The sequence below is a fragment of the Passer domesticus genome, chromosome 4, assembly GCF_036417665.1.
Source record: "Passer domesticus isolate bPasDom1 chromosome 4, bPasDom1.hap1, whole genome shotgun sequence".
Taxonomy (NCBI): Eukaryota; Metazoa; Chordata; class Aves; order Passeriformes; family Passeridae; genus Passer; species Passer domesticus.
The window spans coordinates 83,650,276-83,753,470 of NC_087477.1; the positions used below are offsets into that span (position 1 = coordinate 83,650,276).

Sequence of the window (103,195 nt, forward strand, 5' to 3'; positions counted from 1 at the left end):
GCCCTGGGATGGCCCTGGGATGGCTCTGGGAATGGCTCTGGGATGGCTCTGGGATGGCTCTGGGAATGGCTGTGGAATGGCTGTGGGATGGCTCTGGGATGGCTCTGGGATGGCCCTGGGATGGCTCTGGGATGGCTGTGGGATGGCTCTGGGATGGCTCTGGGATGGCTGTGGGATGGCTCTGGGAATGGCTCTGGGATGGCTGTGGGATGGCTGTGGGATGGCTGTGGGATGGCTCTGGGATGGCTCTGGGATGGCTCTGGGATGGCTCTGGGATGGCTCTGGGATGGCTCTGGGAATGGCTGTGGGATGGCTCTGGGATGGCTGTGGGATGGCCCTGGGATGGCTGTGGGATGGCTCTGGAATGGCTCTGGGATGGCTGTGGGATGGCTGTGGGATGGCTGTGGGATGGCCCTGGGATGGCTGTGGGATGGCTGTGGGATGGCTCTGGGATGGCCCTGGGATGGCTCTGGGATGGCTGTGGGATGGCTGTGGGATGGCTCTGGGATGGCCCTGGGATGGCTCTGGGATGGCTGTGGGATGGCTGTGGGATGGCTCTGGGATGGCCCTGGGATGGCTCTGGGATGGCTGTGGGATGGCTCTGGGATGGCTCTGGGATGGCTCTGGGATGGCTCTGGGATGGCTCTGGGATGGCCCTGGGATGGCTGTGGGATGGCTCTGGGATGGCTGTGGGATGGCCCTGGGATGGCTGTGGGATGGCTCTGGAATGGCTCTGGGATGGCTGTGGAATGGCCCTGGGATGGCTCAGGAATGGCTCTGGGATGGCTGTGGAATGGCCCTGGGATGGCTCTGGGAACAGCTCTTCCCCTGCATCACGAGCCCAGGCAGGGCAGGGGCAGAGATGGGCAGCGCTGACGTGAGCCTGGAATTCATTTTTCCAGAGGGATGGGCTGGGGGCTGGCTCATGGCACTGGGCCTGGCAGCCAATCCCGGGCGGGGTGCCCGGGCCCGCGGGCACCTGGGGGAAGGTGCAGAGCCCGGGTGTCCTCCCCAGGCTCTGAACGCTCGGGCCCCTCTGCCGCACCCCGTGCCCCACATCCAGAGCTCCTGGGGGATTTTCCTCTCGGTTTCCTGCGCTGGAGGTGATGCAAGCCCTGGGTGTGAGGACACGCCTGTTTGTGTGCCTTCGGAGCGTTCCCAGCCTGCAGGCTTCCAGGAGCAGGGCTGTGCTGGCTCCAGGCTGCCCTGTGCCCCCCTCCTGGCACCAGAGCCCCCGTGCTGCTGGGCAGGGCTGGGAATTCCCTGCTGGACACCCAGCCCTGCCAAGGCTTCTCCAGGGCACGACAAGCCCTGTGGGCTCTGAGCCGCTGGTCCTCAATATTCCAGAAGGTGCTTATGGAATTCCAAAGTGCTTTTTGGCTCTGGAAGATGAGGGAAAGACAGCAACCCCCAGCACCTCCCTGCCACCTCCCCAGCACTTCCACCCCTCACGGAGCAGCGTCCCTTGGAATCCCTGCCCCTGCCAGGTGTGCTCTGCAGAGGGGCTGGAGCGGCCTATGGAATTTTAAAGGAATTTTATTTCATTTTAAAGGAATTTTATTTCATTTTAAAGGTATTTTATTTCATTTTAAAGGAATTTATTTCATTTTAAGGTATTTTAAAGGGAAGTGCTGCTGATTCCCCCCGTGGCACAAGGGGCAGGGGAGGGCACCCAAAGGGGCCCTGCAGCACCCAGGGCTCAGCAGCTGCTCTTTGGGTGCTGCACCCAGCCTGGGAATTCCCTTCCCACCTTCCCAATCGATCTCCTTTGTGCCAGCCCCGCCAAGGCCGCAGCAGAGGCATCCCCAGAGCCCGGCGCTCCCTCTGCCAGTCCCGGGATGCAGAGGGAAGGAGCATTCCCAGCCTGGGCGCTGGCCATGGGCTCCCCAGGGGCTGGGGTGGCAGCAGTGATTCCTGCTGGATGGGCTCAGGGAGCCCAGGGACGCTGGGTCAGAGAATCCCAGGGTGGTTTGGGCTGGAAGGGACCTTAAACCCATCCAAGGGCAGGGACAGCTCCCACTGTGCCAGGCTGCTCCAGCCCCATCCCAGCCTGGCCTTGGGCACTGCCGGGGGTCCAGGGGCAGCCACAGCTGCTCTGGGAATCCCAGCCCAGCCCCTGCCCACCCTCCCAGCCAGCAATTCCCAATTCCCAAGATCCCATCCACCCCTCTGGAGCATGGATCTCACCTCCCTGCCCTCCCTCTCCTGCTCCATCCTTCTCCCGTGCCGGGAAAACTTCCAGAAGAGCAGAGCTCGGCATTGCCATGGAAACCCCGGCCCAGCTCTGCCCGTGCTGCTCCCGGTGCTGCAGGGGATGCTCCAGAGGCACAGCAGCGCCTGGAGAGCTGGCCCGGGGCTGGGCAGGGCCAGGGGTGCTGCAAGGGCAGGGGGAGCCTGCTCCAGGGGGCATTTTCCAGGGGGAATTTTCCATGGGGATCCTTCTCCAGGGGAGATTTTCCAGGGCTGATCCTTCTCCAGGGGTGTTTTCCAGGGGGGATCCTGCTCTAGGGAGGGTTTTCCATGGGATCCTTCTCCATGGGGATCCTTCTCCAGGGCTGATCCTTCTCCAGGGGGGGTTTTCCAGGGAGGATCCCTCTCCAGAGAGGGTTTTCCTCGGGCTGTGGGGCAGCCTCAGCAGATCCAGCAGCACCTGAGGCTCTGTGGAACTCATTTTTAGGGTCTAGGAACGCCTAAAGAGGGCTCTTTGTTTTGGATGCCTGGCCACCAGGCTGGAGTTTCAGAGCCCGGGCCAGGTCAGGGGGGTGGTTTTCCCCCCCTGGTTCAGGCTGCTGCTCATCTCCACACCCTCCGGGAGCTCTGCTGGCCAGCACAGCTCTCCCTGCCCCCCAGGTCACCGATCCCTCCTCCTGCATCCTTGCTTTTCACCCCAAGCCGCTGATTTTGGGGCAAATCCCCTGAGAAGTGGCAGCTGCCTGCAGTTCTGGAGCGGCACTGAGAACAGGAATGGTCACTGCCTATTTATTTTAATGAACTCCAGTAAAGCTTACCTCTGACTAAAATCTCAGCTCCTCTAAAGTTTCCAAATGCCTTACAGTCTGTGTTCCATTGGCAGAGCAGCGCTGCCAAGGCAGGCAGCAGTCAGAGCTCACCCTGCTGCCCCCAGCCCCAGCCCAGGGAGGTCACAGTGGGTTCTGGCAGCACACGGGGAGCAGAGGGGGTCCTGCTGCCCCCAGCCCCAGCCCAGGGAGGTCACAGTGGGTTCTGGCAGCACACGGGGAGCAGAGGGGGTCCTGCTGCCCCCAGCCCCAGCCCCAGGGGTTTGTGTGGTGGTGCACTCAGCAGGCAGGGCAGCAGGATGAACCCGGCCCAGGGTGAGCACAGACCCAGGCCAGGGCTCCAGGAGCCAGGATTTGGCTCCAGCAAAGTCAGAGACTGGAACGGACCATTTTCTCAACTTATTTCTGAAACTGCTTTTAGCCCAAGAGCTTGTGTGCCTTGGTGGAGTGGCTGGGAAGCTGCAGACATTTCCATGTCTTTCAGATTGAATGAAATGATTCATTGAGCCCCAAATAGGTCTTTCTTCATTTATCTCACGCTGGTTTTAATCACCTCTAAACAAATTGTGCGTATTTTTAAATAAACCATGTTTTAAGCCAAATCACTGGACTGCTTTATTTAGAAAAAGCCCAGAGCAAAACACTGAACTTTAATTTTTTCGTTTTCAGCTGAAGCTCCCCAGCGAGCCCTGGGCATCGTTAGGCTCCTGATTAGCTGCAGGCACCCCAAAGGCCAGGGTGGATGCAAACCACCAGGGCTGTGTGCCCTCCCTGGCTTGTCCTGCTCGGCCCCTGGGCAGGGACCCGGCGGGGCAGGGCTTTGGGACAGGGATTTTGGGACAGGGCTTTGGGACAGGGGTTTTGGGACAGGGGTTTTGGGACAGGGACCTGGCAGGGCAGGGCTTTTGGGGACAAGGCTTTTGGGATAGGGATTTTGGGACAGGCAGGGGCTCAGGGGCCCTCAGGGCTACCAGGAGAGAAGGTGGGGAGTGCTGGGGTGGCCCAGGTGTGCTGGGGACACTGAGGTGTGCTGGGATGGCAGAGGTGTTTTGGGGACAATGAGGTGTGACAGGATGGCAGAGTTTGTTGGGAACAATGAGGTGTGTCAGGATGGCAGAGTTTTTTGGGGACAATGAGTTGTGCGGGGACACTGAGGTGTGCGGGGACAATGAGGTGTGCGGGGACAATGAGGTGTGCAGGACACGCCCGGACGAGGCGCAAACCCAGCCCTGCCCTCAGATCAATCAATCAACCCTTAATGAGCCATGGCAGTCAGCCCCGGCAGGGACAGGGCAGGGGGCTGAGCTGGCCGGGCAGGGAGGAGCCCTTTCCTCGCCCCGGGACAGGAAAAAGCTCCCAGGTGGCTTTGTGCCCCCCCTGCCCGGGCAGCCAGCCCGTTCCCACTCCCGGTGCCCAGGGGCATTACTGGGAACTGAGGCTGGACTGGGACGGGCTGGGAGCGCTGCCGGGACGGGAGCGGGCGAGCCCGGTCCTGCAGGCTGGCACAGCATCCGTGGGAGCATCCCGGGAAAGGGCCTGGGGCTGTGACAGCGCCGGGCAAGAGGCCACGGGGCACCTGGGCTGTGCCAGCAGGGCCAGGGCAGTGCCCTTGTCCCCTGTGCTGGCACTGCCGGGCACCTCCAGTGCTGGGGAAGGGCTGGAGAATCCCTGAGGGAGCTGGGAAGGGGCTGCAGAATCCCTGAGGGAGCTGGGAAGGGGCTGGAGAATCCCTGAGGGAGCTGGGAAGGGGCTGCAGAATTCCTGAGAGAGCTGGGAAGGGGCTGCAGAATTCCTGAGGGAGCTGGGAAGGGGCTGCAGAACAGATTCAATTTGTGTTCATTCCCACCCCACACTACAGCTCAGAGTTTTCCTAATTACACACCAAAGCAGCTCATTTGAGGAGTTCCATGAGTGTCCCTGCACTCCCAACCTTTGGCATCAACATCAGGGAGTTTTGCTAAGGTAATTAATGCTGGAAAGCAGGGCTGCTCTCGTTTCATGCTGGCTCCTGGAGCTGGGTCAGGCTCCCAGCACTGCAGCCACAGCAGTCAGCCAGGGCTGGCTGCACGGGCCTGCCTGCCTGGCAGCCGGCACGTTTGGAGGAGGGATGGATGGCACCGAGCTGCCCTGGGAGCCTGGGGGGTTTATTGCACGGAGAGCAGAGTTTATAAATCTCCCTGCTGCTCTGATTAACGATTCTGGAGAGCGCTCTCCACCTTCTTGGAAGCTTTCCTGAAAAGGAGCAATGAGCTGGTCAAGGAAGCAAATAACTCTCCCAAATGAAAAGCTGCTGGATCAATGCATTTCAGAGCAGGGCTGGCCAGGTGTGTGTTCCCTGCTGCTGATCGCAGCGAGAGGGAGCTGAGGGGGGCATGGTTACAGCAAAGCACCCGGGGCTGCAGGGGGCTGCAATTAACTGCAGGGAATTGATTAACTGCATGGGATTGATTAACTGCATGGGATTAACTGCATGGATTGATAACTGCATGGGATTGACAACTGCATGGGATTGATTAACTGCATGGGATTAACTGCATGGGATTGACAACTGCATGGGATTGATAACTGCATGGAATTAACTGCACGGAATTAACTGCATGGAATTAAAACTGCAACCTCTGCAGCATCCCAGTCCACTTCACTGGGTGCAAAAACACAGAATCCCAGAATTGTTTGATTGGAAAAGCCCTTCCAGGACCATCGAGTCCAGTTCTTCTCTCATCACCGCCAAGGCCACCACTGCCCCTGTCCCCAAGTGCCACAACCACAGGGCTCTGAAATCCCCCAGGGATGGGCACTCCACCCCTGCCCTTTCCATGAGGAATTCCTCCCACTGCCCACCCTGGGGCTCCCCTGAGGCCGTTCCCTCTGCTCCTGTCCCTGTTCCCTGGAGCAGAGCCCGACCCCCCCGGCTGTCCCCTCCTGGCAGGAGCTGTGCAGAGCCACAAGGGCCCCTGAGCCTCCTTTGCTCCAGGCTGAGCCCCTTCCCAGCTCCCTCAGGGATTCTGCAGCCCCTTCCCAGCTCCCTCAGGGATTCTGCAGCCCCTTCCCAGCTCCCTCAGGAATTCTGCAGCCCCTTCCCAGCTCCCTCAGGGATTCTGCAGCCCCTTCCCAGCTCCCTCAGGGATTCTGCAGCCCCTTCCCAGCTCCCTCAGGAATTCTGCAGCCCCTTCCCAGCTCCTCCAGCCCCTCCTGGGCCATGGCCCAGGACAGGTTTTCCCCAGGTGCCCTCCAGGACTCTCCTCTCTGGAGCTCCAAGCCCTGATGAATTCTCCAGGAGATGAAGGGAACGCTCCTGTCCCCCTGCTGTGTGCCCAGAGCTCTGCTGGGTGGCCCCAGGGGACTCGGGGGTCACAGGGATTTGGGGGCACTCCTGGGTCACCCCAGAGGGACAGAGCAGGGCCTGGCCCTGCCAAGCACAGATAAACAGAATTAGCACGAAGCACCGGGTGTCTCTGCAGGAACCCTGGCAGGGGAGCCCGGTGCTGGTGGCAGTGCTGGGGCCTGCTGGGGCTGTGGGGTTCTGGGGGTTCCTCCTGGGAGCCCCTCGTGCCCTGAGCAGAGCAGGGTGGGCTCGCTGGGGGTGCTGCTGGCTGCGGGCAGGGGGCAGACACGGGGCTGGCATGAGGTGACAGCCAGGAATGACAGATGCAGGCTCAGCTCACGCTGATTCCTCCTTCCCTGCTCCAGTTCACAACTAAAAATAAACAGGAGAAGGAGCTGAGTCTGCTTCAAGGAATTCTGGGGCAGTAGATAAATAAAAATGAAAAGTGGTGCTCCTGAGAGGAGACACTGCCAAAGCTTGATCACCTTTTTAGTGCTGGCCCTTTAAACCTCCTCCCAGGGAAAAATCACCAAATTTGGGTGAAAAAACAACAATTTCCCTCCCTTACAGACAGGGAAAATACCCAGAAATGAGGATTCAGTCAGAGCTGTGGACCCAAAGCATTCAGGTAACACAAAGGTGACTCCCCAGACCTCTGGGTCTGCATACAAACAAAAGGATTTTATTTCCCATTTTTGAAATGATTTCTGCTTTCAGGTCGGGGAGCAGTGCTAGCCCTCAGCCTTGGCTGTTGTGATTCCCAGAATCTGGGTTAGGCAGTCCCTCTGTGCCACACAGAGGCTTTATTTGAGCTGGGAAATCCTCTGGAAGCCCTGAGCCGTGTCTCTCCCACGCTCTGGCTGCATCCCAGCTCCTGATCCAGGGAATCCTGGCCAGGCCCTGCCCTTCCCTCTGCTCCTCTGCATCCCCAATGCCAGGACGGGCTGGGAGCTGGGGGGGAGCAGGGTCCTGGGCACATCCAGCCAGCTCTCACGGAGCTCTGGGAATGGCCCCTGGGATGCAGCTCTCCCTGCAGGGATTTCACCCCAGTGCCACGGCTGGCTGCCCGGCCCTGGGACCTGCAGGGCAGAGCCCACCCCGGGCTCTGTGAGGAAATCAGGAGTGTCTCATGCCTGGATCTGCCTTGGCCTCTGGGGGAAAGGACCTGGCTGAACATCCTCACTCCAGGAAATGAAAGGACCTGGTTGGACATCCTCACTCCTGATGGGAAAGGACCTGGGTGAACATCCTCACTCCACAAAGGGAAGGACCTGGTGGAACATCCTCACTCCAGGAGGAGAAAGGACCCAGCTGAACATCCTCACTCCTGAAAGGACCCAGCTGAACATCCCCACTCCTGAAAGGACCTGGCTGAACATCCTCACTCCACGCCCTGCCAGCTCTGGAGAGGGAATCAGCTGAGTGCTCAGAGCCCTGGGTTACCCAGCCCTGCTGGCTGAGGCTCCAGACTCCTCCCAGGAGACAGCTTTGGGAGGGAATCCTGGAATGGTTTGGGTTGGAGGGACCCCAAATCCCCCCCAGTGCCACCCTGCCACGGCAGGGACACCTCCCAGTGTCCCAGGTGCTCCAGCCCCAGTGTCCAGCCTGGCCTGGGCACTGCCAGGGATCCAGGGGCAGCCCCAGCTGCTCTGGGCTGAACCCAGGAAGGTTTTCTGATGCCCTGGTGCAGAGGAACGGTGAGATTTGATTCAGTAATGTGGAGAAGTGTTTTCTGTGGGGTGAAAATGCCCCACCCAGCGGGGATGGGGGCTTGGCTGGAACTGGACTGGATAATGCCCAACACCCCTGCCCACCGGGATGGTCCTGCCCTGCCTCTGCCTTCACTCACACAGACATTGGTGCTGTGCACAGCTGTGTTTCCTCGGTGACTGACTGGTGCAAATGCTCCTTTCCTCTTTTCCCAGTGGAAGAAGTGAAGTGGATTTCTCAGGAAATACCCATTTCCTGAATTTCCTGCTTTGTCTAAGGTGTAATCCCAGTGTCCTCAGGGTCTGAATATGCTCATGACTATTTACTCTTAGCTCTGAAACAACCCCTTCTGGTACAGAACATTTAAATATTTTCTATTTTAACCTCCACATGGCATTTTCTTCTTTTTCTTCCCCTTTTTTCAGACTTCACCTTCAAACACTGGTAGTAAAAGCTGTAAAGCCCGGGAAGCACTGGAAGCTCGAGGATTTCCAAGGAAGACACATGCCTGTTTTGCAGGAGATGAAATGAGGTCACATTTTGCTGGCACGGCTGTGACCTTCCCGTGGTGCAAGGCTGTGAGGCAGTGACATCAGAGGGGGTGACTGGGCACTTTCTCCTGGTGACTGCAGCTCTCCCTGCACTCGGGAATGAGGTGGTGGGTGATGTTTGCTGGTTCTCTGTGTGCTCCATGAAGTGCTGGGCTGCTTTCCAGGTGTCAGGCTCCTGCCTGAGCCGAGCCTGGAACGTTTGGTGACTGCCAGGTTTCGCTTCCCCTTTGTCATGGTTAAGTTCATGGAAAACAGGGAGCACATTCCCATTTCCACGGAATGCCAGGGCCAAGGCAGGCCCCGGAGCCATCTGACATGAGGAGCTGACTCATGGAGCTGGCTGCTGCTGAGTTACCCTTCCCTGGAAGGGCCAGGCTGAGGCTGTGACTCCCCAGAGGTGTTCAGAGCCTTTGTGCTCCGTGCAGAACCCCTGTGTGTGCTGTGCATTGTCACAGATCCTCACACTCCAAAACTGGGGAGCCACGGGATGGCTTGGGCTGGGAGGGACCTCAGAGCTCCTGGAAGGTGCCTGTGCTCAGCTGGGCTGGGCTCTGTCTGCAGGCACTGACACAACCAGAGCACACAGCCTGCAGCTGTGCCAGGGGAAATTCAGGCTGGATTTTAGGGAAAAGTTTTTCCAGAAAGGGTGATAAAGTTCTGGAATGGCTGCCTGGGGAGGTGGTGCAGTCCCCATCCCTGGGGGTGTTTAACAAAGCCTGGATGTGGCACTGGGGGCCAGGGTTTAGCTCAGGTGTTGGGCTGGGCTGGACTCGATGATCTTGAAGGTCTCTTCCAACCCAGTGATTCTGTGATTCTGTGAGTTCTGTGGTTCTGTGATTTCTGTGATTCTGTGATTCTGTGAGTTCTGTGGTTCTGTGATTTCTGTGATTCTGTGACTCTATGAGTTCTATGAGTTGAGTTCTGTGAGTTTTGTGATCCTGTGATTGTGTGATTCTATGAGTTGAGTTCTGTGAGTTCCCTGGGAGGGTGGGCAGGGGCTGGGCTGGAATTCCCAGATCCCTGTGGCTGCCCCTGGAGCCCTGGCAGTGCCCAGGTCAGGTTGGACACTGGGCCTGGAGCACCTGGGACAGTGGGAGGTGTTCCTGCCGTGGCAGGGATGGCACTGGGTGGGCTTTGGGGTCCCTTCCCAGCCAGCCATCCTGGGGCTCTCCGAAGGGCACATCCCCTGTGCTCTGCAGCTGCCCTGGTCCCTGCCTGCCCTGCCTGCCCCTTGGCCATTGTGACCCTTTGGCTCAGCTCCACTGCAGCAGGGAAAGCACCCAAAAGGCAGGGACTGCTCCTTCCCAATCCAGGGATTCCAGCCCCTTCCTGACCTGGGCTTTGTTCTGCTACAGAAAACCCCAAATTCGGGTCACAGGGATTTTCAAAGGAGCTTCTAAAATCCGAGCAGGGTGGATGACAAGCAGCTCAGGCAAGGCAAGGCACAGAAACCCTGCTGAGGATTGCTGAGGAGTCCCACACGCCCACAGCACTCGGGCCACCAGAACTGATTTCCACAGGCACATCCTGGGGATCCCATGGCCAAAAATGGCAGCTGGAAAATCCACCTGAGGGGACACAGCTCCTGCAATTCCTGCTGTAGCTGAGTCCAGGAGTGACGTGGTGCAGGATCTGTGCTGAGCCAGGAGCAGTGACTCAGAGCTGCCACAGAGCTCAGGCTGGGGCTGGCACTTCGTGGGCACGTCAGGGAATGGGAACCCAGCAGGGAAAGGGCAACAGAGGGAAAAGGGGCTGGGAAGGAAATGGGGGTGGGAAGGGCAACTTCTGACATAAAGAACTGTCTGGGAGATGGGAGAGTGTCAGCCCAGGCAGGTGGGGATGGACAGGGGGTGAGCAGGGGGCAACGCCGGGGAGACCAGGGAGGTCTGAGGTCCTGCAGAGCTGCAGCTCTGAACTCGGTCCCCTGATACCTCCCAGGGTTCTCATGAGGAGACTCTACAAAATCCTTCCCATGCTTGGGACAGTCACAACATTTGGGTTATAAAATTATAGAAAATCCTCAGCTGGGAGGGACCCACAGGGATCACCCAGTGCAGCTCCTGTCCCTGCCCAGACCCCAACAATCCCACCCTGACATCCCTGGAGCAGAGTCCCAATGCTCCTGGAGCTCTGGCAGCCTCGGGGCCGTGCCCATTCCCTGGGCAGCCTGGGCAGTGCCAGCACCCTCTGGGGAAGAGCGTTTCCTGCTCTCAGCCTGACCTGCCCTGGCCCAGCCCCAGCGTTCCCTGTCCCTGTCCCTGTCCCAGAGGTCAGAGCTGTCCCTGCTGGGCTCTGCCCTCAGTCCCCTCTGCTCCAGCTGAACGTCCCACGTGCCCGCAGCCATCCCTCGCGTGGTTCCCCCTGGACTCTTCCTTGTCTTCGTGGCCCCCTGGCTGAAGCTGCCCAAGGCTCCCAGGAGTTCCTTTATTCCTGTAAAATGTGGAGTGGGAGCAGCAGCAGCATGGATGTGCAGTCACCTGAGCCTGGTGGCCAAGGGAGCTGAGCTCAGGGACCCTGGGACAGCCCAGGGGATGGGGATGGATGGATGATGGATGGATGGATGGATGGATGGATGATGGATGGATGATGGATGGATGGATGATGGATGGATGGATGATGGATGGATGGATGGATGGATGGATGGATGATGGATGGATGGATGGATGGATGGATGATGGATGGATGGATGATGGATGGATGGATGATGGATGATGGATGGATGGATGGATGGATGGATGGATGGATGGATGGATGGATGATGGATGGATGATGGATGATGGATGGATGGATGGATGGATGGATGGATGATGGATGGATGATGGATGGATGGATGGATGGATGGATGGATGGATGGATGATGGATGGATGGATGATGGATGGATGGATGGATGGATGGTTGGATGATGGATGGATGATGGATGATGGATGGATGGATGAGGGATGGATGGATGGATGATGGATGGATGGATGGATGGATGGATGGATGGATGATGGATGGATGGAAGGATGGATGGATGGATGATGGATGGATGGATGGATGGATGATGGATGGATGGATGATGGATGGATGATGGGTGATGGATGGATGGATGGATGATGGATGGATGATGGATGGATGGATGGATGGATGATGGATGGATGGATGGATGGATGATGGATGGATGGATGATGGATGGATGATGGGTGATGGATGGATGGATGGATGATGGATGGATGATGGATGGATGGATGATGGATGGATGGATGGATGGATGGATGGATGGATGATGGATGGATGGATGGATGATGGATAGATGGATGGATGATGGATGGATGATGGATGGATGGATGGAGGGATGGATGGATGGATGGATGATGGATGGATGGATGATGGATGGATGATGGATGGATGATGGATGATGGATGGATGGATGATGGATGGATGGATGGATGATGGATGGATGGATGATGGATGGATGATGGGTGATGGATGATGGATGGATGGATGGATGGATGATGGATGGATGGATGATGGATGGATGGATGGATGGATGGATGGATGGATGGATGATGGATGGATGGATGATGGATGGATGATGGATGGATGGATGGATGGATGGATGATGGATGGATGGATGGATGATGGATGGATGGATGATGGATGGATGATGGGTGATGGATGATGGATGGATGGATGGATGGATGATGGATGGATGATGGATGATGGATGGATGGATGGATAGATGGATGGAGGATGGATGGATGGATGGATGGATGGATGGATGGATGATGGATGGAGGATGGATGGAGGATGGATGGATGATGGATGGAGGATGGATGGATGATGGATGGATGATGGATGGAGGATGGATGGATGATGGATGGATGGATGGATGGATGGATGGATGGATGGATGGATGATGGATGGATGATGGATGGATGGATGGATGGATGGATGATGGATGGATGGATGGATGATGGATGGATGATGGATGGATGGATGGAGGGATGGATGGATGGATGGATGATGGATGGATGGATGATGGATGGATGGATGGATGATGGATGGAGGATGGATGGATGATGGATGGAGGATGGATGGATGATGGATGGATGATGGATGGATGGATGGATGGATGGATGGATGGATGATGGATGGATGGATGATGGATGGATGGATGATGGATGGATGATGGATGGATGGATGATGGATGGATGGATGGATGGATGATGGATGGATGGATGATGGATGGATGGATGGATGGATGGATGGATGGATGATGGATGGATGGATGATGGATGGATGGATGGATGGATGATGGATGGATGGATGGATGATGGATGGATGATGGATGGATGGATGGATGGATGGATGATGGATGATGGATGGATGATGGATGGATGGATGATGGATGATGGATGGATGATGGATGGATGGATGATGGACTCTGAGGCAGCCCAGGGGATGAGGATGGATGTCGGACACCTGCCAGGTGCGGGTTCACACCCCCGCACTCAGAAGGATCTCCCAGACACAAGTCTCCATCTCAGGTTCCTGCTGACAGCTCTGACAGCCGTGTGTGAAGTGCCAGCCTGGGACTGGAACGGGCAGGAGAGAAATGAAATGCCCTTTTTGAATCAATCCCCATTTCAGATGGGTTTCTGCATCGAAGGGAGCTGTGCACAGAAAGGTTGGGGCAGCACAGCCAAGGTGATTCAGCTCAGCAGGGAATGGGCTGAGGTGGGCATGGACAAAGCTGGGATCTGGGCCTGGCTTTAGGGCTGCAAACCTGGGCCTGGCTTTTGGGGTGCAAACCAGGCCCTCTGTGGGTCACTGGGTGATCCCAACTGGGGCTGCATTTTGTCTGTGCAGCTGAAAAGAGCCTGGAAGGAGTCACTGGGAGCATTTGGCTCAGCAGCAGCACCTGCCCAGGACAATGGCAAAATTGATTTTAAATCTGGAGATGAAGTTCTGTGCTGCACACGGGCTCCCTGTCTGTGTCCCACACACGCCTGATTTGCTCAGGTGGGGTAAAAGGAGCCCAGCAAAGGGAAGCACCCAGTTTAGGGCCCAGTTTAGCCAGCCTAGGGCCAGTTTAGCCAGCTCAGGGGCTGTGGATGCTCCTGAGGCTCCGCTGCCTGAGCCCAGTGCTCCTGTGGGAGCTCAGAGCCATCCAGGAGGGACAGCCACGTGCTGGCAGGACAGCTGGTCACCTTGTGTGCCTGCTCTGCTTCAGCTTGGGAGTCGTGCTTCTGCACCCTGAAACCCATGGGGGAGCTTTTCTTTGTTAGACCATGGCCAGGACCCAAACCCTCCCTCTGGATCTGATTCCCACAGGGAGCAGGGCTGGAGGAGGGTCCCAAACCCTCTCCTGGATGTGATTCCCACAGGGAGCAGTGCTGGCAGGAGATCCCAAACCCTCTCCTGGATGTGATTCCCACAGGGAGCAGGGCTGGCAGGAGATCCCAAACCCTCTCCTGGATGTGATTCCTGCAGGGAGCAGGGCTGGCAGGAGATCCCAAACCCTCTCCTGGATGTGATTCCCACAGGGAGCAGGGCTGGCAGGAGGGTCCCAAACCCTCTCCTGGATGTGATTCCCAGGGGGACAGGGGACAGGGGCTGCTCTGCTCACAGCAGTCTGCATCTGGCCTGCAGCCAGCCCTGCCAAGCTCCCTGCCTGTGGAATGCGGGAGTGGAGACAGCGAGAGGGGATGTGAATTCCCATCTGCCTCACACGGCTGCCTTGGGCTTTAATTAATACTTACAAACGACTTTAGAAGCCACATATAGGAGCTGTTATGTAAGCAGGAGGTATTATTATTAAAAAAACATTACCAGCGAGTTATTAGTCTGCCAGATGGAATTATCAGCGGAATTATATTTTTATCAATCATCTCACATTTCCTTTCCTCTCATCTTTCTTTTATCACCCTTCAGCTCGGGGCTGGCAGCCCAGCACGGAGTGCCAGGAGCGTTCACCAGCTCTCAGTGGCACGGGTGAGTAACTGAGCTCTTCCTGGGCAGCTCACAGCCGGGCTGGCAAACTCTGGGATCCATCTGAGGCACAGGATGGGCAGGAATGGTTCAGAACATGATGGCTGAGGGCTGGGGATCACTGCCCCCAGCCCGGCTGGCTCTGGGCTCAGGCAGAGCTCCAGGGGAGCAGGGGCTGTGAGGAGGAAACCTGCCATGGGAGCATTCCCATACCCCATTCCCCATTCCCTATTCCCCATTCCCATTCCCATTCCCATTCCCCATTCCCAATCCCATTCCCCATTCCCCCATTCCCCATTCCCATTCCCCTGTCCCCATTCCCATTCCCATTCTCCATTCCCCATTCCCATTCCCCATTCCCCATTCCCCATTCCCATTCCCCGTTCCCATTCCCCATTCCCATTCCCATTCCCATTCCCCACTGGGGCCGGAGCAGCCTGGCACAGTGGCAGTGTCCCTGCCATGGCAGGGTGGCACTGGGCACGCTCTGAGGTGCCTCCCAAGCCAGGCCATTCCCTGTTGCAATAATTAGGAAGAGCTCCCAGTGGCTCCCGCAGTGGGAATTGCAGAGGAAGCTGCTCCCTAAAGGTTGCTTTGGTGCTGAAGCCAAACGTCCCAGCACTTCTGAACAGCCCAAGCCCCTGGAGAGGTGGCTGTGCCCAGCCCAGAGCTGCTCCTTGTGCCAGGCTTTGGTGGATAACTGAATAACAAAAGCCTCCTCCCCTCGGGGTGCTCAGCACTCTGCTGCTGGCTGGGATTTCTACAGCCACAAGGCATAAATACTGATTTTATTGTTGCATTTCTCTGGAGCTAATCTGCATTTGGGAGACGTATCCCATAAATATGGAATCATGGAGTGGTCTTGGTGGGAAGGACCTCAAATCCCACCCAGTGCCACCCTGCCATGGCAGGGACACCTCCCACTGTCCCAGGCTGCTCCAGCCCCAGTGTCCAGCCTGGCCTGGGCACTGCCAGGGATCCAGGGGCAGCCACAGCAAATGTGGGACTCTGCCAGGGCCTCACAAGAGGAATTCCTTCCCAATATCCCATCTAAACCTTCCCTCTTTCAGTTTAAAGTCATTACCCCTTCAACAGGGAATAAAATAAACAGTCCATGCAGAAAACATCTCACAGTCCTAGCTCCTGTGCAAGGAAATGCCGTTTCCTTTGTGCCTGCACTGGGAATGACCAACGGGGACCGTGGTTCCTCTGAAACCCCTTCCTGGAGCCCTGCTGCTCTCACAGCATTCCCCCTGCCCAGCTGTGAAACCCTTCACACATTTGTTATTGGCCCCACGTTTGCTTTAATTGCTCCGTTAATTTATGATGCAGTTACAGACTGAAATAGATAACCTGCTTGGCAGCCTGGGCTCCTAAAATAATCAAGTTCATTAATATGATTAAGAGCAAAATCTTTTACTGCTTCAGGTACTCAGTACTAAATTGAAGAATGAGCATTGAATAGTTCCTCAGGTAGGTCTCATTTTTACAAAGTATAAAAACTCAGTTAATTTTAAAGGTTTCTGTCCCAAAATAGCCCTGTACTGTACTTTAATAGTAAAGCAATAAAAAACCTTCCCATGAAGAAAGAAAGAAAGACAATGTAAAATATTACAAGTTCCCAGACACCCAGGGCATGACTAATACTGGGATGAGGATTTTCTGACTGGTCAGAAAGCAAGAAATAATAAGAGGATGCTCATGCAATTAACAGGGGGTGAGGGTTTGTGATTTGTGGGATTTTAGTTACCAGGCTAAATTTAAACCTTTAATTTACCTAAATTAAATTTGCTCAGTCTGGTTACAGCCTTTTCTCAGCCAAGTCTGAAAATGAGCTCCAGTTGCACGTTATTGCTCTTACTTTGGAGGTTTATAATTATAACTTCAGCAATTCCAGCATGATCAGATGGTCTAAACTGAGGCAGTCACTCGTTACCCTGGGGAGGATTTGGGGAGCCCAGGTCTGGGACAAATTCAAGGCTTCTCTTCTTGCTCATGCAGGCCCCCAGTGGTGCGGGTTCAATGAGAGCAACTCTTATTTCTGTAGAAATGGTATAAAATATGGTTTATTGACTGGATTTCCTCGTGAAGGTGCCCGTTAGCCCCAGCCAGGCCAGGCTGAGCTCTGGCTGCTCAGAGCCAGAACAAAAAGCACAGTTTGTGTCTGAGAGAGGGCCGGGGAGCGGAACAGATGGGGCCGGACAGATGGAGCAGGAGGGGACAGGGAGGGCAGAGCTCTGCTGGCCCGGACTCCTGCAGGAACGGCAGCACAGCGGGGTGGGGAAGGGCACGAGGGGCTGGAGCAGCTCCCAGGGAACGGGGGAGCAGAGCTGGGGCTGCTGGGGAGCCCGGGAAGGGCTGATGGAGGGGACCCCAAGGACCGGGAACTTCCAGCCCTCTGCCAGCCTGCCACCACGCCAGGCTGCTCCAGCCCCAGTGCCCAGCCTGGCCCTGGCACTGCCAGGGACACGGGGACAGTCACAGCTAATCTGGGAATTCCAGCCCAGCCAGCAATTCCTTGCCAAGATCCCAGCCCAATCTGCCCTTGGCCAGTGGCAGCCATTCCCTGTGTCCTGTCCCTCTGTCCCTTGTCCCCAGTCCCTCTGCAGCTCTCCTGGAGCCCCTGCAGGCCCTGCCAGGGGCTCTGAGCTCTGCCTGGAGCCTTCCCTTCTCCAGGGGAACATTCCCAGCTCTCCAGGCTGGCTCCAGAGCAGAGGGGCTCCAGCCCTGCAGCAGCTCCGGGGCCTCCTCTGGGCTCTCTGCAGCAGCTCCACGTCCTCCTGCTGTTGGCCCCAGGGCTGGGGCAGCTCTGCAGCTGGGCTCTCACCTCAGGGCCACAGGGACACCATTCCCACCTTGCCTTTGGGACCAGCCCGGGGCTGGGAGTTCTGGGTCCCAGCACACACGGCTGGAGCAGGCCCAGTTCTCTTGAAGGGGAGAGAAAATCCTCCAAAGCCCACACTGAAGGCATCTGCCCTAAGGAGGCACTTGAGAAAAAGGAAGATCCCAGGGAAGGAGAAGACTTCAAGGTCAGTGTAACCTCTGGAACTGACCCAGGGAAGGTGAGGATGAAGCACTGGTTTCGAGATTTAAGTTTTTAACATTTTATCCATCTAACTTTCATGAGGGATCCTGGAATGAGCATCCCATATCCCTTGGAAGGGATGGGCACTGGAAGAATCCAGGACAGGCGTGGCATGTCCATCCTTGGAGGAATTCAGACCTTCACTGGACAAAGTCCTGAGCAGTCTGGTGCAGGTGGATCTGCCAAGCCCTGGAACTCCTCAGTGTGTGGCAGGAACAGTTCCCTGTGCTCAGGGACCCTGGAGGGGATGGGGCAGGAATAGGGGTGTCCGTGGGGGTCGGGGTGGGGGGCTTTGGCCGTGAGAGAACCTAATGTGGCTGTGAGGAGAAATTCTCAGTCACAGATGGCATGTGGGGCAGGGCAGGGGTGAAAGGGACAGCCAAGGATGCAGTGTGAGGTGCCGGAGGGAAGCCTGGCAGCAGCAGGAAACTCTGCCTAAGAGGAGAAGAGGGGCAGGCAGGGGAGCTCCAGAGGCAGGGAAGGGCCACCACACACATTGTCCATGCATCCTTGGGAGTGGCAGGCGAGATCCTGTCCTTGGCAAGAGGCAGAGCAAAGAAAGGGACACAAGGAGTGAGCAGCGCCTCAGCCAGGTAGCAGAGCTTGAAACTGAATGGATCCCTCCAAAGAATGCACAGATGATGGATGAAGTCACCCTTCCTCTTCATTGTGAGATCCATCTGCCCAAAGATAGACTTGCCTTGCACAGACACCTCCATTCCAGCAAGTCACGTTGGGCTGCCTTTGAAGTCAACAGAGAAGAACAGCAAATTTGAGGACATGCTTCATCTCCTCCCAAAATAGAGACTAAAACAGATTAGCTGACTCATGCCCTAAAAGACTCTGATTTTCCCCCACAGATTACAGGGAGAGCTCACACAGCAGGGCTCGGATTAGTCTGTGCTGAGGGAGCTGAACTTTCCATAACTCCACGCTCCAGTGCAGCCACGCTCCCTGCATGGGACGTGGAGCAGAGTTCCAGGGTGGGCTGGGACTGGGACACTTGGAGAAGGACGGGGAGTCAGAGGGACAGGGGACCAAAGAGGGGAGGTGGCTGAGGGGAGGTCAAAGAGGGGAGGTGGCTGAGGGGAGGTGGCTGAGGGGAGATGGCTGAGGGGAGGTGGCTGAGGGGAGGTGGCTGAGGGGAGATGGCTGAGGGGAGATGGCTGAGGGGAGGTGGCTGAGGGGAGGTGGCTGGGCACAGAACCCCGCTGGCCATGGGGCCCTTCTGGACACACGGCCTGCTGGACAGAGGACAGAGAGCAGCTGGCTCCAAGCTCAGGGAGCACGGCCCAAAGCGTGCTCTGCAGCTCTGAGCCCTGAGTGCCACCAGGGCACAGGGGTGACGGGCAGCCTGCCAGCCTGCCAGTGCAGAACACGCTGCAAACTGAACACTTGTCAGTGTTTCAGGCATTAAACAATAAAAGAGATAGAAAACAGATATGAAAGAGACATAAAACAGATATAAACCAAATGTAAAAGGATATAAAATAGGTATAAAAGAGACATAAAAGAGCTAGAAGACAGATGCCATGGCTTCCCCAGGCCCAGCCCAGAGCCCTGGTGCTGCTGCAGGCTGGATCAGGGAGGTCAGAGGGAGGACGTGGGCAGTCCTGGCACATCTGGGTCTCAAGTGCCTGAAATGCTCCAGTACACAGTTAAAGAATCATGGAATGGTTTGGGTTGGAAGAGACTGCAAACACCATCCAGGGCCACCCCTGCCATGGCAGGGACACCTCCCAGGCTGCTCCAAGCTCCATCCAGCCTGGCCTGGGGCACTGCCAGGATCCAGGGGCAGCCCCAGCTGCTCTGGGCACCCTGTGCCAGGGCTGCCCACCCTGCCAGGGGCCGTGGATGTGTCTGGGGCAGCTGGGGCAGCACAGAGAGCAGGGGCTGATGGAGCATGAACAATTCCACTGCTGGAGCAGCAGCAGCAGCTGATGGGGTGGCACAGACAGAAAACGTTCTGCAGGAGCTACACTGCACCTGAGGGTGAGAGAAAATCTCCAGTTCCCAGCACTGCCATTTTTCATCTCCATGAAATTCAGTTATTTTCTTGTTTAAACTTAGCACAGAACTCAGGGAACGCAGCATTTCAGCTTGACAAGTGGTTTATTCAGGAGCTGATTTACCAATTCAAAGGCTACTCCCTACAGACTCCTACCAGGAATGTTCACTCGTAAACCTCGGATTTAATTAAAGACTTAGACCTTCGAACATTATCGCAGCTGGAAAATCCATAATTAGCTGTACATTTTTTGAAGGAACTTTCCCCTGATTTGCCTGAAAACCTGGGGAAGGGCTCCATATATCCATCATAATTCCCACCACTTCCAGCTCAGGCATTAGAGACGCTGTGTGGGCAGATTTAATCGGTTCCTTCTCACTTCCTGGGGAGGAGAGGGGTTGCATAAGACGTGAGTCAAGGCACCCGTCCTGAAGCTGTGCCGTGGCAGTGGCAGGGCTGGGCTGGATGTCAGGCCAGGGGACGCTTCAGAGCAGCTCCCAGCCCACGCTGGGTCACTGGAGGAGCTCCAGTGTTCCCCTTCAGTCTGGAATCGGGGCTCAGCAGCACCCTGGCAGGCTCTGGAGCTCCTTCTCCCATCCCAGCTGCACTTCCACAGCCCAGACTGCACCCGGAGCCTGCTGGGCCTCAGGGTGAAACCTCACTGGGGACGTGTCCTCGTGTCCTGCTCCCTCTCTTAGGCTCCTGCTCATCCCCTCCTGGAGGGTGTTTTCCCCCCAGATCCAGCCCTTGCCAATGCAGGGCTTTCATCACTGCACAAGGAATCAAATTTTAAACAACTCAGGCACCATTCATGAGAAGGAATCTCAAGCTTTCTCTAGATTCAGGTTCCCAAGAACTGTGCTTAGTCACCCTAATTTTGGGCATCTTACCACAGTACCTAAAGCAGGTGGGGATTATCCTGGACACCTTCTGGGCTCACTGGGAGGAGCTGTGTCCCCTCACAGGCTGCACCTTCCTGAGTCACTTGCCCCACGGCACAGGGACACAGGCACAGGGTGCCCAGAGCAGCTCTGGCTGCCCCTGGATCCCTTGCAGTGCCCAGGGCCAGGCTGGACATTGGGAGCAGCCTGGGACAGTGGGAGGTGTCCCTGCCACGGCAGGCGTGGCACTGGGTGGGATTTAAGGTGTTTCCCACCCCAAACCTTTCCATGATCCTCTACCCTGCTATGGACTGCGAGGCAGCTCCCATTGCCCCTTCAACATCCCAGTGTGAGCCTTGCAGAGGGCTGCTGAGCCCAGTTCCTCAGATCAGTCTATCCCATTAAACTGTTTTGTGGTTTAATCCCGATTTGCTCTTTTTGGCTCAGAAACCTCAGCTAAGCCCAGATCCCGTTTATCCCTCAATCTCATTGAGCTGAAATCAGCCAATAAACCCTGCAGCCTTTGGATTGCAGCGATCAGGGCACTCTGCTGGTGCTGCTGCAGGCAGCCAGGAGCAGGATGTGCTCCCAGCGTGGCTGGAATGCTCTCCCAGCTTGGCTGGAATGCTCTCCCAGCTTGGCTGGAATGCTCTCCCAGCCTGGGTACCCTGTGCTACAGTGTCCCACTGTTCCCTGCACAGAGCACAGCCTCCCATCCCTGTGTCCCACCATTCCAGCACAGCCTCCCATCCCTGTGTCCCACTGTTCCCAGCACAGAGCACAGCCTCCCATCCCTGTGTCCCACCATTCCAGCACAGCCTCCCATCCCTGTGTCCCACCATTCCAGCACAGCCTCCCATCCCTGTGTCCCACCTTTCCCAGCACAGCCTCCCATCCCTGTGTCCCACTGTTCCCAGCACAGAGCACAGCCTCCCATCCCTGTGTCCCACTGTTCCCTGCACAGCCTCCCATCCCTGTGTCCCACCGTTCCCAGCACAGCCTCCCATCCCTGTGTCCCACCTTTCCCAGCACAGCCTCCCATCCCTGTGTCCCACCTTTCCCAGCACAGCCTCCCATCCCTGTGTCCCACTGTTCCCTGCACAGAGCACAGCCTCCCATCCCTGTGTCCCACCTTTCCCAGCACAGCCTCCCATCCCTGTGTCCCACTGTTCCCAGCACAGAGCACATCCCTGTGTCCCACTGTTCCCTGCACAGAGCACAGCCTCCCATCCCTGCGTCCCACTGTTCCCAGCACAGAGCACAGCCTCCCATCCCTGTGTCCCACCGTTCCCAGCACAGCCTCCCATCCCTGTGTCCCACCGTTCCCAGCACAGCCTCCCATCCCTGTGTCCCACTGTTCCCAGCACAGAGCCCAGCCTCCCATTCGTGCTTCCATTCCCTTTTTCTCCTTTTTTCTCCCCGAGCCTGCGCTCTGCTCAGGAGCTCTGCCTGTCACCAGCCTCCTCTCCTAATTCGTGGTTTCATGTCCTGCAGCCCCAGACCGAGCTCCTTCCCTGGCACTGACACAGCCACCGCAGCTCCTCCTGCAGCTGGGAACTCTGCCTGCCCTCGCTGATGGAATCACCTGCTCGTCACTGCGGCTGTGCCAGCTGGCTCCTCGCTGCCCACCCTCCTGACACACTTTACCTTCCCTCGCTTGCCTCCTCCTCTCCGTTTTTAACGGGAGCTGCATGTAGAGATTACCTGGATCTCTCCCATGGAACCATACACATTTTTGCAATCACAAACCAGGGGAAAAGCTCAGTTAGCTGTGTTGCTAAGTTTTCTGATTCTGAAATACACAGGCACCAAACCAGCTGAGATTTGTTTTCCAGAGCAGCTGAGGAATCCTGTTGATCAGATTCCAGTAATGTTGAGTTTCCAACTACCTTGGAGCACAGAAATCCTCACGTTGAAAACTTGGCAATTAACGTGTCACTGGCACCAGCCAGGGCCTGATGTTCAAACATTCCTTTTCTCCAAGGTATTTGAAGTCACGATTGTATTTTATATTCTCCCCTGCAATTAGCACATTAATCAATCCCTGTATTTTAATATACTACATGTCACCTTTGAAAGCCCCTGAGGCTGACAGAGTTTTGGGGGAAGGCAGGTTCTTCTCTCTCCAAGAATCTCCCCCAGCGATGGCCTTTCTAAAAATTCCTCTGCCATTTTCATTTCAAGTGACATTTCACTGGAAAGGATTTGAGCAGATTCCATCTCAGCCTGAGTAAGTCTCTGGATATTGTTAGTCAATTAATAAAAATGTGAACAGCTTCCTGTGTGATGTGCGAGCGACAAACACTCAGCCAACCCTTCCTCCCCCCCTCCCTGCCTGTGAATTGCTCTGCTAAAAATAAAGGCAGTGACAGAATTTCGGGTTTGTGCGACGAGAGGAGCCCCCCGGTGCCCGGCAGGTTCCTCGGGGTGCCACCGGAGCTGTTCTCAGCACCACAGCCGCGCTCAGCGGCTCGCCCTCGGCCGCTGGAGCGAGCGGGAGCCGGCCCTGGATCCCAGCCGGCTGCCAGGGACAGAAAGGGTGGGATTGCTGCCTCTTCCAGCGGGATCTGCTGTGTGCCTGCTGCCCCCAGGCAGGCACCCCCGCCCTGCACCCGCGGCTGCTGCTCCCTTCAGCCTCTCCCGTCAGCTCCGAGGGGATGGATGCGTTTAGGGATGTGCACAAACGAGCACTGGGACAGGCTGAGCCCAACGCATCCAATTGGATTTGCAACAGGAGAGGGCTCTGAATATCAAGTTGCATTTTCTTGTCAGCATCTTAATTATTTTAAGGAATGTTTGCCTTGCTGTATTTGAACACTCACATTTATCTGGTGCTGAAAAACAACCCCCAGATCACTGCAGAGCCAGCGCAGACACTGCCTTTTGGGAGATGTTCTGCTGGATACAGGGCCGATAGCTGCTGCCAGCAGAATGAAGGACTCAGGAGAAGGAAATGCTCTGGAAGTACCTCTATTTTCCAGTTCCTGCAGCTTCCCTGCCTGTGGAGGGTGGAAGCTGGTGCAGTTATTTATTGTCTGGCCACAGTACTGGCAGCCTGGAGCTGACCATGCACTGCTGACACCTCAGCAGGAGCGTGTAACTGCAGGGATGGGGCTCAGGGCCTGGGCAGAGGGGCTGAGGGGCTGCCACTGCAACCTGCATGGCTTTGGGGCTCCTGTCCCTGCCCAGGGCTGGCAGTGTCACAGCCCAAGCCTTTGGGGCTCCTGTCCCTGCCCAGGGCTGGCAGTGTCACAGCCCAAGGCTTTGGGGCTGCTGTCCCTGTCCCAGGGCTGGCAGTGCCCCTGCCCATGGCTTTGGGGCTCCTGTCCCTGCCCAGGGCTGGCAGTGTCACAGCCCATGGCTTTGGGGCTGCTGTCCCTGCCCAGGGCTGGCAGTGTCACAGCCCAAGGCTCTGGGGCTCCTGTCCCTGTCCATGGCTGGCAGTGTCACAGCCCAAGGCTTTGGGGCTGCTGTCCCTGTCCCAGGGCTGGCAGTGCCCCTGCCCATGGCTTTGGGGCTCCTGTCCCTGCCCAGGGCTGGCAGTGTCACAGCCCAGGGCTGGCAGTGTCACAGCCCATGGCTTTGGAGCTCCTGTCCCTGCCCAGGGCTGGCAGTGTCACAGCCCATGGCTTTGGGGCTCCTGTCCCTGCCCAGGGCTGGCAGTGTCACAGCCCAGGGCTTTGGAGCTCCTGACCCTGCCCAGGGCTGGCAGTGTCACAGCCCAAGGCTTTGGGGTTCCTGTCCCTGCCCAGGGCTGGCAGTGTCACAGCCCAAGGCTTTGGGGCTGCTGTCCCTGTCCCAGGGCTGGCAGTGTCACAGCCCAAGGCTTTGGGGCTGCTGTCCCTGTCCCAGGGCTGGCAGTGTCACATCCCAGGGCTTTGGGGTTCCTGTCCCTGCCCAGGGCTGGCAGTGTCACAGCCCAAGGCTTTGGGGTTCCTGTCCCTGCCCAGGGCTGGCAGTGTCACAGCCCAAGGCTTTGGGGCTCCTGTCCCTGCCCAGGGCTGGCAGTGTCACAGCCCAAGGCTTTGGGGCTCCTGTCCCTGCCCAGGGCTGGCAGTGTCACAGCCCAAGGCTTTGGGGCTGCTGTCCCTGTCCATGGCTGGCAGTGTCACAGCCCAAGGCTTTGGGGTTCCTGTCCCTGCCCAGGGCTGGCAGTGTCACAGCCCAAGGCTTTGGGGCTCCTGTCCCTGCCCAGGGCTGGCAGTGTCACAGCCCAAGGCTTTGGGGCTGCTGTCCCTGTCCCAGGGCTGGCAGTGTCACAGCCCAAGCCTTTGGGGCTCCTGTCCCTGCCCAGGGCTGGCAGTGTCACATCCCAGGGCTTTGGGGTTCCTGTCACAGCCCAGGGCTGGCAGTGTCACATCCCAGGGCTTTGGGGTTCCTGTCACAGCCCAGGGCTGGCAGTGTCACATCCCAGGGCTTTGGGGTTCCTGTCACAGCCCAGGGCTGGCAGTGTCAGGTCACAGAGCTGCCCCTGCTGTCACCTGCTCTGCAGCTTCAGGGGAGCCAAAAGCCATGGGAAATAACTCAAATCCTGCTTTTAACGGGAAATTCCTTCTTTTCCCCTTGCTGGCCCCAGCTGAAACTCGGAGTGTTAACCAGTGCCTGAATGCCTCAGGGAGAGCTGATCACAGAGCCAGGGCATGGCATGGGTTGGGATGGAAGGGACCCGAAAACCACCCAGCCCCAACCCCCTCGTCATGGGCAGGGACAGCTCCCGCTGGATCAGGTGTGGCTGTGGCGGGGGAATGCAGAGCTCCTCCCTCAGGGCACATGAAAGGGAGCCATGCAGGATGGCAGGGATCAGGGAGCCATGGAGGATTTCAGGGATCAGGGAGCCATGCAGGATGGCAGGGATCAGGGAGCATGGAGGGTTTCATGGATCAGGGAGCCATGCAGGATGGCAGGGATCAGGGAGCCATGGAGGATGGCAGGGATCAGGGAGCATGGAGGGTTTCAGGGATCAGAGAACCATGCAGGATTTCAGGGATCAGGGAGCCATGGAGGGTTTCAGGGATCAGGGAGCCATGCAGGATTTCAGGGATCAGTAATTACAGAGGATTTCAGGGACCAGGGATAAGGAAGTATGGAGGATTTCAGGGATCAGAGAACCATGGAGGGTTTCAGGGATCAGGAATTATGGAGGATTTCAGGGATCAGGAAGCCATGGAGGATTTCATGGATAAGGGAGCCATGGAGGATTTCATGGATAAGGGAGCCATGGAGGATTTCAGGGATCAGGGAGCCATGGAGGATTTCAGGGATCAGGGAGCCATGGAGGATTTCATGGATAAGGGAGCCATGCAGGATTTCAGGGATCAGGGAGCCATGCAGGATTTCATGGATAAGGGAGCCATGCAGGATTTCAGGGATCAGGGAGCCATGCAGGATGGCAGGGATCAGGAATTCAGGGATCAGGAATTATGGAGGATTTTGGGGATCCATGCAGATCCAAAGCTGTCCATGGAGAGGTTCATCTCATCTTCCCCACCTGCCCAGACTACGGAGCATCTCCCCAAACCTTGAGTCTGTCCTTTGAACCCAGCTGGGAACGGTTCCTGACAGACCAGCAGAGACCCCCACTGCCCTGGAGAGCTCGGGAGTGAGATGAACGGAATTCCCACGCAGGACAATCCCACCTCATTTCCTAACACAGGGCTGCCTCAAAATCCCTGATTTCAGTGGGATTTCAGTGTCCATCCACCACCAAGGGGCTCCGGCAGAGCTGGACAGGGACAAGGGACGGACACAGGGAACGGCTCCCAGTGCCAGAGGGCAGGGTTAGGACACAAGCGGCAGGAAGGTTTTATTCTCAGGAGAGGTGGCTGGAACTGGCAGGGCTGCCCGGCAGGCCGGGAGTGCCCGGCCCGGGAGGGCTGGAGGCGGCACCCCGGGCTCGGGGCTGCTGACATCGGGCACAGCTGGGACTGGAGGGTGCGGAGGGGCTTTTCCAGCCCCGCGATGCTGATCCTGTCGGACCGGACATTACGGGCAGCTTTCCCGGCACACGTTACCGCCGGCGGCTGCCCCCGGATCCCCGGCAGTGATCCGGCCGGGCTGGGCGGAGCTCCCCGGGCAGCGGAAGGTGTCGGAGCCGCTGGCAGGTCCATCCTGTCCGGCCCGGCCCCTCACGGTCCCTGACTCTCCCTCACTCTCCCTCACTGCCCCTCACGGTCACCGCCGGCCCCGCCCCCGCCTCCATCCGGGCACTTCCGCTGCCCGCCAAAAGCCCCGCGCGCGCGCGCTCCCGCGGCCCCCGCCCCGCCGCTCCCCGCCCGCCAATCACCGCGCGGGAGGCGGAGCTCGCGCCCCGGCCCCGCCCCCCTCGCTGGCCAATGGCGGCGCGGGGAGGGGGGCGGTTCCGGCGCGTGCGCGCGCGGGGCGAGCGCGAGTCCCTGGCGACCGGGGGGAGAGCGGGACCGGGGGACACGCGGGGGCAGACGGACACACGCAGGGACACACGGGGACAGGCGGCCCGCCGCCATGGAGCACGGCCAGCAGCAGCAGCAGCAGCAGGACGAGGGGGAGGAGGAGCAGCGGGCTCAGGTGAGCGCGGGGTCGGGCGGGAGCAGCCGCTCACCGACCGGAGCGGTTGTGTGCGCGTGCCCGTGTGCGCGTGCCCGTGTGCGCGTGCCCGTGTGCGCGTGCCCGTGTGCGCGTGCCCGCGGGTCCCTCACGCCGGGTCCCCGTCCTGCTGGGGCCGGGGCGCCCGGCCGGTGTCACCTCCTGCCCCGTGAGAGGGCTCTCAAGGGGTCACCCCACCCGGAAAGGGGGACCCGGCTGGCCCGAGCCCCTTCCCGGCCGCCCAGCAGGGCCCGAGCCCGGCCCGGCCCCTCGGTGTCCCCGGTCCCCCCGTGCCCTGCTGTGTCCCCGGGGCAAGGGTCACACTGGCTCCCCTGCCCTGTCCCCGGGGGAAGGCGGTGTGCTGTTGCAGTGCTGATCTCAGGCTGATAACGATGGGTTGCTCTGTTCCCCGGCCCGGGCCTGCCCCCGGCGGGCAGTGCAGCTGGCTGAGCCCCTGGCCTGCAGGGCACTCAGGGCCGGGGGCTGCACTCGGCAGTCACAGCGTGCTTTGTGTGTGTGGAAGGGAGCTTCAGACCCACCCAGTGCCCCCCTGCCACGGCAGGGACACCTCCCACTGTCCCAGGCTGCTCCAAGTCCCCTCTGACCCGGCCTGGGGCACTGCCAGGGCTCCAGGGGCAGCCACAGCTGTGCCAGGGCCTGCCCACCTGGCAGGGAAGGATTTAGTCCCAAAATCTTGTCTAAATCCCTCAGTTTTTAATTTAAAGCACTTCCCCCTTGTCCTTCCAGTATCTGCCAGTGTAAAAAGTTGTTCTTCTTTTCTAAAAGCTACTTTTAACTCCTGGGAGGTGCTGGAGGTCTCCCTGGAGCCTCCTTTTCTCCGTGGAGGATTCATCCACAGCTCTGTGCACTCAGCTGTGCTCAGATCCCTGCTGGAGCCTGGGAGGAGATCCTTGGAAGTGGTGTCCCCCCAGAGCCAGTGTCCTGCTGAGCTGGCACCTTTGAGGGCGTTGGGCAGGTCCCTGTGTGGCTCTGGCACTTGGTGGTGACTGTCCCCTGTTCTCAGAGGGAAAGTCCCGAGGTGTGACAGCCCCAGAGCCAGGAGGGGGCTCAGAGGTGCAGCAGCCACGTGAATCCTGAGGTAGCTGCCTTACCAACTTCTAGAAACCTTCCCTGCAGGAAGGACAGGCTGGTGCAGGTTCAGCCTTACCAGGACAAATAGCAAAGGGTGGGAGCAGCCATGGGAATGGCTGGGACACCCTAAAGGCAAGGCTGGCTGCTGGCCGTGGCCCTCAGTGCAGGCTCAGTGCAGTTTCCTGCAGCAGCAGGAGCTGCCCTGGCTGCTCTCAGGAGGGACAGCTTGCCATGGCAGCAGGCTGCATCCTGCACTGCTGCTCGTCCTGTGCATCCAAACAGAGATGCATTCCTGCAGAGCAGTCTCAGGGCAGTTCCCAGCCGGGGTTCCAGGCCGGGCTGCTGCAGAGCAGTGATTTCAGCTCCTTCCCTGGAGCAGCTGGCTCTGCTCGGCCCAGGCCCGTTCAGCTGGTGCCTTTTGGGTGCTGCTGCTCCCGTGCCGTTGCTGCCCGGTGTGTTTGTGTTGCCCTGGCTGTGGGTGCTGCTCTGACAACCCGAGCTGAGCGCTGGCAGTCCCAGCTGGAGCTGAGCCCAGCTCAGCCTCTGCTGCCCTGACCCCTCTGCTGTGTGCCCCTGCTCATCCTGGGGTGATTTCAGCTCACTGCAGGGGATCAGCTCTGTTGGGAGCTCCAGGCTGCCCTTTCCCAGGGGATGCTGACTCCAGCAGCAGCCCGGAGTCACTGTGCTGCTGTGCCCTGCTCACCCGTCCTGCCCTCTGGGGGGTTTGTCACACCTTGTGACAGAAGCCAGCACAGATTTACAATGGATTTGGGTTCAAATTAGCTTTAAAAACTTCTCAACACTTCCCTGAAGTTTTTGCTCACTGAGCAGAGGCTGGGAGTGATGTCCCAGTTTATGGTAATTTAAAGGTGTTCTGGACTTCAGAGTGTAACAGGGGGAGGAATTCTGTAACCCACAGACTGAGGCCTCGTACTGCCTGTACCACTCCATGTCAGCTTTGTCAGCTTTGGCCATTTCCTCCCGCAGGTTGTTTTTGATGCTGAGGAGGGTTTAAGCCCTGCCCTAACAAGTTTTTGGGTCTGCATTTAGCTAAACTTGATGTGACAAATGAGACCCAGAAGGATCAGGTTTCTGGTTTTCATTCTTAAATGCTGCAAATTGATGGCTACATGCCAGAATGGCCACAATTCCTTGAAATTCTGCTTTTTATTTTGTAAGGGTAAGTAGGAGTAGCAGACTAAGGTACCTGCTGCCAGAGTTACCTTTTATTTCAGTGGTGGATATAGGAATGAGCATTTTCCTAAAGACTGGAGGACTGTGGGGTGCAAAGTGCAGCTCTTGGAAGTATGGTTTAAATAAAGCATAAATGAAAAATCAGGGGATAGTCAGTGCTTTTCCAGGGGTCCAGAGCTGAGCGTGTGAAGGAGTGGTAGCTTCTCACTCCATGAAATAACTCAGAAATGCTGTTCAATGTTCGTGTTGGGGTTTGGGCAGCAGGCAGTCAAGGGGGCTTGGCACAGGAATGAAAATGTGATGGCAGAGCTGCCCTGGTGGCTCCAGATGAGACGTGCAGGGAGCCAGGAAGGGGCTGGGGGTGGAGGGCAGCCCCTGGGTTTGGTCATCAGCCGTGGGTGCTGCAGCGCTGTTAACCCTGCTGTCTGCTTCTCTTTGGGAATTGGGCTCCCTTCCCACAGGAGCTGAGCCAGCTGATCTTTGGAGGCCCCTTCTGACTGAGCTGCTGCATGAAACCCAAATAATCAGTTCAGAGTGAGCAGAAAGAGGAGTGCAGCTTCAGCTGGGCAGGAGTGGGGTAACCCCACAGTGCTTTGGAATGTTCCTCCTGCCCTGAGGAGCTTGGGCTGAGCTGGGTCAGCAAAGGGAGCTGGGACGAGCTGGACAGACCCCAGGCACAGACTCCAGGGACAGAGCTGGGATGAGCTGGACACAGCCCAGGGACAGAGCTGGCCAGGGACAGACCCCAGTGCACAGGGCTGGCCAGGTGTGTCTGGGGGTGCTGGGATGGCTGGTGTCACAAAAAGCCCCTCAGCTCTCTGGAAGGTGGTGATGAGTGGGAGGTGTTGGGGTCACTGCAGGGCAGGAGGTGTTGGGGTCACTGCAGGGCAGGAGGTGTTGGGGTCACTGCAAGGCAGGAGGTGTTGGGGTTTTTTTCAGGAAGGGCAGCCCGGCCAGCTGCTCCAAGCCCCCCTGGCCCTGTTGCTCTGGCCCAGTGCGTGGCCTGGTGCTGTGCTGTGCCACCCTGTGAGCAGGGGGATGTGCTGGGGGGTGGGTGACAGCTGGGGACAGTGCCAGGGCTGCCATTCACAGGGCTTGGCCAGCTGCAGTAACAGCCCCAGAGCAGCCCTGGGCTCTAGCCTGGGGAATGCAGAGCCTTGCTCACTGAGGTTAAAATCCAGGCACTTGAGCTCTGCCCTGGAGCCCAGAGCTCAGGGGAGCTGGCAGTGTCCCCTCTGCTCCAGGCTGCATTCATGAGAGCAGCACTGGCAGCTGGAGTGAAACATTCCCTCCTTGGCCTCAGCTGGGTCCTCTCCTGTTTGGGGCTCTCTGGAGTGAAACATTCCCTCCCTGGCCTCAGCTGGGTCCTCACTCCTGTTTGGGGCTCTCTGGAGTGAAACATTCCCTCCCTGGCCTCAGCTGGGTCCTCTCCTGTTTGGGGCTCTCTGGAGTGAAACATTCCCTCCTTGGCCTCAGCTGGGTCCTCACTCCTGTTTGGGGCTCTCTGGAGTGAAACATTCCCTCCCTGGCCTCAGCTGGGTCCTCTCCTGTTTGGGGCTCTCTGGAGTGAAACATTCCCTCCCTGGCCTCAGCTGGGTCCTCTCCTGTTTGGGGCTCTCTGGAGTGAAACATTCCCTCCTTGGCCTCAGCTGGGTCCTCACTCCTGTTTGGGGCTCTCTGGAGTGAAACATTCCCTCCTTGGCCTCAGCTGGGTCCTCACTCCTGTTTGGGGCTCTCTGGAGTGAAACATTCCCTCCTTGGCCTCAGCTGGGTCCTCACTCCTGTTTGGGGCTCCCTGGAGTGAAACATTCCCTCCCTGGCCTCAGCTGGGTCCTCTCCTGTTTGGGGCTCCCTGGAGTGAAACATTCCCTCCCTGGCCTCAGCTGGGTCCTCACTCCTGTTTGGGGCTCTCTGGAGTGAAACATTCCCTCCTTGGCCTCAGCTGGGTCCTCACTCCTGTTTGGGGCTCTCTGGAGTGAAACATTCCCTCCCTGGCCTCAGCTGGGTCCTCACTCCTGTTTGGGGCTCTCTGGAGTGAAACATTCCCTCCTTGGCCTCAGCTGGGTCCTCTCCTGTTTGGGGCTCTCTGGAGTGAAACATTCCCTCCCTGGCCTCAGCTGGGTCCTCTCCTGTTTGGGGCTCCCTGGAGTGAAACATTCCCTCCTTGGCCTCAGCTGGGTCCTCTCCTGTTTGGGGCTCTCTGGAGTGAAACATTCCCTCCTTGGCCTCAGCTGGGTCCTCACTCCTGTTTGGGGCTCTCTGGAGTGAAACATTCCCTCCTTGGCCTCAGCTGGGTCCTCTCCTGTTTGGGGCTCTCTGGAGTGAAACATTCCCTCCCTGGCCTCAGCTGGGTCCTCTCCTGTTTGGGGCTCTCTGGAGTGAAACATTCCCTCCTTGGCCTCAGCTGGGTCCTCACTCCTGTTTGGGGCTCTCTGGAGTGAAACATTCCCTCCCTGGCCTCAGCTGGGTCCCCTCCCTGGGGCTGCCAGGACAAGGGACAGGCCAGCAGGGTGGCCTGAGCCTGGGAAGCCCTGGGCCAGGCAGGGCTGGGCTGGGAGGAGGAAGAGGAGGCAGTGCTGCTTCCCTGCCACAACAGGCTTGGAGGAGGCAAAGGGGGGGTCCTGGAGGTGCTCAGGGGTAGAACCTGCAGACTGCAGCGTGCAGTCCCTGGGGGCAGAGGGCTGGATCCATCCCTGGTGCTCCTGCAGGATCAGTCCCTGGTGTTCACAGTCAGATCCCTGGTGTTCCCAGGTGGATCCCTACTTTCCCAGGCAGATCCCTGGTGTTTCCAGCTGGGTCCTTGTTACCCAGGTGGATCTCTGGTGTTCCCAGGCAGATCCCTCGTTCCCAGCTGGATCAACCCCTGGTGCTCCAGCAGTATCAATCCCTGGTGTTCCCAGGCAGATCCCTCGTTCCCAGCTGGATCAACCCCTGGTGCTCCAGCAGTATCAATCCCTGGTGTTCCCAGGCAGATCCCTCGTTCCCAGCTGGATCAACCCCTGGTGCTCCAGCAGTATCAATCCCTGGTGTTCCCAGGCAGATCCCTGGTTCCCAGCTGGATCCATCCCTGGTGTTCCAGCTGGCTCAATCCCTGGTGTTCCCAGGCAGATCCCTGGTTCCCAGCTGGATCCATCCCTGGTGTTCCCAGGCAGATCCCTGGTTCCCAGCTGGCTCAATCCCTGGTGTTCCCGGTGAGTCCCGTTTGTCCCTGTCCCTGCCCTGCAGCAGTGGCTGCTGACTCCCAGTGGCCCCGGGCTCTCACTGCACTGGAGCCCGGGCAGCAGAGCTGCCTTTAGCTCTGATCTGTGCTGCTGTTAGCTGTGCCAGCCCAAAGGCTGAAGCTGTACCTGCGGTGCCAGCAGTGCTCTCCAGACACAAACCATTCATTCCCTCCTGCCACCAAGGCACCTCTGAACTGCTTCTGCCTCTGAATTGTGAGCTGCTTTTGTGCAGCAACCCTTGGGCTTCCCACGGTCTGCAGGAGAGACCCGGCACAGCAGCTTGCCCAGGCTGAATTGCTGCCACATACAGTTTGGGCATGGACAGTGCCCAGAGCAGAGTGCTGGGTGTCAGTGTGGGCATGGACAGTGCCCAGAGCAGAGTGTGGGGTGTCAGTGTGGGCATGGACAGTGCCCAGAGCAGAGTGTGGGGTGTCAGTGTGGGCATGGACACTGCCCAGAGCAGAGTGTGGGGTGTCAGTGTGGGCATGGACAGTGCCCAGAGCAGAGTGTGGGGTGTCAGTGTGGGCATGGACAGTGCCCAGAGCAGAGTGTGGGGTGTCAGTGTGGGCATGGACAGTGCCCAGAGCAGAGTGTGGGGTGTCAGTGTGGGCATGGACAGTGCCCAGAGCAGAGTGTGGGGTGTCAGTGTGGGCATGGACACTGCCCAGAGCAGAGTGCTGGGTGTCAGTGTGGGCATGGACAGTGCCCAGAGCAGAGCAGAGTGTGGGGTGTCAGTGTGGGCATGGACACTGCCCAGAGCAGAGTGTGGGGTGTCAGTGTGGGCATGGACACTGCCCAGAGCAGAGTGTGGGGTGTCAGTGTGGGCATGGACAGTGCCCAGAGCAGAGCAGAGTGTGGGGTGTCAGTGTGGGCATGGACAGTGCCCAGAGCAGAGCAGAGTGTGGGGTGTCAGTGTGGGCATGGACACTGCCCAGAGCAGAGTGTGGGGTGTCAGTGTGGGCATGGACACTGCCCAGAGCAGAGTGTGGGGTGTCAGTGTGGGCATGGACAGTGCCCAGAGCAGAGTGCTGGGTGTCAGTGTGGGCATGGACAGTGCCCAGAGCAGAGCAGAGTGTGGGGTGTCAGTGTGGGCATGGACACTGCCCAGAGCAGAGTGTGGGGTGTCAGTGTGGGCATGGACACTGCCCAGAGCAGAGTGTGGGGTGTCAGTGTGGGCATGGACAGTGCCCAGAGCAGAGTGCTGGGTGTCAGTGTGGGCATGGACACTGCCCAGAGCAGAGTGTGGGGTGTCAGTGTGGGCATGGACAGTGCCCAGAGCAGAGTGCTGGGTGTCAGTGTGGGCATGGACAGTGCCCAGAGCAGAGCAGAGTGTGGGGTGTCAGTGTGGGCATGGACACTGCCCAGAGCAGAGTGTGGGGTGTCAGTGTGGGCATGGACAGTGCCCAGAGCAGAGTGTGGGGTGTCAGTGTGGGCATGGACAATGAATGCCCAGAGCAGAGTGTGGGGTGTCAGTGTGGGCATGGACAGTGCCCAGAGCAGAGTGTGGGGTGTCAGTGTGGGCATGGACAGTGGCCAGAGCAGAGTGTGGGGTGTCAGTGTGGGCATGGACAGTGCCCAGAGCAGAGTGTGGGGTGTCAGTGTGGGCATGGACACTGCCCAGAGCAGAGTGTGGGGTGTCAGTGTGGGCATGGACAGTGCCCAGAGCAGAGTGTGGGGTGTCAGTGTGGGCATGGACAGTGCCCAGAGCAGAGTGTGGGGTGTCAGTGTGGGCATGGACAGTGCCCAGAGCAGAGTGTGGGGTGTCAGTGTGGGCATGGACAATGAATGCCCAGAGCAGAGTGTGGGGTGTCAGTGTGGGCATGGACAGTGCCCAGAGCAGAGTGTGGGGTGTCAGTGTGGGCATGGACACTGCCCAGAGCAGAGTGTGGGGTGTCAGTGTGGGCATGGACAGTGCCCAGAGCAGAGTGTGGGTGTCAGTGTGGGCATGGACAGTGCCCAGAGCAGAGTGTGGGGTGTCAGTGTGGGCATGGACAGTGCCCAGAGCAGAGTGTGGGGTGTCAGTGTGGGCATGGACAGTGCCCAGAGCAGAGTGTGGGGTGTCAGTGTGGGCATGGACAGTGCCCAGAGCAGAGCAGAGTGTGGGGTGTCAGTGTGGGCATGGACACTGCCCAGAGCAGAGTGTGGGGTGTCAGTGTGGGCATGGACACTGCCCAGAGCAGAGTGTGGGGTGTCAGTGTGGGCATGGACACTGCCCAGAGCAGAGTGTGGGGTGTCAGTGTGGGCATGGACAGTGCCCAGAGCAGAGCAGAGTGTGGGGTGTCAGTGTGGGCATGGACAGTGCCCAGAGCAGAGCAGAGTGTGGGGTGTCAGTGTGGGCATGGACACTGCCCAGAGCAGAGTGTGGGGTGTCAGTGTGGTCATGGACACTGCCCAGAGCAGAGTGTGGGGTGTCAGTGTGGGCATGGACAGTGCCCAGAGCAGAGTGCTGGGTGTCAGTGTGGGCATGGACAGTGCCCAGAGCAGAGCAGAGTGTGGGGTGTCAGTGTGGGCATGGACACTGCCCAGAGCAGAGTGTGGGGTGTCAGTGTGGGCATGGACAGTGCCCAGAGCAGAGTGTGGGGTGTCAGTGTGGGCATGGACAGTGCCCAGAGCAGAGTGCTGGGTGTCAGTGTGGGCATGGACAGTGCCCAGAGCAGAGCAGAGTGTGGGGTGTCAGTGTGGGCATGGACACTGCCCAGAGCAGAGTGTGGGGTGTCAGTGTGGGCATGGACAGTGCCCAGAGCAGAGTGTGGGGTGTCAGTGTGGGCATGGACAGTGCCCAGAGCAGAGTGTGGGGTGTCAGTGTGGGCATGGACAATGAATGCCCAGAGCAGAGTGTGGGGTGTCAGTGTGGGCATGGACAGTGCCAAGAGCAGAGTGTGGGGTGTCAGTGTGGGCATGGACAGTGCCCAGAGCAGAGTGTGGGGTGTCAGTGTGGGCATGGACACTGCCCAGAGCAGAGTGTGGGGTGTCAGTGTGGGCATGGACAGTGCCCAGAGCAGAGTGTGGGTGTCAGTGTGGGCATGGACAGTGCCCAGAGCAGAGTGTGGGGTGTCAGTGTGGGCATGGACAGTGCCCAGAGCAGAGTGTGGGGTGTCAGTGTGGGCATGGACAATGAATGCCCAGAGCAGAGTGTGGGGTGTCAGTGTGGGCATGGACAGTGCCCAGAGCAGAGTGTGGGGTGTCAGTGTGGGCATGGACAATGAATGCCCAGAGCAGAGTGTGGGGTGTCAGTGTGGGCATGGACAGTGCCCAGAGCAGAGTGTGGGGTGTCAGTGTGGGCATGGACAGTGGCCAGAGCAGAGTGTGGGGTGTCAGTGTGGGCATGGACAGTGCCCAGAGCAGAGTGTGGGGTGTCAGTGTGGGCATGGACAGTGCCCAGAGCAGAGTGTGGGGTGTCAGTGTGGGCATGGACACTGCCCAGAGCAGAGTGTGGGGTGTCAGTGTGGGCATGGACAGTGCCCAGAGCAGAGTGTGGGGTGTCAGTGTGGGCATGGACAATGAATGCCCAGAGCAGAGTGTGGGGTGTCAGTGTGGGCATGGACAGTGCCCAGAGCAGAGTGTGGGGTGTCAGTGTGGGCATGGACAGTGCCCAGAGCAGAGTGTGGGGTGTCAGTGTGGGCATGGACAGTGCCCAGAGCAGAGTGTGGGGTGTCAGTGTGGGCATGGACACTGCCCAGAGCAGAGCAGAGTGTGGGGTGTCAGTGTGGGCATGGACAGTGCCCAGAGCAGAGTGTGGGGTGTCAGTGTGGGCATGGACAATGAATGCCCAGAGCAGAGTGTGGGGTGTCAGTGTGGGCATGGACAGTGCCCAGAGCAGAGTGTGGGGTGTCAGTGTGGGCATGGACAGTGCCCAGAGCAGAGTGTGGGGTGTCAGTGTGGGCATGGACAGTGCCCAGAGCAGAGTGTGGGGTGTCAGTGTGGGCATGGACACTGCCCAGAGCAGAGTGTGGGGTGTCAGTGTGGGCATGGACACTGCCCAGAGCAGAGTGTGGGGTGTCAGTGTGGGCATGGACAGTGCCCAGAGCAGAGTGTGGGGTGTCAGTGTGGGCATGGACAGTGCCCAGAGCAGAGTGTGGGGTGTCAGTGTGGGCATGGACACTGCCCAGAGCAGAGTGTGGGGTGTCAGTGTGGGCATGGACAGTGCCCAGAGCAGAGTGTGGGGTGTCAGTGTGGGCATGGACAATGAATGCCCAGAGCAGAGTGTGGGGTGTCAGTGTGGGCATGGACAATGCCCAGAGCAGAGTGTGGGGTGTCAGTGTGGGCATGGACAGTGCCCAGAGCAGAGTGTGGGGTGTCAGTGTGGGCATGGACAGTGCCCAGAGCAGAGTGCTGGGTGTCAGTGTGGGCATGGACACTGCCCAGAGCAGAGTGCTGGGTGTCAGTGTGGGCATGGACAATGAATGCCCAGAGCAGAGTGTGGGGTGTCAGTGTGGGCATGGACAGTGCCCAGAGCAGAGTGTGGGGTGTCAGTGTGGGCATGGACAATGAATGCCCAGAGCAGAGTGTGGGGTGTCAGTGTGGGCATGGACAATGAATGCCCAGAGCAGAGTGTGGGGTGTCAGTGTGGGCATGGACAATGCCCAGAGCAGAGTGTGGGGTGTCAGTGTGGGCATGGACACTGCCCAGAGCAGAGTGTGGGGTGTCAGTGTGGGCATGGACAGTGCCCAGAGCAGAGTGTGGGGTGTCAGTGTGGGCATGGACACTGCCCAGAGCAGAGTGTGGGGTGTCAGTGTGGGCATGGACAGTGCCCAGAGCAGAGTGTGGGGTGTCAGTGTGGGCATGGACAGTGCCCAGAGCAGAGTGTGGGGTGTCAGTGTGGGCATGGACAGTGCCCAGAGCAGAGTGTGGGGTGTCAGTGTGGGCATGGACACTGCCCAGAGCAGAGTGTGGGGTGTCAGTGTGGGCATGGACACTGCCCAGAGCAGAGTGTGGGTGTCAGTGTGGGCATGGACAGTGCCCAGAGCAGAGTGTGGGGTGTCAGTGTGGGCATGGACAGTGCCCAGAGCAGAGTGTGGGGTGTCAGTGTGGGCATGGACAGTGCCCAGAGCAGAGTGTGGGGTGTCAGTGTGGGCATGGACAGTGCCCAGAGCAGAGTGTGGGGTGTCAGTGTGGGCATGGACAGTGCCCAGAGCAGAGTGTGGGGTGTCAGTGTGGGCATGGACAGTGCCCAGAGCAGAGTGTGGGGTGTCAGTGTGGGCATGGACACTGCCCAGAGCAGAGTGTGGGGTGTCAGTGTGGGCATGGACACTGCCCAGAGCAGAGTGTGGGGTGTCAGTGTGGGCATGGACAGTGCCCAGAGCAGAGTGCTGGGTGTCAGTGTGGGCATGGACAGTGCCCAGAGCAGAGCAGAGTGTGGGGTGTCAGTGTGGGCATGGACACTGCCCAGAGCAGAGTGTGGGGTGTCAGTGTGGGCATGGACAGTGCCCAGAGCAGAGTGTGGGGTGTCAGTGTGGGCATGGACAGTGCCCAGAGCAGAGTGCTGGGTGTCAGTGTGGGCATGGACAGTGCCCAGAGCAGAGCAGAGTGTGGGGTGTCAGTGTGGGCATGGACACTGCCCAGAGCAGAGTGTGGGGTGTCAGTGTGGGCATGGACAGTGCCCAGAGCAGAGTGTGGGGTGTCAGTGTGGGCATGGACAGTGCCCAGAGCAGAGTGTGGGGTGTCAGTGTGGGCATGGACAATGAATGCCCAGAGCAGAGTGTGGGGTGTCAGTGTGGGCATGGACAGTGCCCAGAGCAGAGTGTGGGGTGTCAGTGTGGGCATGGACAGTGCCCAGAGCAGAGTGTGGGGTGTCAGTGTGGGCATGGACACTGCCCAGAGCAGAGTGTGGGGTGTCAGTGTGGGCATGGACAGTGCCCAGAGCAGAGTGTGGGTGTCAGTGTGGGCATGGACAGTGCCCAGAGCAGAGTGTGGGGTGTCAGTGTGGGCATGGACAGTGCCCAGAGCAGAGTGTGGGGTGTCAGTGTGGGCATGGACAATGAATGCCCAGAGCAGAGTGTGGGGTGTCAGTGTGGGCATGGACAGTGCCCAGAGCAGAGTGTGGGGTGTCAGTGTGGGCATGGACAGTGGCCAGAGCAGAGTGTGGGGTGTCAGTGTGGGCATGGACAGTGCCCAGAGCAGAGTGTGGGGTGTCAGTGTGGGCATGGACAGTGCCCAGAGCAGAGTGTGGGGTGTCAGTGTGGGCATGGACACTGCCCAGAGCAGAGTGTGGGGTGTCAGTGTGGGCATGGACAGTGCCCAGAGCAGAGTGTGGGGTGTCAGTGTGGGCATGGACAGTGCCCAGAGCAGAGTGTGGGGTGTCAGTGTGGGCATGGACAGTGCCCAGAGCAGAGTGTGGGGTGTCAGTGTGGGCATGGACACTGCCCAGAGCAGAGTGTGGGGTGTCAGTGTGGGCATGGACAGTGCCCAGAGCAGAGTGTGGGGTGTCAGTGTGGGCATGGACAATGAATGCCCAGAGCAGAGTGTGGGGTGTCAGTGTGGGCATGGACACTGCCCAGAGCAGAGTGTGGGGTGTCAGTGTGGGCATGGACACTGCCCAGAGCAGAGTGTGGGGTGTCAGTGTGGGCATGGACAATGCCCAGAGCAGAGTGTGGGGTGTCAGTGTGGGCATGGACAGTGCCCAGAGCAGAGTGTGGGGTGTCAGTGTGGGCATGGACAGTGCCCAGAGCAGAGTGTGGGGTGTCAGTGTGGGCATGGACACTGCCCAGAGCAGAGTGTGGGGTGTCAGTGTGGGCATGGACAGTGCCCAGAGCAGAGTGTGGGGTGTCAGTGTGGGCATGGACAATGAATGCCCAGAGCAGAGTGTGGGGTGTCAGTGTGGGCATGGACAATGCCCAGAGCAGAGTGTGGGGTGTCAGTGTGGGCATGGACACTGCCCAGAGCAGAGTGTGGGGTGTCAGTGTGGGCATGGACAGTGCCCAGAGCAGAGTGTGGGGTGTCAGTGTGGGCATGGACACTGCCCAGAGCAGAGTGTGGGGTGTCAGTGTGGGCATGGACAGTGCCCAGAGCAGAGTGTGGGGTGTCAGTGTGGGCATGGACAGTGCCCAGAGCAGAGTGTGGGGTGTCAGTGTGGGCATGGACAGTGCCCAGAGCAGAGTGTGGGGTGTCAGTGTGGGCATGGACACTGCCCAGAGCAGAGTGTGGGGTGTCAGTGTGGGCATGGACAGTGCCCAGAGCAGAGTGTGGGGTGTCAGTGTGGGCATGGACAGTGCCCAGAGCAGAGTGTGGGGTGTCAGTGTGGGCATGGACAGTGTCCAGAGCAGAGTGTGGGGTGTCCCTCCCGTGTGACAAACACCAGGGCAGGAGGGAGCAGCCCCAGGCGGTGCCAGGGGAGGTCTGGGTTGGGTGTTGGGGAAGATCCCTGCCCCAAAGGGGTGTCAGCCTGGGGCAGGGAGTGCTGGAGGCTCGTGTGGGGCTGGCAGGGCTGGGCTGGGCTGCACTGAGAAACCAGGGTGTGTTTCTGCTGTCCTGGCAGATCAGGTGGCTGCCATCAGTTGTCTGGGGAGATCTCTTTCCCTTCTCTCCCTGGGTGTTTGCTTTGTTCTCTGTGTTCTGCTGTGGGGTGTTCTCAGTGCTCTGTGGGCCACAGTGACATAAGGAGAGCTAGCCTGGATGTTGAAGGCACTTCAGAACCCAGTAATGTTCATATTTCTGCCCATGAGCTGCAGCCTGGTTCAGAGCTGCTTCTCAACTCTCCAATTCATGGCTCTGTGTGCTGTGGGGGTGGCTGTAGTTGTTCAGCTTTATTTCTGTCTTCACCCCTCTTTATGTATTTAGCAGCAGAAGCGATGTGTTGAATTTCAGGAAGAAAAACGTTGTTGAATTTCCTTCATTTGATTTAAATCATGTGGGAGCCCTCAGAGATGATTACACTCATTTAGTAAATCCTTGCTCCTGCCTGGTTCTGTGCCCTGGCACAGCCAGTGCTGCTGTGGGGCAGTTTCTCACCCGGGTTATCTCCTCGGGTGCTCTCTGGAGTGGGGGTTAGAGCTGGAATGATGCAGCAGTGTGCTGCTGCTCCCCTGGCAGGCCCTGCACAGGAGGGGTTATTCCTGGCTGGGTTATCCAGGGAGCTGCCCCTGGAGCTCGGGGAGGCACAGCTGAGGCTGGAGAGCCTGCTGGCTGGGAAGTGTCCAGGAGGGAATGAGCTTTGCTGAAGGTTATGGTGGGGTCCCCATCCCTGGAGGTGTGCAGGGAAGGGCTGGAGGTGGCACCCAGAGCTCTGGGCAGGGGACACGGGGGCAGTGGGCACAGGAGAGCTCCTGCAGCCCCAGGGACCCCAGGGCTCCATCGTGCTCTTACTTCAGTGCCTCAGGCATGGTTGGCTGCTGATCCTCTGCAGAGCATCACACTGGGATAAAGGCAGTGCAGGGGGAATGCAGAACTTATGCAAAACTTGGCATTTGGCTTTCTTTGAAGGAAATTTTGGATGGGTAAACTCCAAAGGAGTCTTAGCTCTTTTTCTGGTGTGATTTTTGTGGAATATATTGGTGCTGTAGAATCCCAGGATGGTTTGGGTGGAGGGGACCTTAAATTCCATCCTGTGCCACCCTTGACATGGGATAAATGAATCCCAGAATGGTTTGAGTTTGGAGGGACCCTAAATCCCACCAGTGCCACCCCTGCCATGGCAGGGACACCTCCCACTGTCCCAGGCTGCTCCCAGTGTCCAGCCTGGCCTGGGCACTGCCAGGGATCCAGGGGCAGCCACAGCCAATCTGAGAATTCCAGCCCAGCCCCTGCCCACCCTCCCAGCCAGCAATTCCTTGCCCAGATCCCAGCCCAGTCTGCCCTTTCCCTGTGTCCTGTCCCTGCAGGCCTTGGCCCCAGTCCCTAGCTGAACCAGTCTGGGGGCCCTGGGCACGGTCCCAGTGGTGTGCCAAGGGCTGATCAGTTCAAATGCCCACGCTGGGCTGGGGAGTTGCTGGCTCTGCTGGCATTGCAGCTGGCTGCTGCAGAGCTGGGGTGCTGGGATTGCTCCCTGGTTTCAGGGCTCTTGGCTCGTTGGGTGCTGGTTTTCCAGGGCTGGTGCCTTCCTGGGGGGATCAGGATTGGTTGTGAGGTTTCCTTTCACAGGCAGTCTCTGGGTGTGATGCTGCAGGTGTTTTCTGTGGTGCAGTGGAGAATTCCTGACTAATTACAAATATATTCCTTTCTCTTTCTCTCTCTTCATCTCCCTTGCACCACCCACCCCCAAACCAAGCCCCTTCCTCTGCCAGCCCCAGGAGCACTGCAGGCACTTCTGGAGTTTAGGGGCATTTGGGGAAGAAATGGTGACAAACTGAGGTGGAAATGGGAATTAGCAAACCTGGCTGGAGCTGGAGTGTTCTGTAGTATTCTCTGGCATCCTGTGTTTCTCCTTCCTTACGCAAGAAGGAAGGGTATTCCTGTTACATCTGTGAGGGGCATGCTGCAAACCCCTCTGGTGCTGATGAAGTGTTTATTCCAGCTCGGGGTTCACCTGCTCGTCCAGCTGGAGAGCCCTTGGCTTGTGGGAGTTCTCTGTGTTTGTCTCTCACCACGTGTGGGCAGAGAGAAACGGGATTTTGGGGCATCCCATAAACAGTGTGCGTCCTGGGGCTCAGGGAAACGGGATTTTGGAACATCCATAAACAGTGTGTGTCCTGGGGCTCAGGGAAACGGGATTTTGGAACATCCCATAAACAGTGTGCGTCCTGGGGCTCAGGGAAACGGGATTTTGGAATATCCCATAAACAGTGTGTGTCCTGGGGCTCAGGGAAACGGGATTTTGGGGCATCCCATAAACAGTGTGCATCCTGGGGGCTCAGGGAAACGGGATTTTGGAACATCCCATAAACAGTGTGCATCCTGGGGGCTCAGAGAACAGGATTTTGGGGCATCCATAAACAGTGTGCATCCTGGGGGCTCAGGGAAACGGGATTTTGGAATATCCCATAAACAGTGTGCATCCTGGGGGCTCAGGGAAACGGGATTTTGGAATATCCCATAAACAGTGTGCATCCTGGGGGCTCAGAGAACAGGATTTTGGGGCATCCATAAACAGTGTGCATCCTGGGGGCTCAGGGAAACAGGATTTTGGAATATCCCATAAACAGTGTGCATCCTGGGGCTCAGGGAAACGGGATTTTGGAACATCCCATAAACAGTGTGCATCCTGGGGCTCAGGGAAACGGGATTTTGGAACATCCCATAAACAGTGTGCATCCTGGGGGCTCAGAGAAATGGGATTTTGGAACATCCCATAAACAGTGTGCATCCTGGGGCTCAGAGAACAGGATTTTGGGGCATCCATAAACAGTGTGCATCCTGGGGCTCAGAGAACAGGATTTTGGGGCATCCATAAACAGTGTGCATCCTGGGGCTCAGGGAAACGGGATTTTGGAATATCCCATAAACAGTGTGCATCCTGGGGCTCAGGGAAACGGGATTTTGGGGCATCCCATAAACAGTGTGCATCCTGGGGGCTCAGGGAAACGGGATTTTGGAACATCCCATAAACAGTGTGCATCCTGGGGGCTCAGAGAACAGGATTTTGGGGCATCCATAAACAGTGTGCATCCTGGGGGCTCAGGGAAACGGGATTTTGGAATATCCCATAAACAGTGTGCATCCTGGGGGCTCAGGGAAACGGGATTTTGGAATATCCCATAAACAGTGTGCATCCTGGGGGCTCAGAGAACAGGATTTTGGGGCATCCATAAACAGTGTGCATCCTGGGGGCTCAGGGAAACAGGATTTTGGAATATCCCATAAACAGTGTGCATCCTGGGGCTCAGGGAAACGGGATTTTGGAACATCCCATAAACAGTGTGCATCCTGGGGCTCAGGGAAACGGGATTTTGGAACATCCCATAAACAGTGTGCATCCTGGGGGCTCAGAGAAATGGGATTTTGGAACATCCCATAAACAGTGTGCATCCTGGGGCTCAGAGAACAGGATTTTGGGGCATCCATAAACAGTGTGCATCCTGGGGCTCAGGGAAACGGGATTTTGGAATATCCCATAAACAGTGTGCATCCTGGGGGCTCAGGGAAACGGGATTTTGGAATATCCCATAAACAGTGTGCGTCCTGGGGCTCAGGGAAACGGGATTTTGGAATATCCCATAAACAGTGTGCATCCTGGGGGCTCAGGGAAACGGGATTTTGGAACATCCCATAAACAGTGTGCATCCTGGGGGCTCAGAGAACAGGATTTTGGGGCATCCATAAACAGTGTGCATCCTGGGGGCTCAGGGAAACGGGATTTTGGAATATCCCATAAACAGTGTGCATCCTGGGGCTCAGAGAAACGGGATTTTGGAACATCCCATAAACAGTGTGCATCCTGGGGCTCAGGGAAACGGGATTTTGGAACATCCCATAAACAGTGTGTGTCCTGGGGCTCAGAGAAACGGGATTTTGGAACATCCCATAAACAGTGTGCATCCTGGGGCTCAGAGAAACGGGATTTTGGAACATCCCATAAACAGTGTGCATCCTGGGGCTCAGGGAAATGGGATTTTGGGGCATCCATAAACAGTGTGCATCCTGGGGCTCAGGGAAACGGGATTTTGGAATATCCCATAAACAATTTGTGGGTCCCACTCCAATGCATCTCTGCCAGTTCTATTTCTCCAAAGTGTCCAGTCTCATTTGCAAAGCCATCCTTTAAAACTTGTGTCCAGCTCCATTTCTCAGTGTCTGTCCTGTTCCCTGGCATTTCTGAGTCAGCATTTCTTGTCTCAGTTTGCACACTGGGGGAGCCTTGTGTCAGGCTCTGAGAATTCCCTACAAATCCATTTCCCACATTTCCCCCTCTCTCTTGAATGGAAAAAAAATCCATTTCCCACACCTGGTGGGGAGAAGGTGTTCCGCTGCTTTTCCAGGCAGGAATCCCATTCCACTTCAATTCCTGCCCTCAAAGTATGGAGATATTTATACATCATAATAGAGAAATCAACCTGGGCTTGTTTGAAGATATTTACATAAGATGCCTTTTAAAATATAGTTTAAATCATTAATATAAATAAAATCGAGTCTTAATGAAATAATAAATAAGCATGAAAATAAATTTAAAATAAAGTAAACATTAATATAAATAAACATTAAAATGAACATGAAAATAAGCATTAAAAAGAAATTTAAGATAGTACTGGGAAGCCCAGCAAGGCCGGGCTGTGAAGCAGGCAGGGTGACGCCAGGAGCTGACCATGGTGCTGAGTTCGGGGTTTATTTATTATACAACGGGCATTTACACGGAATGGGGAATGGGGGGTCTGTGTCCCCCAAAGGGACTGGCTGTGTGCACGCAGTGGTGTGAGGTGTGGGGCTGAAGTGGGGAGGGGGCTGCCTGCTGCAGTGCTTGTGAGTCCTGAGGGGCTGGAGCCCAGCCCTCCTCCTGGGGATGGCCTGACTATTCCGTGTATTCCGTGTATTCCATTGTCCCTGGGGCTGAGCACACACTGAAGTACAATAATCTGTGTTTTTAACTGGCAAATGATCCCTTTTAGCCCATTGCCAGCACTGCCCCTGCCCCGCTTGGAGGGAGGAGCTGCAGCAGCAGGATCCAGGAGTGCAGGAGCACTGGGGTATCCCTGGGAGCACTGGGGTATCCCTGGGGTGTCTCTGAGGTCAGCCATCCCTGGGGCGTCCCTGAGACATCCCTGGGAGCAAAGGGGTGTCCGTGGAAGCAGTGAGGTGTCCCTGGGGGCAGTGTGGTGTCCCTAGGATCAGCCATCCCTGGGTGTCCCTGGGAGCAGTGGGGTGTCCCTGGGGTGTCCCTGGGGGCAGGGGCTGTCCCTGGGATCAGCCATCCCTGGGTGTCCCTGGGAGCAGTGGGGTGTCCCTGGGGTGTCCCTGGGAGCAGTGGGGTGTCCCTGGGGTGTCCCTGGGGGCAGGGGCTGTCCCTGGGATCAGCCATCCCTGGGTGTCCCTGGGGTGTCCCTGGGATCAGCCACCCCTCAGTAGAGTGCTGCTGCCAGGGTGTGTGCTGAGCTGGTCCGGCCTGGGCTGAGCATTAATTACGTGGTTGCCATTAACAGGAGGTGCTGTATGTGGAGGGCAGGCCTTGCACTGTGGTGCAGTCTCAGGGGATGTGCTGGATGTGCTGCCAGGTGTTGAATTGCTCTGAGAATTCCCTCAGCTCTCAGGTGTCCAGAGGCTGAGCATTATCAGCCTGGTCTGAATCAAAAAGCTGCAATTCCAGCTGTCTGTGCAAAAGCTGTGGCTCACAGCAGCCCTGTGGGAAGGAGCTGTGAGGACACAGGGCAGCCCTGGGCTGGGGAAGGAGCTGTGAGGACACAGGGCAGCCCTGGGCTGGGGAAGGAGCTGTGAGGACACAGGGCAGCCCTGTGGGAAGGAGCTGTGAGGACACAGGGCAGCCCTGTGGGAAGGAGCTGTGAGGACACAGGGCAGCCCTGGGCTGTGGGGAGGAGTGTGAGGCTCACACAGCTGCCTGTGCCCACAGCTGTCAGCTGCAGTCAGGCCTGGGGACCCTTTAATTTTGGTTACAAGGCATTATATACTTTGCTGAGCATCTTAATACAGCAGAACCAATCTATACCTTGACTTTTACCTATAGCCTATCATAACTCCTGTAATTACCATATCCATGTCACTATTCTCCAGTCACTAAATGTTAGTACATTACAGTTTAAGCTAGAAATTGTCTTTCAGTTTTCTTGCAGTGAAAAATTCTGAGACCCTTTTTTTACTTGCAACATCTGCTGACTTGTTTGCCTGTGCTATCTTTCTGCTTGGTGAAAACATCTTCTTGTTTGGGGTAGGTTTATCCTTTTTTCTAAGTGATAAAACCCCCTTCTAATTAACACACCCTTTGTCTCCTTGGTTATCCAGTAAGACTGGCTCAGCAATTTTTTCTTCTGTATCAAAACTTGCTTCCATCTCTATTCCTTTTTCAGATTCTGCACTCAAAAATCTTTCTGCTAAGCATCCATATCTGTGAGACTTTCTTGTCCCACTTTCATCCTTGCTCACAATGATGATGATGATGATGACGGAGCAGTGTTTCCTCCCCCAGGAGCCGTGGTTCTGGCTGGCAGCAGAGCTGGGGAGCAGCTGCTCCTGGGACACCAAGCTGGGCCTGAGCTGTGCCAGGAGGGAGCTGTCGGAGCTGCCCACGCTGGAGGAAGGGCTGCTGTCCTCAGCAGAAGCTTCTGGAGCTCCAGCCTCACCCCTGGGTATGTCCAAAGGGATTGCTGCTCAATGGATCTTTCACTGCTCAGGCAGTCCCAGCCTGCATTTGACCTTCCTTCAGTGAGACATGAGGTTTGTGGAGTGTGTTTGGGTGATTTTGTCATCAAAGCCCCCCTCAAGATGAGCTGCAGGGTTTGTGTGCCTTGCCTGGATCCTCTGACATGAACAGGGTCCTTTTGTGCAGGTAAAGCTGTGCTTTGTTTTCCTGTGAGTTCAGAACGAGCCTGAGTGCAGCTGCCACCCCTGGCAGTGTCCAGGGCCTCTGGCAGGTGTCCATGGCAGGGGCAGGAATGGAATATCTCTGAAATATCTGTAAATTCCCCTCCACCCCAGCCAGTCCATGGTTCCTCACTGCTGCCCCTGGTTTGGGTGCAGTTTCTGTTCTGCTGCTGGGATTTGCAGTGCTAACACTCCAGCCAAGGCCACTGCTGCTTCCCATCCCAGCAGTCAGTCAGAGAAGGCTTGAGATGCACCAGCATTTATTGTTTCACCTTTGTGCTTCCTTGCTTCCATTCATTTCCAGGTGGAGCCAGAGCCCCCTGGTCAAACACAGCCTGGAAATGCAGTTTCTCAGCCCAGGGCTTCTTTTTGCATTGATCCCTGTGCAGAGCCAGGGTCCCTGCCCATGAGGATATTCCCTTTTTGACTCACCTTTCCAGGGAGTGCCTGCAGTTGGTGAATGGAGGTGCCTGTCACTGCACAGTGGTGTTTCTTCACAAGCACACACAATTCCTGAGGCAGAAAACATAATTGTGGTATTTTCTGTTTTGTGCTTGCAGTTAAGTGCACCTTGAGCTGTGCAGTTTGCCATTCCCTGCCTGTGTGCAGCTGCTTTGGGGTTTTGTTTGGAGTTAAACACCACTTGAAGGGCATGGAGTTAAAACTGCCTTGGGAATTTCTTCACAGCAGCTCCTGAGGGGTTTATGAATTTGACTTTTATTTTTTTAATGCAAAGGTTTTGGTCGTTTCCATCAGTTTTTGAGATGATTTTGCTCCATCCTTGGTGAAGGAGCCTGCATGAGGAGAAGGAACATCTTGGGTGGATTCTGGTTCATCCCAAACCCTCGAGGCTCAGTCCCTGCCACTGTGGGTGTCACCCTGGTGGCTGTCCCTGGTGTCTGTAACACTTACTGCAAAGGTTAAATTGCCTTTTGGTAACTTCTGGTTCTGCCCCTCCTGCCAGGTCTGTTTTACACAACCCAGGGCAGGTGGAGAGGGGAGAGGGAGCACAGCACAGGCTGGCTTCACTCACAGCACCAGGGAGCTGCTGCCTGCTGAGCATTTGCAGCCCCTGGGAGATGTTTTGGAAGGGTTTTTCTCCTTCATGGAATGGAAGCCATCCTGGGCTGCCTCAGAGCTGGGTCTGCAGGAAGTGTGGTGGTTAAAAGCTGTGTGTGCATCACAGGCACTTGGTGGAGAGTGAATAAATCCCATTTCTGTAGGAAAGGAGGTTCAGAGCTCAGGAAGTGGGAGGACACGGAGGGTTGGCTGTGCCTTGTCCCTGCCACCCTCTGGGCAGGATTCCTGTGCTTCAGGTGCCTTAGAGCCCTTTTCCCCACTGTTGTTATTTGCAGAACTGGAAGCCATTTAATCAAGGAAAACTTCTTGATATTTGTGCAGCTTTGAGTTTGCAGTGCAGCTGGAATTAAGGAGCAAGCAAAGGCTCTGTGGTGTGCTAAAAGCTGTGAGAAGCCTCTCCTGTGCTGTTTGATCTGCTGCTCTCTGGGGATGGGCTGCAGGCTTTGTGTGTGCTCTGAATTCCCAGGTACAGGAGCAGAGCTGGGAGGGAAGGAAGCCCTAGCTGCAGTACTCACTTATTTCTTCTTCTCCTCCTCACAAAGTGTCTTGGATTTCGTGTCAGGAGGGGAGGAGTGACAATGACAGTTGTACTGAAGTGCTCCTGCTGCTCTGTGGAACAGCTTGACAGAGCCGAGGCTTTGTTTTTGTTTTGCCTTCCTTTTTTATCCCCCAAATGGCAGCTTGACTGTGGCATTCAGCTTGTCAGCAGGCTGGGGGAACGAGCCACAGGCCCGCTCTGCCTGCTCGCTGAGCTGCTCTGAGCAGGCTTTTGGCCTTCAGAGTGACAGCAGGAAAAATCCCAGATTTGACCCCAGGAGCTCAGGGGGAGCAGCACTGACATCACTGCCTGCTTCCAGCCTGGGCTGCTGCTCCAGGCCTGGCCCTGGCTGAGCACAGCCACCCGAGCCCTCCTGGGCATCCCAAGTGTGCCCCAGGGACCGTCCTGGTCATCCCAGGTGTGCCCCAGGGACCGTCCTGGTCATCCCAGGTGTGCCTCAGGAACCCTCCTGGGCATCCCAGGTGTGCCCCAGGACCCTCCTGGGCATCCCAGGTGTGCCCCAGGGACTGTCCTGGGCATCCCAGGTGTGCCTGCCCCAGGATCTACCCTGAGCATCCCAGGTGTGCCCCAGGGACTGTCCTGGGCATCCCAGGTGTGCCCCAGGGACTGTCCTGGTCATCCCAGGTGTGCCCCAGGAACTGTCCTGGGCATCCCAGGTGTGCCCCAGGGACCCTCCTGGGCATCCCAGGTGTGCCCCAGGGACTGTCCTGGGCATCCCAGGTGTGCCCCAGGAACCCTCCTGGGCATCCCAGGTGTGCCCCAGGAACTGTCCTGGGCATCCCAGGTGTGCCCCAGGGACCGTCCTGGGCATCCCAGGTGTGCCCCAGGGACTGTCCTGGTCATCCCAGGTGTGCCCCAGGGACCGTCCTGGTCATCCCAGGTGTGCCTCAGGAACCCTCCTGGGCATCCCAGGTGTGCCCCAGGGACCGTCCTGGGCATCCCAGGTGTGCCCCAGGAACTGTCCTGGGCATCCCAGGTGTGCCCCAGGGACCGTCCTGGGCATCCCAGGTGTGCCCCAGGGACTGTCCTGGGCATCCCAGGTGTGCCCCAGGACCCTCCTGGGCATCCCAGGTGTGCCCCAGGAACTGTCCTGGGCATCCCAGGTGTGCCTCAGGAACCCTCCTGGGTATCCCAGGTGTGCCCCAGGAACTGTCCTGGGCATCCCAGGTGTGCCCCAGGAACTGTCCTGGGCATCCCAGGTGTGCCCCAGGACCCTCCTGGGCATCCCAGGTGTGCCCCAGGGACTGTCCTGGGCATCCCAGGTGTGCCCCAGGGACTGTCCTGGGCATCCCAGGTGTGCCTCAGGAACCCTCCTGGGCATCCCAGGTGTGCCCCAGGGACTGTCCTGGGCATCCCAGGTGTGCCCCAGGAACTGTCCTGGGCATCCCAGGTGTGCCCCAGGGACTGTCCTGGGCATCCCAGGTGTGCCCCAGGGACTGTCCTGGGCATCCCAGGTGTGCCCCAGGAACCCTCCTGAGCATCCCAGGTGTGCCCCAGGAACCCTTCTGGGCATCCCAAATGTGCTCCAGAATCCCTTCTGATCTTCCCAAATGTGCCCCAGATCTACCCTGAGCATCCTAAATGTGCCAGCAGGAACTGTCCTGAGCATCCCAAATGTGCCTGCCCCAGGATCCCTCCTGGGCATCCCAAATGTGCCCCAGATCCACCCTGGGCATCCCTGACATGCCCCCAGGGTCCCTCCTGAGCATCCCCAATGTGCCTGCCCCAGATCCACCCTGAGCACCCCAAATGTGCTCCAGGGTGCCTCTGGAGCCCCCCAGCTGTGCCCTCCCTGTGCCCTCTGCTGAGGGTCTGTGCCCTGAGGTTTTTGTGCTTGGCCAATCCCTGCCTCACCTTGAGCCTCTCAGGAGGACTTTGGGGTTTCTGGAGCTCCCTGGAGGGCAGGGCAGGGCAGGGATGGCTCCTGAAGGGGCTCAGTGCTGTGGAGTTTCCTGCTCATGGGGGATGTTCAGTCACTTTTTCATCTCTTTGGGCTTCTTCAGACAAATGTCGAGTGGCACTTAGGTGTTTGTTGGTATAACAGAGCCTGGAAGCACTCATTTATCAGGCAAATGTTGTGATTTATGGGCCCTGTGTATGTGTCTGTATATGCACATTTACTTTATTAATCTATGTACACAAAAGATTAGCAACAGCTGCTTTTGACAGCTTTGTTTCCCAATTATTTACTGCTCCTTCCCTTAGTCCTCTTTGTTTTTTTCATTTCAAAAGCACACCCAGATTTTTTGTGTGTGGAAAAAGCTTTTCTTTAATCACTCCTGCTTTTCAATTTAGCTTGAAAATACATTTTCATTCAAAGTGGAGAAGTTAAGCTGAAATCAGAAAAGCTTGTCTTCCTCCTCTCTTGCATGACTAAAAATAAGGTGCCAGTTCTGCCACATGAAATGTGTCATGATGGGAGCTGACAAGTCTGATTTGATAACTGCAATTAATATTATTTGTTCACTAATGCCATGTTAAATAGAAAACAAGATTTGGGAGGGGGAAAAGTCCATCTAACAGAGCTGAGAGAGTTCAGATTCCAGCTTGCTTAATGTTTCTTAAAAAACACTGGTTTGCATGCTTGATGCAGTTCTGTATGCAAATGAATCTGCTCAGCATTCCCAAGTGTAACAGTGAGAAATTCCTGGAGTGAACGTGTGCTGGGTGGGCCAAATGCACTGGAAATCCTGTGTGCTCCCAGTTAATTGTTGGGAATTGGGAATGTAAATCAGGCTCTGTCAGTGCCAGCCCTGAGCAAACCCCTCTGATCTCTGGCTGTATGGGAGGGATGTGGGGGACATCACAGGGATCAGCTCAGACTCCTGTTCCTGATTTTAAAGCAGGATTCAGAGTTATTAAATCCTGTCACTGCCCCGATACCATCCCTGCCCCAATCCTCACTGCCCCAATTTCAATCCCATCTCTGCCCCAATCCCAATCCCATCTCTGCCCCAATCCCAATCCCATCTCTGCCCCAATTCCCCAATCCCTCACTGTCCCAGTCCCATCTCTGCCCCAATCCCCTCGTTGCCCCAGTCCCAACCCCATCCCTGCCGCAACCCCATCCCTGCCCCAATGCCAGTCTCATCCCTGCCCCATCCCTCTCTGCCCCATCCCTCTCTGCCCCAAATCCCATCCCTGCTCCATCCCTCCCTGCCCCATCCCTCCCTGCCCCAATCCCATCCCAGCCCCAATCCCATCCCAGCCCCAATCCCATCCCTGCCCCAATCCCTCCCTGCCCCGATCCCTTCCTGCCCCAATCCTGCCCCACCCCTCCGTGCCCGATCCCGCTGTTCCCCCCAGGGCTGCCCCCTGTGAGCCCCTCGGGGGTGTGCTGTGTGTGGAGCAGGCCCTGAGAGCTGCTGTGTTACAAAGCAGTTTTGGGTGCTTCCCTCCTTGGCTCTGCTCCCCTGTGCTGCTGTCTGCTCCTGTCCTTTCTCACACTCTGACACCCGTGTGTCAGAATTCATTTTGCCCTCCAGCTCTGGGCTGAGCCCTCTGGAATTCCTGCTGCTGTCACACTGCTCAGGGACAGCTGTTTACTCCTATTTCTTTAAGATACATCTCATTTCCTTTCTCTAAGCTTCCAAAAAAGCATTTAAATAATATTTGGTATTGCAAATTCAGTTATTCTACCTGGGTAATTATCCTCTCACTACCTAGAGTTCTAAAGTAATTAAAAAATGTTGATTGGAAATATTAAATTAAAAATTAATGAGCAAGGTTGACTTGTGGTTGGCTGTCCCTGGTCAGGTGATGCAGTGTGGGTGGAGAAGCCTCAGGCTGGAGCTGCTGGAATGAAAACTGGATTTTTTGTGTGTAATGATCATTTTTCTGATGTGATTGTGTTCCTCTAAGTGCTGCAGACTGTGGCTTGTCTGAGTAGTTGGAAACTAATGAGCCTAAATTAAAAAAGTGGCATTTCTGGGTTAGAAAGTCACTCCCTTGACCACAAATAGCTCTTTCCATTTAAAAATAAAAGCTTGCTTAGAATACTGGAAGTATTGTTTTGCACCCCTCAGACATGTCTGTAGTTATTTACACTTCTCAGACACCAGCTTAGAGTTAAAAAAAGGAGAACCCCCCCCAAACATACAGTTATATCTAAATCCCACAGATAATTCCATATATATTAGAGTTGTTTTACTCTCAGGGTATAAACAATTTCCATTTGTTTTGTAAGTAATGAACTGGAAAAAACCACCAAGTACCTCAAAGAGCAAAGAAATGCAGGATAGAAACTAAAATTGCTGCAGCAATCATCACTGTCTGCTGGGTTTGATTATTGCTTGAACCTGGATCCCTCAGGAAAACAATGGCACACAGCCTTTGCTGGAAGCAGCTTATGGAAAAGCAGAGTAGGGAAGGAGCTGTGGGATGCTTGGGCTGCAGAGTGAAAGGTGGTGGGGACAAATCCCTGTGGGATCCCACCTGGCAGTCAGGGAGGTGCTGCCTGGGCTGAGCAGGCTGGGCATGGCACAGGAGGAGATTTGGGATGAGTTTGGGATGGCAGTGCCAGGGTGAGTGGCTGCAGACCTGGCTTTGGTGTGGGCTGAGAAAGCTGAGTTTAGTCCTGGAGGGAGGAGGCTCCGGGGTCTGGGGTGGGATCCCCTCCCCTCCCTGCAGCTGGGGTGTGGGGCTGGGGTCTCTGGAGTCTGAGGCTGGGGTCTCTGGGGGTCTTTGGGGGTGTGCAACTGGGATCTTTGGGATGTGGGGCTGGGGTCTCTGGGGATGTAGGACTGGGATCTTTGGGGATGTCATGCTGGAATCATTGGGAATGTGCAGCCGGGATCTTTGGGGATATGGGGCTGGTATCATTGGGATTGTGGAGCTGGGGTCTTTGGGTATCTTTGGGGATGTGAGGCTGGTATCTTTGGGAATGTGGGGCTTGGGTCTTTGGAAATCTGAAGCTGGGGTCATTGGGGATGTGGGGCTGGGGTCTTTAGGTCTGTGAGGCTGGGGTCTTTGAGGATCTTAGGGGCTGTGAGGCTGGGGTCTTTGGGACCGTGAGGCTGGGATCTTAGGGACTGTGAGGCTAGCTGCCAGCTCTCAATGCCCTGTTGGTGTTTTCTCTCCCAGATATCCAGGAGAGCAGATTCTCCCCCTGCCTGCCCCTGCTGCTGAGCCCAGGCCTGGCTGAGACGTTCCTGCAGGGATCCCAGCTGGATTTCCTTCCCCTGAGGTGGGATGGGGCTCCTGGGGCTGGTTCTGGGCTCAGAAATGGGGTTTGGGGTGTGTGGAGAGGAGGCACCGCTGGGTTTTGCCTTCAGGAGAGTTTGAGCCAGGGAAAAGCAGGAGCAGGCTCTTCTGAGCTTGTCATGCTGAGGTACCTGGGGAAAATGGGAAAATGAGCAACTCCACCCTCTTCAACATCTCTTAGACTCTGGAATAAACTTCATGAAACTCTGGGGACAAAGATCGGGTTTCTGTATTTACAGGAGTAAACCATACATGGGCAGTGTTGTGGTTTGTGGATGCTGGAGCCATGTGTGGAATTTACAGTACAAGTTTGGGGTTAAAATGCATAAAGAAAGAGCTGTTCCAGTAAAAGGCTTTGTCACCTTCATTCCGAGGTGCTCTGCTTGCATGGAATAATATTTATTAGGGTTTGATGGTATGTTTAATAGAAAGGAACTATTAATTAAGCAATCCCCAGTATGAGAATTAGAACTTTATAGGAATTTGTTGCTTATCTGAGACCTGGCTGCTTTTATATACTTTAAAAAATAATTGATATAATGAACTGAAGTAGGTGATTTATATTAAAAAATCACAGGCAAGCTGAGATATGTGTAAGCACATGTTGCATATTTTACGTAGCTAATTTTATTAATTTATGTAACTAATAACAGCCTGTCAGTAAAAAATGTTTCAGTCCTAAACAGGTTGAAAAATATTGCCATACTAAGTAAAAATTGATATTATTATAATATTATTTTTGAGCCTTTGTTTTATAGGAGATTTTTGATATTTCTTTGCATTCCTTCAGGTTTTGCCCCTTTAGGGGAGGCATTTATGGGTATTTGTGTGAATATTGCTAACCCCCAGTTGTCACTGAAGTTCTTTTGCCTCTGACTTAAGCCAGAGATGTTGGAATAAAAGAAATGATCAGAAATTCCCTTTTCTTGCAGAGGAATCCCGGATGTTTCTGGAGCATTCCTGGAGTGTTCAGAGCCTCCCCAGGTCCATGGCAGCGCATCCCTGAGGGGCCCAGCCCTTCCCAGTCCATCCCAGCCCGTGGGACAGGCGGATCCTGGAGCTGCCCCCCGGGCTGGGGAGCCCCTGGGCAGCCAGGGGGACAGTGGGGACAGTGACAGTGGCACTGAGCAGGAGGCACCAGCCCCCCCAGCACAGCCAGCTCCCGAGGAGGGGCTGGCAAAGGGGCTGGAGCAGCCCTGGGGCACAGCTGGGAAGGATGGACACTGCTCTGGTCACTCCTGTGGCCACTCCTCCCAGGACAGTGATGGCCCAGCTGCTGGCTCTGAGCTGTCAGAGGGCAACAAGGAGTCCCCGGGGCAGGAGGAATCCTCCTCCTCCTCCTCCTCTTCCTCCTCCTCCTCGGGAAGCTCCTCGTACACAACTGCACTGACCAAATTCTCTGAGAGAAGTGAAAGGGGGGTGCAGCCGGAGAAGGTGAAGGTGCTGGGGAGTGCAGCAGCAGCCCTGGAGAAACTGGAGAAGGGAAAGAAGGTGCCTGAGCTTGGCTGGTCAGATAACTTCTGTGATGGCCTGAGGAAAGGCCGTGCCAAAACCTCGGGTGCTCAAGGTGTTCTCTGTGCAGCAGCCTCTGGGGCAGGCAGGGGAGGGCTGCAGGAGCCTGGGGTGCAGCCCAGGGGCTCCCGGGGGCTCCCAGCTGCTCCTGAGGAGCTGCAGGGAGCTCTGCTGGACCAGCAGCAGCCAGCAGGGAGGCTGGGGACGCTGAGCCAGCCCCAGGACACTGCCCCGTGCCCTGGGCATTCCCCAGAGCCTGCAGGGAGCAGGGCTGAGCTGACTGCCTCTGACTGCTCCATAGAGAGGGGCCACAAGGCCACAGAGATCTCCCCTTCCTTCAGCCTGGGGGGTGAGGGCTCCTTCTCCCTGCACCTGGCTCATCCCAACTTCCAGTCCACTCCAGGGGTGCTCCTCAAGAGAGCTGGGAAGGCAGAAGGACCTGCTGGAGTCCTGGTGATCCCTTCGGAGCTTCAAGGCTCTCCTTGCTGTCCCAGTGAAGAAGCCCCAGGGAAGCCCCCTGCCCCTGGGTCCTCTGGGGAGCAGCACCCTCCCCAGAGTGCTGTGGAAGAGACCTGTGGGCGTTTGGAGTCCTTGAGGCTGGAGTCCCCCTGCCCTGGCAGGATGCAATCCCTCCCCTCCCTGGGGCTCCTGGAGAAGGTGGAACCCCCCAGCCCTGGCAGGCTGCAGTCCTTCCCATCCCTGGGGCTCCAGGAGAAGGGAGAATCCTCCTGCTCTGGCAGGATGCAATCCCTCCCATCCCTGGGGCTCCTGGAGAAGGTGGAATCCCCCAGCCCTGGCAGGATGCAGTCCTTCCCCTCCCTGGGGCTCCTGGAGAAGCTGGAATCCCCCTGCCCTGGCAGGATGCAGTCCTTCCCATCCCTGGGGCTCCAGGAGAAGGTGGAATCCCCCAGCCCTGGCAGGATGCAGTCCCTGCCCTCCCTGGGGTTCCAGGAGAAGCTGGAATCCCCCAGCCCTGGCAGGATGCAGTCCCTGCCCTCCCTGGGGTTCCAGGAGAAGCTGGAATCCCCCAGCCCTGGCAGGATGCAGTCCCTGCCCTACCTGGGGCTCCTGGAGAAGGTGGGAGCCTGGGCCCTGGGCCAGCCTCAGCAGGGTCCCGGTGCCACCAGCTCCCGTGTGCCAGGTGGGTCTCCTGCTGCCAGGACAGCCTGCAGCGCACCTCCCAGGGCTTCAGGCTGTGTTTTATCAGTCCAGAGGAGCCCTGGGCACCCCGAGGAGCGTGCTGCCCCTGGCTGCAGGGGGACAGGCTCCCTGGGCAGCGTGCATTTCCCCAGCAGCGAGCTGCTGCCTGCCCCTGCTCTGAGCAGGTCCCAGTCTGACAGCACCGTGAACATTTCCAGCAGCAGCAGAGCCCTGCCTGCAGCGAGCCCGGCAGCACAGGGCACGGGGCAGCCCCCGGGGCAGCAGAGCCCTGCTCTGGGAGCCTCTGGCAGCTGCACCCCCCCAAAGCTGCTGCCTGCACCCCGTGCTGAAGGGGTGCCCAGCACCGCCAGGCGAAGCTCGGCCCCAGGGGTGTGTGTGCCCAGTGCTGCTCAGCTCCTTCAGAAGGACGGCAGCTGCCCAGCTGAGGAGCAGCAGGACTGTGGGGAGGAGGGAAATCCGTCCCTCAGCCTCAGTATTCCCACTGGTCACGGCATCATGGACAGCTTTGGAGCCGTTTCCTTGGAGAGTTTGAATTTTCCTGATGGTCCTGAAGAGCCTCAGGGGGCCCTGGTGGTGCCCAGGCCCTGCCCCAGTGCAGGAGGGGACAGTCCCATGCCCCCTGGAGCAGCCCTGGAGACTCCCAAGAAGGAAGAGCTGAATATTGAAGAAAGGATCCCGGTAAGTTTGGTTCTAGTTCCAACTCTGGTTCCAGAGTTATCCATTTTTTTCCCCAGTTATTCATTTATTTTCCCAGAGTTATCAATTTTTTTTCCCCCACAGTTAACCATTTATTTTCCCAGACTTATCAATATTTCAGTTATATGCTTTTTTTCAGTGTTGTCCATTTGTTTTTCAGTGTTTCCCATTGTTTTTCAGAGTTTTCCATCTGTTTTTTAGAGCTTTCCATTTGTTTTTCACTTTCTGCTCTTTTAGGAGAGGATCTAATCACTGCAAGCCCTGGTTTTACACAGGGTTGTGCTGCAGTGAATTTCATCCATGATACTGGTTCAGCTTATCTTAAATAGAGGTGGAAAAATAACTTATAGTAATATTTAACATGGACAAAGACAGGGTTGGATATGGAAGAGTCTCTTGTCTTTACCAGGGATAGGTGAGTGTCAGGCTGTGGGAAATGGATTTGTAGGGAATTCTCAAAGCCTGACAGAAGGCTCCCCCAGTGTGCAAACTGAGACAAGAAATGCTGCCTTAGAAATGCCAGGGAACAGGACAGACACTGAGAAATGGAGCTGGAAACAAGTTTTAAAGGATGGCTTTGCAAATGAGACTGGATACTTTGGAGAAATAGAACTGTCAGAGGTGCATTGGAGTGGGGCCCAGGAGGGGTACTTTTGGATTATTGGCTTGTTAATTTTGGATTTTTTGCTTTAAGGCATCTACAGCATGGTGTGGCCAAAGCTGATAGGCCAAGAGACACAGTGTATTGTAATTAGGAAATAGTTAAATTCTGGTTGTGATGGTGTGAATTCTAACATCTGTATGGTCTCACCCTCCTCATGAGATGAAAATGGAATAAAAGTTTTGAAAACACCTCCCAGTTTCCCCATGTCTGGGTCAGAAAAGGGCTCAATCCAGCACCAGGGGGCAGGAGGAGAGAGAAGGGAGAGGTGGTGGCTCTCTCAAAGGTCAGGCTCTCCCTGTCCAAACGTGGGGTTCAGGCTCGGGTGCTGAGTGAGGAGAGCTGAGCCACCCCAGCTCTGCAGGAGCAGCAGTCCCAACACGGCTCCTTGGACACGAAATCTCTTTTTTCCTGTGATTTTCTCACTCTGCTTTTTCACTGTGTTCCAGTTTCTGAGGCCTCAATTCTGAATTCTTGATGTGTTCCTCATGAGGGAGCTTTCAGAGCCTCTTGATCCCTTCCCTCCCTTCTGTCCTGTGTGGCTGACCCAGGTTTCTCCTGGCTGGAGCCCTGTGCAGCCACCTTCAGGGCATTAACAGCTGGGAGTGTGGAGCAAATGAGATGCAGATTTATGGTAATGACAAACGTGTAATTATCCTCTGAGTAAGAGGCTGCTCCTCTCACAAGATGACTCCATAATCACCAGGTCTTTGGGAATGTGCTCTGGAAGCTCTTTTCACTCTGTTGTCCCTGCAAACCCGTGGTGAAACAAATATAAATATTGGAGGGAGGGTGTTTGAAATGCAGTTCATGAGACACAGAGATGACTTGTGTTCCTGGCTATAATTACACACTCTCCAGCCCAGTTCTGAGGAACGCTGCTCCCATAAATCCCTGGAAGGTAAAGAGGTCAGGTCACTTATCTGGCTGTTCATGTGGAACTTTATGATAAAATTGTAGGAAATGGAGCTGGCTGTGATGTGTAAGGTAATTTATTTCCTTTTCCTGGCTAGTTTAGGACATAGTGCGGATGAGTTGAAATTAATTTGCCCTACAGGTGATGAAGTCAAGGCAAATTTTGGCTGGTTTTTTTCCCTGCATATAAGGTCTCTGTGTAAACCAGCTCTGACAAAAATGCTCCCAACTATTTGCCTGGAAGATTTGACCAAACTTGTCCTAAAAATGAGGAGCTTCTCTGCTGCTGCCTGGAATTCCCGAGCCTGCCAGTGTCTCCTGAGCAGCAGCTGAGTGGGGAGGGAGAAGGCTTTGAACCAAAACCTTTGTGGTTCTAGCCCAAACCTTTGTGGTTCTAGCCCAAACCTTTGTGTTTTGAACCCAAACCTTTGTGGTTTGAACCCAAACCTTTGTGGTGTTAGCCCAAACCTTTGTGGTTCTAGCCCAAACCTTTGTGGTTCTAGCCCAAACCTTTGTGTTTTGAACACAAGCCTTTGTGGTTTTAGCCCACACCTGTGTGTTTTGAACACAAACCTTTGTGGTTTGAACCCAAACCTTTGTGGTGTTACCCAAACCTTTGTGGTTTGAACCCAAACCTTTGTGGTGTTACCCAAACCTTTGTGGTGTTAGCCCAGACCTTTGTGTTTTTAACCCAAACCTTTGTGGTGTTAGCCCAAACCTTTGTGTTTTGAACACAAACCTTTGTGGTTTTAGCCCAAACCTTTGTGTTTTTAACCCAAACCTTTGTGGTGTTACCCAAACCTTTCTGGTGTTAGCCCACACCTCTGTGTTTTTACCCAAACCGTTGTGTTTTCACCCACCCCTCTGTGTTTGCACCCACCCCTCTGTGTTTGCACCCACCCCTCTGTGTTTGCACCCACCCCTGTGTGTTTTTAGCCCACCCCTGTGTGTTTTTAGCCCACCCCTGTGTGTTTTTAGCCCACCCCTCTGTGTTTTTAGCCCACCCCTCTGTGTTTTCAGCCCACCCCTGTGTGTTTTCACCCACCCCTCTGTGTTTTCACCCACCCCTCTGTGTTTTTAGCCCACCCCTGTGTGTTTTCACCCACCCCTCTGTGTTTTCAGCCCACCCCTCTGTGTTTTTAGCCCACCCCTCTGTGTTTTCACCCACCCCTCTGTGTTTTTAGCCCACCCCTCTGTGTTTTCACCCACCCCTCTGTGTTTTCAGCCCACCCCTCTGTGTTTTCGCCCACCCCTCTGTGTTTTTAGCCCACCCCTCTGTGTTTTTAGCCCACCCCTCTGTGTTTTTAGCCCACCCCTGTGTGTTTTCACCCACCCCTGTGTGTTTTCAGCCCACCCCTCTGTGTTTTTAGCCCACCCCTGTGTGTTTTCACCCACCCCTGTGTGTTTTCACCCACCCCTCTGTGTTTTCACCCACCCCTCTGTGTTTTCACCCACCCCTCTGTGTTTTTAGCCCACCCCTCTGTGTTTTTAGCCCACCCCTCTGTGTTTTCACCCACCCCTCTGTGTTTTTAGCCCACCCCTCTGTGTTTTTAGCCCACCCCTCTGTGTTTTCAGCCCACCCCTGTGTGTTTTCACCCACCCCTCTGTGTTTTTAGCCCACCCCTCTGTGTTTTCAGCCCACCCCTCTGTGTTTTTAGCCCACCCCTCTGTGTTTTTAGCCCACCCCTCTGTGTTTTCAGCCCACCCCTGTGTGTTTTCACCCACCCCTCTGTGTTTTTAGCCCACCCCTCTGTGTTTTCAGCCCACCCCTCTGTGTTTTTAGCCCACCCCTGTGTGTTTTCACCCACCCCTGTGTGTTTTCACCCACCCCTCTGTGTTTTCAGCCCACCCCTGTGTGTTTTCACCCACCCCTCTGTGTTTTCAGCCCACCCCTCTGTGTTCCCACCCACCCCTCTGTGTTCCCACCCACCCCTGTGTGTTTTCACCCACCCCTGTGTTTTTAGCCCACCCCTCTGTGTTTTCACCCACCCCTCTGTGTTCCCACCCACCCCTGTGTGTTCCCACCCACCCCTCTGTGTTTTCACCCACCCCTCTGTGTTTTCAGCCCACCCCTCTGTGTTTTTAGCCCACCCCTCTGTGTTTTCAGCCCACCCCTGTGTGTTTTCACCCACCCCTGTGGGTTTTCACCCACCCCTCTGTGTTCCCACCCACCCCTCTGTGTTCCCACCCACCCCTGTGTGTTTTCACCCACCCCTGTGTTTTTAGCCCACCCCTCTGTGTTTTCACCCACCCCTCTGTGTTTTCACCCACCCCTCTGTGTTTTCACCCACCCCTGTGTGTTCCCACCCACCCCTGTGTGTTTTCACCCACCCCTGTGTGTTTTCGCCCACCCCTCTGTGTTTTCACCCACCCCTGTGTGTTTTCACCCACCCCTCTGTGTTTTCACCCACCCCTCTGTGTTTTCACCCACCCCTCTGTGTTTTTAGCCCACCCCTCTGTGTTTTCACCCACCCCTCTGTGTTTTTAGCCCACCCCTCTGTGTTTTTAGCCCACCCCTCTGTGTTTTCAGCCCACCCCTCTGTGTTTTTAGCCCACCCCTCTGTGTTTTTAGCCCACCCCTCTGTGTTTTCAGCCCACCCCTCTGTGTTTTTAGCCCACCCCTCTGTGTTTTTAGCCCACCCCTCTGTGTTTTCAGCCCACCCCTGTGTGTTTTCACCCACCCCTGTGTGTTCCCACCCACCCCTGTGTGTTTTCCCCCACCCCTGTGTGTTCCCACCCACCCCTGTGTGTTCCTTCCCCTGCAGCTGGAAATGCAGTGCCAGCAGGCGAGGCTGCAGCCCAGCCTGCCGGGCAGTCTGAGCTCCCGGGCCGCGGTGCCCGCCGTGGGCAGCAGAGCTCAGGGTCTCCCTGTGCCGATGTTGTCTCCCCAGGTGTACCTGCGCAACCTGGGCATCGAGCAGTCCCCGGGCTCCATCCTGGCCCCCTTCGTGCCCCCCGCGCCCCTCCCGGAGCTGGAGTTCTCCCCCTGGCAGCTCAGGAGCCTGCAGCCCCCCCTGGACACGCTGGACAGGGACCCCCCCCACGCTCAGGGTACGGGGCTGGGGGGCATGGCAGGGGGCAGGGCCTGCGGCTCCTTTCCTTGGCTTAGGTTATTGTGAATAACTAATTGTAATCGTTAGAATATTGTATTATATTATTATATTATATATTATACTATATCATATTATATCATATCATATTACATTACATTTCATTACATTATGTCATACAACATCATTACATCATATGATATAATATGACATTATATTATATCATATCATATCATATTCCATCTTATAATATAATATAATATATTACATTACATTACATTATATCATATTATATTATATTACATCACATCACATTATATTACATCACATTATATTACATCATATTATATGATATATTATATTATATTATATTACATTACATTACATTACATTACATTACATTGTATTATATCATATCATATCATATCATATCATCATAATTTATTACATTATATCATATCATAATTTATTACATTATATTACATTATATTACATTATATTATATTATATTATTATATTGTATTGTATTATATTGTATTATATTATATTATATTATATTATATTATATTATATTATATCATAATGTATAATATTATATTATTATGTAACTAATAATAATATATGTTATATATTATGTAACTATAATTGTTATATATAGTATAACTAATTATAATTAGTTAATAACTAACTAATTATTTGGTTTATTATTAATAACTAACTGTAATTAGTTATTAATAATACTAATTATATTGTTCTATATATATTATAGAATAATATGATATATGTTAATAATATTATATATGGTCTATACTATTATATAATATTATTAATAAATGCTGTTAAATTATATTATTATTGTATATAATCACAGAACAAATATTATTAATAATATAATATAGGTTATTATTGTTATTTTTCTATAGTATAGCTAATTGTAATTATAATTAGTTAGTAACTAATAATTATTTGGTTAGGTTATTATTAATAATTAATTGTTTGTGGTTTGTAATGTGGGTTTATTTAATTACATAATATTACTTAAACTTATGAGGAAGGTGAAGAAGAAGGATTAGTTACTGTTGTACAACTTTTGTTTTATATATGAGTAAATACTGTATAATGTTATATACTAAATAATGCATAATACTACAATTACTGCATATTACTAAAGCTTTACAATATATTTTTATATTTTTTATGAAACATTACTATATGTTACTGAACTTTAAATTCTAAGATTTCTACTTTGTGCAGTTACACACATTTATTTGAAGGACGCCCTCATGATTTTGGTTTTCTCCTGCCATTCTGGAGGCTTTCTCTGGGGTCTCAGGCCAGACGCAGTGTTTTCCCGAGGGTCAGTGTTCTAGCACAGAGTAAAACCCTCAGCAGGAGGGCACAGACCCCGCTCCCTGGGCTCGGGGGGTCCTGGCACCCACCTTCTGCCATCCCAGAGCAGACTGGGGCTCGGGGAGGTGCTCACACCTCTGCAAACTGCCTCCTGCTCAGGGCTGTGCCTGTGGCCACTGCAGGGACACGGGGCCCTCATTCCTTTATTGCTCTTTTCCCAAGAGGCCTTCAGAAGGAAATGGTTTGTATCTTGAGACTGAAGGACTGGCACCAGACTTTTTCTTCTTGGGAGAGAATAATTCTTGGGTTTTTTTTGCATTCTGGTATTTCTTGGTGTGTTCAGTGTGAAATTTTATCAGTGTTTTTATAACTGACCAGATCTGTTTCTAACTCCACCCACCCATCATCATCATCACCCAAATTAGTGTGGATTTGTAACACCAGCCCTGCCCGAGCTCCAGGAGGGTTTGGACACTGCTCCCAGGTGCACAGGGTGGGATTGTGCAGGGCCAGGCTGGATGGATGATCCCATCCAACTCTAGGTATGCTCTAATTCTCTGATAAGTTTTGTGTTTTGTTTGATATGTATCTGAAGTACTCCTGAGATTTCTTTCAGGAGACAATTCTCAGAGAAATCTTGGTTCAAGTCTCATCCTAAGAACAGCATGTGAAATATTTTCCAGTATTTGAGTTCTTCCCTCCCTTTGTGTGCCCTGCAGCACAGGAAGGGATGTTTGCTGTGTTCTGGAGCCTGCAGATACTCATTTGTGTTCTGTTCCTTTGCAGGGGCGTTGCTGCCAGCCTTTGAGATGTCCCAGGCCAGCTTTGGCTCGGATGTGTCCCCTCTGAGCGTGTCCCTCGCCGTGGGCTCCGAGGCTGGCTCGGAGCAGGAGCAGGAGCTGCTGTCCCCCCTCGGGGACCCCCCATCCAGCCCGGGCAGTGTGCCAGGCCCCCAGCTGGAGGAGGCTGCCCCAGCCCGGGGGGCAGAGGGGTGCCCTGGCAGTTCTGGGGCACGGCAGGACCTGCCCAGCTGCTCCTCGGGCAGCAGCCAGCAGGGATGGGCTGTGGGGGCTTTGCCTGGGGTTGGGAATGAGGTGGAATTGGACAGGGCATCCCCGAGCTCCGGGGTGGGAAGTGAGAGCAGCCAGGGCCAGGAAAAGGAGTCCCTGCTGGGGCCTGGGGTGCTGCAGGAGCTGCGGGAGCTGCTGGCACAGGTGGAGGGGCTCACTGCCAGCTGCAGCCGTCCTGCTGGCCCCACAGCCTCCTGCAGGGAGCCCGGGGAGCTCCCCCCGGGGCTGCCTGGGGGGGAGCAGGGTCCCAAGGGTTCCAGGCTGGGCCAGGAGTGGATCCCCGAGCTGCACAAGAGGCTGTCGTGGGATGAGGCCGTGACCCCGAGGGGTGTGCGGGGACAGGGGCTGGGGATGCCCCCTCTGGATGCTGCCAGCTGCCAGCTGGCATGGGGAGACCCTCTGGGGGCCAGCTCCCAGCGCAGGGAAGGGCTGAGGGGAACGGCCCAGGAGATGAGGGCAGGGAAATCCGCGGGGAGGTCGGAGCCAGAAGGGTGCAGCAGTGTGACCGCGGGCAGGGACCAGGCTGCCCGTGCAGGACTGGCACAGGGCAGTGCCAGCAGTGTGACCACGGGCAGGGACCAGGCTGCCCGAGCGGGGCTGGCACAGGGCAGTGCCAGCAGTGTGACCGCGGGCAGGGACCAGGCTGCCCGAGCGGGGCTGGCACAGGGCAGTGCCAGCAGTGTGACCACGGGCAGGGACCAGGCTGCCCGTGCAGGACTGGCACAGGGCAGTGCCAGCAGTGTGACCACGGGCAGGGACCAGGCTGCCCGAGCGGGGCTGGCACAGGGCAGTGCCAGCAGTGTGACCGCGGGCAGGGACCAGGCTGCCCGAGCGGGGCTGGCACAGGGCAGTGCCAGCAGTGTGACCACGGGCAGGGACCAGGCTGCCCGAGCGGGGCTGGCACAGGGCAGTGCCAGCAGTGTGACCGCGGGCAGGGACCAGGCTGCCCGAGCGGGGCTGGCACAGGGCAGTGCCAGCAGTGTGACCGCGGGCAGGGACCAGGCTGCCCGAGCGGGGCTGGCACAGGGCAGTGCCAGCAGTGTGACCACGGGCAGGGACCAGGCTGCCCGAGCGGGGCTGGCACAGGGTAGTGCCAGCAGCCACCTCAGCGCTGGCACAGCTCCAGAGCTGGGCCATCCTCCTCCCCTGGAGCCCCTGGGCACTGCCCCCGCTGGCCTGGGGGGCTCCCAGGGCTCGTGGTGCCAGGCTGGGAGGGCAGCAGGGACCCGGGGCAGCCAGGACAGCAGCAGTGGGGATTCCCTCAGTGCCCGGGTCAGGAGCCTCCTGGGGGAGCCCGGGCGCTGGCAGCAGCCGGGCAGTGCCCCGGGGGCGGTGCAGGGCAGCGTGCCCGGGGCTGGGGCTGCCCGGAGCCCGGCTGGCAGCAGCAGCAGCAGCAGCAGCAGCAGCAGCAGCAGCGGTGACTCGCTCGCTGCCCGTGTCCGCCGCCTCCTGGGCAGCGCCGCCCCCGGGGTCCCGGCCAGCCGCATGCTGAGGAGCGCCGAGGAGCAGGAGAGGAAGATCCGGGGTGAGAACTCCCCTCAGGGCTGGGGTTTGTCATGGGGTGACGGGTGAGGCTGCTCCCTGCTCGAAGGGGATCACTGTCCCCTTTACCGGGACACGGCTCCAGTGGGGGACACTTCCCAGTCATCTCCTCACTTCCACTATATCCCACTGAACTTCATTAATAGGCTTCTACAGCCTTTGGTAGAAAAAGATGGGAAATAGTTTAAAATGTAAGGAGATCAGAAGGACTGACTTTGGAGCAATTGTCCCAGTAAGACACTTCTTTTCTCTAAAGTGCTAAAAGATTTTGATTGATCCGTCCAGCTACCTGCAGAACCCACTTAAAGCTTTTGTGAGGGTCCTGTGCAGTGCCTGGGGGGATGTTCTTTGGAAATGTTCGGGCTCTGCCTCTCACTTCCAGAGGTCGCAGATCCAGGGATTCAGGTGCCACTGGGTTTTCTTGGCATTTCCTTGTTTGCCACAGGAAGTGTGTGAACTCTTGAGGGCACAGAAAGGAGCAGGACACTGGGGAATCTTCTGTGCTGTGATGAAACTGGGTAGAATTGGGCTTTTGCAGTTTGAAAAACCTTGTTTTCCTGACATCACTGTAAGGAATTATTTTGTCCACACAGTTATTAAGTCAGGAATGTGGGAAGGGATTGTGTGAGTGAGCTCTGACTTGTGTGTGAGACTGAGGATGACAGAACCAGGGAAGAGTCTTAGACCCATCTCCCCAAATAAATGATTCAATAGCCATTTGCCATTGTACTCCTGGTCATTCCAGGAGCTCTGGAATTTCATGTGGTCTGTGCTCTCTCAGCTGGGCTAACCAGAAATGCACAGCTTTGGCTTTAAGTTAAAAAGTGTTCTCATGCACGAAATGGGAAAGGGAACCTCTCGTGGTTTGTGTTTTTGGCAGCCTGGGTGAAGCTGAAACTGGCCAGCCAGTCCCAGGAGCATGGGGCAGACTGGGATGAAGAGACCCAGCTCAGGATGGAGGCAATCAAGGCAGAGCTGCTCCCAAAGACCAGGGACCCCACGCCAGCCAAGGTACAAACCAGCTCGGCTTGGGGGGAAAAATGCTGCTGCCCCTGCTCTTGGGGGGTTTTGGGGTTTTTAATGGTTTTCCCAGGCAGTTTGGGGTGGTTTGGCCCTGGGGGTGACACTCAGCTGCTGTCACTCAGGGCTGACACTCACCTGTCCCAGAGGGAGTGTGAAGGACAGAGGTGTGGGGGGACAGTTGGTGCTGCTGTGGGAAAGTGCCCAAAGCTCCAGCTCCTGGGTTGGGTGGGGAATTCTTTGCACAGAATGTTTGTGGAGGTGCTGATGGGCCTGGGAAGGTCCTGGGGCTGTGGGACTAACTGTGGGCACTGCCCTGGAGCTGGGGAGGGGAGGGGAGGGGAAGGGAAGGGAAGGGAAGGGAAGGGAAGGGAAGGGAAGGGAAGGGAAGGGAAGGGAAGGGAAGGGAAGGGAAGGGAAGGGAAGGGAAGGGAAGGGAAGGGAAGGGGCTCCAGGTCCTGCAGGTGAGGATGCCAGGGGAACCAGGCAGTGCTCTCCAGAGAGTAGGAGGTCTCTGTGGCAGCGTGGGGTGCCTGTGCTGGCTCAGGGCTGAGGAGGTTCAGGCTCTGCAGCTCTGATTGTCTGGAAGGAGTCCTGGAGCTGCCGTGGTTGGTGCATCTCCTTTGGAGTGCTCCAGTTCATTATAAAATGCATGGCTGGGCTGGAATTGGTCTGAGCAGGAGTGTGTTACCTCTGTTTTCACTTCAAATGCCATTTCTGGCACTGCTCTGGTCTCCAGGGTGATCAGGGCAGGTTTTTAGGGGCTGGTGGTTCAGACGAGTGCCCTGAGCTTTAGGAAGAGCTTCCTCTTGATTTATTCCCTTGATTTTCCCGTTTTCTCCTGCAGCCTGCCTGCCTCCCGGGAAAAGCAGCAGGGGTTGGTTTGTTTGTTTTAATTAAAAGCCCTCCATTAGCAGGAGTGACAATCAGTGCTTTAGGAGCACTCTGTGTTCAGAGTTTCTCTGGATCAGCAGTGCTGGGAGGAGACACAGCAGCTCCCAAAAGCCATCAGGCCAAGCTTCCCCAGTATTCCCAGACTGGTGGAATCTCTGGGCAGCTGGGGAAAAAAAAGTGACTATTTTATTTATAATGACAATATAATATAATATAATATAATTAATATAATATAATATAATATAATATAATATATATTACATAATATAGATTATTAAATATATAATAGTATTATAAATATTATTTAACATTTTAGAAATTCAGGTATTTCTTAAAATTCAGATTTCTTAAAAAAGAGAAACAAACACAAAACCAGGGCATCAAAGCTTTTTCCCCCCAGCGTTTAGATTTTGTTTGGTCACAGCTTTGTCCCTAGAAGGAGCTCTGTGCAGGGTGGAACCAAGGATTTTACCCTCCTGTGACTCAGTGTCAGCTGGGGATTGTTTTATCCCCATTTAGAGTAAGAAGAAATTCACCATAATTTTGCAAACCAAGCTCCTGAGAAATTGCTTTAGTTCAACCACAGCACCTCTTGCTTTGATCTCGAAAACACTTTTGCACTGCAATGTTTTTAACTTGAGATAAAAAAAAGGTTTGAATTTGCAGAGTGAAGGTCACTGGGTTTTTTTGTTGTACTTAAGATAAATGTGCTTCTCCCTCCAAGACAAACACTGTCACTGAAAAATACAGATTGTTCAGAACTGTTGCACTGAAAAAAACCACAGCCAGGCAAAATATTCTCCTGTAAATTTGATGGGAACTGGTGTGTACAATAAGGGTGGAAGGTTTAGAGCCAAAGTGCCTTGTATGGAGTTAAAAAGAACAGAGCAAAGATTAGGAAAAGACATTTTCCTTCTCCTAAGCTTTTAAGGCTGAGGAAGACACTGTTCTGCAGCTCCTGCACAGGGCCCTGTGCAGTGCCCGTGGGGCAGGTGGGGGATGTCTCTGGCAGTGTTCAGCTCTGCCTCTGGCTTTCAGAGGCACAGCTCCAGGAATCCAGGTGCCACTGGACTTGCCTGGTGTTTCCTTGCTTGCCATGGAAGTGTGTGAGCTCTGAGGGCGCAGAAAGGAGCAGGGCACTGGGGAAGTTCTCTGGGATGTTTCACTTGGGAAGATTTCCCAGCTTTCCTCTGGGTTTCCCAGGTCTGGCTGAGCAGAGGGTTCAGGAGGGGCCTGGGGTGGGCACAGCAAGGGGCTGCAAACGTGGCCTGGAGTGCTCTGCAGGGCTCAAAACCCCTGGAATACTGAACATGGACAGGCTGGAGAGCTGGGAATGTTCCCTGGAGAAGGGAAGGCTCCAGGCAGAGCTCAGAGCCCCTGGCAGGGCCTGCAGGGGCTCCAGGAGAGCTGCAGAGGGACTGGGGACAAGGGACAGAGGGACAGGACACAGGGAATGGCTGCCACTGGCCAAGGGCAGATTGGGCTGGGATCTTGGCAAGGAATTGCTGGCTGGGAGGGTGGGCAGAGGCTGGGCTGGAATTCCCAGAGAATCCCTGCATCCCTGGCAGTGCCCAAGGCCAGGCTGGATCCACCTGGGACAGTGGGAGGTGTCCCTGCCATGGCAGCTTTGGAGCTGCTGTTGGATGTAAACACAATTCCAGCACTTCAGTCTCAGGATTTTCCTCCTAAACTGAGGACCTGATCCCCCATCTGTACTTCAGGGTGCCAGTGCTCCCTGCTCCCTTCCCTGTGAGTTCCTTCCCCCTTGGTGCAGTGTTTTCCTCCACTCCCTGCTGTACTTTTCCACTCTTGAGCTTTCTCACTTCTCCAGGAAGTTCACGGAGTTGTAGCTCTAAATTTGCTCTGCAGGCTCCTGTGGATCATATGGCACAGGGAGCTTTTTTGGAAGGATGACACATAACAGGCACAATAAAACATGTGAAAGGCTTGGGAAGATGAGTTGATCACAACTTCTGTGCCTGCTCTCGCTGGTGGGAGTTGCTCTGGATTACCTCAGGCCGTTGAACTGGCACGTGGTGCAGGGAGGAGAAGGTTTGGGATCATCCCTGTGCTGGCACAGCTCTGCTCCCTGTCCCTGTGCTCTTCCACAGGCCCTCCTGGCTGCAGGAAATGCCAAATAATCCCATTTGTTGCCTTAAAATCCATAAAGGAATAGAGAAGTGGGATAGTGATCCAGGCCCCGCTGGAGCAGTTGCTGCTGTCAGGACATCTGGGATGGAGAAAGGCTGGGAAAGCTCTTGTGAAATACTTGTTTATGTGTTTGGTTTACACCAGAAATGTTTCCCACTGCTTTTTGTTGCCAAATTCCCAGTGGTTGATGGGGATATAATCACCCAGGGGCCCGTGGTGCTTCATGACTGAAATACACTCTGCTGCTTCCACAGTTGGCCCAATCAGCAGGCAAAAGTAAATATAACCTAGATTTTTGTGTCTTTTTTCTGTAATTCAGCTTATCTGGCCCATCTCCATGGCAGCACATTTATCTCAGATTTACTCTCTTCAGTGGAAGTGTTGGAATCTTGGGTTACACTTGAATGAATAAATTTATGTTGGTGGTTGGAATCATTCAGGTTGGAAAAGACCTCCAAGATCATCGAGTCCAACCATCAACCAGCACCAAAGTGTCCTCACATGCCTCACCCACACATTTTTGTGCAATTCCAGGGGTGGTGGCACCACCAGCTCCCTGTTCCAATGCCTGCTAACCCTTTCCAGGCAGAGATTTTCCCTGAGCTCCTTCCTAAACGTCCTCTGCTGCAGCCTGGGGCCACTGCAGAAGCTCTGTGCACAGGAGGGTGGTGGCCTGAGCCCACACACAGGGGGACAGGGGGTGGGAGGGCTGGATCCCCATGGAATTGTGTCTGTCCTGTCCCTTGCCAGCATTCCCTGCCCCTGCCCCAGATGGGAGCAGAACTGCAGGCGGGGCTGGGAGAGCTGCTCCTGGCACAGGGTGTGCAGGCTGCAGTGCCAGGGACAGCTCCCACTGCCCCAGGCTGCTCCCAGTGCCCCCCTGGCCTTGGGCACTGCCAGGGATGCAGGGCAGCCCCAGCTGCTCTGGGAATGCCAGCCCAGCCCCTGGCCAGCCTCCGTGCCCAGATCCCAGCCCAGGGTGCCCTGTCGGGGCTGGGAACAGCTCTGGGTGACTCTGTTCAGCCAGGGCAGAGCCAGCGAGGAGATCTCAGCCCAGCTGAGTGCTGCTCCTGCTGTGCTCCAGGGCAGCACCTCCCTGGGCTGGGGCAGCACTGGCCCTGGAAATGGCTGGGAATGGTGGCTGGCACTTTGAAAGGGTACAGGTTAACTGGTGCCTTACCAGCTGGGGTCCCTCCCTTCCTGATGGCAAACTCCTGGCTGGTCACAGCTCTCATCTTTGCCTTTTCCATCCAGGTTTGGCCAGGGTGGGACGTTCTCCACATGACCCTGAACTGTGCTCTGTTTTTCAGGATCCCTGGCTCTGTGGTTTGGAAGCAGCTTCTGAGCACCTGAGGAAGCAGGAGCAGGACCTGGAGGGTGACCAGGCTCCCGGGTGTCCCAGGGACAGGCATGGACAGCTCTCCAGGACTCGGGAGCTCCTCCAGCCCAGCTCCCCACCAGCAGCACCATTCCCTAGAGCTGTTCCCTGGGATTGCTCCCTGCTGCAGGACATGCTGAAACCCTGCAGTGCTGCTGACCTGCAGGACATGCAGCTGAAACCCTGCAGTGCTGCTGACCTGCAGGATGTGCAGCTGAAGCCCTGGAACGCTGCTGAGATTAAAGACATGCAGCTGAAACCCTGCAGTACTGCTGAGATGAAGGATGTGCAGCTGAAACCTTGGGGTGCTGCTGACCTGCAGGACATGCAGCTGAAGCCCTGGAACACTGCTGACCTGCAGAGTGTGCAGCTGAAACCCTGCAGTGCTGCTGAGATGAAGGACATGCAGCTAAAACACTGCAGTGCTGCTGAGATTAAAGACATGCAGCTGAAACCTTGGGGTGCTGCTGACCTGCAGGATGTGCAGCTGAAGCCCTGGAACACTGCTGAGCCCTGCAGTGCTGCTGACCTGCAGGACGTGCAGCTGAAGCCCTGCAGTGCTGCTGACCTGCAGGATGTGCAGCTGAAGCCCTGCAGTGCTGCTGAGCCCTGCGGTGCTGCTGACCTGCAGGATGTGCAGCTGAAGCCCTGCAGTGCTGCTGAGCCCTGCGGTGCTGCTGAGCTGCAGGTGCACAGGCAGCACCCAGCCATGAGGCAGCCCAGTGCCATGGCAGAGCTCCGTGCCCCTCTGGCACAGGACCCCTGTGCAGGGAGCCCTGCAGCTGCCCCCCGTGCCCACGGGGAGCTGGGGCAGGGCTGGGGGGAGCTGGGCAAGCCCAGCACCTCCATCAGCCTCAGCCCCCAGAGCCTGGCTGGGACCCTGCCCGGGGAGGGGAGGCTGGGCACAGAGCCCTGGCAGCCAGCTCTCAGACAGGGCTGTGCCCCCTGCCCCGTGCTGGCTGGCTCTGGGGGTGCTGCTGAGGCTCCTGCTGCCAGGGCTGCAGCTCCTCAGGAAACAGCCCAGCAGCCTGGCAGCATCCCCACTGGGAAGGGACAGACCCTGCGTGCCAGGCAGCCCCAGCTCCTGCCTGCAGCTGAGGGGCACAGAGCCGGGGGGCTCAGCCAGGACACGGAGCCATCCACTGAACCCCCCCCTCTGAGCCCATCCCAGCAGCCCGAGATCCCCCCTGGGCACACCCAGCTCCCAGAGGGCTCAGAGGGCCCAGGGGCAGCTGCACAAAGGGGTTTGCTGAGGGGCCCTGCTGAGGTGTGGGCTGAGGGGAGGAGAGGCCCTGGCCAGCCCCCTCTGGTTCCAGAAGAGGCTGTGAGGGAGCAGACGGGTCCTGCTCACCCCTCAGCTGCACACGAGGCTTTGTCCACCACGCCCGAGGCTCCCTCAGCCCCCGTGAGGAGATTCCTGAGCTGTGTGCACATCACCCTCTGCTCCAGGGTCGGTCACCCCAGTGCCAGCAGTGCCAGCAGGGCTGGGGACGGGGTCAAGGTGTGGGACAAGCCTCGAGGCAAGGCTCAGGCTGTGGCTTTACAAGCAGCTCCAGAAGCTTCAGTGGAAGGTGTTCCTAAATCCCCTGCTGCTGAGGCTGCTCCAGAGGATCCAGCAGATCCCAGCCGGGTGCCTTCCCCCAGGCAGGAGCAGCTGCAGGGCAGGGCCAGAGCCCAGCTCCAGGCCTGGGGGGCTCGGGGTGCACAGGGCATCCCCAGCTCTGCAAAGCCTGGCAGAAGGACTTCTGATGCTGCCACCCAGATCACCACGGAGAGCCCTACAAAAGCCACGCTCTCAGCAGAAATCTGTGTTGATCCCCAGGAGGGGCGAAGTGGTGCCCAGCAGCCGTCGCTCCCCAGCGCCCCTGGAGCTCCTGGGATTGCAGCTCCATCCCACACGGAGATTCCCCCCTTCCCAAGGCAGCCTGGTGAGCACATTCCTGTCTTATGGGTGTCTGTGCACTGAATCTGTACAAGGTCGAGGTACTGATAAATGTGAGAGCCCAAAACCAAACCAGCTTTCTGTGGAAATAACATCCTTGAGATAACTGGGTATTTGAAGTTGCTCATGTGTGGGGGAAATCCAACCCTTAAACTTGGGTTTTTCAGCCTTGTCAGCAGGGATTTGTGTGCATAGAGTTGGGATTCAGTTCGGGTTTCTCTAGAACTGAATTCTTTGTGTCCAGGTGTGGTTGGAGAGTATTTTCTGGTGTTTGTAGATGGTTTGGTTTGATTCACTTGGAGTTCAGTGAGAGCTGGATCTGATTACTGATTTACTCTCTAGTCAAGATAGCCCCAAAAGATCAGAGGGAAATCTGCACATTGCTGCTTTTAATAGATTAAACACAAAACTGCAGGGTTTGGGGTATCTGCCAGCAGGGGGTGTGGATGTTCACAGGGTTTCCCACCCCAGTGGAGTTTGATACTGGGGCTCTGTTGTTGCTTTTATTGACTTGAGGGACACATCCCTGCTCCTTTAAAAGGAGCAAAACTGGGATCAGCTGGGAGCTCTGTGGGTACAGGAGATGTTTCTGTAAGTCACTGTTTGCCCCCCTGATCACCACTTCAATATTGAATAGGTAAAGCTGGTTTTCCAGGTAAGGGATGGTAACATTCTACCTGTGGGTGGGGATTAAAAAACTAAATTATTTCAATGTAGCTAATGAAATAGCAATCCCTGTTGCTGAAGAACAGGCTATTCCTCAGGCTAGCAGCAGGAGCAGCCTGCCCAGGCCCTGCCCTGCTGCCTGAGGGGTTTCCAGCCTGGCTCCTGCTCACTGTTTGCCTTGCTCCCCCAGCCCAGCCCCTGCTGCTGCCCTACAAGCCCTGGGGAAGCTCTGGCATGTATTATGTGCCTTTCCAGAAAGCAGGAGGCAGCGTGTCCCCAGGGGAGCCCGAGGCCAGCACAGCCAGCTCCTGCTCAGGTACTGGATGGATGTTCCTGAGAATTACCTGAATTGTCTGTGAGCCACGGGGCAGCTCTGCCCGCAGGCTCTGCTCTCCCTTGGGGCTGGCAGGGAGCAGAACTCCGTGTTCACAGCCTGACCATCCCTTGCTTTCCTCTGGGAATTGCTGCTCACTCGGGATCCTTGCAGATCTCTGACACTCCTCCTGCAAAGAGTGGATCACTGGGTTTATTACAGGTTCTCACAGGTTTTTATTACAGGTTATCACAGGTTTTATTTGCAGGTTGGTTTCACTCAGCTTTTTAATATCCAGAGTTTGGTCTGTAGACAAAACTCATGTTGGAGATTCCAGTTCCTGAATTCCAGCAGTGGTGACCAAGGGATCAGGCTGGTCCAACACTGCCAGAAGTGCCCAGATCAGTCACTACGGCCACAAATTGTGCTGGGCATGGTTTAGGCATCTCTGCTCTTGACCTTTTTCAAGTTTATCTGGGGAAACATGTCCAAAGTGAGAGAAACAAATGTGATGCAAATCTGTTGTTTTGCAGAAATGATGATGCCATATATAAAAATTCACTATGCAAATGAAGCAGCACAAGGTTCTAGGAAAGCGTACAGCAGGATGGAAAAATACATTTTGTTTTTCCCAGTCCCTGCTGCACTCGGGGCTCAGCTCAGGGGGAGCAGCTGAAGGAACTGGGTGCAGGAAATCCATGGGATGTGACCAGGTGGGGTTGGCAAGGATGAGAAATTGGTGGGGACAGTTCTAGGCTTCTAACCCTGAGACAGGGATGGGATCATGGAGTCATGGAATGGTTTGGGATTGAAGGGATCTTAAATCCCACCCAGTGCCACCCCTGCCATGGCAGGGACACCTGCCACGGCCCCAGGCTGCTCCAGCCCCATCCAGCCTGGCCTGGGCACTGCCAGGGCTCCTGATGGAGGTGAATTGTGCCACTTCTGTGCCTGCTGTGGCACTCACGCTGCTCTCTCTCTGCAGGCTCAGAGGATGCTCCTGCTGCAGGGATCCTGGCCCCAGTGCTGGGTGTGGGGGATGAGCCTGCTCCAGCCAGGGCAGCTGCCCAGCACAGGGGGACAGGCCACGGGCACAGGCCTAGGCTGGCCTGGGCTGAGGAGCACAGCACGCCCCTGGAACAGTCCTCAGGTAATTGGAATGTGGCTTTAATTTGGTAATGGTTTCTGTGTGTTCATACATGAGAAGGAAGTCAGAGCAAAAGATTTGACACTTGAGCATCCGTGGTTCTGGTGACGTTGCTGAGCCTGCCAGAAAATGCTGGATTGGACTCCGTTTTCTCTTCCTGTCTTCCTGCTTCTCCCTGACTGATAAAATCCAGGTTTCCCTGGCAGGCTCAGGACTCTGCATCCCTGGAGTGTCCCAGGCCAGGCTGCACAGGGCTGGAGCAGCCTGGGACAGTGGGAGGTGTCCCTGCCATGGCCTGGAGCACACCACTGCTGGTGCCTGCATCTCTGCTGCAGCAGCTGCTGTCCTGATGGTTCCTGTCCTGATGCGTTGATAGGGTTTCCGTTATTTTCATTTTTCACTTGTGGTTGGGTTTTTTTCTTTGAAGCTCTTCGTCTCTTTTGGTGTTTCCAGAAGACAATTTTTATTTGCACAGGAAAATTTCAATGATTATGTAAGGCTGCAACATCAATAACCTGGATAAAAATGAGAGGGGAACAAAAGTGTTATAAAAATGAGAGGGGAACAAAAGTGTTAACATAAAATTATCTCCTAACATTTTTTTTTGCTGTGATGGTCTGCAGGCCCAGGTAAGAAAAGAACTGTAAGGAGAAAGAATATTTTGTGAAGCAGCCAGTGCAGCTGGAACTTTAAAGAAGCTTTCAGAAGAAAGACTTGCCTCTCTTAAATCTTCCCTGACTTCTTCAACTGTATTTTTAGATGATCTAATATAAGATTACCTCTACCCACAGAGCTTGTCTAGAGCTTAAAATTATGCAAGTTATGTATTTTTTTTTAAAAAAAGTTTCTCTATACAAACTTATTTTTATTTTTTGCCTGTTTACATTCCTTCCATTTCTTGGTAACTTTCTAAAAAGCCAGGAATAGCAAAGTTCTGCCTGGCATTCCCAAGCCTGATCTCATTTGTCAGGAGGATGTGGAGGAAGCCTCTTACACAAGTTTATAAACATTGCCCTTGTATGGGAAGAAAATTCCTGCACTTGCAGAGTTAGTGAGGCTGGGCCTGGCTGCAGCATCCATGGCCTCTGTGTTCCAGCAGAGCCCCTGTGCTGGGAAGGGAGGAGATGCAACCACCCAGTCCTTTCTGCAAAAAACACAAGGCACATTTTAGAACTGGATGGTTTTTGGATACTAAAAATCACTTTAAAGCTGTTTTGGAGAGCGGTCCTGGCTCGTGCTGTGTGTGTTCCACGGATGGCCAGGGCATCCCATCCCTGGCAGTGTCCAAGGCCAGGCTGGGTGGGAACTGGGACAGGGGGAGTGTCCCTGCCCGTGGCCCTGGATGGGCTCTGGGGTCCCTTCCATGACTAAATAAAGGCTCACTTCAGGGTTGGTCAGGGCACTTCCCTGAGGTGGAATTAGATTCCTCCCCAGATTCACTTGGATGGAATATTCTCTTGGATCCCATGTTGCAAAAGACAGAAAATATTTGTTTATGTGATTTTAATAATGCTCAAACCTCATCTCCAAGTTTGGGAATGAGCTCGGTGATCCTGCTTTTAATCCTTTGTGGTGGTTTGGGAGTTTTAGGATGAAAATCCTCCGCTTTAAGCAGAGCAGCAAAACATTGAAGTGTTTTGTGTCTTGCAGAGCTCCCAGCTGGTTCCCGGCGTGCAGAACCCTCCCGCGCTGTCCCTGAGCCCGCCGGGCAGAGCTGCTGCCAGCACCCCAGGGAGCTCCCCAGGGCCAGGGCTGGGCACCCTGCCCGGGGCCAGCGGGGTCCCCGTGCCCCCCAGGGCACAGAGGGGCCGTTCTTTGCCCTCCCTGCAGAGGCTGATGACAGCAGGAGCGAGGAGCCGAGTGCCAGGGCATCCTTTGGGCACGGAGCTGCTGGCACTGATCCTGGGCCACGGGGCCCCGCTGCTCCCCTGCAGGAGAGCATGGGGAAGGCACCCCGGCAGCGGGGCCAGGCCAGGGGCAGCCTGGACGAGCTGTGGGTGAGGTTCCTGCAGCGGCAGGGCACGCAGCAGCTCCGCGGGAGCGGCGAGCTGTCCCTCGTGGAGCGCCTGGATCGGCTGGCCAGGCTCCTGCAGAATCCCATCAGGCACGCCCTGGCGCCCACAGCGGCTGGGGAGAAGGCTCCTGAGGAGGAGATCCAGGGAAGGGAGCAGCCAGAAACTGGGCTGGCAGGAAAAGGCAGCTCTGGGAGCAGCACGGAGCCGAGGGCAGCGCGAGTGGGACGGAGCCATGGCAGCAGCAGGCCGGGGCAGAAGGTGATCCAGCACCTGAGCAGGATCCTGGAGGAGCAGCAGCACCTGGGGATCCCCAGTGACAGCTCCTCGGAGAGCAGGCTGAGCCGAGAGCCCAGCAGCTGCAGCACCTGCAGCACCTCGGCGTGGGACACGGGGACAGGGCTGGACACCTCCCCTGCCTCCGGGGACAGCAGCTCCCTGTCCCTGTCCACCATCGACACGGCCAGGCTGCTCCGGGCCTTCGGGCAGCACAGGCTGGCCCCAGGCACGGACACACCCAGCCCGGCCCCACAGCTGGCCCCAGGGCTGGCCCCAGGGCTGGCCCGGCTCTACTGTGCCATCAGCCAGCAGAAGAGGCGCTCCGAGAAGTGGCACGGGCACAGTGGAGGAGCAGGGGCCGGGCCGTGTCCCCAGGGGGCTGCTCCGAGCCTCGGGAAGGACCAGCAGAGCCAGGTGAGAGCTCCCTGGGCCCAGCCCCGCCCCATCCCCACGGGAATCCCCACTGCTGCTGGCTCTGTGAGCTGGGAATCTCTGGGAGTCTCTGGGAATCACTGGGAATCTCTGGGAGTCACTGGGAGTCTCTGGGAATCACTGGGAGTCACTGGGAATCTCTGGGAGTCACTGGGAATCTCTGGGAGTCACTGGGAATCTCTGGGAGTCACTGGTTTCTAGGGGTGGCTTCTGCCGTCCATGGGGGCAGCCCCAGCCAGGCTCTGAGTCTGCAGGAGCCAGGGCAGCAGCTCAGGCTGGCAAACACCACCTGGGCTTGCCTGCCTTGTCTCGATTCCCTTGGGAACAGATCCTGCTGTCCCTGGTCCTTGGGGACAGATCCTGCTGTCCTGATCCTTGGGGACAGATCCTGCTGTCCCTGATCCCTAGGAACAGATCCTGCTGTCCCCATCCCTAGGAACAGATCCTGCTGTCCCCATCCATGGGAACAGATCCTGCTGTCCCCATCCATGGGAACAGATCCTGCTGTCCTGATCCTTGGGGACAGATCCTGCTGTCCCCATCCATGGGAACAGATCCTGCTGTCCTGATCCTTGGGACAGATCCTGCTGTCCTGATCCTTGGGACAGATCCTGCTGTCCCCATCCATGGGAACAGATCCTGCTGTCCTGATCCTTGGGACAGATCCTGCTGTCCCCAATCCATGGGAACAGATCCTGCTGTCCTGATCCTTGGGACAGATCCTGCTGTCCCCATCCATGGGAACAGATCCTGCTGTCCCCATCCCTGGGAACAGATCCTGCTGTCCTGATCCTTGGGACAGATCCTGCTGTCCCCAATCCATGGGAACAGATCCTGCTGTCCCCATCCATGGGAACAGATCCTGCTGTCCCCAATCCATGGGAACAGATCCTGCTGTCCCCATCCCTGGGAACAGATCCTGCTGTCCCCAATCCATGGGAACAGATCCTGCTGTCCTGATCCTTGGGACAGATCCTGCTGTCCCCAATCCATGGGAACAGATCCTGCTGTCCTGATCCTTGGGACAGATCCTGCTGTCCCCATCCATGGGAACAGATCCTGCTGTCCTGATCCTTGGGACAGATCCTGCTGTCCCCATCCATTGGAACAGATCCTGCTGTCCCCAATCCATGGGAACAGATCCTGCTGTCCCCATCCCTGGGAACAGATCCTGCTGTCCCCATCCATGGGAACAGATCCTGCTGTCCCCATCCCTGGGAACAGATCCTGCTGTCCTGATCCTTGGGACAGATCCTGCTGTCCCCAATCCATGGGAACAGATCCTGCTGTCCCCATCCATGGGAACAGATCCTGCTGTCCCCAATCCATGGGAACAGATCCTGCTGTCCCCATCCCTGGGAACAGATCCTGCTGTCCCCATCCCTGGGAACAGATCCTGCTGTCCCCAATCCATGGGAACAGATCCTGCTGTCCCCATCCCTGGGAACAGATCCTGCTGTCCCCAATCCATGGGAACAGATCCTGCTGTCCTGATCCTTGGGACAGATCCTGCTGTCCCCATCCATGGGAACAGATCCTGCTGTCCCCAATCCATGGGAACAGATCCTGCTGTCCCCAATCCATGGGAACAGATCCTGCTGTCCTGATCCTTGGGACAGATCCTGCTGTCCCCATCCATGGGAACAGATCCTGCTGTCCCCATCCATGGGAACAGATCCTGCTGTCCCCATCCATGGGAACAGATCCTGCTGTCCTGATCCTTGGGACAGATCCTGCTGTCCCCATCCATGGGAACAGATCCTGCTGTCCCCAATCCTTGGGGACAGATCCTGCTGTCCCCAATCCATGGGAACAGATCCTGCTGTCCTGATCCTTGGGACAGATCCTGCTGTCCCCAATCCTTGGGGACAGATCCTGCTGTCCCCAATCCATGGGAACAGATCCTGCTGTCCCCATCCCTGGGAACAGATCCTGCTGTTCCTGGTCCTTGGGCAGTGCCCAGTGAGGTTGTAAATCTGATGGAAATTGCAGCCAGGGCATCTCTGGGCAAGGATCCACACAATTATTGGAGTTTCCCTGCTGCTGGCCTTGTAAAAATTTGTAATTTATTTTGTCTGGCTGGTTGTGGATCTTTTTTCTTTAAAGAGCTGAGAATTCCAGGTGAGAACTCTGCAGCTGTTTGAAAGGGGAGGGAACAATTCCTTCAGGTGAATTCAGCTGTTGCTCTTGGCAGGAGAAATGGAAATGTTCTTAAAGAGGAACTCAGCCTGGATTTGGTGATTTTAGTAAGGAATTACAGAGTTCAGGGGTTCTGTGATACACAGGAATGCTGAGAAGTATAGAACAAGTGAGGAACATTTAATTACTGCTTTCATTTTTTTTGGTATTTCCAGATGAAACTGGAACTGGCATGATTATTAGCAGATTTAATTGAAATGAGCTATTTTATTTTACAGAAATAACTCCAAGTCTGTTTGTCAAATAAGCCAGTGAATTATGAAATAATTAAAAGTAATGCCAATAACTAAATAAATCTGGGGAGGAACAATATTTTTGAAGGTGAAGAATGGTTTAAAAACATTCTATTCAATATTTTTATTCATAACATTTATTTGAAGGTAAAATAAAACTGTCCTGAACTTTGCAGTGTTAGGACTGTTAACCAGAACACCAGCATTAGGATCCAACATTTCTGACACAGTTGTAGAATTCAGAAGATGATTTTATTCCATGTTCCATTCAGAAGATGAATTTTTCAAAGTCTATTGAACCTTAAACCTAAGTCTGATTTTTTAACCTGTTAAATCATCTGTGAGATGAGAAATGGAATTAATGCTCTGGGGAATAAACCCTTTAAAGGCTCATTGAACCCCCACGGCTTTAAAAACTCACATTTTTATCTGCTGGTGAAATATTCTTTTAAAAAAACCCATCTGAGGACACACGTGACCCTCCTCAAACAAGACGTGAGAGAATATAGATCGCAAAATAGCAAATTTAATTAAAAATTCTGATTTTGGTCACTTCTGGGCTGTTTAGCTGAGGAAAAGTGGAGATTCCTTTGTATTTTTAGTGCAGTGTGTGGTTTGGGGCAGGTCTCCGTTGGGAGAGGAGCCCAGCTCCCAGAGAGATCCGTGCCCCAGTCCCTGTGGGAATGCTGCCTGTGGAGCTCAGCTGGGAGCCCCTTGTGAGCCCTGCTTGCAGAGGAGCTGCCTCTGCCTGTGAGCTCCAGAGCATCCCTGGAGGCTTTCCTGCTGGAGCTGCCGTGGGCAGCAGGTGCAGAGCCGGAGCTGGAGGGCAGGGAACACTCCCGTGGCACCAGGAATATTCCTGGCACTGCCCAGCTGGGTGGCTGCTGCTGGGCAGTGCTGCACGTGCAGGGAAGGTGTATTCTGGGGTTTTTCTCCCTGGTTTTACACATTGCTGAGCACATAATTCAAATTCACACCTTCACAATACAAATGTTCACATGCTCTGTTTTCTGAAAGGAAATCCATATCCGTGCATCTGTGCAGTGCCTCTCCTGGAGCTGGGGTAGTTAGAGGAGATTCAAGAAAAGCAGGTTTAGGAGAGCCAAATGGCCTCCTCCTGGTGTTGAAGTTTTGTTTGGGGTGGCAGAGCTGCAGTAAAAGGGAATAAAGAGGAGGCCTCTGCATTTCCATGGTGGCTGGTGCTGGGGGTTACTCACAGGACACCAGATAATTTTCCCCAGGTTCCTGATTGCAGTTCTGTAATTAGTGCTGGAGCTCAGGGCAACCGTGGGCACTGTCAGGGTGCCCTGGGAGCCTGGAGGTGCTGCCAGGTCACTGGTGTTAATAAAGCCCACAGAGCCAAGGCTTGGCACAGCCTTGCTGCTTTTAATGGCTTTGTTAATTAAAATTAATGTGTGGCCTGCAAGCTGTGTCCAGCCCTGCAGCTTTCACACCTGGCTGGGTGTGAATGAAGGTGTAGACTCCCCTTGTCCCTCCTGTTCCTTGGATTTATGCAGTGGAATTTCTCCCACCTGGAGGACGCTGTGGTGGGGATCACAGGGTGAGGCGCTTCCCCTGCTTCAAAAGGGTTTTGCCTGCCCACCCTGCCAGGGAACAATTCCTAATTCCCAATGTCCCAACCATCCCTGCCCTCTGGCAGTGGCAGCCATTCCCTGTCCCTCTGTCCCTTGTCCCCAGTCCCTCTCCTGGACCCCTCCAGGCCTGGAAGGGGCTCTGAGCTCTGCCCTCAGCTGAGCAGCCCCAGGTGGGCTGCAGGATGCCCAGTGCTGTCCTGACTGATCCCAGCAAGCTCTTCCAACAGAGATAATGTGCTTTTATCATGTAAATAATGTACTTTTCATTGATGTACCGAAGTGGGCTGCTGGAAGTGCCCGGGGTGGAGCCAGGGCTGGCTTTTGTGAGAGCAGTGGGACAGATCAGCCTGGGCTCAGCACTGACAACAACAGAACCGAGGTACACCAAGGGAAAAGCAATGACTTCTTTCTGTTTAAATGCTGTTTGCTGCTCATTTGGGTTGCAATTTCAGCAGTTCCTGTTCCCTTGGCTGTTTCTGCAGAGCACCATCCCCTTCTCCTCGGATTCCACCTGTGCCAGCAGCAGCTCCTGGGGGCCCAGCTCTGCCCTCAGCCACAAGCGCCGGACACGGATGCTGAGCAAAGGCATCCAGGCAGGTGAGCCCTGAATCCACACCTCCCTGGCTCCTCCTGCCTCTCCTGCCTTTGGAGCCCCTTCTCCCAGTCTGGGTGCTCCTGGTGTGGGTCTGTGCAGCAGCACCCTCCAGACTCACTCTGAATGCTGCCAGGGAGGGGTGATGTGTTCAGGGAACGTGAGCTGTTTACTTGCCATTCTTGTGCTGCTTTAAAAGCCAATTTTCTCACTTGTAAAGTTTATCAGCCTCAGCTTCTGCTCCATTTCAATGGCAAAGGTGAGCTGCCTTTTTTTATCTATTGTTTTTTCCCCAAGACATCTGTTCCTCCCAGAATGGCTTTTGTAGGCATATGCTATTTCAGAAGGCAACTGCAGTGTTCCGTGTTCTTCCTGGGAATATTTTGGGTGTTCAATTCTATTTCAGTCCCGAGCTGCTCCTGGCCTGGTGCAGTTCTGCAGTTGGGTTTTTTCTGGTGGCAATTAGCAGTTTCTTCATTGCTTTCATTTCCACGCCAACTCCCCATCATCACATTGAGTAATGGCCTTGGTTTATTCATCAGATACAGCAATTATTTATTTATTCCTGCTTGTGTGCAAGCAGATTGAATCAGGGAAGGATTTTCATAGCGCAGAGTTAATTCCAGTTGGATTCCCACCCCCCAGATAAATGTACATTTTGCTTGGGGTATTTGGTTTTAATTTCCCTCAGATTATCACACAGTAACAATCCCCAGCCACTGGAAACTCTGCTTGGTTTGGGGAAGTGTAAAATGTAAATATAAAAGGTTTGGACTGCTGGAGGTGGGTGAAGCTCTTCACTCTGGGCTGGAGTGGGGTCATTCCCTGCCCTGGCACTGAGACACCTCTGCTTGGTTTCCATTCCAGGGGACCTGGAGATCGTCAGCAGTGCCACCAGGAAGAACACCCGGGACGTGGGGGTGACCTTCCCCACGCCCAGGAGCAGCCAGCAGCTGTGGGAGCCCCCGGGGCAGGGACAGGGACAGGGGGGAGCCTGGCAGCAGCCCCGGGCACGGCCGGGCAGGCTCCTGACAGACACACGGAGCAGGAGGAGCAGGCTGGGTAAGGCTGGGGACACCTGGGCAGGGTGGGGACACCTGGGGTAAGGCTGGGGACACCTGGGGTAGGGCTGGGGACACCTGGGGTAGGGCTGGGGACACCTGGGGTAAGGCTGGGGACACCTGGGGTAGGGCTGGGGACACCTGGGCAGGGCTGGGGACACCTGGGCAGGCTGGGGACACCTGGGCAGGGCTGGGGACACCTGGGCAGGGCTGGGGATACCTGGGCAGGCTGGGGACACGTGGGGCAGGGCTGGGGACAGCTGGGGCAGGGCTGGGGACACCTGGGCAGGGCTGGGGACAGGCAGGGCAGGGCTGGGGACACCTGGGCAGGGCTGGGGACACCTGGGCAGGGCTGGGGACACCTGGGCAGGCTGGGGACACCTGGGCAGGGCTGGGACACCTTAGGCAGGGTTGGGACAGCCAGGGCTGGTCACAGTCCGTGGTGGTGGTGGACACAACCTGCCCCAAGAGCATCCTGTGCCAAGGGGCAGGAGCCACGAGAGCACAGCACACACACTGATGTGTGGACAGACAAATCTCCAACTAATTAAAGTGGAAAGGTGGAGTGTTTTTATAGCACTGGGTACAGGGGGAATAATTTCTAAAGGTATGTGTTCCCTTTGAGAATCTAAACTTCCTTTTTGTCCCTTAACCTGTAGCATATGCATTAAGTTTTACAATAGATTTTTGCACATTTATTTATCACAATTAGCCCTGATCAGTTCTTGTACAGAGAGCTCTCTGGTTGTCCATCCATCTCCTGTAGCTTTAGTTTTGGTTTGCTTCTTGTTTTAAGGTCCAAGGGGCCCCTCTTATTTTCTTCTAGCTCAGAAGTTCACGTTCTTTTCACCTTGTTTGAGGCAGTTTTGGGAGCTACAGGCTGTTGTGAGCACAGGTTTTTTATGAGCACAGCAAATGAACAGACTCTACAGATGAAACAAGTGAAAGCAGCACACTTCACCTCAATCTGGAATGGGTTTCTAAGCTCAGTTAATTCCTAACCTCATGTGTCAGCACACACACAGCAGGGAGGGTCCAGGCACGGAGTTCCAACGTGCTTTATTGCAGACAGTGCTGAAGGGTCTGGGGGCAGAGACAAGCACAAAGGAGGGTCCAGGGTGTGAATACAGGAGCAGGGAGTCAGGGATCCAGGTCTGGGGGCTCGGGGTGGTACACAGGGAAAGGACTGACAGTGTTGCAGGGTGGCAGAGGTGCTGCAGCCTTCTTTGAGCTGTCTGCTGCAGCAGCTGCTCAGAGCCAGGCCACGGAGCAGCCATTTCCAGTCCATGCACACACCCCACAGACAGCTCAGAGGAAGGACAGGAAGGGTCTCTGCATGGCGTGTTCCAGCAAAGGTTTATCCCAAAGCCTGTGAGGGGCTCAGGGACACAGCCAGACCTGCAGGGTCTGCACAGTGGGGTCTGCACAGTGTGGGGGCAGTGAGCTGAGGGCACAGGGGCGGGCAGAGGGCAGCAGCCTGCAGGGCATGGGGGTCAGTGGCTGGGGTGGCAGGGTCAGCTGGCCCACGGGGAGCCAGGGGGATGGGGGTCAGTGGCTGGGGTGGCAGGGTCAGCTGGCCCTCGGGGAGCCAGGGGCATGGGGGTCAGTAACTGGGGTGGCAGGGTCAGCTGGCCCTCGGGGAGCCAGGGGCATGGGGGTCAGTGGCTGGGGTGGCAGGGTCAGCTGGCCCTCGGGGAGCCAGGCTGCTGTGGGGTGGCAGCAGGGCTGCAGCACCACGGGCTGAGTCCTGTCCATCAGCCCGACTGTGGTGTGTTCTTCCAAGGCAAGGCAGTCCCTGGGCATTCCCCTGAGGGGGAGGATTCCACACAATGGGGATGCCAGGGTGGCTGGGCAGGGTTACACAAACCAGCGGGGTAACAGGGAACTCTCCAGAACATGAACGCGTAGGGGAGGCCAGTGGCAGGGCAGAACTGGATAAATCACACAGAGCTGCAGAGCACCGTGGGGGAGCCTCCTTCCCCCCCTGAGCTGAGGAGTGCCCAGAGCCTGGGTGCATCTCTCCAGGGCATTGCCCTGCCCTTCCCTGGCAGGCTGATGGCTCTGCACAGAGCTGGCCCTGCCACAGCCTGCTCCTGCTGGGATCTCAGGAGTTCAGCCAGAGCCCTGCCAGGGGATGTGCTGCTGGCCCTGATGGCAGTTTCAGCCATGAAAGGGCTGTTAGAGCAGGAAATGCAGTCACTAGGGAGAATAAACACGGTGGAGAGGTGCTCGACATGAATTTCTGAGATACAAAAGGTTCTGTTGAACTCTCAGTGCTGGTCACCAACTTGTCCTTAATGTCTCATGCCCTGAGGCTTCCCAGATTTTTCCAGAGTACTTGGGTGACAATTGGGAAGAACTTGACTGGTTTTGGGAGTTGTATTTTTAGGCTGCTGGTGGAGTCTCCTGACGTTTTCTTTTTTTTTTTTTTTTTTTGTCTCTTAAATTCCTGCAACTCTTCACAACGTCACAATTAAATGTTTAAAAATATTTCCCTTACTCATCACTGTTGTTGTTGTGGGGACTGATCATTCTCCTTCATAAGGGTTTAATTTAGAAAATTCAGAATATCTGCTCAGAATCCCAGCTGATGTATTCACATCATTGTGTGTGTAAACTGTGAGTAACTCAATTCCTGGGGACACATTGAGCATTTGGGAGATGGAAAGCATTTGAACTTCCAAAACATGGATGCAGAGCCACAGGGCTTAGGCCAGCAGAAAGGCTCCTTAAAAATGTGTGATTGCTGGTAAATAACTGTCCTTTCCATGGAGGGAAACCTGGAAAATGGAACCTGGGCCTTTCAAAAGTGGTGTTTGCTAAAGGCTTGCTAGGGAAGGAATTCTCTTGAAGCTGCCCGAGGTGTTTCCCACAGAAACTCCCCTGGACTCAGCTGCAGTGGGGGGTTGCTGCAGTGTTGGCACTGGCTGGGTTTAGCTGCAAACCTGGGCACTGCTGTGGCTGAACCCCAGCTGCTCCTTCCCTTCTGAGGGATGTGGGACAGGATGGGAGGGGCAGAGGGGGGAAACCACTGGATTGGGATAGAGACAGGATAACAGGGAAAGGAAAAGCCACTCAAACACAGCCAGACAAGGAATTCATTCTCCGCTTGGAGAATCCTGGAATGGGTTGGGTGGGAAGGGACCTTAAATCCCACCCAGTGCCACCCCTGCCATGGCAGGGACACCTCCCACTGTCCCAGTGTCCAACCTGGCCTTGGGCACTGCCAGGGATCCAGGGGCAGCCACAGCAAATCTGGGAATTCCTGTGCCAGGGCCTTTCCAACCTCCCAGGGAACAGTTCCTTCCCCATATCTGGTATAAACCTGCCCTCCTTCAGCTTCAGACCATCTTCCCTTGTCCCAGGTCCCTCTGCAGCCTCCTTGGAACCCCCTGTAGGCACTGGAGGGACCCTGGAGAGCCCCTGCCCACTTTCCCATCCCCAGGAGAGCTCCCTTGTGCCTGATGTGACCTGGGAGATCAAAGCACCCTCATTCCAAGTGCTCCCCTTCCTCTTCCCTCAGCTCTGCCTCCTGACCGTGATCTGGGATGCCCCTTGGGTCAGCTGCCATCACCTCCCCTGGCTGTGTCCCTCATTCCTGCAGGAATAAAGGACCATGGATTGGGGTGGGCAACAGGCACAGGAATTGCCTCAAATCTTCTTTCTCTTCTGTGTTCTTTTAACAGGGACTCAGTGGCTCGTCCCAGCAGAGGACTTGGAATGTGAGTCGAGGAAGGAAAACCAGTGCAGCGCCACTCCTGGCCCTGGGCCAGCCTGGTTTGAGCCCTGGAGCAGCACAAAGCCTTGGAGAGAGCCCCTGCGGGAGAGGAACTGGGAGGAGCAGCCCGGCCTGGGCCAGGGAGCCGTGACACCCCCGGGGGCTGGCAGGGGGCTGGGGCAGCCCCTGGGCAAGCTCTCGCTGCAGGTGAGGCCACTGAGCCAGGCACTGCTGGGGCTCACAGGGGCACATCCTGGGATCTCGTGGTGGTCTGCCTTTCCCCAGGGTTAAGTTATTTAAGTTATTTCCCCAGTACTTGACTTGGTCTGGAGTTACAGGGGTTAAACCGCTTGGCTGCAGGAACCAGGGGGATGTGGCTGACAGAATGTCCCACCACACTTGTTTCCATGCAGAAACAGTGCTGAAGTGTACATAGGTATGAGATCAAAATGAGTTTTTATTATTATTTTTTATTATTTTGGGGTTTTTTTTCCTTTCTGGCCAGTTTATTTCCACGTTGTTAAACCAGAGGCTCAGAGGCTGCTGGCCTCCGAGCACCTACCCAGCCTTAAGGACAGGAGTTTCATATTGCACCCGATATTGTGAGGGGACTTTTTCCATGCTCTGGGGTTCGTGGTGGATGTTCTGGGTGTCCCCTGCAGCTGCCAGCCCCAGCTTGGCCAGCAGGGTCTGTTTGTGTCCCCTCAGGAGGCCCTGGCCCTGCACCGCCCCGATTTCATCTCGCGCTCGGGGCAGCGCCTGCGGCACCTGCGGCTGCTCCGCGAGGAGAGGAGGCTGCACTCGTCCCAGGGGGAGAGACTGCTGCCACCCCGGGGGGACAGACTGCTGCCACCCCGGGGGGAGAAACTGCTGCCACCCCGGGGGGAGAAACTGCTGCCAGCCCAGCAGCTGCTGCAGCCTGCAGGGAGGAGGAAGGACTGCAGGACTGCAAATCACCTGGTGTCCAGCCGAGGTACTTCAGGGCTCTGCTTTGAATTCTTTCGTTTATGAGCTCTACATTATGCTTCAGGGTGTATTTATTTACTGGGTATTTCTCCTAAAGCCATTACAGTTATTTAACTCTCTTGTCTGCAAGATCTTATAAAGAGTTTTTTGTAAGAACCTCTATAAAACTTACAAAGGACTCACATTGTTGCTGTAACAAACTCGTTCATCGTTCCCTTATCTCAAAATTTTCTGTTCAGGTTTCCTGATGAGAGAAAAAAGAAGAGCAATTCCCAAGCATGAGATGTTTCAAAGATCTAAAAGGTAAAGTCCAGGGAATTTTATTTCAGGTGGATCAGTGCCCTGGGTAGGGAAGAACTTTCAATCCTGTCTGCAGTCAAAGAACTGGGTGTGCAAATAATTCAGCTTCTTCAGTGAAAAATGCAGGTGCCTTATCAGGGGGAGAAATGTCCTACTTAGAAGTTCCAAGAAACAAAATCATTTTGGAAAATCATTTCTGTAGCTAAAGCTGGGGATTCTGCTGCAGTGTCAGCCATCCACAGCAAACTGGGTCCCACGTGGAGAGGGAATGGGCTGGGGGACACTGGAGCTCTGAGGAAGCTCACAAATTAACAAAGTGGGTAACTGGGGCAGCAGCAAGGCATTCCCCCAAAGGAAGAGGCTTTCTATAGAAATAATCACCCCAAGGGAGTACAGAGACTTGTACCCTTGGAAAAACCACCTTGGGTAGGGTTTGTGTTATTTTTGACTGCAGTAACTCATCTCTGCAGTGCCCAGCACGCTGCCATGGATTTACCCTTTGGAAGAGCTGTGCTGCAGAGGGGTGTGGGAAGGGACAGTAAGAAATGGGAGTTCACTGCAGCTGAGTTTGCTGTGAACGGGGTGGGAAGTGCTGGGCCAGGAGCAGCAGAGCCTGAGTTCCTGGAAACAATCACAGGTTGGTGGGATGAGGCCTGAGCAGCCTGGGCAGCCTTGGAATTAACCCTGCTTTGAGCAGGAGCTTGGTGGCCTCCAGAGGTTTCTGCCAACCTCGGTTTCTCTGGGATTGCACCAAACACCTGCTGCAATACACAGTACATAAAACAAACCCCTTGATGATTTTTAGTGACTTTAATGATTTTCACGATACATTTTAATGATTTTTAGCATTTAGAAGTATTCTTAGGGTGCCTGGAGGTGTCCCTGCCCATGGCAGGGGTGGCACTGGATGGGCTTTGAGGTCCTTCCAACCCAAACCATTCCAGGATTGAAGGAAAACTTGGGGAAGCATCAGCACAGGAGAAAACAAAGCAGGGCAACACTACTGAAAGCACTGGAATTTTGGAAATGCCTGAAAAGCTTCAGTGAGCTGATTGCTGGGCTGAACTCCTGCCATGGCTGAGGGACATGGGAGTGTCCTGGGCTGGGGACACGGGGGACACTGAGCTCCAGCTGGGTCAGCACGGCAGGGCAGAGCTACAGGGGCTGCTCTGAGGAGGTGCTGGGGTGGGAGAGGCATGGCAGGGGCAGGATGGGTGTCCCAGGGGCATGAGAGGTGTTCCAGGGCAGGAGGAGTGTTTCAGGGGCAGGAGGGGTGTCCCAGGGGCAGGAGAGGTGTCCCAGGGGCAGGAGAGGCACTCCAGGGGCAGGAGAGGCACTGCAGGGGCAGGAAAGGCACTGCAGGGGCAGGAGGGCTGTCCCAGGGGCAGGAGAGGCGTTCCAGGGGCAGGAGAGGCATTCCAGGGGCAGGAGAGGCACTGCAGGGGCAGGAGAGGTGTCCCAGGGGCAGGAGAGGCATTCCAGGGGCAGGAGAGGCATTCCAGGGGCAGGAGAGGTGTTCCAGGGGCAGGAGAGGTGTTCCAGGGCAGGAGAGGTGTCCCAGGGGCAGGAGAGGTGTCCCAGGGGCAGGAGAGGCACTGCAGGGGCAGGAGAGGTGTCCCAGGGGCAGGAGAGGTGTTCTAGGTGCAGGAACCATCCCAGGGGCAGGAGAGGTGTCCCAGTGGCAGGAATTGTCAGGGATGTGCTTGGCCAGCAGCCCCTGGGGATGTGGGGATAAAGCACAGGGTGTGTGTTGCAGTAAAGCAGATGCAGGAAGAATAAAGCTCACATTAAAATAAAAAAATTAATAAAATATAAATATAGAAATATATACAAATATAAATATATAAATATAATAAATAATATACAAAAATAAAGATACATAAATAAAGCTCATATTTATACAGTTTTTAAAGATGACATGTTTGACTCTAATTGGTTAGTAACCTTAACACTCAGTCTGTTGGTTAGAAGGTGCTTGTATGTGTTAAGACTTTTTTCTTCAGGTGTTTACATATTTTTCTTTGTAGGTTCTTAGAGGACAGATCTTTTGTTATTACTTTTCTTTACCAGAATAAGTTGTTCTGCAAACTTGATTCTCCTTGTAATTTTTTCAGATAAGAACTTACAAGCTAGCTACTAGTTTAGCTGAAGTAGCAGGACCTACACCATGTTTTATAGGGCTTTTCTTTTACAATATTTCTCCTTGTGTACAGCAGCTGTGGATTTTAGTGCCAGGCAGTTTCAGATCTCTGTTTTTGCCTTTCCTCTCCCTTTAGGATGTACGAGCAGCTCCCCGAGGTGAGGAGGAAGAGGGAGGAGGAGCAGAGGAGGCTGGAGTACAGCTCCTACCGCCTGAGGGCTCAGCTCTACAAAACTGTGAGTGCAGCACCCCTCTGGGCTCACCCTACACACCTGGGAGTGCAGCACCCCTCTGGGCTCACCCTACACACCTGGGAGTGCCCCTGGTCCCTCTGGGCTCACCCTACACACCTGGGAGTGCCCCTGGTCCCTCTGGGCTCACCCTACACACCTGGGAGTGCAGCACCCCTCTGGGCTCACCCTACACACCTGGGAGTGCCCCTGGTCCCTCTGGGCTCACCCTACACACCTGGGAGTGCCCCTGGTCCCTCTGGGCTCAGCCCTACACACCTGGGAGTGCCCCGGGTCCCTCTGGGCTCAGCCCTACACACCTGGGAGTGCCCCTGGTCCCTCTGGGCTCACCCTACACACCTGGGAGTGCCCCGGGTCCCTCTGGGCTCAGCCCTACACACCTGGGAGTGCAGCACCCCTCTGGGCTCACCCTACACACCTGGGAGTGCCCCGGGTCCCTCTGGGCTCAGCCCTACACACCTGGGAGTGCCCCGGGTCCCTCTGGGCTCAGCCCTACACACCTGGGAGTGCAGCACCCCTCTGGGCTCACCCTACACACCTGGGAGTGCCCCTGGTCCCTCTGGGCTCAGCCCTACACACCTGGGAGTACAGCACCCCTCTGGGCTCAGCCCTACACACCTGGGAGTGCCCCTGGTCCCTCTGGGCTCACCCTACACACCTGGGAGTGCCCCTGGTCCCTCTGGGCTCACCCTACACACCTGGGAGTGCCCCCTTGTTGCAATGGAGATGGACAAAGACACCTGTTCATGCAAAATAGCCAAATCTCTGTTCACAGCTCATATTTTATAATATTTATATATACATATAAAATAAAATATATATTCTCTATATATTTATATATAGAATAAAATATATATTTGCTATATATTATATATATCTATAATATATAATATTTATATATCGTAAATATATATTATATATTTACATAAATATATAATATAAATATAATGTACAATATATATCTCTATTATATATTTATAGAATATATTTATATATTATATATTTATAATTATTTATGTAATTATATATTATAATGTAATATTTATTCTATTATATAAATATATGTTTTATTATCTTTATATGGTTATCAGACGGCACCAAGTCTGAATCTGACTGTTCAGCAGTTCACTCAAGCTCAGCTCACTGGCTGGCAATGGCTTGTGTCCGTGTCCACCAATCCTTTCTCTTTCTAGGTCTGTTCACATTCTTGTCTCCTGGGGAGTGAATGTTTCACAAGGGTAGGATTTTCCTCCCCACAGGCGTGAGCTGTCTTCTCACAAGAATAGATTGTTTTGCTCACTGATTCTCACTATTGTAATTCTTGCCTCACAGTAATGAGGCCAGATTTTAGAAGGCTTTTTTTTTTATAAGGTTTGACCTGTATGTGACACCCCCTCCCCCTGGAGCACCACATTCCCTCCGGGAGTGCCACACACAGGGATCTGCTGAGGGCTGTCTGTTTGAAAAGCCAGGTGTGTGCTGAGGAAGGCAGGAGCCTGCCCTGAAATGGAAAATGGGAACCCCCTCCCTCTGAATTATTGTAATTTGGAAATTAAGGGGCTCTCAGGCAAAGGTATGGGAATAGGAATAACAGTTCTTTGCTAGGGAAATTAGAAATACAAATGCAGTAGTACAAAAACAACACTGCCAGAGTCAGAGCAGGAGCTGACCCTGTGGGTCAGGGGTCCCATCCCATGGGGGCTCAGCCCTCCTGCAGTGCCAGCTGTGCTTCTGCTGGAGCAGGGATCCTGCACAAGGGGGGAGTTTTCCTCTGCAGCTCCAAGGCTGCTGGAGATGGGCCTGGTGCTCCTGTGGGAATGCAGGGCAGGAGAAAGCTGCTCCTGGGGGAATGCAGGGCAGGAGAAAGCTGCTCCTGGGGGAATGCAGGGCAGGAGAAAGCTGCTCCTGTGGGAGTGCAGGGCAGGAGAAAGCTGCTCCTGGGGGAATGCAGGGCAGGAGAAAGCTGCTCCTGTGGGAGTGCAGGGCAGGAGAAAGCTGCTCCTGTGGGAATGCAGGGCAGGAGAAAGCTGCTCCTGTGGGAATGCGGGGCAGGAGAAAGCTGCTCCTCTGGGAATGCAGGGCAGGGGAAAGCTGCTCCTCTGGGAATGCAGGGCAGGGGAAAGCTGCTCCTCTGGGAATGCAGGGCAGGAGAAAGCTGCTCCTGTGGGAATGCAGGGCAGGAGAAAGCTGCTCCTGTGGGAATGCAGGGCAGGGGAAAGCTGCTCCTCTGGGAATGCAGTGGCCAAAGGCTGCTGTGCTGTTCCAAACCTCAGATTGTATCCAGGTAGGAATGCTTGGCTCCTGCCCTGGGCAGAGCATCTCCCCATGGGATGATGGGATTTGATCAGCCATGCAGGGACACTCCCTGGCCATGACCAGAAGATAATTAATAATTAATGGCCCATTAACAGAGGATATCTCCCAGAGGGAGGATTGGCTGTGGAAGGGATAAAGCAAACTGCCCCATGAACAGAGAGAACTGCCCCAGCTCTGACAGGTGGCAATAAAACACCCCCAGGCACATCCTACAACCCAGGGCACAGGAGTGCAGGTGCTGGGCTGAGGGGGTGCCCAAGTGTGTTCCATATCACCCAGCCAAGCTCTCCTACACCTTTCCTTCCCTGAAATCCTCCCATTCCATGGCAAAATGGCTCGGAACGTGGTGCTGGTGAATTGATACAAACAAGGGCTTGTGCAGGGCCTGGGGTGGAGCAGAGGGGTGTTGAGCACATCCCAGGAAGGACAAGTGTCCTTGAGGCTGCTGGGTTTGTTCTCCTGTGCCCTGGCTGTGGCTGGATTTGGCTCAGGGAATTCCCAGCCAACTTCCCAGCCCTGCCTAACAAAGTCAGGAAACTTAATTTACCCAGTGTAAAGCTTGCAGTCCTGGTGGCAGGTTACCTCTGAGGGTTCCAGCACTTTCTGTTTGCCCAGCACTGGCCCTGCTCAGCCAGGACCCTGTCTGGGGAGCTGTGGGATAAACCAGTGTCCCTGAGCACTGGAACTAAAACTGGCCTTTTCTTTAAACTCTGGCTCTTAAACTTGCACTGCAGTTTTAGTGTTAAACTCCTGGCTGGAGCAGCTCCTTTCCTGGAGTATCCAGAGCTGGAGTGATAGGCTTGGCTGTTTGTTGGGAACAGCAGTCATTGGATTTCGGAAGGCAGCACTTGTAGTGTATTCTGCAAAACATCTTCCTACTCTAATTTGGGGAATTTACCACTAGAAAGACTTTAATTTGTTGCTATACTCGGGCAGGGTATTTTCAGGACATCTTTTTTCCTCAGTCTGAGAATTCCAGATGCTGGTACAGCAAAGATTGAAGAATTAATGAGTTCTGGCAGCCACTGACTTGGAGTGGAGAGTGGGCTGGAAGCAGGGAGGAAATAGGATCAGAACTCTGGTACATAAATATGGGTTTGATTGGAAGGGAGGTGATGATTCATGGCAGTAAATGATTCCAGTGCTTTAGTTCTCCCTGCTGGTGCAGAAAAGCTGCTGTAAATCAGGGAGTGGTTTGGTGAGGATGGGCTGAGAGCACCAGCTTCTGAGTGAGGCTCATTGCCCCTGAAACATCAACCACAGATTTTGTGGAATGGCTCCAAAAATGAGACAGAGCTTTGGGGGCAGGAAGGAGCTGCTCCAGGAGCTCCATGAGGTGTGGGATGGGGCATTCAAGGACCCCCTGTGCCCCAGGCTGCTCCAGGGGTCTGTGCCAGGGCTGGTGTGGAGCAGAGGGGCAGAGCTGCTGCTGCTGGCCCTGGGGAGCCCCATGAGCCTGCAGGGAGCAGCTCCTTGGCATTTCTGCAGGGAAAACATGGCAGAGGGAGGCACAGCTCTGGGTGGGGCTGGGACAGCCCCTGTGCTCCCTGCCACCACAGGCCTGTCCCAAAAATCAGAGCCATGCAGTCACTCAGCATGGAAAATCCCTCTGAGCCTGTCCAGTCCAACCATCCCTGCTCTGCCAGGGCCACCTCTGCCCCTGTCCCCAGGGCCACAGGGATGGGCACTCCAAACCTCCCTGGGCACTCCCAGTGCCTGACCCCCCTTTCCATGGGGAAATTCCTCCCAGTGCCCACCCTGAGGCTCCCCTGAGGCCGTTCCCTCTGCTCCTGCCCCTGTTCCCTGGAGCAGAGCCCGACCCCCCCGGCTGTCCCCTCCTGGCAGGAGCTGTGCAGAGCCACAAGGGCCCCTGAGCCTCCTTTGCTCCAGGCTGAGCCCCTTCCCAGCTCCCTCAGGGATTCTGCAGCCCCTTCCCAGCTCCCTCAGGGATTCTGCAGCCCCTTCCCAGCTCCCTCAGGAATTCTGCAGCCCCTTCCCAGCTCCTCAGGGATTCTGCAGCCCCTTCCCAGCTCCCTCAGGGATTCTGCAGCCCCTTCCCAGCTCCCTCAGGAATTCTGCAGCCCCTTCCCCAAGGCTTTGGGGGCTCACAGGGTGTGATTGAAATTAGGGCAAGGAAGCAGTGAATGAATGAATCCCATGCCAGTGGGACACCTCCCACTGTCCAGGCTGCTCCAAACCCCTGTGCCCAGCCTGGCCTGGGACACTGCCAGGGAGGGACAATCTCAGTGTCCAGGCTGGGGGATGAGATGCAGCTGAGTTCATTTGACTCAAAATAAGACCCCAAATTGATGAATATATATGAACAAAATCTGCTTCCCTTTTGTAAAGCAGAGGGCAAATGTCCCTGCAGGGCTCTGGGAAGTGAGGGGCTGTCAGGGCTGCTCTCAAGGCATTTCTGTGACAGTTTGGGGCAGCTCACTGAGGGGAAAAGAAAGAAAAAAAAAAAGTTTTGTTGGCACTGAGTGAGGGGCAAACAATATGGGCCCACCTAGAACTGGAGCCATAAAAAGCCCTGGGATTGGAGTGCACGGACAGTGTTGATCTGTGAAATAGTTCAGTACTTCTCTTTATTAAGATAGCAAAGTTATTTTTATCACAGTGTGCATGTAGATCTGGGCTGGTGCTCTGTCCCAGCAGCCCTTTGCTTTTGTGCTTTTAATTTCAAATAGAGCATAAAACCATCCCAGTCAGATCAGGGGACGGGGAGTGCCCTGGAATTTTGCACTCTGTAGTGGGAACAGATTCTGATCTGATGGCAGCAGCAATCAGAACTTTCAGCCCCAGTGAAGCAGAAATGAAATTTCTGAGTTTATCAGATGCAGATTGGTTCCATTCCTGAGGCTCTTCCACAAGGGGGAGCGAGTGTGTGATCCCAGGGAACTAGAGAAAGCTCCTGGGAGGGAGCAGCAGGTCCTGGAAGCTCCCCTCTGCCCCGTGAGGCCGGAGCCCAGCCCTGAGGAGCCTTTATTTCTGTGGGTCTGGGAATGCCCTGCCCCAGGCAGGCACAGCACGGGGTGTCCCTGCCCTCGGGGAGAGCAGCAGCTCTGGCAGCCCCTGGGGAACCCTCTGGAATCACCCACTGCCACCACACACAGCTCCAGGGGCTCCTGCTCAGGACCCTGCCCTGGAACAGTGCCAGGGCCAGCTCTGCTCCTGACCTCCCCATGGGAATATCCTGGTGCCAGGCTGCACAGGGAGGTCCTGGTGCTCTCACTGGGCAGCTGCCGAGCTGACAGTTCATCCTGACAGTTCAAATCCCCATTTTGTGCTGCTCACTGCCCCTTGAGGCCAGGCTGGATGGGGTTTGGGGCTGCCTGGATCAGGGGGAGGTGTCCCTGCCCTCAGGGGTGGCACTGGGTGGGCTTGAAGGGCCCTTCCAGCCAAACCCCTCTGGCATTCCACAGCCATCTGTGCAGAGAACCCGTGCTCAGCATTTTCAGCTTTCAAAGCACTAACTGCCCTGTGTCCCTCTGTTTTTCCCTCAGAAGATCACCAGCCGTGTCCTGGGGAAGAAGGTGTCCTGGAGCTGACCTCGGCCAGGCTGGGCTGAGCACACAGCAGCTGCAGCAGGGAGAAGGCAGAAAATGCTCCTGCAGCCCCACTTGGTGCTCTGGGTCACTGCTGTGCCCATTGATCCTGCCCTGTGTAAGAACCAGGCACTGGGGGAGTGTCAGGGTTTAAATAAATAGCTGGGCTTTTATACTGGTGTTAGGCACTTCCAGAGGAAACAGAGTCTGGAAAAACTTGCTTCATAATATATTTATAACTCCCTGATTGGAATAGCAGTTTTATATATTTATTTTCACTGGGTTTTAACGAGGATTTTTTTATTTTTTTAATTCCTGTCTCAATGTAGAAAAGTCACTTGTTATGTTTTGTACTTCAATAAAACAGCAGAGTTGTAATAACTGCTGAAGCTGTGTTTGTGTAGGGACCAGGAGGGGCTGAGCAGAGACAGCTCTGGTGGTGGTGGAGCTTTCAGGCCTTTCCTGGGAGACTCTCCTTCTCCAGATGGTTTGTCCTGCCAGGGTCCCTGGCTGTGCCCTGGGCCAGCATCACTGAAAAGATGCAGGGGAGAGAGGAGGTTCATGAAATGCTCAAGTCTCAGTTTCATCTCATCGTCACTGGGCAGTTCATAGGATGGATAAACAGGAAAAGACATCTGAGGAAAACAGAGTGGGTGTGAGCTGTGGCTTCCTATTGCTCTGCCTCAGATGTTTGTGGCAATTCAGCTGGGAGGGAACACCCAGTGCTGGGAGGGCTGGCTGGGCACCACTGGAGGTGGAAAGTTCTGGAGAGCCCCTGCAGGGGCTCCAGGAGAGCTGCAGAGGGACTGGGGACAAGGGACAGAGGGACAGGACACAGGGAATGGCTGCCACTGGCCAAGGGGAGATTGGGCTGGGATCTTGGCAAGGAATTGCTGGCTGGGAGGGTGGGCAGGGGCTGGGCTGGAATTCCCAGAGCAGCTGTGGCTGCCCCTGGATCCCTGGCAGTGTCCCAGGCCAGGTTGGATCCACCTGGGACAGTGGGAGCTGTCCCTGCCATGGATGGGTGGCACTGGATGGGATTTAAGGTCCCTTCCAACCCAAACCATTCCAGATTCCCTGATCTGGTCTGGTCTCTGTAGTGGAAGTTAAAGTGCAGATTCCAAACAACACCATCCCATGGCTGGGATAAATCAGCTCAGACCGTGGATCCTCTTCCCAGACCTTCCCACCTCCCCAAACCCAGTTTTACCTGTTTATCAGAGCATCAGCCTGCTTTGGGATCCAGTGCCACCCCTGCCCTGTCCAGCCTGCCTTGAGCTGCAGTTTGCTCCTTCCACTGCCTTGGGATCAGGAGTGGAATTGCTGCCTTGCCTCTGGAATTTTGTTCTGGGGCTGGAAATGAGCTTTGTGTGAAGGAGGAGGTGCTGAGCGTGCTGGGGCTGAGCTCTGCTGGATTCTGAGGCACACAGGATGGATTTGTCCCCTGGGAGAGGAGGCTGGGGGGTGCTGGAGCCCTAACGAGCTCCTGCCTCACTTGGAGCTCGCTCAAGGCCACTCAGCTGATGATTTGTGCTTTTAAGCTTCAGTGAGGAGATATGAAGGGATCTGGGGGGCCTTGCTGCTCCAAAATCCCTCTGAGATCAAGCCCAGTGTTCCCCCAGCACTGCCAGGGCCACCCCTGAGTGTCCCCCAATGCCACATCCACAGGGCTGTGAAATCCCTCCAAGGATGGGCACGCCAGGGCTGCACAAACCTTTGGGGGATGCAGTTTCCCCCCAGAGCTGGTGGGGGTGCTCCCATCCATCCTGCCCTGCTGTCTCCCTGGGGATGCTCCCCTGCCCTGCTCCAGGGCCCTTCCCTGCCCTCAGGTGGGTGCAGCTCCTGTGCCTGCACAGCTCCCATTTACAGCTCTGGGGAAGCAGGCTGTTGACATTTGCAGGCACTGCTTCCAGCAGGCCAAACTGCTTTCCAAACACTCAGGAAATTGTGCTTGTCTTGTGCTGGTTCCAGAGTGGAGTCATCCCCTCCAGATCTACTGTACACAGAGACTTTTAGGGTAAATTCTGCAGAGCTCTGGAAGGGAAATTAGGGCAGGACTGGTTTTTTTCAGCACTGTCGGAGCAGGTTTGTGTTTTCAGTCATTCAGAATTGTCCTTTGATCAGCAGCACCCCCCAGGGACTGCTGTGTAGGACAGATGTGTGTCCACAGCCTGACCTGCAGCTGGGAAACCTCCTGGATGAGATGGAAAAGGAGGAAATGGAAAAGAGGTGTAAAAATCCGTCTTATGCTTTGAAATGTGCTTTATTTCAAAATAAGAGGCTTTTCCCCCCTTCAGAAACACATTCAATTTCTTCCTTTATGACAATTTCCACTCATTCTTCTTTGTGCTGTAAATTCCATCCAGAGGGAATCAGTCCTGACCCTCCTCTCTGGGGGGGCAGCCCTGTGAGGGTTTTTGGGGTCCTTCCCATGGAGAGCCCCTCTCCAGCAGGTGTGTGTGTTTCTGAACCCCTCTCCAGTAGGTTTGGGTGTTTTGGGAACCCCTCTCAGCTGGTTTGGGTGTTTCTGAGCCCCTCTCCTGCAGGTTTGGGTGTTTGGGTGTTTCTGAACCCCTCTCCAGCAGCTCTGGGTGTTTCTGAACCCCTCTCCAGCAGCTCTGGGTGTTTCTGACCCCCTGCCATGGAGAACCCTGTCCAGCAGGGGCTGAGGGGCTGGGGTGGTGTCTGGCTCTGTCACTGCTGGGGTCTGGAAGGGTTTCCATGGCAATGCAGTGCAGTGCTGGTGTGAAACACGGCTCAAGTGCCTGATTTCCTTGGAGAAGGAAGTCCCCAGCTCTGTGGTCACCGTTGCTGTCCCCCTGCCTGGGCATGGCCTGCCCAGTGGCTGCCTGCTGGGGACTCTGCCCGGGTTTCTCTTGGCCCGTTTGCTTTGTCACTGAGAGCACCACGGGAAGGCTTTGGAGAGGAGAAGGTGAAGGATTTGTGCCAAAGCAGGTGAGGAAACCTCTTCCAGAATTCCAGGATGGTTTGGATTGCCAGGGACCTTAACGACCATGCAGGCCCACCCCTGCACTGGCACCTGGAGTTAGATGGATTGTGGGCTTTGTGTCAGCCCTCGCCAAAGTCCATCTCATTTTTTCCATGAATGCATCCTGGATTATAATTCACTTTTCCTGAAACAATTCCCTGAGGAAGACATGACTTCCTGACTGGCTGTTCATTAGTGCAGATCCCACTTTAATCCAGTGAAGCAGATTTAAAAATATTGTTTCCTTTGTGCTGCCTCTGTGAGCCCGTGACTGCTCTTGGGGCCAGCTGAAGTCAGCGCTGGGCCGGGGCAGGAGTTCAGCCTGGGGCAGGAATCTGGCTGCAAATGGGAAAGGCCCGAATCTTTCACACGAGCAAGGTTTCAAAGTCAAGCTTTTAGTAATATTTTTCTCCCTACATCAGCAGATAAAGTGAATTCTCCCAGCCAAATGGGACCCTGCGGGAGGGTGAGCGACCTCGGCGTGACAAATGGGAGCCACGCTGATTAATGCTGCTGGAAGGAGCTCAGATTCCAGGGGGATGAGGACACTTGTGAGGGCCTGCCTGGGGACAAGGGGCTTTTCAAATCCAATTTTATTCATGTGCCCACGTGCTGCTGCCCTGTTGCTTCAACAGAGGCTCCTTCCAACTTCCCGAAGCCAGAAGCATTCCAAGCTGTTCTCCCCAGGCTGTGCTGCTCCCCCAGCTGGGATGGATTCAGAGCATCCCATGAATTGTCCTGCTGGCTCCTGGCTCCTGCCTCCCCTCCTGACTCACCCACTGAGCAGCCAGCCCTGACCTTCCTCCGGCCAGGGAAGATCCCCTGGGAGTGACCGAGGAGGGGACGCAGCTGAGGAGTTCTGTGACATCACTGTGAGCTGTGCCTGGGACGGCACTGGTGGCACTTCTGCTCTGGGGACACTCCATCTGAGTGCCAGGGCTTGTATGAGGAGATGTCTGACTGGAGAAGGAACACATGGCCAGGGCAGGAATGGAGCTGGGAAGGGCTGCAGAATCCCTGAGGGAGCTGGGAAGGGGCTGCAGAATTCCCGAGGGAGCTGGGAAGGGGCTGCAGAATCCCTGAGGGAGCTGGGAAGGGGCTGCAGAATCCCTGAGGGAGCTGGGAAGGGGCTGCAGAATTCCCGAGGGAGCTGGGAAGGGGCTGCAGAATCCCTGAGGGAGCTGGGAAGGGGCTGCAGAATCCCTGAGGGAGCTGGGAAGGGGCTGCAGAATCCCTGAGGGAGCTGGGAAGGGGCTGCAGAATCCCTGAGGGAGCTGGGAAGGGGCTCAGCCTGGAGCAAAGGAGGCTCAGGGGCCCTTGTGGCTCTGCACAGCTCCTGCCAGGAGGGGACAGCCGGGGGGGTCGGGCTCTGCTCCAGGGAACAGGGACAGGAGCAGAGGGAACGGCCTCAGGGTGGGACAGGGGTGTTGGTTGGATATTGGGGAAATTTCCTCATGGAAAAGGTGCTTGGGAAGGGGCTTCCCAGGGCAATGGAGTCCCCATCCCTGGAAGTGTCCAGAGAAGGCCTGGAGGTGGCACTCAGAGCTCTGGGCTGGTGACAAGGTGGGGATTGGGCAGAGCTGGGACTTGGTGATCCTGGGGCTTTTCCCACCCCAACAATCCCCTGATTCTGTGTGTCACACCTGAGGGTGTCCCTTGCAGGTTAGGGGTGCTGGAGATTGAGCGGAGAAGCCCCAGGCTGTGGCTGCCCGGGGTCACCCTCCTGTGCCTGTGTCCATGGCTGGGGACAGGGAGTGCCTGGGAGGGGGAGCAGCCTGCAGCCAGAGCCCCCTCTCCTGTCTGTGACCCCAGCTCTGGGTGATCCCCAGCTCTGGGTGACCCCAGCTCTGTGTGATCCCAGCCCTGTGTGACCCCAGCTCAGGGTGACCCCAGCTCTGAGTGACCCCAGCTCAGGGTGACCCCAGCCCTGTGTGACCCCAGCCCTGTGTGACCCCAGCTCTGTGTGACCCCAGCTCTGTGTGACCCCAGCTCAGGGTGACCCCAGCTCTGGGTGACCCCAGCCCTGTGTGACCCCAGCCCTGTGTGACCCCAGCTCAGGGTGACCCCAGCTCTGTGTGACCCCAGCTCTGTGTGACCCCAGCCCTGTGTGACCCCAGCTCTGGGTGACCCCAGCTCAGGGTGATCCCAGCCCTGTGTGACCCCAGCCCTGTGTGACCCCAGCCCTGTGTGACCCCAGCTCTGAGTGATCCCCAGCTCAGGGTGACCCCAGCTCAGGGTGACTCCAGCTCTGGGTGACCCCAGCTCAGGGTGACCCCAGCCCTGTGTGACCCCAGCCCTGTGTGACCCCAGCTCAGGGTGACCCCAGCTCTGGGTGACCCCAGCTCAGGGTGACCCCAGCTCTGGGTGACCCCAGCACTCCCCACGTGCTGCCCTGGCCTCACTCCCCTCTCCCGGGCTGGTGCAGCTGCTGGCGGTGCTGGTGGCAGGGGACAGGGCCAGCGCCTGCTCCTGCCCACAAAAGGCCTTTTATAACTGCAGCAGCCCCAGCTGCTGCTCCCAGCCCGGGCAGGGCCCGTCCCACAGCCTGCTGACATTCCCGGGGGAGCAGAGGCACTCCGGCCCGCCCGAGGGAGGGCAGTGAGGAGAAATGTCCCAGGCTGCGGGGCAGCAGCGAGGCCACGCTCTGCTGGGGACACCGGGCCTGTCTGTGCCCTGGGGTCTGTCCTGTGTGTGCCCTGGGGTCTGTCCTGTCTGTGCCCTGGGATCTGTCCTGTGTGTGCCCTGGGATCTGTCCCTGTCTGTGCCCTGGGATCTGTCCCTGTGTGTGCCCTGGGATCTGTCCCTGTCTGTGCCCTGGGGTCTGTCCCATTTGTCCCCTGGGATCTGTCCTATCTGTCTCCTGAGATCTGTCCCTGTCTGTGCCCTGGGATCTGTCCTGTTTGTCCCCTGGGATCTCTCCTGTGTGTGCCCTGGGATCTCTCCTGTGTGTGCCCTGGGATCTGTCCCTGTCTGTGCCCTGAGATCTGTCCTGTCTGTGCCCTGGGATCTGTCCCAGTCTGTCCCCTGGGATCTGTCCCTGTCTGTGCCCTGGGATCTGTCCCTGTCTGTGCCCTGAGATCTGTCCCTGTCTGTGCCCTGGGATCTGTCCCTGTCTGTGCCCTGGGATCTGTCCTGTTTGTCCCCTGAGATCTCTCCTGTGTGTGCCCTGGGATCTGTCCCTGTCTGTGCCCTGGGATCTGTCCCTGTCTGTGCCCTGGGATCTGTCCCTCTCTGTGCCC

At 55.6% G+C, this 103,195-nt stretch overlaps 2 protein-coding genes and 1 long non-coding RNA gene across 5 annotated transcripts; 2 read left to right on the forward strand and 1 right to left on the reverse strand.

The window, feature by feature from the left end:
• Window positions 1-26,905: 26,905 nt before the first annotated feature.
• On the forward strand, window positions 26,906-71,938 carry LOC135299852 (collagen alpha-1(I) chain-like). Its single transcript, XM_064419281.1, has 9 exons — window positions 26,906-27,094; window positions 46,622-46,781; window positions 53,738-53,840; window positions 54,790-57,208; window positions 61,694-61,853; window positions 63,989-65,797; window positions 66,695-66,825; window positions 71,190-71,871; window positions 71,922-71,938. Exons 1-9 carry the CDS (start codon window positions 27,032-27,034, stop codon window positions 71,936-71,938), a joined length of 5,544 nt encoding a protein of 1,847 aa, XP_064275351.1. The 5' UTR covers window positions 26,906-27,031.
• Window positions 71,893-97,348, forward strand: ALMS1 (ALMS1 centrosome and basal body associated protein). Of its 3 annotated transcripts, none has more exons than XM_064419188.1 (11): window positions 71,893-73,185; window positions 74,056-74,181; window positions 75,164-75,328; window positions 76,976-78,030; window positions 82,558-82,672; window positions 83,535-83,729; window positions 87,415-87,653; window positions 88,155-88,419; window positions 88,652-88,715; window positions 90,989-91,088; window positions 96,926-97,348. In XM_064419188.1, the coding sequence occupies exons 1-11, from the start codon at window positions 71,967-71,969 to the stop codon at window positions 96,968-96,970; spliced, it is 3,588 nt and encodes a 1,195-aa protein (XP_064275258.1). In that variant the 5' UTR covers window positions 71,893-71,966; the 3' UTR covers window positions 96,971-97,348. The 3 variants fall into 3 exon arrangements, with proteins under 3 accessions (XP_064275258.1, XP_064275259.1, XP_064275260.1); XM_064419189.1 differs by having other exon boundaries at window positions 96,929-97,348; XM_064419190.1 differs by lacking the exon at window positions 74,056-74,181.
• Window positions 91,097-91,863, reverse strand: LOC135299779 (uncharacterized). The gene is made up of 3 exons (XR_010361670.1): window positions 91,802-91,863; window positions 91,604-91,641; window positions 91,097-91,521 (listed from the first exon to the last, which is right to left on the reverse strand). It is a non-coding gene; the product is annotated as an uncharacterized LOC135299779 (long non-coding RNA).
• Window positions 97,349-103,195: the final 5,847 nt, after the last annotated feature.

Excerpts from the sequence above, each read along its gene's own strand:
- LOC135299852 (XM_064419281.1), top strand. The coding sequence starts at position 27,032 with ATGGAGCACGGCCAGCAGCAGCAGCAGCAGCAGGACGAGGGGGAGGAG. Across the intron at positions 46,782-53,737 it reads AGCTCCAGCCTCACCCCTGG|ATATCCAGGAGAGCAGATTC; the intron begins GTATGTCCAAAG and ends TTTCTCTCCCAG. Across the intron at positions 57,209-61,693 it reads ATATTGAAGAAAGGATCCCG|GTGTACCTGCGCAACCTGGG; the intron begins GTAAGTTTGGTT and ends TTGTCTCCCCAG.
- ALMS1 (XM_064419188.1), top strand. The coding sequence starts at position 71,967 with ATGAGGCAGCCCAGTGCCATGGCAGAGCTCCGTGCCCCTCTGGCACAG. Across the intron at positions 74,182-75,163 it reads CACAGCCAGCTCCTGCTCAG|GCTCAGAGGATGCTCCTGCT; the intron begins GTACTGGATGGA and ends CTCTCTCTGCAG. Across the intron at positions 88,420-88,651 it reads TCACCTGGTGTCCAGCCGAG|GTTTCCTGATGAGAGAAAAA; the intron begins GTACTTCAGGGC and ends TTTTCTGTTCAG.